Source organism: Sceloporus occidentalis, unplaced genomic scaffold, assembly GCF_023333645.1.
Source record: "Sceloporus occidentalis isolate IW3139 unplaced genomic scaffold, rSceOcc1.0.p SCAF_26, whole genome shotgun sequence".
Lineage (NCBI taxonomy): Eukaryota > Metazoa > Chordata > Lepidosauria > Squamata > Phrynosomatidae > Sceloporus > Sceloporus occidentalis.
This window is the reverse complement of record NW_028317006.1, coordinates 8,272,345-8,384,561: the sequence shown is the minus strand read 5'-3', so window position 1 is coordinate 8,384,561 and position 112,217 is coordinate 8,272,345. Positions and strand designations below refer to the sequence as shown.

At 40.1% G+C, this 112,217-nt stretch overlaps 5 protein-coding genes across 5 annotated transcripts; 2 read left to right on the top strand and 3 right to left on the bottom strand.

The window, feature by feature from the left end:
- Positions 1-18,656: 18,656 nt before the first annotated feature.
- LOC149300124 (fumarylacetoacetase-like) lies at positions 18,657-29,139 on the bottom strand. Its single transcript, XM_089485759.1, has 14 exons — positions 29,059-29,139; positions 26,497-26,607; positions 26,072-26,193; positions 25,145-25,194; positions 24,712-24,802; positions 24,417-24,514; positions 23,639-23,691; positions 23,119-23,218; positions 22,430-22,560; positions 21,449-21,524; positions 20,482-20,528; positions 19,618-19,719; positions 18,877-18,994; positions 18,657-18,727 (listed from the first exon to the last, which is right to left on the bottom strand). Exons 1-14 carry the CDS (start codon positions 29,137-29,139, stop codon positions 18,657-18,659), a joined length of 1,251 nt encoding a protein of 416 aa, XP_089341885.1.
- An 8,403-nt stretch (positions 29,140-37,542) lies between these two features.
- LOC149300123 (AN1-type zinc finger protein 6-like) lies at positions 37,543-39,536 on the bottom strand. The gene is made up of 5 exons (XM_089485751.1): positions 39,383-39,536; positions 39,062-39,170; positions 38,848-38,930; positions 38,010-38,123; positions 37,543-37,691 (listed from the first exon to the last, which is right to left on the bottom strand). Exons 1-5 carry the CDS (start codon positions 39,534-39,536, stop codon positions 37,543-37,545), a joined length of 609 nt encoding a protein of 202 aa, XP_089341877.1.
- A 5,880-nt stretch (positions 39,537-45,416) lies between these two features.
- Positions 45,417-46,094, top strand: LOC149300122 (cyclin-dependent kinase 5 activator 1-like). The gene has a single exon (XM_089485561.1). It carries the CDS (start codon positions 45,417-45,419, stop codon positions 46,092-46,094), a length of 678 nt encoding a protein of 225 aa, XP_089341687.1.
- A 1,645-nt stretch (positions 46,095-47,739) lies between these two features.
- LOC149300121 (5-formyltetrahydrofolate cyclo-ligase-like) lies at positions 47,740-51,037 on the top strand. The gene is made up of 3 exons (XM_089485781.1): positions 47,740-47,850; positions 49,679-49,940; positions 50,796-51,037. The coding sequence occupies exons 1-3, from the start codon at positions 47,740-47,742 to the stop codon at positions 51,035-51,037; spliced, it is 615 nt and encodes a 204-aa protein (XP_089341907.1).
- A 9,085-nt stretch (positions 51,038-60,122) lies between these two features.
- LOC149300120 (major intrinsically disordered Notch2-binding receptor 1-like) lies at positions 60,123-67,749 on the bottom strand. The gene is made up of 3 exons (XM_089485780.1): positions 65,602-67,749; positions 62,307-62,555; positions 60,123-60,320 (listed from the first exon to the last, which is right to left on the bottom strand). The coding sequence occupies exons 1-3, from the start codon at positions 67,747-67,749 to the stop codon at positions 60,123-60,125; spliced, it is 2,595 nt and encodes an 864-aa protein (XP_089341906.1).
- Positions 67,750-112,217: the final 44,468 nt, after the last annotated feature.

The following is a 112,217-nucleotide window of genomic DNA, read 5'->3' as shown; positions in this document are numbered from 1 at the left end:
TTATCTCCAGTCTTGAATTATTTGAGAACTCTCCCCTCCACTCCTGACCATTCCACTGTAAATATGTGTTATGTTTAGGTTGTCACTTATACCTATACCAAAAAAATCATGTTTGATCCTAAAAAAAAAAAATACAGGTGGCATACCTAAAGTCTGTTTAACCCCTTGAATTTATACAAACTAAATAATCCGAGCCATATAAAATGATGGATTTTTTATTATTATTATTATTTATTGTTTATATGGCGCCATAAAATTCTGTAGCGCTGTACAATGGGTAAATTTGCTAATTTATGACTTTTAGGTCGTTTACCATGAGATGTATGACTATCCAATATGAAAGATCTGTGCCAACAAATTTCTCCTGTGAGATGGGCCGGTCTGACCCTGCAAAACACATGATAAATTAGATATTTTTAACATTATAAAAAGGTACCCTGCAAGTTTCCTTCAATTTGTTTTTTTTAAAACGCGCTAATTTTACCTATAAATAAAGATAAAGTAGGTAATCCTCAGTGCTTCTGGGAAGGCTTACCATAGGCGGCACAGTTAATTTGGGTTATATTGGTTTATGGGGTTCCATTATAGAATGAGAGAGAGATCAATTATAATCCATTTATCACAATGTATTTTAATGAACAAATTGATTACGATTATATGTATTTGTTGTTTTAGAGATTGGCCCATATTATTTACTGCTTATTTGGGAGTATTGTCCATTTTATTGCACCAGAAGGATGCCTCTGATTTGAGTATATCTTATTGTTTTTGTTTCTGTCTTTATATTGTCATGAAAACTGTTTTCTGAGTCATACAGCAAACAAATGCCTCAGTTTCTAATGTACCTCCATAGAATGACATATGTCCTTATTAAAACAAAAAGTGTCACAGAAAAATGAGCAATTTGTATCAAACCGCTTTAAATAATTCCAATAAATGTGACCAGATTTCTTGTAAGAGATGATCTGCTACAGAGTGGAATATAAAAATCAAACATTTAGTCTCATTTTAGATTATTATCTGCATTTGCATTGAAACTGTGATATGTGGGATTTTTTTTTAACAAACATATTGTTTGATTGTGCTGTGGTGGAATGATCCAATTTTCCAGTCCGGCATGGCTTTTATCATTACTCCACAGTAAATGTGGTTTTTATTTAACATGTTCAATACCTCATTAGCAGGCATTTATTAAAGGCTTCTATCGTGCACTGCTTTATGGTGCTGAAAATAGCCTCATGTTCCTTTCACTTGAATGGGTCATGGCACCTTTTTTCAGTGCCAGAAAGTATTCTGTGTGTTACAAAACAAAACAAAAAAAAACTTTATTTTCCACACCTGCTGAAGTTTGTGAGCTCCATTCAAATGTGAACACTTAAATAACTCAGAATAAAACATAAAATTATTTTATTCTTGCATTGGATTCAATAACTCGTGGACCAGCTGTCTTTTTTTCCTTGTATTTATATATTGATGATTCTAGTATGTGTCTCTGTGATTTGACAGCTTGTTCAGTGGGCCAGTAGGACGTTAAGGCAATTTACCTACAGTACTGTGTAAACGTGTTGTAAAGATGTGAAAAAAATACTCTAAAGTAAGAATGCTTTAAAAAAAAATGTTAATATGTTATTTGCATCGTTTAACAAAATGCAAAGCGAGCGAACAGAAGAAAAATCCAAATAAATATTTGGTGTCGCCAAACTTTGCCTTGAAAACAGCATCAATTCTTCTAGGCACGATTGCACAAAGTGAGGGATTTTGTAGGCATATGGTTAGGTTTATAATTAAACAATTATATCAAACAGGTTAGGAACAGTTTCATGACAAAAGTCATGCAAAATGTCAAGACTGAGCACGGCAACAAGACACAAGGTAGTTATACTGCATCAACAAGGGCTCTCCCAGGCAGAAATGTCAAGGCAGACAGGTTTTCAGATGTTCTGCCCAAAGTATTTTGAAGAAGCACCAAAAGAAACGGGCAATGTTGAGGCCGTAGACTCAGTGCTCGACCAAGGAAAGTTAGCCCAGCAGAGGAAAGACACACCATGCTTACTTCTCTTTGCAACTGGGAGATGTCCAGCAGTGCCATCAGCAGAAAACAGCAGGACCTTGGTCCACCCATCTACTGTCCAGAGAAGTCTGGTTGCGAATGGTCTGCATGGAAATAGGCCAAGCGACTCAACTATTCACAAAAACACAGGAACTGGGGTGCGCAAAAATGGCAGCAGGTGCTCTTGACTGATTAGAGAGCGGTACAAGAATGAGTGCTTGCTGGCAACTATAAAGTATGATGGAAGATCCTTGCAAGTCTCTGGCTACATTTCTGCAAATGGAGTTGGGGATTTGGTCAGAATTAATGGCATCCTCAATGCTGAAGAGTACAAGCAGATACTTATCCAACATGTAATACCATCAGAGAGGCATCTGATTGACCCCAAATTTCATCTGCAGTATGATAAACCCAAACATATAAGTCATTGATAACTATATCTTTAGCCTAAAGAAAAACAAGGAGTCCTGGAAGTGATGGTATAGCCCCCACAGAGAATTTATTCTACAAATACCACACCAAATATTGATTTGATTTAGATTTTTCTTATGTTCACTACCTTTGCATTTTGTTAAGTGATAGACATGTTAATAGTTTATTTCTATTTTTCAACGCATTCTTACTGGCCCAAAGAGAACATTTTCAGCTTGCATGCTGTTTTGTGATGATTGTTCTGCATCTCATAGCGACATGCGTTTGATACGCCTTCTGTTTTCTTTCATACGCTGCCCTGTGCTTCCAAATTGGTTAAATTCCAGCCCAGGTCTTTGTCCCACGCCACAGATTCTGAAAATACCATGTAACCAGACATAATAAAGCCAATGAGTAATATGAGTCTGCATGGGATGGATTTTTACCTTTTTTTTATGTGAGTATTTAGCACCACTGGTTATAAGTTAAGGTTCAGTCTTTGCATTTTTCTTAGTCATAGTCGGTCCAAGTAACATCTCCCTGTAACTCCTTCCAAATGTTTATATTTTTCTCTTTAACTCTATTTGTCCATGTTGGCCCATGAATTACTCTCTAAAATGCCTTTTGTGTAAACTTTAGAGGATGAGCATCGCCAAGGGCAACTCTGCCCCACAGAGTGGCTAAGTCTACAACTCATTTTGCTCTTTGTTAACTCCAACAAAAGACTCCTGAAACACTTTATATTTCTATTGAAGATTTAGTTATCTACATCACACTAATTATTGACAAAGTGCGCAAAATATCAGAAACTGTGTGAAAATCAAAGAACAAAATTGCAAACGATTAACCAGATGGGAGATAATAACTTTTCTATTGTTCAAAAGGCTGATGGGATTGAAACATTGAAAAGAAATCCAAGAGGACTCAATATACCACTAATGCAAAAGATTAAAATTAAAGGGAAGAACCTGGTGACGATTGTAAGTTTGCCAGTTCAATCACACAAATCTTAAAATGAAAGAAAGCATTGAAATACTGAAGTTAACACACAAACTATCTTGGCTAAACAAACATTAATTCCAATAATGTGATAAATTGTCTCACTGGTAAGCTTAATGAATGAAATGTGGACATGGTGTATGGTTGTGAGTCAGTAACACATGCTCTTCTGTCACACCACCACTAATAAATGACTCCTAAGGCAAGTCATTGTCCAACCTGCATTATTTAAAATCCAGCTCTGAATATTCAGGTAAGTTAGAGGTGTTGTGGAGAAAGAAGAGCTCGAGTCCACCATGTTTGCTCCAGGTTAGTATCCCAGTTCCTTTTAGGCCCATTTATGTGGAAGGTGAAGGGCATCATTTCCATGTGCAGATAGCGAGGCACCTACCTCATCATGTGTTTGCCATAGTACTGGAGATAAACTGATATCTATATCTACAACATGGCAAGAAGATGTAAACTGATGCACGTATATCCCCCTTGGCATAAAGATGCTGTTCCACTCAGACAAAACTGTAATTGCAGTCTCTGGGATGTTAAACCTTCAGAAAGTGATGGTATTTTCAGCTTAAAGTACATAAAAATATATAAAGTTATAAGAAGGATTTTTGCTTCTTTGACGTGCATTTCAATGTCTGCATCGTCCTGGAAAATGAGACAAGAAAGTCAAGAGGTCTAAAATGGATAAAGAGGGTCTCCCATTAATCTTTGATTAGTGTAGAGAAACCTCTGTCATGGTATGCCTCCATACTCACCAAATTCCAGAGGAGCTTAAACCAACCATAAATGTACTGATCAACCTGTGGCCATCGTCACTGGTACGAGCCCAGCATTAATGTGAATTTGTTATCAACTAATTTTCATTACAGAATCTTTACTTTTGCACATATCCCAAGTGCTTTAACAGATGTAAGTTCAAGTCACTGGCATGCATCCTTACGAGATGAATGAGTGTTACTCTGTTTGCATTTGATTAGGGAATTATTTCTGGGAAGGGTTTTGACGTTGAACAGTAACAGAATTTATGTTTGTACTGCTGTATTTAGTTGCAAAAATGTTCAATTATTTGTTATTGAATGTTTTGTGTATATATATATTGTCATCATATTTCGCAGATTCTGCCGAAAAAGTGGGACAGCATCTTTATATTGACCACAGCATAGGACAGGGTTGTCCGTGTTTTTTCTCCAGTGTGGCTCTTCATCAGAGTTGTATGTGTTCATGGGCCGCACTCATTTTTTATTGCTAGAAAATATACACCATGTCTTTCACTCTCTCACTCTAATTCACTTTTACTCCCCGCTTATGCTCTCACTTTCAATGTCTCCTTACATTCTTTGCCAAGCGCTTCTCTCTCCCTGTCTTCTTTCCTGCAGCTCCACCTCTTCTCTTGCCCCTTCTTGTCATTCTTTCTTCTTCCGCTTCTCCCAGTGTCTTCTTTCTTTGCTTCTCTGTGAACCAGGCCTCCGGAGCACTAACACAAAAGGGTGGAGCTCCTGGGCACACCCATTCCCCAGATTGGAGGAACAAGAAAGAGGCTGTCTCCACGGCTCTGCCCTTTTGTGGCAGTACTCCAAGGGGCCAAAATGATGCAGATTCACTGAAATAGCAGACATGGAAAACACAGCAAAAAAAGCAGGCATAGTAATTTAGGTTGACAATAGACCCAAGTCCATTAGGTTTAACTGCTTTTGATTTAAAAAAGGCAAAAAAAAAAAACAATTTACCACTTAGGGGCAAAAAAATCCTTCTTGACCTCAAAAGATAATCAGATTTTTTGTTGGATGAAGAAGCTCTAAAATATTAATGTTTATTGTATCATTTATATGTATGTTCTGCTTTTCTAATGGAGGCACCCCTTGTATTTGATTGCACCACCCCCTAGGCAGTGAATTCCATACCTTTAGTGTCCTTACTGTAAGAAATATCTTCCTCTGTTGCCCATGAAATCTTCGCTCTTCTAGTTTCAGATGAGGGCCTCCTTGTTTTTTGTACATTTCTGATGAGCAGGTCATTGGAGAGTTCTCTTATATTGCACCGCATATTCAAGGTGAGGTCTTACCATTGAAAGGCAAGATTATATGATACTCTCTTGAATCATTACCCCATTTTACACATGCCAATATCTTATTGCCTTTGCAGCTCCTGTTTGGCATTGCACACTGTTGCTAAGTGTGTTGTCTACATTTGTAGCTAAATCCTTATACTTTAAATGGTATCTTCCTGGTAAAATCTAGATGTTCCATCACTATTATTTTTCCTTAATGCATAACTTTACATTTGTATATATGGAACTTCATTTGTCAGTTGCCGGCTAAATCTTCCACTGCCTAAATCCTCCTGCAGAGAAGAAACATCAAGGTTAGACTTTATTACTCTACCTAATTGTGTGTCTTCGGTAAACACTGAAACATGGCTCTCAAATTCAATGCAACATGGGAGATTGTTAGTAAAGAAACTAAAAAGAAGAGGACCTAGGTCAGACCCCTTAAGGTACTCCGCTTAATACATTGGTCCAGTTTAAAAGTTTTCCATTTAAAACAACTAAAATTATTTTAGCCAATTTCTAATCCGAGTACATTTGCTGACAATTTGTAGCGTATGCTTTTGAGTGGAATCATATCAAATGCCCTAGCAAAAGTCCAATAAGATCACATGTACTGCCACACTTAGATCTAGAAGAACAAGAAGAGACGAGAGAAGCAAAGCCGCAGGACAGGAGACAGGAACACAAAATCAGCCGGAGGAGAAGGTAAGGAGACTTTACTCTCTCACTGTGTTCCTTGCCGATATGCCCCTGCTGTTTAGAGCGTCCGGGTGCCCCCTGTGAACCCACCCAGGTGCGGTTCTGGTCAGAGGACCTCTGGTGCAGATCTCATACAGGCTGCACCTCTGTCTTTTGGGCAGCGTATTGGCATAGGATATACAAATAACAGAGATGTGTCATGGAAAGTAAATACAGAGCGGTCGCAAACAGGTGGACTATATACTGTGAATTTGGAAGTAGAGATTAAAATCTGGACAGCATAATTAACGTTAATCATTCTGTTTTACAATATTGCACATCAGCACTTTGTATTATTTTCTCTTAAAGGAGAAATACTGTTAGATATTTGTTTGTCTTAAATATCTAAACTTTTCCAGTGACCAAAGAGCAATCAACCACAGCTTCTAAGTCTTCTTAAGTAGATTGATGAACAGATGGTAGCCGTAGGTTCCTTAGGCTCCTTCTTCTTGACAAGATGAAGGAGTAAGAGAGAAAGAAAGAAATAGACCTTGCCCGTCTAAACATGAGTTTTTATACCCCTTTACAGTCACAGTTAGGGTATAAATTTGTACTTTATATGGGCAGTATGTTAATTTTAGGAATCCTATTGGACTAGCCATAGGATACACTGGCATTCCACAGAAGACCCTCTAAAAGCTACATCACGTGTTTGAGAACATTTGTTCCGAGCACTCAAGTTGCATTCAGGCCTAATGTGTGTATACTTATAGGAAAGAAAAAAAAAGCATAACAGTGATTTCTTACAAATACCATGACCTTAACAAAGCTAAAAGAAGCACCCTCTGCCCTCCAGCCAGCACAGCAGTTTCATTAGCAGGAAGCACTGTATTTTTATGGAGGGGTGATGGACTTTGGAACCTCTGTGCCGCAGTGCAACAATGTAAAACCCTTAGGTAAGGTCTCCATCCAGATAATGCCATCAGAGCTGTGATGTCATTTTGCAGTTCATTGCCAGGTTTCTCTACTATTCCATATATTATGAATTTGATTGTTCGTGAAATACATAGTTCAATACTGCTGCATATGTACCTTTAAAATCTAAATAAAGATTACAACCTGATCTGATTGAATTTTATTGAGAGGGTCTAGAAGAGAATTGGCTAAGCAAACCGGGCCAAAAATAATTTCAGATCCCTGTAGTCTGGACGCAGCATAGGCTTCCCAAGAAGCTCTGATTTACAGGTGCTGCTGACGCAGATGTGGAGTCCTACAGATACCCTGTTAAAAAAATCTGGGAACAAGAGCAGCCTACTAGAAATGCAATCGAAGATATTTTCTTTGGCTTTTATTCCACCGCAAACAGGCAGCATTTAACCCGTTACATCTTTACATTTCCCTTTCTATTTGGTGGAACAAGCGTTTCTGAACATACCAGGACAGAAGATGTTACTCTGGGAAGGTGGTAGATAACTAGAACAGGCTCCCAGCAGAAATACACTGAAGGAATTTAAACATGCAACAAGAGACCCAGGCCAGGACTGATTAACATACCTGGGAACTTCTGGGCTCCGGCTACCCGGGACGCGGCCAGGGCTACACACTGACGTCAGTGGGCGGTTCCGCTGACAGGGGCGTTCCCACTGACGTCAGGGGCATTCCCGCTGACGGCAGCGGGAAACACCCCCATTTAAAGGAAAAATGGGCAGAGAGTGGGGCGTGTCAAGACCCCACTCCACTTATCTGCTCATCTGAAGCTCCACATAGCAGGTTAGCCAGTGTGAGTTAAAATGTGGCTTTCTAGAGAAAACATCAAGTCTGTGTTATTTATTTATTTTAAAGTGTTACGCATGGAAGGAGAGGCTGATAAGCATTAGGAAACATGTTTTGCATCAGTCTAGCCGGAGAAATCCTGAGAAATAAATTAGAGCGCATAAATGGGAATAATGTTTTTCCTCCAGCTGGGAATAAGAGCAAAGGGTCCCAAAAACACAAAAATAAATAATTCAGATGTAATTAATCGTCTTCCTGCACAGTCACGGAAACTCAGAAAAACATATTTATAGAGCAATTAGGGGGGAAATAGGGATGGGCTCAGAATAAAAACCAGCCTCGGATATAAGTGGGAAAAAAACATACAATATTGAGTAATACCTGGTCATCAGGTACAATGAGTTTAACTCTTACATAACATAAACAAAATAATGAAAATGACCTAAGAATCTATTACCTTAAAATATTTTCATTCAGTCCTAAAGAAATGTGATGCAAGTTCTGTTCTAGGCATTGTAGTTATGATGCACTTGGGGTAATTTGTAAATCATCCCCTATATATCCAACAGTGTTCTTAATGCAAGACCTGACTCGTGACGTTACCTTGTTTATCTGCTTGTTGGTTTAATATGCTTTAAAACTTTTAAATGGACACTCCCGCCATCATATGCACTTTAATACACATCATAGCTACATGGTCCCATTTTGTCCATTTTGCAAATGCATAGGGGATTGTGCAGAATTAGACAAATCGCTTTGGCAGGAGGGATATTGTTATTCCTAGGCAATATCAGGACTTGGGAGAACTAAGCGACCCCGGCATTTTAAAGTAGGTTCTTGGCCTGTTCGGAAGATCAGAGATCACGTTTATAACTCGCCTATTGAGAAGCAGCGCACCAAGGAGCTTTCATGGTTCAGTAGGGAGATCTGCCCCTGGTTTTGTGGCAAAGGGGTTGTTTTCCACCTAGACCAGCCACCCCATGTCTAGGTCAACAAGAATACTCTACTTATGTATGCAGTTTGCTTTAGTTTAAAGGAATCTGTAAATGCGGTGTGTTTCTTTTTTATCCAGACATGTCAGACATTCAGGAAAATCTAAACCTTGAAATGTGCGTCATGTATTTTTTTAAGTATTTATTACAACTCTTACTACATGGCCTGATCTTAAAAGGTATTGTAACATATGTAGAAAGATATTACCTACAATTGGGCTTTTTATAGACAAATCTAGCAGCATTTATACATACTGATGACCTAGGATGTTACTGTCTTGTAGGATATGTTGGTTAATTCAATATAAGGAGGACAGAATTTCAAACATTTTATGCAAAATATGTTTGGCATCTTATAGAAAGCACCCCCTAGATCTCAGTCCTAATTTTTGTCTTATGGGAAATCTGTTGCCAAGTTTTTGTTTTTTTTATAATTTGTCACAAAACTTGCTAAAACTAAATTTACTACCAAAAACAGGCTAAATGATGAGCTAAAAGTGTACCCAGATTTATTCATAGAAAATACTTTAATTGGACTTGGTGAGAGCTGTTAAGTGAGATTCCTCAGGCTGTAAACACAGATCCAATACTTTTTTAATTGATTTATTAAAGATCTTACACTGAGTTTTATAAACTGTGTTTCTGAGATCGATAACACTAAATTATACAATATAATACATTCAGAATAGCATGTGACTTCCCCGTAGGGAGCATTATACTAAGCGTTTGGACAGGTAAGTTATTGACCAAGTCATCGAAGTTTATTTACAGTAAAATGTGCCTGCTTTGAATATATTAAGTAGGGGAACACTGAAAATGGTTTATCAATAATTGTAGATAATTGACTTTACCAGAGTGCCAGCAAGATTTGGGTATTATGGGTCACTTTATGCACTGCAGGTGATGAAATATTAAAACACGGCCTTCTATGTGGGCATCAGGAAGAAAGTGTATTAAATGTATAAACAAACCATAACCTAGAACAGAATATGTTTAACTTATATAAAGTGTGAAATAAAAAAATCAATCTGTCTCTGATGATGATATATTGGGAAGTAACTGTAGAAATGAAACAGGTAAGCACCGCTTTAGATGTATTCTTATAGTATAGAAAGTTATAATTTGATGGCAGCACCATTCTGCCCATCACACCTGACTTAGATTCAGGATAGCTTTGTGCATTTCCCATGCATGTTTAGATATCCTCTCTGCTTTAGCCTCTACCACTGCTGCTGGGAAACAGTTCTACTTATCTACCACCCTCTCTGTAAAATAACTCCCTTACTATACATTTAAACCTAAGGCCATCCAGTTTTACATTTGTCCTCTTTTGAAATAAACTTCCCTTTTGTACCTTGTTAAATCCCTTTATCCCCTATGCAAATCCATGGGACTCAATGGGATATGCCCAAATTTACTAAAGGAGCTTTGGAGTGTCCTGGCAAACCCATTAGCAGACTTATTTAACCAGACTTTATTGATTGGAGTAGTTCCAGAAGTTTTGAAGCTTGTAATTGTACTATCACTTCGCTATAAAATGTAAAGACTCAGCCAACTACAGACCTGTAAGTCTCGCATCAGTTGGGAAATTAATGGAAACCAGGCTAATGGATGAAATTATTAAGTATCTGGGTATAAATGGTTTGTAAAATTAGAAACAGTATTTACTGCAGTGAGAGATCTTGTCAAACTAATTTACTTTATCACATTGCCTGTGTAATTAAACTAATTGACCAAGGAGGAGCAGTAGATCTAGCCCATCAACATTTTATTTGTACCTGTCCCTTATAGAAGACTAATAAATAAACTGCAGTGCTTGGGTAGCATATAGTTGAATGGATAAGGCAACGGTCATGAGACGGGAGAAGGTTGTAGTTAACCCCTTCACGACCGTGGATGTAGGGGATACATCACAAAAAATTATCCTTGAGAAGCAAGGATTTATCCCCTACATCATGTGTTTCCCTCTGACAGCTGGGGCCAAAATCTCTGGCCACCGTATCTAACTGACTGATCGCTCAAATTGTTTGGGATTCCTTACTAGAATTTCCAGGTTTTTGTTCTATCAAATTAGGTCAAGGGTTAATGTCTACATAGGCTTTCTCCGATATTTTATAATAAATTACATTTTCATTCAGGAATTTTGCGCTAGTGACCCTTGGCTACCCCATAACCTTGTCACATCCCCAGTTTTGTGATTCCATCAGACTCAAAACTAAATTCCAAATGAATGTCAACAACATTAGAAGAGTTCTCCTGGAAGCATCAGCAGACTTTATCACTCTGCCGCTCAGCTGGTAATGCAATAACAGATGGCTCAGCTCAGCTTCCTCCTCGAAATTTGCATTAGACAATATTACGTGGCCTCTCTCTTCTTTTTTTTTTTTTTTTAGAAATGTCTTAACTGAACAGTTGTATACCAAAGATAAATCCCTTATTTATCATTCACCAAGGAGCACACAAGTCCAAATTCTAGGTTGATGGGAAAATATGAAGGACAGTATCTGTAGAGTATTTTTCCTATAACCCATTTATACATTTATACATATTGTAACAAACACACAGTGTCTATCAATCATACATGTCCAAATACATTCACATATAGGATCTATCTATCACCCATATCCTACAGCAGATATAACAACTATCTATCAAACACATCCAAACACACATTGGGTATTTATCCAATATCCACATCCTGAAGCAGACACTTTATCAGTTTTTACACCGTATCCAGTATCTATCCATCAACTACACCCAAAATCATACACTGTAATATATAAATGTATACAGTAAAAGTATTTGCACTCTTCCCAATTTCTTCTATTTTTGCATATTTCTCACACTTAAATGTTTCAAACCAAAGATAACCCGAGCAAACACAAAATGCACTTTTCAATTCATGACCCTATCTGAAAAAGTGAATGCCCCCTTAGTTCCAAATGGAATTGATAATTGGGTTCAATTTCACTAGACAAACCGCGATATTGTTACGTCCAGTCCTGTTAATTCTAAACAATTAAATAGAGCCTGTCTTGCAAAGTGAAGTAGACCGAAAGGTCTCAAAAAGCCACCCATGATGCGCAATCAAAAAGAAATTTAAGATGAGAAACAGAGTCATGGGCATCAGTCTGGAAATGGTCACAAAGCCATTTCGAAGGCTCTGGGACTCCATGAAGGAATTCTGTATTTTGTACATCTACAAGAGGGAGCTGATCGGGTGATTAAGGCACGTCAGGTGCCGGGGCCCTGGTTGACACTGTAAAAACAAAATGGCAGAAAGCTGGCAAGAGCTATGTGTGACTAAGATTAGATGACACGACACTTGATCAGGACAAGGCAACCAGAAATATGGGCCAGGGAAGTACAATATCCCTTGATAACAGGGTTCAGTTCAATGACCCGTCCAAACGTTAATTGGATTTAACAGAGGTGAAAAATACATGCTTTGTGATTTATTGACCTGTCTGAAATCAAATTCTCTGTGGTAGAATCTAGACGACTGCTAAAAAAAAAAATGCTACAATAAAAGCTAAAGGAAATATCTACATCTAAGCGATTCAAAGGTGCCTGCAGAAAATAAGCGTATGCTGAACCAATACATTTTTGATGGATTTTCTTGACGGACTAATGCTAGGTCTAGGAATTTCCGGACATGTCCAAATTGATTTCCTGCACCATTAAAAGTAAAAAATAAATAACTAAATAAACAAAACAAAAAACAACACACGTAAACCCCTTTTTTGCTAGCCGAAATTTGATACAGATTAGTGTAGTGGATGGGGATACTGGATTTAATTTATATTGAAAAAAAGGGAGGCCACATTAGAAGGGTTATTTTTGAAAAACTATTTTTTTACTTTCCACCTTAATTGATTTCTGCAACATTTTCCAGCAACATATTACAAAAGTATCATTCGAATAAACCTCATGCAACACATTTTGTGGCAGAACTCGCTGCAATGCATCAATGTTAAGTATCCGATGGATTCACCAAGGAAGACTGACATTCAGGCGTTAAGCATTAGGCAAAGTTGGTAGTTGGTGAAAGCCATCTTGTACTTTATACCGCCAAGCTGTAGAAATCAATTAAGTGTGAAAGTTAAAAAAAAAAAAAAAAAAGAGAGAGAAAAGATTTCATTGTAAAAAGGGTTTAAACAATAACCAGTAATGCTTGCACCAATTTTGTTTTGCCCAAATGCCCCCTTTGCAGTTATTAATTAATTTGTTTTCTTTAAGATTATTATTACATTAGAATATGTACTTAAATATCACATACTGTATATAACATATATACACTACTATTTTAGTTACTACTGACATATGATTGCAAGAAAGTTGAAATGTTCATGTGTAAGGTTTTAATTAAAATAAATATAAAATTAATATATAATAAAAAATAATATAAATAATGGTTCTTTTTAACCCCTTCGCGACCTTTGCCGGTTCAGGACCGTCATGACATGAAGGTCATTAAATGACCTTTGACGGTCCTGAACCGTCAAAAGGTAAAATAAGCTTAGAAAGTGATCAACGATCACTTTCTTCGCTTAAACGGCGTTACTGTAATGCCTCGATGTCGAGGCATTCAGTAACGCCGAGATCGGCATCGGGGGCCATGTCTGGCCCCTCCCCGAGGCGTCAACAGCCGCCATACATTGTATGGCGGCGGACGCCCGTTTTAAAAGCGTTTACTTAAATGGTGTCGCTGGAATGCCTCGATCAGGAGGCATCCAGCGACACCAAACACTTACCTCTGGGCAGCTGCCGGTGTTCTTCGCCATCAACAAGATGGCGGCCGCCCTGTAAAAGAAACAACCAAGTTTTTAAAGTTCGCTAGATGGTCTAGAGAACTCTGGCTCCACTTGCAGGTTGAATACAGGTACTGCATTCAACCATGCAAGTCAATGGAGCCCAGCTTTCTAATCACAATGTGATTAGTAAAATATAAAAAAAAAAAAAAAAAATATGGAAAAAAATAAAAGTGTTAACATTTAAAAATAATTATGCAGTGATGTCACTAGATGGACCATCCAGCAAAATGTGTAAAAATATATATATAAAAAAAAAAGTATTAAAAAAATAAAATAAAAAAAATAAAGTTTATTATTTTGAGCAAGTGCTAAAATTTCTCAAAAATCTCAACAAAGAGTTAAAATAAAAGCACTTCAAATACCCAAGGGGTGTCTAATATATAAAAAAAAATGGCTGATGGGGTAAATTGGAGTGGCTGAGCTCAAAGATATGGCATAGGTACAGACTTTCCAAAATGGACAAAAAAAGCGCACTTCCCAAATGTGGCATTTTAAATCTCAAACAACACGACAAACCCATGCATGTCGGGTATCACTGCACTCAGGAGATGTTCCTGAACACATATTGGGGGGTTGTTTGACAGTGGCATATACCAGGACCTGTATATCTATAACTAAAGTACAATTTGTGTGAAAATCGAGGCTACAACAGTCAGTGGCTTATAGAAGTGTCTATAACGGTGTGTAGCTATAATATTATTTGTGATGTGGAATGGAGTAAAAGCTTTACATAACTAAGAGGGATGTAATATATTTATACAATTTAGTTATATGCATTATTGTGACTTTTGTGACACCGTGATCCACTCATACCCACCAAACATTCTGAGCTCTTACAAAGGAGGAACAGAGGGAAGAAAGAGTGACGGGTGGGATTTGGGGCCCCAAACAGGCTTTTCCCTCCTGAAAAGGGATCCTTAGGAGTCTGGAAAAAGGAGAGAATAAAGTGTTTGTTAATACATTGGCCCTACTTATTCCCTGCTTTATGTCCTCATCAGAAAAAACTAGTTAAGCATCACAAGCAAAGTAATTAAACTCCCATCATGTAAATGTCACCAGTGGCAGATTTAACACAGTTTATTTTCTCTCTAGAAAGGTGGGCTGTGTTTTTTTCACGGCACGCTGTATTGGTAACATTTTGTACGCTACTTATACAGCCTTGAGTTATGTTTGTGTAACCAGTTCCCTTTAACTAAATATTTAACTTTTTCCCCAAAATTAACGTAATTAACATACATGATGAACCAGCTGTTAGTTTGTTAATGACGGTTAAAGTACAGCGGTCAGCAGGGCCAGACTAGTAATAACGAGGCTGCGGCCACCTAACGACGGAAGCACGGCCGAAAACGAATATGGGTTTTTATGCTCACTTAACGTGCTGTGGGGCAAATTTAGCCAGTGGCCACACGCTTCAGCACATGTAGTGCAAATGGAGCAATGTCAGGCAGCGGCATTTGCCCAGTGAGCCAGGTGGACTTGGTGGTCATATTTAGTAGCCATTCAATGCCAGGTGCTGATGTCACAGGGTCATGTGACATCAACAAATCAGAAATCACCTTTAGGCTGAAAGGTTCTGTTCTGGTAATATTCACCCCATGTGGTGCACAACCCATGGTTAATGGCTTTTAATTTACTAGTCCCTGTTAGTAATAAAGACAAATGTATTAAGGCTAGAAATAAAGAATGTAAAAGAAATAAAAAAAGAAAACAACTTCCTATAAATAAAGAATGTAAAAGAAATAAAAAAAGAAAACAACTTCCTATAAATAATAAATGCCTTCAGAGTCATTAAGTTTGCATTCAGCGATTTGCCATGGACTGGGAAATAAAATACCTTTTTGTTAATACGTCTCATAATTATATGCTGCAGACAACAGCAATTCCGAATATCAAACTGTGTTGTATAATTAGAATATCATGCTTAATGGGAAGATGTCATCTTCTTAATAAGGTTTAATGTAAAAGTCAGCTTCCCCATCAGTCACACTATTTTGTTTCTTCTCCATTTAGACAGAAATTAGACTTCTTTATATTATTTTTCTGCTACCTGTCATTCTTTTATTACCCACCCACAGCCACAAACGCAAGAAGCAGATCCTGTTAGAATTATCATGTCTATGTTATGCACGTCTTATCTGTGGGTAGAAGAAAACTGATTGCAAATTATTATATGGTGTGTGTGTATATATATATATATATATAATACATATTAAGGTAAGGAAGTTTTAATTAAATAGGGTGGTAGATCAGTGGTGCAACCTTCCGGCAAAAGTACAGTTTGAGGCTTTTTTATTGTATTGTAGAGAAAACAAGGGCGGATTAGTGGAGTGGTAGTCAAATTTAATGTTTCTATGAAACACACACATAATTTCTCTAAGATCCTTTTATATAAAGAAAGAGTTGTATATAATATGTGAAACATGATTGACTGTCGCAAACATCAGATATTGTCTAGGAAACCACATCCTTCACAATGCCCATGTGTCGGCTGTAAGGTGTCGAGTATAAGGAGTTCTCCGGAATATAAAGAAATCATATTTCCTCATATGCGTCTCTTTTATAGGGTAAACACTCTCACCTCTGAAAAATTGCCAGAAGTTCTTAAGTATATTCAAGCATATAATAAATTCTCTAACTAGAGGAACAAGATCCAGTATTCATTATACCCATACAATGCTTGCCATATATTGGTGGATTTTATATGATGCAATTGTGCATTGAAGGTCCGGTTCTACTTTAAGAGGTATAAATGGATCACACTATAATAGGTATTAGGTATTCATGTAAGCTGTAGACTGTGGATAAAAAGAGACATACTGTGTATGATATAACCAGAACAATTCCAAATTAAGTTCTAACATTCAGGCTTTTCATATACAGAGCAATATTAATTTAAACTGAAAAAATGCAATTAGCATATTCCATCTCCATATTCCATATTTACCATGTTCTGGCAAAATTGCTAGTTATTGATAAAACGAATGTGGAATTTTGTTAAAGATAAACAGGGCTGTACACCTTTAGTCCTTGGGTACCGCAGACAGTGAATTGTGTATCCTTGTCTGAAAACAATTAGTTTAATGAATCTTTGAGACGTCTGTGCTAGAGCGTGAATATTCAAACGTTGTGGCCTCTTTGCGACCCTCAGGGACTGAACTTGCGCAACTCTAAAATAGAAGTACATTTAATAAAGGCTAGACAAGACAGTAACTGTGCAAAAATGGTGTTAGATCGCACTCTAGTGGCTGATGAATCACCATAGAAATATACAAAATATTTAGAATAAAAATAATAAAAGTATAAAACTTCAAGTGGAAACCATGGATCATCTTGCCCGTAGAGGTGATTGATTGTCTCTCTGTAACACAGGGCTCTCAGCTATTTATTGTTAACCTTTTAGTGATGCATTGCTTCTCCCAGCTGGACCAAGGACTAAACCGGGTGGTGACATCCTCTGATGACGCCAGACTTCATATATTGCCAAATTAAAAACAGCATTTAAGGCAACATACAGCCTCCTTAACAATGCTGTATGTGATGTTGCGTGTGACATCATCGCTGCAGCGTCCCCATGTGCTGGAGGCTTCCAGGTTCCAAGGGAAGCACCAGAAGATCATGGATCTTTGGCTACTGTCAGAATGAAGGTCTCCATATTACGACTTACTTTAGGGTACAGCTAACAAGAGAGGCGCTGCCTTTGGGTTGCTCCAGTTTAAGGGTTTTGGGCCACTGCCTGAACCTTTATTGTGTCTCCCTTACTTGAGTAGACCCATTGTTCATTGAGCCACCTGCCCTGAATGTTACCTGCCCTCCCCCATTCTCTTTCTTTTACAATTCCCTGTTTCTTCAACCAATGCCTATGGGAAAAACAGGGATTGCTATCACTTTAAGATCTTGTATCTGTGGTCTTAAACTTTCATTCAATGTACAACCTATCTTTTAACCAGTAATTAGCTGTAGGATGGACAGCTTTCTGTAATAGAATACCCCACAAACAATATATAGTTGCATCAGGTAGTTTTATTAGCATAAAATAAGCTATGGAATATATGAATCTGCCCTTGTTAATAATATACATATATATATAATTTTTTGTTGTTGTTTAAGTGTACTTCCCATCATTGATTTGTTTTCATTTTGACCTTCTCTTTTCTCTCCATCAGGCCTAACTCGCTAATTTTGTGATTACTATGCACTGTTCCTTTCTGTAAAATTGTGTTCCTGTGATGTATTCTCGTCTATGTACTTGGTCTGAGACCGCGTATTCTTTTAAAATTAAAAGTGACACATGCTTCATTAGTTCATTTTATTTTTTATTTAGTTTGTCTAGTAATGATACCACCGACATGTTTACACATTACTTCGGATGCTTTCTTAGATGAAACACAGGAGTTCTCTTACGGCTCCAAATTCAGAGGTAAAAGATAAACACGATACCTGGTAGTACTATCTGCACCGATCAAACATAGTTAAAGAACGAGGTGAAACAGAGGTCTTATATGTAAGACAAATGTTAGTGTGCCGTAACAAACCAGCCACATGAAATGGATTGTTTCATTAAGTCACTAGTCACACTAATAGCAAAACTCATATTTAAAACTGCTGTGAAAAATATTAAATATGGTTACATATTATTTCAGACTTGGGCAAACGAGAACTTAGTTATAGTTCATTTCACAATATCCTGGCCGAAGCGTATGCAAAGCAGGTCAGAAAGCAAGAGTTACTCAATAGTTATTCTGGAATTCTGCCAAATCTGTGGCATATGACCAAAAGAAACTACTGCACATACAGCAGCCTCCAGATCTTCACCAATGGTGGGAGATTACTAGACATCCCATAATACGTTTACTGGTTCTGTAATAATGAATCCTCAGATTCTGTGCCATCTACTGTGCAGGCAATACTGTTCCAGAGCATTGTCCAAATCCTATGCGGTATCCTTCTCCTTGGCAATAACCTGTCAAGACAGCACAAGAGGACATATTTGAGAAGCTGGTGGAAAATTCTAAGGAAAAGTAGGACAGCTGTTTGTACCAAACATACTTTGGACAAACTATATGAGAATATGTTATCCTACTGTAATTTAATATTATAAGTGAGCTGTACCTGTTATAAGCACAGTGTCTCCATCCTTCAGGAATGTTCTTGTCTGACCATTGCCAACGTCAATAGGCTTAGATCCTCTCCAAGACAGCTCCAGCATCGAGCCAAAGCTTCCTTGGTCCTGTCAAAGTGTGAAAACCAGGAAATGTAATAAAAACTAATTTACAAAATTAGAAACACTATCAATGCACATATCTGAGATTTCCCTTAAAAAGTGGATTGCCACATCCACTTCTATAGAGGGACAATATATTCCCTTACAGTTTAATGCAAGAAGAGCCAAGAACAGTGTTACTAAAGATGATATATGTACTATGATATGAGGAAAATAATTTATACTCCTCCAGAATACTTGTGTTTCCTATACACACAAATTGTTAATAGTAAACACACTACAAACATTTTAAGGTATACAAAAAGAGCAACTAACCTAGAAGATAAAGTTAGACGCAAAGTAAAATGCCTTAAAATCTGCTGAAGCACAATGAAAGGTAATACAACATACTACCAGTTAAATTCTGTATAGTGTTTTATTTTGGGTGACAAGACTTTATTTTAAGGTTTTGTCTATGATTATATCGGGATACTAGAAATACAATATAAAACAAGGAATGTGTATAGTTGCATACAAATATATACCAGTAGAAAGCTCTAGTTCTGGATATAGGTACACATTTAGGACAGGGTCAAATTGAATTTCTGACAAATGCTAAAAATAAATGATACCGGTGTGGTCATACTTACTGGCCCACTTATAGTTCCAGATGCCAAGAGGTCTCCAGGCCGGACATTGCACCCAGTAACCGTGTGATGAGCAAGCTGCTGTTTCATGGTCCAGTACATGTACTGAACGAAAACAAATGGACGTTATATATACGTAAAAATGATTCTCGAAGATTTATTTAACAGGTGGTGAAAGACATAATAATGATACTACTCATTTATAGGTAAAACTTTAAAAAAGTTAGGCAATGTTCGTAGAAGGTATAGTTTGATATTTAGGACTACAGGATATTACGTTGTCAACACTAAATCATTTTAAAAAGCTGAACTCCTGAGTCTTTGTAGTCGTAAGAAAGAAAACAGAGTCACAGAAATCTTTTCAGCATGTACCATCTGGGCTTTATTTGGTGCCGGAATTTCCTATAGTATCGCTATATCCCTCTCCATTTATATCACAACTAAAGCAGGGTTATTTACAAAGAACCATTTCGGTTAAAAAGAGGTTCTAGCATTATAGCAACTGTAATCCAACTGTTGATGAAGTCCCATAACGCTCAAGCAAGTTGTAATTTAACAGCCGCTGGGGTTCATGTTCTCCAAAGCAGAAACTAAAACTGTTGAACCAAATTATCCCTCCATATTTCCAAGTATTTAATTATTTTGTTACTAAAAATTATTAAAAACTTTCCAGGTACTCCGTTTGTGGCAAGAAAGACATTGATCTTCTTTTAAAATCCTGCACAATTGCAAAGAGGTAAGGAAATGGTTTGTTGAATTGGATATCCTCATATCATATATTTCATTACAATTATTAATTAGATCATTTTGCAACGTGAAACAAACTGGAGCAAAAAAAAAAAAAAATGTAGAAATTCCAGAACATACCTTATAGTTGGATCTGCATATTGTCACGGGCTCCTTCATTCCCTCTCCTACTCGACAATCATTACATTGGAAAAATGCAGTAATGCAAATTAGCCATTCATGTATCACGTGAATAAAAACAGATATTCATAAAGGTGAAAGCGGAACTGCTGCCTATCACTTGTGTAACTAGCTTTTCTATTTAATGTTCCATTTTTAAGAATATATGAATATAGATCGGATTATATTTATATAATAATGCTATATATATATATATATATCATAATAATATAATAAATAAAAATAATTTCCATGCAATTTCTTTTTTCTTCCCATTGTCGCTCCGTAAAGACTGCACTGGAGTACTGCCTGCCGTCTGCTTGTGTAGAAAATTGCAACAAATTTATCTTGTTTCTCCCTCTGTTAGAGGCTCGTGTGTAGTTTGCGATGTCACTAGAGACTGATTACTACTGTTCACCTCCACTACTATTATCACAAACATTTTAGGAACAGCACGTATTGCAACTCCTACTGTACTAGGGCCGGATTGGGTATGGCAGAGTGGCCCTGGCGCTTTAAGGCCAGCAGCCACCAAATTATATAACTGCGATTGGTGGCCTGAAATGTGAGCATGGAGCGCAGGACCCACCGGGCATTTGCCGGGTGGGCCAGATGACCACTTAATATTTTTCCTTGACGAAAACCATAGTTATATAGTTTATCAAGATGTAAGAAATAGGGTGAGAGATAGGCTGGAATGTGACAGCTCCTCTGTAAATAAGAAAACTTCTATCACCAAAATGGCAGATGATGTGACATTTTACCACTAAGTGAGATATTGCATCACATATCTCAATAGGATTATGCCACATGTTGCGTTGTACAACTCCTAGCAATATCAACAGAGAATATAACCAACACCAAAAAATTCTCTCCCTAGTGCTTTACTCTACCAGCGTACATCACATTATTCATACATTTAACTCACCTTGGATGCTGACAAACAGCTTGATATCAAATGCGTAGTTACTTTCATCCCGAAGGTAAGGCAGCGGTACTGGGTCCTGTATGCCAAATATTAGAAATATTAGATCAATGGAGAATAAAAAGGTATTTTCTTAAGTATCAGTAGGTGCGTAATGTATAAGGATTCTAAAAGATGTTCTTTAAATATTAGATCTGTGGATATCTGGCGATACCATTTCAGACTGGGGTACCAGATGGCCCCAGCTCTGATACAAAGAAGGCAAATTAATCTCTATATTGGACAGCTTCCCCCACACTATACTCTTTATTCTTTAAATTTAGGGCATTGATCTGGAAGTTTGCAGAATATTTCAATTCTGTGACTTCGTTATACATTATGAAGGGCCAATCACGGTGGCAACAAGGAGATGTTTGCCCTGTATAGTTAAGGTTGGAGACCTCTTAAAAAATAAATAAAAAACCGCACACGTCTTTAACTATGCATTACACAGGGCCATGTCAACCTTTCTTGCAGAAGAAACTCACTGTGGTTAGCGCTTCATAATGCATAGCAAAGTCAGGGATGTGAAACGTTTAACTCTCTTCTAAACTTCCAGTTTAGCGAATCCGTTTTCACCGGTTACGCAGGTCACCCCCTTGAATGATCAAGCCCCCCAGGGTCCTGCTGCACAATGGGCCGGTTAGATGGGAGATCTTTGCTCTCCCCCACCTATTCACGTTTGGAGGCTGTGCCAGCTGGGTATTTGAAGTCATATCCTGGTGCTCCGTTTTTCAAAGGCCTGCAGCACCTTTTATTTTGGGTTAATATGTCACTATAGGTTATTACCAACTTTCACGTACCATTTGGTTCATGTTTACAGAACTGTCATAAAACGTCCCATAGTTTGTCGATCAGTGTTTTGTAAATGTGAACATATTTTTGTATTCTCAACAGTATTACGCAATGTACGGAGACATTATTACATGATTTAATTGCTCTTACCTGAACTGGATTTGGTAGTACAAATGGCATGAGCGCCTCCATCGGAACAACCCAGGGTGAGATAGTGGTTCCAAAATTTTTACTCAGGAAAGGGCCAAGCGGGACATATTCCCATTTCTGAATATCTCTAGCTACGAAGAAAAAAAGGCTGTTGATATATAGCATTATATAAATCAGCTGATTGATTCTAGGACATCAATTTGTCTACAGAGACAGGACTGCTATAGAGTGACAGAATTAGAATGTTACAGCAAAAGGGTAGATACCTTCTGCAATTCCAGGGTTTCAAAATTTTTGTAATTAGTAAAAGTAGAACGGCTTAAAACAAAGTTTTTAATCACAACTGCTATATGTGTTCAAAAATATTAGCAAAACTAATTCTTTTATGATACGTCTTTTTCTACTATTTTGGATGGGGGAACAGAGCCAAGATTCATGTTGAATTAAAATTACATGTGGAACGTCTAACACTATTTTTTGTAGATTGTCCTTTGGAGGGGACATATGCTGCCCTGTCTGTATACATGGATACAGTACATCTTCTAAAACACCTCTCCATTGTTATTATTAAATTATTGGTACTATGCCAACTTATCTTTGCCTTATTTACATACAGGGCCTTTTCCAGTGGTCATTGCACACGGTATACATTAACCCACTGCGTGACCAAAGTACGTTGAGTTTCTCACCACTCCAATCGTTCATCAAGACCATCCCGAAGATGTGTTCATGAGCTTTTTCAATAGGGATGGGGTTTCCTAAACTGTTTCCTGGGCCCACAAAGAAAGCCTGTGGAACAGAGTGTGAGAAATAGAAAAACACACAAACATCAAGGTTGATATAAGGTTGTATATCAAGTTAAATATTCAATAGAACAATGCTGCTGATCACACTGGAATTCTGATAAGATTTACCCAGAGTATGTAGCATATTATTATTATAATTACATACACATTATTATGGGTTTTACATCAGTAAAACAGTGTGATACCTTTATATACATCAGTCACATCTCCTATAAAAGTATAGATGGATTTGGGTCCCAAAGACGGAGTGTCCTGCCTAAAACGGCACTTGGATGGTATGGGATCAGCACGCTTTAATGACGTTGCACCGGAGCTCTAAAATCTAGTCCGAAGCTTGCTTTCATCATGAAGGTACAATAGGTCATCACTGGATTAGGTTCTTGTTTAAAGTATCGTAACTCACCATTTCCAGTTCAATGTCCAGAAGCTTGCTGGCCTCAAATACAGGTGGCTTATCTAATGCAAAAAAAAAAAAAAAAAAAGGGAGAAAAATAAATCAACCTACAAAAAAAGATGATCTGAAAACATGCATGGGGTATCTAAAAAAATAAAAGGGACAATGAATGAAACTGAATACCATCTGTGAATTATTATATATTGTTTTAGTTTCGTTTATAAATCATTCAGATTTATGTCAGCTCAGACATCATGACTCCACCAAAGCAGGGCATTTCAAGTATTTTTTCATTAATTTTCCATGATCCTCTGATGAAGCTTGCATTGCAATCTTTCAGTTGGACATGGTCGCACAAGGTCCTTAATCTGCCAGGACATGCCAGACAATCTGGTTTATGTCTCAACTGTCCTACAAAATGCCTGTAAAGTGCGACTACCAAATTGGGTACTGTGCATCATAACTGGAAACTTCCCATAACTATCTGTATGGATCGACCCCTCTCCTGACCCTTTTAGAAAGGGGAGGTATCAAAAAGAGAGCTGGACTAGGTGTGCATAGTTAGATGGTGAAGGGGTAGGAAGCGGGTGAAATATGGGCAGGATTCGGCAGAGTGGGCATAGCCATAGATGTTAGCCTGTCTGGAGATTAAAGGCACTAACCACGAGCCCTGGGCACCCAATGCTTCACCCATTGCATGCAGATGAAACCTGGTAAGTTCCTAGCCCTCCAATGCATGATAAAAAATGGGAGATGGTGGGCAGAATACTTGATGATATCAATTTACCATCATTTGGTCTAACTTGTCCCTTAGGTCTTCGGATTGGAGTCCCCGAAACGACGACAGATGACGCACGGCCATGATACCCAACCGGGAGATGCAGCCTATGGAAACACAGCCAGGTATGAATACAATTGTATATGGGGGAAAAAACATAAGATTTTAGAAGAAAATTAATGGAAGGTGAAGAGGAAAGTTTTTAAAATAACTGGTACTAACAACGAGTAAAGCAGTTTTATACGTCACCAACGAGGCCACTACTGAACACAACGTCATGAATAAATAAGTAACTTGGACTCACCAGTTGGGCATCAAAGCATTCTCTTTCCCTCTAAACATAATTCCCACGTTGGTAGCGTGATCCCTTGATGAGTAGAAGTCAGTATAATCTCCTGTAGAGCAGATTTTTACCATGAATATTATTGGACTCATATAGATTTATGTGAATAAATATCCATATCGTTCCATGGAACACACTTTTATATGACTAGACAGGCTTGTGGCCTGGGTACAAAAAAAATATTTTAGGGATATCCTAATTTATCGAAAGCTCTTACACATGTTTATGATCCATAAGACAAGGCATTGGCAAACTACATGGAATTTGTAGGAAAAAAAGTTCAGGAATTGTGGACTACTGATATATAAAACGCATTTTCACCATATTTCATTTACTTTAACTGTTTAAGGCAAACTACTACACATGCATTACAGTATCAGAGAATGAAAGTTACCAATATTTGCTGGAAGATGAAGACTTGCTTTGGATTGTGGTACAAATGCCCTGAAAAACAGAGAAGTAATCCTTTAATTCTGACAGCAGGCAGACCTAACAAAAGGCTGTTGTACAGCAATAAAATAAACATTCCACGTATAATCGCCCGTTCCTGTGTTCGGTTAAGGCAAATATTCGTGTACATTTTCCGGGTTAGTTTTTTTTTTTTCTTTTTTTTTTTGTTAGAAGGGGTTAACGAGGTAGCAGTACACAGCAGCTTTGGCGCCAGGATTTTAAAGGTCTGTACAAGTAACTCTATTGGCCTCCTCTGCCATTAACCAATAAAGTGCAGATGGTCTTCATTAATTGCTATCAGATGAGCCCCCTGCTGGCGACCAATAGAGACACTCATACGGACTTAAAATCCTGGCACCAAAACATGGACCTTTAACTCCTGGAACCTCCCAAGGCCAAGTTCCGCTGTCAGGAGTTAAAAGTCATCATGGGCAACTCTATTGGTCGCTCGTACGGACCTTCAACTGCTGACGGCAGAACTTGGCCTTGGGAGGCTCCAGAAGTTAAAGGTCCGTGCGAGCGACCAATAGAGTCGCACTTACAGACTAGGCCTGGGGAGACCATTGGTCTCCCTGCTCCAGGAGTTAAAGGTCTGTACGAGCGACCAATAGAGTCGCTTGCGCAGACCTTTAACTCCCGACGGCGAAACCTGGCCTGGGGAGGTTCCAGGAGTTAAAGGTCCATGCAAGCGACACCATTGGTCATCGGCAGGGAGCTCCTCTGGCAGAAAGAGCTTCTAGAAAGAAAGAAAAAGAAAAAAACCATAAGGGAAGGAAAAAGGTCCAGAGGGATTTGGGTCCCAGGAGGAAGACACTTGGGAGGTATGCGAAAACGTTATGCGTATTGATTATTATTACAGCTGTTTTTTCACCTGTCTCTAAGCTCCTTGTTGTCCCTTAGTAAGGGCTCAGATGCTGCCAACAGCTTCTGGAGAAAATGACGAACCTCTGTCCAGGCATTGTGTCCAAGAGCCATAAAGCTATTAAGGGTTGGCTGCAAAAATAATAATACATATTGGTGAAAATGCAGGGAGAAAGCAACTTCAAAATTTCCAAACAAAACACAGCTTACTACCCGTATTTGAGTTAAAAAAAAAAAAAAAAAAACCAATACAAATTGAATTTTTCTTTAGGAGGAATAAATACATTCATGGAGGAGATCAATATAACATTTTATTACATTTGCATGGGACACTACGGGTACGGTATATATGGGTGTAGCTACCTGCACACAGAATGTCTTAAACTCCGCAGAAGTAACATCAAAAAAAAAATAAAAAATAATAAAATACTGTACCGCATTAAAAACATCTTGATTCCCAGACATGAAAGGACCAGTGAACAAATGTCGGATGACACTCAGATCTAAGATTTGGTCCCCAATGGCCACTCCTATCCTATGTCTTGGCTGCAATAAAAACAAAACAAGATGGGTTTAGTTGCTGTTATATTAATTTGCTTAACTGGCAAGTGACCCAAATCCCACTGCTGGGTGGAGGGTATGAGTGTTCTACAACATAAATAAATACACAATTCTGTACAAAAGACAGAGCAAAAAAAATCTGGATTGAATGGTTTATAACTGTAGACATTTTATCGTTTTATTTAATAAAAATGAATAAAAAAGTTTTCTTCTAAATTAAGCTAATGTGGGGTATATTTGTGTTACTTATTCCCTACATGCTTTAATTTAAATTCCCTACATGCATTGGTTATGAATGAATTGTGATATCCAATGTAAAAAAAAACAAAAAAAACCCACACCAGCTTTAAGGTAATTATACAAAGAAGCAAACATCTCGACCAGGTGGCTAGTAGGCAGTATAACCAAAGGGGATTATTCAATAAAGGGAGGGTTTTTAAACTCATTAAATTGATTTTTAAGATTTAAATAAGAAAGATATAAGAATCACACCCTATCTTGATGAAATGAGGGCATGGAGAGGGCTTTCAAGGTGGGCAATCCCCCCCAAGCTGCTCAGATTTAAAGCCTGTGCCAGCAGCTTTGTAAGTTTTTTTACTCGTAATTCTGCATGTAACCACCAGGGACTTCAGTAACAAGGGCTTCACAAAGATTGTACGCATTGACCAAATCCTTTGTGTTTTTATGCGTTCTCTTTGTGTTTTGGACGGGACTGTGGAGTAGGCATTGGGCATGCTGTCTAGGATGTGCTTTGAGCAGCTTCATTAAAGGGCCACTTGGCTGGAAGTGCCACCTAGGCTGCATGTTGCCAAACCTCCCCTAATGGCAGCAGTCCTCTCAATTTCCTGTTCTCAGGTGATTATTCCTATTCATTTACTTATTTAGTCCCCCCTTTTTTCTAAATCTGATCTCAGAGTGAAGCTAAAGAAGGTGGGTTCAGGACACGCAAGTAATTAACAAGGCAGGTTTTGTGGAACACCGCATGCCAAACCTTATTTTGAGGCTGCATATGTATGGATCTCAAGTTAAAAGCATTCAGCGAGTCAGTGGTCCTACGCCTTGCATTTTATCCTGAATTCTTATCTTCTGGCAGGGTGAACTACACCTCCCCACAATGTTCATCCAGCCTCTAGTAGTATTGTCTAAGAAGCAGTGTTTGTACGTGAATTATTGTCCTTTGTAGTGAACGTTAATTGGAAGGCCTTGTATGGCATCAAAAGGGGTTACCGTTACATATGCTAGCCACAATTTCTATGAACTATCCAGATGGCAGACGACGATATTGATTTTTATTTAAATGTCTACTACTTAAAATATAACTTTGCGGAGGAAAGATCTGGTAGCTGCATACACACCTTTCTTATACAGAATATTTTTTGGCGTATCTCAAAGGCATCTCCTCGTCTAATACTTCCTATTTACAGAAACAGTACAGCTCACAGAATTTTAAAAAATGTCTGCCTTTTATCTAACTTAAAGGATCTGTAAAGCAGAATCACAATCCCCCACCTACTATCCTCGCTGTGAGTGTCCTCGTTCACCAGCAGAGAAGTGATGCTGCATTAAATGATGACCCTGCTTTATATATGTGTTTATGGAGAAAGGATTAGAACGTTTATTTGGAAACTTTATAAACGACCTGGCCCCAAGACTCTAATAATAACCTAATGGCACTTTATGACGCAGAGCTTAATTCTATTAAAAACAACATACAAAGATCTTGAAAAAAGCAGACAAAAAAAAAAAAAAAAAGCCATTCTCCACCTTTTCTTTCAAGTCTTAAGAGTCCTGCTTAATAATAATGACACTTGCGCAGGCTATATTGATCACGAGGCCATGATCATCTAAATGAAGTCACCTGTATTCAAGCAGGGTTTTAACCTTTGACATACTAGTGAGACAGTCGCCTTAGTGACCTACTAGAATGTGAAACACGATATGTTGCTGTAAATATCAAATATCTTCATGCCTAATCCCGCTCTAAAAACAAACATTTACAAAGTTTCCTTTTACCTTTAAGGATTTTCGCCTTGATTTATTTTTTCTTAACCCCCTTTTACATGGACTCCCTTGTCTGCCTAGCCTGCTACTTTATACATAGCTGTCAGTAGGTGGAACTCTCCGGCCTCTGCTGCTCTATACTGCGCTCAAAGCTTTTCTCTCTTATTAGAGGTCATCAGTGCAGGACAGGAACATCTGTAGTAAACACACAGGAGTCTCCCACACACAGGCGCAGCTTCTACATACTTAAAACGTTTAGAAATATAGGGAGGTCTTTTAAACACGGACACACAATGCGGGTTAACACACACACACACACAGTATACTATGCAGATGCTTGCAATACACATTAACCAAAAACACATGTCTGATGCATAAAAAATATTACTGCTTGAAATATACTGTAGCTATACCTATGTTTAGTGCAATACCAACCTCATCCTGGGTGGAAAATACCCCATATGGAAGGTTTTGAATAGGGAAATCGGAATTCTTTTCCACGTGAATGAAGGACATTGTTGCCAGAGGTACAGACAGGCTTGCAGTGAGCGCTCTTGGATTTGGGCAACTCCAGATGTATCTGGGACACATTCAGGCCTCCTGTGCTTCCTATTCACAGACCAATCCAGAGATAGAGAGCATCTCCACCCCCGGGACAAAACTAATCAAAACCAGGGTCAGCATGACTCAGCCTGCTCCTAGGATCAAAGTCCAACCCCCCCCCCCCCAAAAGAATACAATTCTCATTACAGACCCAGATTTATACATATAGCTTATTTAAATGCAGTGTGATAGTTGTGTTGCAAGTACTTTTATTTTAATACAGCTTGAGCGAGAGCCTGCATAGAGCAGGCAGTAGTTTAAATGTTTGGGGTTTTGTTTGTTTGTTTGTTATGCACAGTACAATGCCAAAGTATCCAATAAATAAAAATAATTTCTGGTTCATATGGTACCTTTTCCGGTTTCCTTTTTTTACCTTAACACAGCATTGCAGAAATTAAACATGGTCACCCTTTTGAATAACGGCACTTGAAAACCAAAAATAAGGTAGTAGGTAGGACATAAATGCTATTGGCACGGCACAGTTTTTATGTTTGTAATGTTCTTTGTTAAAAAGGAGATTGTATCACACTCCCAGTCTGTAACTCGCTGTTTTTATGATTAGGCTGAGAACCATCATATTCCAGCCACTAAATGTGGGAGAGTTGTTGCTACTTTATATCAATACAAACTAGAAGGTTAGGTGAAAGATTCGCAGAATTACAAACCTCATTCACAGTAATGCTGAATGCCCAAACCTTCCCCAGAATTTTTTTTTAATCAAGTTAAATTTTGCCGAAGTTTCTCTAGCTGCTCATGTTCCATCTTGTTGTCACAGCCTAGTACTAGACGAGGATGCACCCGTTTTGTGTCACTCTCCATGCAGAGCGGCCACCTTTATCGATGCTTTTGTACTGCCTACACTGCAACCCTAACACACTGCCCCATCCCTCAGGCACTCCCCCTCTACCTACTTCTATGCTCAATATCCACAATATGTGTTGCCCATATACATGTTACCTCTTAATCAGTGTCGGGTCACACTGAACAAGGTTTTGGATGTCTTCCCCCTCCCACCTCACTCCCTGCGAATTCAATCCCATCTTCTTGCATCCTTTACCTGCTCTTTCCAGTGACCTTACATTTACCCTAACCAGTCTATCCAACCTCTCGCTTTCCACTGGCGTGTTCCTATTCCACTTCAAACAAGCTACAATCTCTCCAGTTTATAAGAAACCTTTCCTAGGTTATATATCCCCAATCTACTGTAACTACCAGTCTGTCTCCCTACTCCCCTGGCCTCCAAGCTACTGGGGCTTTAACCACTTTCTTTCCTTTAACTCTCTGCTCCACTGTTTCCGAGACCGTTCTCACCAAAATTAGTGGGGCCCTTTACTCCAATTTCACCATTATCCTGTCTCACTAACATACCTCTCCTCTAGATTGTCTCACTGCCTCCTGGGCTTTCTTGAGGGCATCTCATTACCTGAATGTTAACATCGTCCCTACCCACACTTGCCAATATCCTTATCACTGCTGCAAACACAATTGAGTCATGTGTGCTGCCTTGAAGTTACATATGACTCTGCACTCTTCTTCATCCCTTACCAAATCCTACTGCTTTTAAACTGCAAAGTAGCTCTCAAATGTATCCTTTCCACAGACATTCCCTGCTAGAATAATGCATTCCTTTGTGATATGAGGTCTATGAGTCCCCATCAACTTGCTCTCTGTCTCTCCTGCCTATCACTACTTCAGTCTATTCTCCTCTGCCAGACTGGTTTTCTTATACCCTTCCACTGCTGGCCAGATGCTAGTCCCTGGCTCCTCATATCCTTTATGATTCAACTGCTGGTCCTTTCTAGTATACCTCCAAATACTCTCCAACAACTGGGTTCTTCAACTGATTAAACGTATTCCTACTTGTCCCTACAACCGGCATTCCGAATATGAATCATGTTATCCCTACTTTCAAGATCTCTGTGTGACCTCTCTATATTCCCCCAGCTACAGATCAAATCATACTCACCTGAATAGTACTTCCTCCTGTCTCAGCCCCCTCAAACTCCTAATAGAGTGTAAGCTAACAAGAGCAAGGCCCTTCTCTCATTCTGTACCAGTATGTCTTAACAAGTGTACTGGTTCGCAATGCAATGCATTCATGACAAAGCCCATACAAGCAGCTTTGAAACGGCTGCAACCGCGGCCATTGTGGTAAGGACATTGTGATGAAAGCGCCCCCCTAAAAATAATGGCTGCCTATCAACAAAGATGGCATCTGGTTAAAACAGAGCTTAGGAAGTGATCAGCAATCACTCCCTAAGCCTAATTGCTAAAATGCCTTGATATTGAGGCATTCAGCAACACAAGCCCAGGTCACCTTATGAGTGCTCGGAAGAGAAACCACAAGCGCCATCAGTGAGTGACATTGCTGCCACTCACAAGAGGGTGGTGCCAATTGAAAAGCTAACAAGTTCAGAGGGTACTGCATCCAACAATGCAAGTCAATGGAGCCTAGCTAACTAATCACAATGAAAACAAAAAAAAATGTGACATCAAGGGAGCCATCCAGTTCCAACTAAATAATGAAAAAAAAGTCCAAATTATAGATAGGTGTGTGTATATATACATACACACACATACACCGTATGTGCTCGATTATAAGACAAGGTTTTTTTCAGAGCAAATTTGCTCTGAAAAATACCCCTCGTCTTATAATCGGGGTCGTCTTATAATCAGACCTCAAATAGGTCTGACTATGAGACGACTAAGATCCAGATCCCCCGCAGCCGCAGGGGACCTGGATCCTCCTGTATCCCCCCCCCACCACACTTACCGGTACTTCTGAGACCCCGGTGTGTAGCTAGGGCAGCGTGTAGATGTCTACGCGATTCGCGTAGACAACTTCCGCTGCAGCAGGAAGGAGGTGTGGCTAGCAGCGGGGATTGTCTGCGTCCATCCCGCAGACCTTCCCCGGCTGTCAGAGATCAGAGTTCCCCGCACCGGTGCGGGGAACTCTGATCTCTGACAGCCGGGGAAGGTCTGCGCGATGGACGCAGACAACCCCCGCTGCTAGCCACGCCTCCTTCCGGCTGCAGCGGAAGTGCGTGGGATCTACACGCTACCCCGGCTACATGACAGGGAAGTTAGAAGCACCGGTAAATTTGGGGGTGGGGAGCCGGGGGGGAGTGTTAAATGGGGGGCATAAGGGATTTCTGGAGGCAGAGTGGCACATAGGGGGTCAAAAGGCATATCATGGGGCACAGTGGCATATAGGGTTAAAAGGCATATCATGGGGCTCAGTGGCATTTAGAGGGTTAAAAGGCATATCACGGGGCACAGTGGCATTTCTGGAGCAGATGTGCATAACTGGGGGGCAGGTTGGAAAATAGAAGGCAATAAAACCAAAATATTTTTCTCAATCATAGCTTTTATTAAAAAAAAAAAAAGTTTACATGAAGTAACATTTACTGGTAAAACTTTTTTCCTATAGGGTAGTCTTATATTCAGGCTTTTTTCCTAAATTAATATTCAGATTTGGGGGGTCGTCTTATAATGGAGCAAATACGGTATTATATATACCGTATTGGCTCGAATATAGGCCGCACTTTTTTTCCCCACTTTAAGTCTTTAAAGTGGGGGTGCGACCTATATTCGGGGTCTAGTGCCCGACGCCCGGGACTGCAGGGGACCTGTATCCTACTCTCGGATGTGCTTAGACAGCCTCCCCTGCCAGCACTTCCCACGGGGGGAGTCCCAGCAAGGGAGATTTTTAAAGCACATCTTGCAGACGTGCCGGCAGCGGAGGTTGTTTCTGCTCGCATCGCCGCTGCCGGTGAACGTCTGTGTGAACAATCTTCCTTGCCGGTACTTCCCACGGCGGAAGTGCCGGCACCAGAAGTTGAAGTGTTATGTGTAGATGTCCCCCGCCGGCCCCGTGGAGCAGCATATCTCGGGGGGGGGGGGGGGGCAGAAACATTTTTCATTAAAAAAGCACCTAAAAAGCACATTAAAAAAGCACCTAACATTTAGGGTGCGGCCTATATGCGAGCCAATACGGTATATATATATTTATATACGTTTTAATGAGAAAGTCCTAAAATTAGCGGTATATCTTCACAGAAGTTCTTGTCCAGATTTTAAAAAAGGCACACCTCCCAATTACCCCAACAAACCCATGCATGGGGTGGGAGGGGTATTACTGTACCGAACACAGGAGATGTTGCTGAACACATTTGGGTAACATAGCAGAAACTGTAAATTCATACCTAAAGCAGGTGAACTTTGACAAAGGCTGTGGGCAAAATGTGTGCATGGAAAGTTACAATACCAGCATTTGAAATACCCTGGGGTGTCTATTTTTCAAAAAAATATGTTTTCATGGGGTAAATTGAATTGGCTGGGTTCAATGATCTCCCAAACAGGACATGGGGCAGAATTTTCTACATGTTAAAACTCCAATTAAAAAAAAAAAAAAAAAAAAAAAAAAAAAAAAAGATTCCCAAAAAATTACTACCACAACAAAGTTTGACTACGGTAGTAGAATTAATGTCTGGAAAGGGTTAAACTACCAGTATTTGAAATACCCTGGGACGTCTAGTTTTCTAACATATAAAAGGTTTGATGGGGGTAAATTAAATTGCCAGCTTCAAAGATGTCCCAAATAGGACATGGGGCAGAATTTTAACATGTCAAAATTCCAAGTTGAAAAACTGAATTGTGAATGTCCCAAACGTGGCCTATTACCCCCTCAAACAACATAAACCCATGCATGGGTGGTATTACTGTACTCAGGAAATGTTGCTGAACATATACTGAGGTGTTTGACAGTGACGCATACCAGGAGCTGTAAATTCATGCTTGAAGTAAAATGTGTGTGGGAAACAAAACAAAAAAATTACTACCGCAAAGTTTGACAAAGACTGGGGGTAGAATTAGTACATGGAAAGAGTTAAAATAGTAGCATTTGAAATATCCTGGGGTGTCTAGTTTCCAAGCATATATGCTTTGATGGGAGTAAATTGGTTGGCTTCCAAGATGTCCCTCTTTGGAAATAGGGGCAGTATAACCATATCTGAAGAAGAAAAAAAAAAAAAAAGGTTTTGAATGTGCAAAAAACCCCCAAAATATTGGGAGTTTCTAAACTCAGGACAGATATCAGAGCCTGTTTAACAGGTTTTTTCATTGGCTTTTGCAAAGTAAAAAAAAAAAAAAAAAAGTACATTTATTTTTTATATAGTATATAGTAAATTAGTATCTAAAGAAAGAAAAGAAAAGTTACAGCTAAACAGCAAGACCGCAAAAATGTACTACAAGTAAAAGTCTTCATTAAGGGGTTAATGTAATTATCAGTTTCATATAGTCAATTTAAATGTTAAAAGTGGCACAGAGGTTGTTTTTTTTTGTACTGTCAAGAAATCAAGCCTAACAGCAAAACATCATAAACAATGAGAACCTGAACACACTTTGGACACAATTGGCCCCCCATACTGTCGGAGACCGGCTTGTGCAGTTACTACATCAAGGAACAGAGGGCAGGAGAAAGCAAGCACTGACAGGTAAATAAACCCGGTATATTAAGCTACACTCTTGAGAAGAGAATTTTACAAACCTTACTGTTAAAGTTTGCTTAACAGTTTTGAGAGGAATAAAAAATACAAGGTTTTTAATACCATTTCAATTTTCGCTATCCTTGATATCACAATACGCAATAGTTTAATAGAACATTGCCTTGTCAATAGGTTTGGACTACTACTGCTAAATAAAACAGTTTTTTGTGATTAAAGCAGTCTGATAGGAATTTGGTTTGCAACCTAGGGCTTGCAATTAATGTGGACCAGTACCTTTAAAAGGAATAGTCACAACTTTTTTTCCTTTTGTGTCAAAAAAAATGTACAAAGGTCACGTTCATAAGCCACGGTTGGGGATACACAGCGATACATCCAAACGCTGAAGGGAAACGCACAAAATGCATATACGTACAGACACGTGGTAGAATATTACCTACCTGGCAGATCAAGTATTTGACACTTAAAGCCACCTTGGACTAATTAAAACCAGATAAAGCCAACCAACTTTCCTTGAAATACATGAGACATAACTACTGTCTTTAAAATACAGCTTAATCACGTTCATACTCCAAATAAAATTGCATGGTTTGATAATACTACACACTTACGTGTGAAGTCTCCACTCTTTATATATTTGTTAGAACTAAATGACAAGTACAAGATTGGCTGTGTCTTGTTTTTTAGGCACTTGTGTTTTAAAACCTCATTGCATCACATAGGTGACTTTTAGATGGCTTATTGGGAGCCCATGACTTCAGTCCCAACTCACTGGTCACCAGGACCAGAGCAGATACGCTAGATACTATTGCTGTCTCTATAGGAGCATTGTATTAAAAGTTAAAAAAAAAAAAAAAAAAAACATCCACATATCTTACATCAGAGGCATATCTTTACCGACCCAGATCCCACAATGCTGGGTCTGAATACAACGGACGCCACATCAAGCATTTTTAGCCAGGCCGTCCGTCCGTCAAAATTCGGACACCAAATCATAAATATGTGAAGTATCATTCAAAAGAATAGCTATTATTCCTATGGCACCCAATCCACTGCTCAGTAAACTAGTTAGCAAAGTGCCGACAAACACTTCATCCTTCTTGAAATGTTTATCCTTTTCTCTGGGAACTTCCGCTACTCCCCAATGATGCTGGCTACAACCTCATGGATTTGATGGGGTAGCTGAAATTCCACTGTGTGAGACATGTACGTTGGGACCTAGAATGTTGAAACAAATGCGTGCCACATCCTACAGAGCAGTCTAATATTTTTTTGTTTAACTATTTCACTGGAATAGAGATCAAAAAACCTGCTCGTGACATTTATTAATTTTTTAAAGGCAAACATAGCTTGTCTGACAGAGCGCTGCTGCTTTGCTGGTTCAGTGGAGAGTACGTGCGCGAACAAGGAATCATGTGCAGTTTTCAAGAAAAGGTGATGCCTCTCCTTTTCTAGTGATGTCAGAAAGCCCCAATTATCTTAGAAACCACACAGCTTCTCACACAAACATTTTTTGGTTCCCTCTACAAACATGACTGCTTTACTGAGCCGACTATACCAATACAACTCGATACACATAACACAGAGACTTGCAAAACCGTTATTTTTCTATGTGGAAGAACAAGGAGGAAGCTCTTACGGCTGTTTTGTACAATAAGGGGCACAACCAGGAAGAGTTGATAAAAGCAAGAGATTTAACTTAAACGTACAAATGAAATGGCTCATTTGAGATATATAGTAAAGCATCTCTGGCACATCAGCATCCCATGCAAAGCATCACCCACTCTAAAGCAGTATGTCTGTCCATGTAAAAGCATATACATGTTATTCAGACACTCCGTACCCTGTCTGGCTGTTTAAAATGCAAAGATTCCTTTGTACCTGCATCCAGTAGACCGCCGGATTATGTTCACAGTGAATGCTACAATGCCGATTTAGCAGTCTTACATTTGTGATACGTTTCAAGGAGTCATCATAATACAGTCCTCAAAATTCATCCAGTTAGACCCCATTTTTAAGCCCAGAGGATACAGCACTGCAACCATTATATACTTAGAGCAACAACTATAGCAAATCAACATCAGCATTTAACCAAGATGATTCCCTGATGAAAAGGTTAAGGTTGTCAGATTCACTGGCCCTACATACCCATCAGTACAGTCACTATCATGATGATATTCTCATCCGGACCAACATAATTAGTCACCAACACTAAAATGCAACAGTTTTAATAGTTAGAGAATCTTTAATCATCCACACAATCACACATAATGTTGCAAAACAAAAGCTTGCTAGAGTTAGCCCCACGTGAAAAAGGGAACTTCTCCAGAGCTCACAAACATACATAATTAAATTGGTCCAATAAAATATTGATCCATTTACTTCAGGATAAATAGAGTGGGTAAAGGAGCCAGGAGATTGAATGCAGGTGTATTTACACCCGGAAACAAAGCTATTCCGGGGAGGGTAATAAACTCCTGTCACATCCTCCTTCCCTCTGGAAAAAAAAAAAAAAAAAAATTGAAAAAAAAAATCTAAGTGTCCTCAAAGGATGGGGGAAAAACTGTAGATGCTATTAGAAATTTTACTCGAGTCCATCTGGGTTTTGTTGTTTTTTTTTAATCCTTTTTTTTTTTTTTCGATCATAAGGATTCAGGAAAGCTGAAGTTAAGAAAGGAGAAATTCAAACTAAAACAAAAAAGGAAGCCTATGTCCCTGGTGCCAGAGAAAGAATAAACTAGATGGGCTGAAAGATTGTATCCCAAAATAACCCATCTGCCACAGCACAGGGACACGAGCCTTCTCAGGGAACTCAAATTTTCTGGATCTTTTCTCCAACCACAACCGGGTTTTCTTTCCTGATCTTTTCAGCGGCATCAGCTTTGTAGTCAAATGAGCAATTGTGAACGTCAGAATAGCGATGTGTCCCACAGAATACATTCCCACATCGGCATTCAAACCCTGCAAGCCAAAAAAACAAAAAAAGAACAATCTTCAAATCTACACTAAAATCTCACAACATAAGGAAAAGCGGTAGGATGTCACTGGTTTATAAAAAAATTGCACTGAACACAGAATCGTGCATTTTAACGAACACCAATATAACAAAAGTGTCTGGAAGTAAATAGCTTATTTCCTCCAATCCTGGATCACATCATTTTTACAACAAAGAGGCACAAACCGCAGCCCAGCACATATTTTATATGGACTGCAGCACAAATCCTAAAGGTATGCAACTGGGTTCCTGCACTTTTACTGAGAATTAAATTTGACACAAACCAGTGAGTCCAATCTTCTTACGACACATAAAGCAACGGTTCTTCTTCAGCTTAGCTTTGTCAGGAGAGCGTTCTTGTTCTTCAGCAGTGTTCTGTGGACTGTCTGACGCTGCAGCTGGAGAATGAAAAGGGGGAAAAAACCCAAAAAAAAACAAAACGCAGAAATTGTGTAAGTGGCTCCCTATTCCGTGCCTGTCACAGAGTAATTTTAAATCCCCACATGCAAATAAGACTGTCACTTACCATTAGCACTGTCTAACGTCAGATCTGTTTCATTATGTTTCCTTTTTCCCCTTCTTGAGCCTTCTTCCAAAACACTGCGCTGAGACTCCCCCTTTTCTATGCTTGAAAAACTGAACCCCTTGTCTGAGAACCTGCCAGTGCAATCTGGAACATCCAATAGTAACATCTACAACTAGTTCCAAAACTCTTCCAGTAGCCACTGGAGTGAACCCCAAAAGCCTTAAACAGAAGGCAAGACCAACCCCCTTCCTCATTCATGCTGTTCCCTACAAGAAACTTTCTCCCCACTACAATCTACCAATACTGAATGAGTGCGTACACTCCGTTTGCCCATGACATATGTCATCTGGGAAGAATCAGTCCTTCATTGCTATTCCCTACATCATAACACAAAACCCTGCAGCTCACAAATGGTTCCAAAACTTCATCTCACGCAAAGCCTTGGTAGCAAGGGGCTGTGGGAGATGATGTTCAAAAGCCACTAGAAACCTACATGATGGCTAACGCCCATCACTTTTCAAGATGCATGCAATATAGCCTAAAATAACTGGACTATAAACATGGACTGCTAACAATAAAAACGATCTGTCTCTCACCTGGTGCCTCTCTTGTTTCTGCAGTTCTGCTCTCTGCATTTTCATCTTGTGAAGATGAGACAGGTTCCAAGAGTGATGTTGAGCTGAGAAACAAAAGTGGGAAAAAATTTACGAAAAGGGCCTTACCCTGTATTACTGAGGAAAAAAGGCAACACATTGTTTATGCAAAGCATTTTATTTTTGAGAAAAGCAAGAGTAACCCCTAAATGCTTACCTGGCTTGTGTGTTTTGGGGGAGCACAGTATCTGCTGCACCATCATCTGCCTGAGAACTGACTGCATGCTGCGTGGAGGAGACTTCAACCCCACTTCCAACTGATACAACTATATATTAAAAAAGTCACATTGGTCACAGGTTTTTTTTTTGTAGATAAACATGTTTAAAAATCTACATGTCTCATAGACCCTTTTATAGCTACGACTTTACAGCATCTCATTCTAGCACCAGCCAACTAAAAACGATCAAACTACATGCCGGGCATGCGCCAAGCACTCAATCATCATAACCCAAATGCTTACAATGAAATCTGTATTACCTGGGGGGCTGTTCCTCCCACCACTGCTGTTCTGCCTCTGTAGATGTTCCTTGTAGCACACAGAACAAAGCCCATTGGTACGGGGATTCCCATAAAAGCCACAGCCAGTAGAACAAAGAAGAGGTGCCTGACTATGGTTTGTCTCCTGTGCCATAGTCTTCAACCACACAACTGCAAATATGACACATGTCAAGTCACATCAAGTTCACAGTAACAAGCTCTGCTCCTACCGAACACATTTTCTCGTGAGGTTTAAATATCTGCAATCATCCTACCTGCACATCAAAGATTATTTGCTGCTTATGGAGATACCCAGCAGACCATGTCCATTCAAGTCTTGCCGGCAGCTTATTCATGCAACAAATACAAAAGGCAACGACCTGCCCAAACCACCCTCAACACCTGCCCCGTATGATGTCTTATTATGTTAGCTGAAAACTACCAAAGTGATCCTGGAACTATAAGGGTTGTTCCGCTGCTAAAGCTTATCTTGCCATTTCTTCACATATAACATGTTGTGAAATGGTTTAGTGTATAAAGGTCAGAGATCACATCACTAGTTATGTGTAATTTTTAGCAAGCAAGCAAGGAGAGTTCATGTTATTTTAGCATTGTATCTCTAACTCCTGCATAGCATCTGGCATTCCACATAATTGGATGGTTATCCTTTGGGACCTCTTCTGTATCCTTAATTACATCTAGGAGCTACATGATTCTTCTGGTTTGCTTTCAAAAACAATTAACTCCTTAAGGACAATGGGTTGTCCTTAAACCCATTAAGGACAACACATTGTGAGCATCGTGAAGGGGTTAAGAAAGTAAGAAAAAAATGATTCCACAGCTATGATATTGGCAATACAAGACCCAGGCAAGCTTTGGGCCCTTTAGTTTCTAGAAGAAATAAAGAAAATACAGGGTGTTGCTTATAATATGTTTAATCAGACAAAGTTACTTGCAGAGGTCTTCATAAATCTAAAGTTGTACCCTGATCCTATAAATATACAATACTGATGAGTAGTGCACATATTTATATTGTGCTCAGTAATTATAAAATTATTTTTTTATATATATATTCAATTAATTGAAAGCATTTTCTCAAAGAAATAAAAATAACCTGGTTTTATACAAGTCTCGCTGATCTTCCTTTTAGATGTATTCATGAAGTTCTATATTTGTACATAGATTATAATATATGAAGGGACATCATGGATCTCCATTAAAGGCAATCCAATGAACTCGGTATTGCCCTGAAGTAAGAGCAGTTTTGTACATGGCACACTTACCATAAATTCCGTAGCAATGTTTACATATATAATCCAACCAGTGACAATAATATAATGCTCTGAATGCAATAACACTCTCGCAGGGTAACAAGCTGCTTCTCTCTGGCATGTTGCCAAGAACCAGTCAACATTGTGAAAAGAAGTCTCAAGGAGTTTTGCCAGGAGAGAAGAAAAATAACCCACTCTGCTCCTGACGTTACCGTAAGAATTAGTCTTTTAAACAACCCCTCGATACAACGGTGTATTGGGTACAATACGTTCCTGCCAATAAGAGATTGGATTGTTGTTTTGTAGAGTCTTCTGCGCTGAAACATTTTATAAACCGCATGTCTATCATCACGCACAGAGACGGGAGGCTGGTTCTGGAAGACGTTGCTTGTCTCATGACTTTATTTACACAGAGACCAGTTCCCAATACGACTTAGGGAGTTCAGTATACATTACTGCTATAGGCCCACTCTAGCCAGTGATGTATACAGATACATATGCATTTAGCAATTTAGGAGCCAAATGAAATCAGTTTCTCAATGTAAACCAGAACTGAGCACTATTGTGTACACTGCGAAGCTCATACCTACTTGGTACGGCAAAATATTCACACAATAAGGCCCTTTCAGTCTTGTCTGTATGCTCCAAAACCTCCCATTTCAGTTCAACATTTGTTGTGATTTTTAAAACAGACAAAGATTATCATCTGATACTTTGGAGCAACTTAAAGGAGAAGCTACATAGAAAACAATATTTTTCTACGAGGGCATAAAATCCAGTGCTAAGAATTGACAAAAAAAAAAATCTTGTTTAAATAATTCTTTATGGCAATGCTAATGAAACCTGATCCTACATAGACTTACATTAGTGAGTGCTTAAGACCGAGTCATTCTATTGTTTACCACAAGGCAGAAGGATAAGTTGCCAGGATTGTTGCCTATTACAAGATAACCGAGCTAGAGCACCTAAAAACGGCCAATGTGCAGCTGCATGAAAAAAAGAAAAAAAATGTTTTGGTTTTTAATCACACCCCCTTTTTTCGGCTGCGGACACACTATGGGCCGCCATGTATCCCAATGAGGACAGTTCTAATGTCCTTGGTACCAATACCGTACTGCACAATGTTAGTCATTCTAGCAACCACTCCAAACAGCATTCATTCCAGGTTCTATACAAAGCAAAGCATATAATCTAGAAAACTATAGAAACTTGTTTACTCATTATTAGTATGTGTAACAGAATGGGTATTATGTTATGTACATGATAAATGAGAACCATCCAAAAGCTAGTTAAAAAAAATGTGTATATATTATACAGAGTCAAAACTAAAGCTTGTTAACCCCTTATAGACAACGAGCTGTCCTTAAACCCATTAATGACAATGCATAGTGAGGCTTTGTCGTGAAGGGGTTAAAATACAGTTCAATAAAATACAGAGAATAATGTCACTAGATACATGGCAGACAGAAACAGGACCATTCAGCCCATCTAGTCTGCCTGCTTTCCGGATATAAAAACTCAAAAGCCTGAGGATAGCTTTATGCCTATTCCACACGTTTTAATCCCCTTACTGTAGCAAACTAACACTGTTGGGAGGCTGTTCCATGTATCTACCACCCTCTGAGTAAAGTAAAACTTTCTTGCAGTACACCTAAACATATAACCCTCAGTTTTAGATTATGACCTCTATTTAAAAAGTGTTTGTACAAAGTACAAGAGGAACGTTTTGGTTCCATCACTTAAGTATTTCAATATTTTCATTAAATCTTCTCCGTCTCTTCTGTCCACCAAATGAAAAGAATTTGCTATGGTTTCAGATGCTGCACAAAAACAAAACATAAAAAGGCAAAGTATCCACTTGCTGATGTATGTAAACGTCAGTGGATAAAGGACACAGTCCGGACACATCCAAAAAAAGAAGTTTCCAGGGCGTATAAAAACATGCCAGACAAAAACAGGTGTAAAACAAGCAAGTTCTGTTTAGAGAATCCCAGCTTTATAACTGTAGTTTTAGAAAGATTTTTAAACTACATTTTGGGTTTCTTAATTCTCTTTAAAAGAAAAAAGATTCACTATTCTATAAATAAGATCAGAAAAAAAAAAAACTTTAAATACTTTGGGCTGGCAGCGACAGCTTCGCCTATTTTGTATTAAATCGAGGCACTGCTTCCTTAATCCCAAGGAATGAGCGATCTCAACATCAGCCGCAGAATGACTGCACATTAGTCATGTCGTGTTTTGGAAGCATGATAAACTTGAAAAGCGTAAAAAGTTATTCAGGGAACTGAACTTTAACTAGAGCACAAATAGCAATGTATGGATTATGGACACTTAGAATTCAGGGCATGATAAATAAAAGAAGCCCTTAAATAAACCCAGGACTTGGTTAGATAGGAAAACTTTTTTCAAAATATTTTTTTAAAGGAATTGTGTGAAAAGCTAGTCACTAACTCGAACTGGGGGTGGTATTGGCAGGACTGTTTACCAGCAGTACATTCTAATACCCTAATCCAAACACAGACACAGAATCACGGTATCTCCTGCCAACAAAGGGCAGAGTCAGATCCCCTTGTACCGGAACGGAGGCCATTGACAGGGACTCACCCCAAACTACAGCAGAGTGCACACCAGCAGCGGGTCCGGGGGGCTCACACGGGACTAGTCACGAATGTTTATGGGTGGTGGCGGTGGCGGCGAGTGGGGGATGCTAGTCACCCGACGCCTAACTCAGGGCCTCCAGGCAGCGAAGCTGAAACTGCTCTCACGGGGCTCCACCGATTTGCCGCTTGTTATCAAGCTTTCAAGAACGCGTCTCTCCTGCCTCTCGGTTACGGTCAACAATCTACCGGCGTCAGACACTTCCTTCTCTCAAACTTCCGGTTTCTTACTCTTACTTCCGTCGATGGCAAGTTTCCTGCTTTACTTCCGGCTCCTCCCCTTTAATCATTCCAGGCTATTGGTTATTGGAAGGCGGTGGTGTGCTGGGGGGGTTTCGTTATGGGTGCGTGACGTCACGCGTGTGCGGTACATTTTGATATATTCATAGAGGGCAGGAGCGAGTCACGTGACTGATCACCTGTACTAGTGCCAGGCACGGTTATGAGATTACGATACAAAAACAAAAATGCAGGTTCCTGTGACTGTGTCTAGTATAAGGATCCAGGGCGCTGCGATACTCTTAGCCATTGCTAATACTGACCGAAGAGTGATTCTAGCATGATGTGAGGGCATTGATTCCAATACTATAACGCGTGTTTAGTGTTTGAAAGGGGTAGGAGGCCTTCCTGGGGCAGAAGGGGGCCAGACATTTTCCAACCAGATCAGTTATTCACTATGGTAGACATGAATCTCTTACATTATCAATTAAGGATTCTGTAGCGCTGTTCAGTAAAAATATTTTAAAAAGACAACTTTAAATGACAGTAACATTAACACACCATATAGAAGGAGAAGAGGTCTTGGGAGCTTACAATCACAATCCACGGTCAGTCTATTTTAGTAAGTAAACCCTTCCCCACCTCTAGGAGGCATTTTTTATGTTGCATGCCAAAACTATTTTCTCATTGGCAGGACACAATTTTACTCCTCTAAGGTTATTGTCTCTGGAAAACAGCCATTGGTATCCAGGGCCGGTCTTAGTACCAGGCAGGGGCGCCTTAATCGGGGGAGGGGGACCTGGTCATCTCCAAAGTATACCAAATGCCCTGTCGTGGGCGCCATAAAATCTTACAGGCGACTCAGCAACTAGTATCTTCAGAGTTATGACCCTAAAAAATAAAAAAAAGCACGCTTCCCAATTGTGGCCTTTAAGCCCCCAAACAACCAGACCAACACATGTTCAAGAGATGCTGCTGAAGACATATTGGGTTGTTGTTTGGTTGTGACATATACCGGAAGTGGTAAATTCATACCTGTACAATATGTGTGGAAAAAAACCCCAGAAAACCATACCACAAATTTTGGCAAAGGCTGGTTGAAAAATAGTGCATGGAAAGGGTTAAAATACCAGCATTTGAAATCTCTAGTTTTCAAAAATATATGATAAATTGAACTGACCAGTTTCAAAAATGGCCCAAATAGGACATGGTGGCAGAAAGACCATATGTCGAAGTTCCAAGTTAAAAAATGTGCACTTTTACCTCCCAAACAACCCGGGAAGTGTTGCTGATCGCGTATTGATCAGATGTTGCTGAATTATAAATTCATACCTGAAATACAATTTGTGTGAAAAAATACAAAAAGGCTGGTGCTTCGAATAAGTGCATGGAATGGATTAAAATACCAGCATTTGAAATACCTTGGGATGTAAAATATTTTTCATTTTTTACTTTTGTAGATGATTAAATGATTTTTCAAATAAAAGAGAGAAAAGGTGATTTTTTTTTCAAATTTTCATCATGTTTTATTATGGTTTTTTTTTTTTTTTTATAGGAAATTAAATGGTATGATCAAATGGTATCTGAAGAAAACCCTTCTTGAGCTGACATTCTCATTATGTTAATACTGCAAGTTGTGGTTAAATGAAATTGTGTTTTAATTGTATTCTATAAAGTTTATTTATCGAGAACAGTGATGAGAGTTAAAGCCATTGGTGTCCATGATGCCTGCTGCTCATATAGAGCTAATGATGTCATAATCAGCAAGGAGAACAATGGCTTGGAAACAGGGCTACAAAAGCAGATTGCAAGTGCATCAAGCATATTTCACAGCGTTTACCCTGTGGTAGTTTGATACATTTTCAAAACCCTGAATTCTTTGGGATTATGTGGACTGTGACATCCATGTCATTCAACAGCAATGAGACCAGGCTGTGTGAGGAGGACGTGTTTGAAGGAGAAGATATTATTTTTGGCAACAAGACACGCTCTTCAACATCTGGCATGCCCTTAAAGCAGTGCCCTAAAGCCATCTTCATGATCCAGGCGCACCTGGATAAACAAAACATCAGCCGCCAATTAGCTGAGCCCAATCCCAGGATACCATCTTACTGGGCATCGGAGAAGATTGCTACCAACAAACTGCTGACCTGGTTGGGCAGGTTCATCCATCAGAGGTGCTTTCGTGTGATATTTTTAACAGCTGAGGAGCCGGTCACCTGGATACAAAGCGTGGAGAGAGTGCTTATCTCACAAAAATGGCAGACAGACCGATTTTTGATGCCATCAAATATAATTTTTTTTATTTATGATCTGCAGAGAAGTAATCTCCAGACTCACCACCAAGAAGGAGCTACGGGATGTACTTATGATCTGTCTCTTCGTCACCTATACTTATGCGGGTCCCGAGATCTCGTATTCCGTGGTGATGGCCAGAAGGAAGAGTTTTGGGACCAATGCCTTTCTGTAATTGGTTCATTAAGCAGCAAAATTATTCATATAAACAACAACCCCATATTTTATGCCAAGACTTTTGCGGGCCTGAAGGTTGAAGGTGGCCAATAAAGCAGAGCTCAGCCAATCAAAAACATCTTGCTGCATCAATTATTGATTTAGAATATTGTTATAATAATACCATTTCCTTTACCCTTTACTGATTAGTTAATTAAAAAAATTGAAAAAAATATCCTTTTAGTATTTTTGTGTATATTTGCAGATTTTGACAAGAACCTAAGGTTAAGCATAACACATAGGTACCTTGTTAATGGTGTTCAGAAAGGGCTTTACATTGCAGGATAGTCTCTGTGCTATCTAATCCTAACATGGCTCTATTGGTTCCCATGGACAGTTCAGAGAGGATCTATCCAGACCCACCCCTGCAGGTTAAATACAGGTAAAGAATGAAATTGTACCTGTAAAGGAAGACAACCGCTGCCAGTAGGTAACAGTCATTCTGCACTAACTAGCATAACAGAGGCTTTATTGCATTCACAGGGTGTATGGCTATACCTACAACCAAATGAGGTGACATACCGTAAGATTCTGTGAACATAAACTCTTTAATAACCCTTTAAAAAGATATTATACTGTAGTGACTCGCTGTTGATGGCAGCCAAATGGTTCCAATAACAATCTAATGAAAACTATAACATGTCAGGAATGCTCAGGTATGATTAAAGAGATTTCTGACAGCGCCACTAGAGAAGAATGCACATTGAAAATCAATGGGGTTTCCAAGCATGCACATGGTGCTCTGTATAGACCCCTACCGGCAGCATTGGCCAACGAAATAGCTGGGAAGTAAGCAAAGGGGCATATGGGGCATTCTTCAGAATCTTCCCTGGATTTTCAAAAGTAATCTCTCTGCTACAATGTCCTTTAACCCATTTGCGACAAAGGACGTTATGCTACATCCCAGATTTGCTGCAGATGTGTAAGTATGTGTGAGCATGGATGTGTAAGTATGTGTGAGCATGGATGTGTAAGTATGTGTGAGCATGGATGTGTAAGCTGTGTGTGAACAAGGATGTATAAGTGATTTGAGATGGAGTGTGTGTTAGCATAAGTGGTGTGAGAGGGAATGAATGTGTACATGTGTGTTAATGAGTAAGTGTGGGTAATTTGTGTAAGTGTGTTTACATATGTGTGCCAGAGTGTATGTTGGACAGCGGGGCAAGGGGCACATACAAGTTTGGGGGCAATGATGGCACAGATAAGCTGTTTGGGGCACTGACCAGCTGGGGGCAAAGGTGGAGCAGACAGGCTGTTTGGAGGTTAGGATGGCACTGATAAGCTGCTTTGGGGCAAATGCACTCAGAAGCTTTTCAGGGCAAAGACGTGAAGTTGGTGGTCCCTGGGGCAACTTTCACACCCAGGCACTGTGGTTTCTAGTCAGGCCCCTGCAAGTCCATCTGTTTTATGTGTTTACATTTGTAACAATGCATTAATATACAACCAATAATGAATTCAATATTTTCACTTTTTAAACATGGAGCGGATTCTTGAATATAACATTCAGACAGTCCCCCCTACCTGCCTCGTCTGTTAACACGATACCGTGTCTCCCCCTGGTGTTAATGCTGCTCAGGCCGTGCGTGGTGTCAACGTCTGCGAAGTCATCTCCATTCCGTTAGACCGGCAGGTTTTTACGGCCGTGTGGGTGGGGTTAGGAGTGATGACGTAGTTAAGTCACGTGAGAGCCTAAGCTGTCATGGCGTCTCTGCAGGCTGCTAAACGTGCGCTCAGGGCTCAACTAAAACAGCGCATCGCCGCTTTAAGCGAAGTAGAGAAAGCGAGACAATCCCAGGCTGTAACTCGCAAGGTGCGTCCGGCCCGCTGGCGCTTCCATGTTACCGTGCAAATGTTTCAATGATCATGCTGCGTCCATCTTAAGTAAGGGAAAACCCATGCAGCGTTAAACCTTACGTGTTGCTGTGTGTCATGCGCGGCGGTACCGTATCCCCAGCACTGTGTAACCGCCGTGAGTCATTTACTTACCGATATGACTTGGTACCTGTTAGTATTTCCGCTTTTCAATGAAATATATCCGGTGATTTCCTTATCCCTAGTTTTCCCGTATTTTTAGGGTTACCCAATATAGTGTCCCATGGCTGTTGCTGTAGTGCAACTCTCATGGCTCTGAGCCAGAGAGCAGCAATTCCTGAGAACTGCAGTTAAGCTACAGCTGCTATGCCTTTTAGGGTCTCCTGATGTCATGCCTGATGTATTCCTGTAGCCGGTGATGTCATGGCAGTGTCCCTTTCCTTAAAAGCATGAGGAGCTGTTACTCCTTACACTTTGTGGACACACGCTACCCCTGGGGCAGTGACACTACAGGGCGCCCAACCGGCTGGGGAGAAGCATTTGGTTTATTCAGTGTGGCTTCAGCTTCACCACTTCATTACGAAGGGCCAACACTTCTAAATTCTTTCAGTGTGAAGGGCTGAGCTAGCCCTGTATAATCTATAAGTCAACAGGTGGGGTGACTAATAAAAGCTCACTGATTTAACTATACATTATACAGGACCAACCACGCTCTTCCTGCCAATGTTCCCTTTAGTGAATAGACCTCACTGGAAGAGTGTGAACATGTTCTCCACATGCCTACACATACAGACGCAGCAGTTACTCAGCATATACATCATGGCCCTTCTGGATGCATCTGGAACGGTATTAAAAAGTTGGGTTTTTCAGTGCCTACCTATTATTCCACCCGAGTATCCTCTTTATAAACTATTTTACAAAGATGGAATGAATACAAGAGACATGATAAGATGGATATATTGATAGAAAGAGCCAAAGGCACTTACTATATTGGCTTGGGCGTTATGGTGAGGACCACCGGACTGATGATAACATGGGAAAGAGAGTGTCCGAATTATTAGAAACGGGTGGCTCACTTAGAATTAATTTAGTGAATGTTTTAGGGGTAGAGGTGAGACGAAGGGGTATCTTTAACGAAGAAGGAATTGTAGGAGTTATGGTTCCAATTTACCCACTTAACTATATTCTGAGGGCCAACCCTGGCAAGTTCCTCCGGGAAGTAGGGCTAAGATTTTCTAAATATCATGTAACACACTGAGTTATGCATTGTGCAGGGGGGGGGGGGCAATAAACCCCGGAGATTATGGATCTGCTTCCAGGAAGCATTCAGAACCGGTAACTGAATAGGGATTTCCACCAGGGTGGGACTGAAAAGAACCGATGATAGAAAGGTCAAGTCCGAAGTGAGAGAAACCTCATTGTTTTTCTCAATCTAATCCGGCCCTTGGGTGTATTTCATGGCGGAAAACGGTAAATTACCTAGACACAGTGCCTGTGTGTGACGTGCAGCAGGCAACAAATGATGGTAATAAGCTGTAAGTCTTTTCCAAGGACTATAAGGTATACTGAAATGCATTATTATTCTTTGGCTTCATATTATAGAGGCCCATTGGATTGAAATACATCCAGGGATATTGGCCAATTAAATGTCATCGATAAATTCTGGAATTAAAATGTCACAGCAGTGACATTAGAAGTTGCGTATTCAGCATTTGATCCGTATATAAACTCTCTATATGTTATAAGGATATTAACATATTAGCACTGATACTATAATACTTAACCCTTACCTGTGCCATGTTAATAATGGTGAAATGTTCTTCCAGTTACTCTCTCACAGTCGCTATAAGGCAGCTCAACGTGTTGCTGTTTTTCTGAATATGTCTGATGAAATTCAGACTGGGGACATCCTAAATGATATTTTCCAACAAGGAAAAGCATGCTTCATTCCACGTTACCTGCCCAGAAGTAACCACATGGATATGGTGAGGCTTCGTTCAAAGGAGGAAATTCAGCAGTTACCTGTAACGTCATGGAACATTCGCCAGCCTGGGGACACTGACGGCAGAGAGGACGCTCTGTCCACTGGTGAGAAGATAGTATTTCTGAAATACACCGCCAATAAAAGAGGTTCTTGAATTAACTTCATTATGTCCCCCACCTGTGTTTGTGGAAGCAGATCTTGGATCCTTGTATTAGAATAGGCCTGTTTTGTAGATGTATGTTTGCTGGAATAATTGAAGCACCCTACTATATATATATATAATATACCGTTTTTGCCCGATTATAGGCCGCACTTAGTCTTTAAAGTGGGGGTGCGGTCTATAATCGGGGTTTAGCGCAGGGATGCCATTTCAGGCATTTAGCCCTGCTCTGGGTAAGCAGCAGGGTTAGGATCCAAATCCCCGCAGCGCTGCAGGGGGACCTGGATCCTGCTGTTTGGCAGCCAGTGCAACTCCGGTTCTCCACCATAGAAACCCCAGCGGAAGTACCGGCAGCAGCAGCAGAAGTTGTTTGAGCACATCACGCAAACGTTCACCGGCTGCCAAAGATGAGGCTCCCCTGCAGTGCTGCAGGAGACCTGTATCCTCCTCTCTGGCAGCCGGTGAACTTCTGCGACTTCCGCTGCTGCCGGCACTTCAACCGGGGCTTCTATGACGGAGCGCAGACATAGAAGCCCCAGCGGAAGTGGCGAGCAGCAGCAGAGGTTGTCTACGCCTGCCCCCGCTAGACACCAGGGAGTCTGGGGATGCATTGGTAAGTTGGAGGGGCAGAGTGGCATATCTGGGGGGAGTAAAGCATATCAGGAGGCAGAGTGACACATCTATAAGTAAGGTGCATTATGAATTAAGAGGGGGACCTTAAACGGTATATATATATATATATATATATATATATATATATATATATATATGGTACTCTGATCTACAATATGTATTGCAGGAGGACTGGATCTTGTGCTAGTACCAGGACTGGGATTTGACAAGGAAGGTAATCGCTTGGGACGAGGGAAAGGATACTACGATACCTTCTTTGAACGTTACAAAAGTCAGCTGGATAGCAAACCTTACACCGTTGCCCTGTCATTCCAAGAGCAAGTTTGCGATTCCATTCCCGTAACCGAACACGACATTGCAATAGATGAAATCCTATGTGCCGGGGACCTGACAGTACTGGAGCATTAATTATTATACATTATTATTTTCTTTACTAACAGTCAGGTACAAGTAGGCTGTCATTGTGTTTCTAGCTCTGAATCGCTATGATTTATGCATCTGGGACATGTCTATTTTCTTTTAATCTTTGAAGTTTTGCTTTCATGCTAAGCCTTTTTAATGCTCAGTTTCCTCCAGAGGCGCTGATTCCCAATAGTTTAATTCTATTTAATTTGTGTGCATGCTTTCAATTAGAGATGTCGTAAAAGGAGCCTGTATGCACTAAAAGACATAGAAAACAATGAAACAATAACAATAATATAACTATGCAATCTATGTCTCCTAGAATTTGGGGAAAAGGTTTCAGTATGTTAGTTGAGCAGAGTTAGGGATTAAATCAGTTACCAGTTAATCTATTTCTTGGAATTGAAGAAATAATTCTGAGGTTAATTAGTGGATAGAATAATGCAGATTGAATATGCTACATGTTTGGCTTTTATGCAAATACACAACAGTATAAACAATACAGGGATGTAGCGGCTAAGAGATCCGCTGCAATAAACTAGGGCTGCAACTAACGATTATTTTCATAATTGATTAGTTGGCCGATTATTTTTTCGATTAATCGGATAAAAAAATTTCAAATTTTCATTTATTTAAAACAATTTAATAAAGTAACGTAAGATGTAAGAAACAAACAGCAGAATAAAAAAACTGATAATGCATTTCTTGTTTTTATTTCCCAACCTGCCCCCCCCCCCGTTATGCATATTTGAGCCCAGGCTTGCCACACTGCCTCCCAGAAATGCCACACTGCCCTCCGAAATGCCACACTGCCCTCCCAGACATGCTACACTGCCCTCCCCACATATGCCTTATATAGCCTATATGCCTTATACCCCCAGATATGTCACTCCGTCCTCCCAAGGTATGCCGTATACCCACCTATGCCATAGTGCACTCATAGATTTGCAGACTGGTTCACAGACAATACTTTTATAAATAAGTACTGGGTTAATCTTCACTGCCCCCAGGATTTAGATTCCTCTCAGTTTGCCCCCCTTTAGCTCTAACTGCACCTTAAGTTAACTTTATTTAATAACAACTGCCCCTAAATACCACATTAACTATAACAGCCCTTAAATTAACCCTAAACATCCCATCAACCACAACTGCCCCTAAATTAACCCTAAACACCCCATCAACCACAATTAACACTAAACCCCCTCACTAACTATAACTGCCCCTAAATTAACCCTAAACACCCCACTAACTATAACTGCCCCTAAATTAACCCTAAACACCCCATTAACTATAACTGCCCCTAACTTTCAGCAGCCCAAATATACATTTTATACTCACCAGTGAGTTCTTAACCCCTTAAGGACCAGGCTGTGTTTTACCTATTGTACCATTGGGACCGAGGCTGTTTTAATACTTTTGCGGTGTTCGTGTTTAGATGTAATTTTCTCTTCACTCATTTAGTGAACCCACACAAATTATATGTTGTTTTTTTCAGGACAAGAAGGGCTTTCTTCAGATACCATTGTTTTAATCATATTATCTAATTTCCCATAAAAAAAATAATAAAATATGATGAAAAATGTAAAAAAAACCCACATTTTCTGACTTTTACCCCAAAAATCTTTTACTCATCCAAAAAAGCTAATGAAAAAACCTACTAAATATATTCTACTATTTGTCCTGAGTTTAGAAATACCCAATGTTTTTATGTTTTTTTTTTGCTTTTTTCTGCACGTTATGGAGCATTAAGTACAGGTGGCGTTTTGCTATTTCAAAACCATTTTTTCCAAATCTGGTAATTCTTCCCCCCATGTGCCATTTCGGGTATCTTTGAAGCCGGCCAATGCAATTTACCCCATCAAATCATATATTTTTGAAAACTAGACACCCCAAGGTATTTCAAATGCTAGTATTTTAACCCTTTCCATGCATAAGATTCTACCACCAGCCTTTGCCACACTTTGTGTTAGTATTTTTTTGGTATTTTTTTTTACACAAATTGTACTTTGGGTATACATTTATAGCTCCAGGTATACGTCACTATCAAACAACACCCTAATATGTGTTCAATAACATCTCTCGAGTACAGTGATACCACCCATGCATGGGTTTGACTGCTGTTTGGGGTTAAAAGGCCACATTTGGGAAGTGCGCTTTTTTTCCCCTATTTTGGTCAGTCTGTGCCTATGCCCTATCTTTGAGCCTGGCCACTACAATTTACCTCATAAAACCATATATTTTTGAAAACTAGACACCCCAAGGTACTTAAAATGGTAGTATTTAACCCTTTCCATGCATCAGATTCTACCACCAGCCAACATCTCCCGAGTTCATTCATACCCCACATGTATGGGTTTGTCTGGTGTTTGAGGTTAAAATGCCACATTTTGGAAGTGCGCTTTTTTTTTTCCCCATTTCGGTCAGTCTGTGCCTATGCCCTATCTTTGAGCCCGGCCACTCCAATTTACCCCATCAAACCATTCATTTTTTTAAATTAGACACCCCTTGGGTATTTGAAATGCTTTTATTTAAATTTTTTCACGTCAGGATTTTTGGGAAGATACAGCGCTAATTTTAGCACTTGCGCTAATAATAAACTTTATTTTTTAATTTTATTTATTTTACTCTTTTTGGACTTTTTTTTTACATTTTGCTGGAACTGGATAGTTCCTCTAAAGCATAATAATTTTTAAATGTTACCATGTTTTTTTTAAGCTTTTTCTTTTTTTTTTTTTTTTTTTTTTCTTTTTTTTTTAAATATTTTACTAATCACATAGTGATTAGAAAGCTGGCCTCCATTGACTTGTATGGTTGAATGCAGTACCTGTATTCAACCAGCAAGTGGAGCCAGAGTTCTCTAGAAGGTCAGGAGACTGTCTAGCGAACTTTTTCAACTTTATTATTTTTTTCCCGGACCGCCGCCATCTTGCGGATGGTGAAGACTGCGTGCAGCTGCGGCTGTGACCGCTCTCCGGAGCGGTCACAGTCCATCAAGAGGTAAGTGTTTGGTGTCGCTGGATGCCTCCTGATCGAGGCATTCCAGCGACACCATTGAAGTTTAGGAGGTGATCGTTGATCGCCTCCTAAACGCTTTTAAAACGGGCGTCCGCCGCCATACAATGTATGGCGGCTGTTGACGCCCCGGGGAGGGGCCAGACATGGCCCATCATGCCGATCTCGGTGTTGCTGAATGCCTCGACATCGAGGCATTACAGCAACACCGTTTAAGCTTAGAAAGTGATCATTGATCACTTTCTAAGCTTGTTTAAGTCTGATGACGTGTCAGGCACGTCATAGGTCGTTAAGTGACCGTTTTGCATGACGTGCCTGACCCGGCAATGGACGTTAAGGGGTTAAGCCATGTTGATGGTATAGGAAATGGGCGGGACCAACCAGCACTTTGGCCCCGCCCCTTTCTTTCTCCCTGTCCCTCCCTGCAGTCACTGCCGATTGGCCCCGCCCCTTTCTCACTGTCCCTCCTTGCAGCCAATCAAGTGACTGCAGGGAGGGACTGGAAAAAGGAAGTGGGCGGGCCAATCGGCAGAGACTGCAGGGAGGAACTGTAAGTAGAAGCTGCTGCTGTTAGTCAGACACTAAATGGATTATAAAACGAGGGATATTTTTCAGAGCATTTGCTCTGAAAAAACCCTCATTTTATAATCAATAATAATCGATTCAACTAATGGATAATGAAATTCGTTGGCAACGATTTTCATTATCGATTATTATCGATTTTATCGATTAGTTGTTGCAGCTCTACAATAAACCGATCTTACATGTTTAAAGGCTTTTTTGAATTCTTTGGGAAAAATTAATTGTGTATCATATAAAGCTACTTCTTTAGACACTGATCCATTCTACCTGTGGGCAGACAACAATTGACAAGAAAAATGTCAAAAAGTTCTTGTACAAATGACCCTAGTAATAAACGGGCACATTGCATTAACCACTGCGCATCAAAACTGCTTGGATGTGGTTGGGGTTTATTCACTAAAGCAGGAGTTTGCTGGAGAGCTGTGAGTTCGACACCTTCACATCACTATTTGTTACGAAGATCCAACTCCAATCGCTTTAGTTGCAGGAAGAGCTTGGATGGATATGCATACTATATCCATTCTTCAGCACATTAACTCATAATGTGTGTTATTGTGCTTCTGCAGTACTTAAAGGGTTAAGCAGTCTCCGGGAATCCACATTTTGAAGAATTCATCTACTTTCATAATGCCTTAAGCTAACAGTCCTTTTTTTGGTAGTGAAAATAATATAAATACTCATGTCTTCGGTTTTATAGATACGTGTGCAGAAAAGAAATCCGGTTAATCCCAGCAAAGTTGGTATATTTTACAGGCTTGTATAATACCTTTGTCAACAACATGGTTTTCTCGTCTGATGTTTTCTAATGCAACTTTATCCAAATATGCGATAAAACACATTTTTGAACCCTAAAAAGTAATCTTCTAAAGTTATCATTTGTTGAATCTGCTGACCAGACAGCAAGTAGAAATAGCACAATATATATTGTTATACAAAGTGCAAATGTAAATCCTGTCTCTAAATTAAGTACTGTCGGGTAGAAATTATGTTCCTTACCTTTTGTAAAACTCCTTCTATGTCCTATGTATATAGTTGTTATAATGGTAAAAGTGGAGAAGTAAAGTAGAACCTTTCATTGGCATAGCGATTGCACCATTTCACCGCTTTGCACCAAAATCCTGTCCCACTGAGTATCCCGAGAATGAAAGTCAGACACAGATAGGGTGCCTGAGCACACATGTTGTATATCCCATTAGGCATGCGGGTGGCAGGTTAATGGATCTCACTGCTGTAACATACAGTTCTCCATCCTATAGAACCAAAGTACCGTATTTCCCCATGTATAAGACGCACCTATTTTAGAAAAATTTGGGTTCTAAAAATTGGGTGTGTCTTATACAGTGGTGGTAGATTTTTTATTTATTTATTTTTTTTAACTAAAAAGGGGACCTGCTGCTTACCTTGATCCGCTGCGACTGCACAGGAACCCAGTGGAGTCACGTGAATGCACATATCACATGACTCCGCTTAGTTCCTGTTCCTGCTCGAGCAAGGCAGAGGGGAAACAGGGGCCCCCACGGAAGTCATCAAGCGGCAGCAGAAGATCTGCAGTTCAGGTAAGGTGGGGGAGTAAATTAATGTATATATGTATAAGTGTGTGCCTGTGTGTTAGCATGGATTCGTGTTTAGGGTGCATAGGGAGGCTGAAAGTGATGTGCATGTACTGGCTGCCTGAGCATGATAGGAGTGCGATTGCTAACAGTTGCTAGCAGCTAACATCAATCACAGTCATATCATGCCCAGGCAGTCAGTACAATAACTTTATGTAATTTTTTTTTTTATTTCGGCCCCCAAAAATAGGGGTGCGTCTTATACAAGGGAGCGTCTTATACTTGGGGAAATACGGTAGGTACCCCACACCAGAAAGGCCTTCTGCTGATGTGTAAAAGTTTAGGGTGTATCCAAAGCCTCATTTCTTAGATCATTTGTTATATACGTAAGAGGTTGATTATTACAGAAATTCACACATTTTACCCTGGAATCTGATCATAAGCGAGCCTTTGACCAGATGGCATGTTGTAGATAAGTTACGGCATTGGGCTTTTCTTCACAATTTGTATATGATTGTGATATGAGGAAAAAATGATGAGGTCATAGGTGAGTCATTTAATCTATAACCATCTTCCAATATATATGATGTTACCGCAAAATATTTAATAAGGGGCTTTATTTAATCATGGTAAAAAAAATCAGGCTTTTGAGGTCAATGAAGTTATAGTAGCTGCTATAAAGAAGGCAATAACCGCAGCTGCACTAGAAATTCAGACCTATCTTGAATGGATGAAAACACCCCACTGAATCTGAACTCTTTATTATACCTTTTGTTATACTAGTAATTAAACATATTTAGTTATTCAAGTCTAATAATAATACTAATCAGTATAGTGTATGTAGTGCAGGCGTAGCCTGTATTTAATATATTTAAATAATTAAATATGTGCTTCAAATCATATTTTTACTGTTAGAATTCTCGGTTTCATATATATAACTCAGAGTGTCTTAGTAACCTTCTGGGATTCATGCCAGCAACATTAACAATTATCAGTTGCCAAGGAGTACTTATTGCCAATTTTGCTACAATTGTAACAATATTAACTTTAGAGGTTTTATTATTATTTCAACTATTTGGTTTTAATTCAAGACAGATTATACATATTGCACACGAGGCATACTGCGGCACAGAACACAGATAGACACCATCCCCAAGTATACACACACAACATGTATGTACAGCCAATAAAGTGCACGGGACATAAAACGTCATATGTTAACGTGCAATATAGCATTTCATGGCAGATAAAAATCAGTCGGCTCATCTAGTCTGCCCATTTTTCTTGCCGTAAAGACCCAGACATTAATCAGTACTTGATTTTGTTGTAGACTCAGGATAGGTTTATGTCTATCCTATGCATGTTAATATTCCCTCACTGTATTAGGCTCTACCACTTCTGATGGGAGGCTGTTCCCTTTATCTATCACCCTCTCAGTTAACAAAATAGTATAAAGAAACAATAGTAATCATGATTGCGGCTGGACTGATAACTGGGGATAAATATACAGGGTATTCACCAACCAATTCACGTGTCTGGGCTTCTTGCTAGAAATCTCTCGGTTCTTCATTGAAAATGATAATTGTAGCGAGTGCCCCTATTACACGTAATTACATCCTAAACTGGAACTCTTTGTCTGCAATTAATCCCAAAGAAGTTGCATTGACACCTTTAACATTGCATGAAATTTGAAAACACTATGGGAACTACAAAATGAAATCATCTGAAATAGCTCAATAATTAACGTGCCGCTTTTGTATATGTTGTCTACATATGGTTATGTTAGGAATAAACTATGAAGACACGATTCATTTCAAATATATTTATTAAATAATATGCTCTATCTTTTGATATACATTCATTCTGTTCAGAAATGTTACATAGGTTCATCTTTATAAAGAGGATCCATAAACAGTCCAGGTTGCGTACACTGATATTCACAAATAACAGTTGTTTAGGGGTTTTTTCCCCCCCAAATACATTGAAAATTGGCAGGATTTTATGACCCAAAGTTTGTGTGATCAGAGGATCTTCCAGGAGATGAATCCTCATATAGACCAGTGAAACCTGGTTATAAGTATATGGACTCTGTTATAGGATATATTTAATATATATATTTATACATACAGAATAACATGCTGTTAATATTTCAGAATACAATGCATATTAATGTACATTCACATTATAGAAGAAGCCAGGATTTCTCCAGGCACAATGCAAACTTTTTGCTCATAGCCTACAACAGATTATTCTAGACCATGTAAATTAAGAAATTAGTTTTCGTTGTTTTTTGGGGTAAATGTATCCAGAGCTGACTGCGTAAGGGGGGGTGCCGACATAAACTTTACCAAACGGATCAAGTAATGCTGGGCCAGCCCTGTCATTATTTATGAAATTCTACATATTGTAAAGTGAGTGTGTGGGTTTGGGTTGAAATGGTCCATATTGTACACTTTGACACTCACATGCACGTTAATAGAACCAAACCTTAAATCGCACACTTGAGCCGAAGTAATATTACCAATTAATTTTTAGCATCTTGAAGTCAGTGGCATTACTGTATCAAATAGTTTAAAGACTACATGCAAAAGGACATCACAGGGGTGCTAAACCTTAAGTATCCATCAATCGTTTTAAGATTGTACGGGTCATATATTAAAAAAAAATATCCTCCACGCTATGTTTTTTATTTATTCCAAGTAAAACTAATCTGTAATCTCTACTTTTCATCAGTTAACCCTTCAAAGGTCAGCGAGTGTAAAACTCAACACCCAGTAACACTCCATGCGAAATGCCACAACGGCTGGAAATGTATTGAAGAAAGGCACGGAAGATGAAATGATATATTGCTGTTAGGAAGATGATGCATCATCTCTTTGGCTGATCACTGTGTCTTTTTTCATCTTATTTTTCATTGTTGTAAAAATAATTTTTTGCTGAATTGCTAAGTATATGCGTGATTGATAATGTTTCTGCGTAAAGGCTATGTTGTAGAGGTATTAAACTTAGGGTTACAGGTATGGAGGCACAGGGTAGGTCAGGGCATTTGAATCCTAAGCATTAGGGACCCTATCAGGCTTTGGACTCCATACTAATATTCTTAATGTTAATGGATCTCCAAGAAAGAGCAGGTTTTTGAGAAAGATGCTGTTCCAGCCAAATGTTATCTAGCAAACGAAGAAGATCAGTCAATTATCGCCGCGCTCATTTTAGGCACATTATAGCAACATAGGTACTAAATCTTCCATACTGCCCGTGTCTTACGAAAAAATCCTACAATTATCCCACCTGCATGCCATGGGGTCAAGCCCCACAAAATGTAAATAATTGTTTTGGTTGGAATTGTGCATTGAAATAATTACAGGTATGATGTCTCGAAAGCTATATTTAACAAAATAGGTATAGTGGTTGCATAAATAGTGTTTCTCAAATTGGCATACAGAACCTGTTTAATTACAATGGCAACAGTATAAGAAAAACAAGCATTTTATGTTGGAGGATAGTTGGTTAGAGACATCAGATACTAAGGGTCCGGGACTGGAGAAACCTTTCTGGCCTAGCAAAGCGATCTCCTCTGCATCAGTTTTGCTCTTTGCTAATCCGCCGAATCCGGCACATCTTTAATAACGACTCAACCTACCCATCTATGGGTTTTAGCATCCAAATATTATTACACAAAACCATCAAGTTTATATTAACAATCAAAATCTGAGAAGCCATCAAAAACCTTTAAAAATGGCTGATTTTTGGCATGTGGGACCTATTTGCTTTCCATGTACATGCAAACCCATAAAGTCTTGCATGGTTTCAACAGTGCATTGCCCATCGCGTTGGATTGCAGTTCTTGCTTCTTTCGATTGTTTACAATGACTTGTGTGTGTCAACGGTAATTGTTGTTATCTTGATGCGTGTCTGTGGCTTAAACAGTTTCTGTACATTTACAGAGATTAGGACTTCATTGTGCAGATGGGAACAACAATCACCAGAATAACGGTACAGGCCGCTGCAGTGATGAGAGCTGCCATCTTACAGACCTTGGCTCGACGAAACTCTGCCTCCTTCCTCTTCAGTAGAGAGTCGTAGCCAGGAGTGTAAATGTCTTCCATCCAGAACTCTAAATTATTGGGGTTCAGGGACTCTTGAGTCTGTAAATGAGAGGCATAGTACCACAGCAGTATAAGATTACCAGCGAGTTCAATCAGTTGCTGGATAGCTCCATTTTCTTTGTATACTTCTGGACTCTACCTGGCCAGTTGGTTCCTACCCCACCTGTCTGCAATCAGATATACAACACCTTTAAAACACTGCATTCTGATTGTTTGATCATCGAAACTCTGAGCTGTTGTGAAACCGTTACTCAGTGTTACCGGTTTAGCTGACATATACTTTGGTTCTTCCTGCGATAGCTTAAACTGCTTTATATTCGCTCTTTACTTCTGTTTTACCAAAGTATTTTTAATTAAGATCTGTAATGTATTAAGAACTTGTGGGTGAATGTGCATTGTACAGCACTGCCAAATATGATGGCGCTATATAAATCTGTAGAAATAATAGTATTAATTCAGACTGATCCATGTGCATTTCTAGTAAAGCAGGAAATATCTTCATCCTAAAGTAGACTGAGTAACATTCACATCCTCTCTGATATCTGAACTTATGTATTACTAAGTAATGTAAGGTTGCCAACAGCAGCCACTAGGTCAGGAGACTTTGAAGAACTTTCACTGATGTAACTATCCATTGTACAGGGCTAGCAAAGATCTCCCTGTGGTAGGATCACACTGCAGTTGGGTGCTCTTGTATGGTTAAGCCAAGAAGCTGAAACTAAACACTCCTGTCATTTCTCCTTTGAGCAGATAGACCCCGTTGTATCTATAGAAGCCCCCTACTACAGAAGACTCCATTGTAATACACACTGCCAGATATCAGAGAGGGTGCCTTTCAGCCTTGTATGTTATTCTATCCTTTTGTTTAACACGTGACATTTAGCATCCTTTACGATCAACGGTCAAAGCTTTCCTCAGTTCCATTCCTCTGACATTCCAACCATAAGCCTGATTAAAAAATACCCATTAATGCTCTTTCCTCTACTATATCTAAAGTTCCTGACCTTCTCCTTGTACAGTTGATTGACTCTCCTCCTCACAAGCATGTTCACTGTCTCCAGTATATTATTCCCTCTCTCAGATCCTCACCTGTTGTGCTGCAAGATCAGAACCCCCCCCAACAAGACCTCTCGCACCACAAGAAATCAGCACCCCCGCAGCCAGCATGAGATCTCTGCTTTAGTATCTGTGATACGGTTCTCTGTACTTCATATTCTGACCTCTAAACGTCTGTCTGTTGGCATTCCCCAAGGTTCAGTTCTTAGGTCTTTATTGTTCTTCTCTCTCTACTCTCTTTGCTTACGGATTCAAAATACTATTTGCATGGTGATACCGAACTCCTCATCTTCTCTACATCTTCATCGATGCCCACACTTAAACGATCCCCCTGCTGTAAATAATTCGACAATGATGTCTACATCAACAGCTGCCTGCCTTGACGAAACTTTTCACTATGGTCTTTTCTCCGTTCCTCAAATTGTCTTATAGAATGATCTACCTGCTCCAGCCGATTCTGCCCTGACTGTTACATACTGTTTAACCCCTTGTGTATCATGCTTCTCGTTACATTTTAAATACCAGGCCAATCTATGTGCTTACATTTGTTATTGTTTCTATAACCAGTTATACAGAGTTGTGGAATCTTTTTTGCGCTATATAAATGAACGATCATGATAACATAACTAAAACTATGAGGAAAATGACAGCTCAGTATAAATAAAATGTTGAAGATCTCGTATGTTGTGAAGATGGGTGTCAGTGTGGGCAGTGACTGATCTGTTTACACAGTCTGTGTGTCAAGATAACTGGTGCGTAGAATAATTGTGTATTAGGGAGAGTGATAGGGATACACACGCTGCAAATTGGCCAATTATTGTTCTTTAGAGTGGAAAGCATGTGACAGGCTCATGTATCTTAGGAGCTTCCTAAACAATAGACACACGGTTGTATTGCATTTCTTTGCGTTTATACGTAAGAATGTAATGTTTGTGTATTTAGTGTACCTGTGTTCCAGTGACCACATACCTGCAGGTCCAGAGCGTTCAGCCTTCCCTTCTCCCCCGAGTTGTGTGCATATTCTTCTATAGTCCATGAAGGCTGGGTCCTCTTTAACTCTGCCATTTCTGTCAGCCGCATGTCTGTGTAAATGGGGTTACTCTTCATGTGGGATTTAAGGGACGCCGGGTATGGATGTGGGCTGAAAACTTGCTCCACCATGTACGAATCCTTGTGGGATTTTCTGTGCACGTGAGGAATATCATGGTGGCGTTCAACCTACATTATAGCGCAAGTAGAAAAACAGTTATTTTGATACGTTATCATATGTAAAAATGTTACAACGAGAAAGATACATGTAAGGTCCTTCGCTATCAAGGCGATTATTTCACATCTCCCTTTTCCATTGTTTGAGCAGTTAGATAGTAAGCACTCGGACCCCTGGTTATATATTGAGACATATTTTAAAGGATTTGTATCTTGTGGGCATTAATTGTTGATTTTAAATGAATATACTCGGGCTGACTATTTTGTGTTGCTGTTTTTCTTACTGTTATGTCTTACTTTTCAGTGTAAATGAGTTTGACTGTAGAATCTGTGCTGATTTTCAGATTCACTAACTTTTTCAATTTTGGGTCAAATTGACAAGGACTGGAGCAAGAAGGACTTTGGGGTTTATTCATGAAAGAGATAGTTGACAAACAAGTTTTCAGGAGAGCTGTGTTTTACTTGCTGAATTCTATAAATTATGAGGAGCCAACACCAGTGAGCTTCGGCTGCAGGAAAAGGTTGGCTTACCCTTTGTAATGTATAGTGAATGGGAGACATTTCTTCAAAGTCTCCTTATACAATGAACTTTACATTATGCAGGGCCAGCTCAGTCTTTCTTGCCGGACAAACCTGCCAGTGGTAGCCCTTCATAATGAATCGTGAAGCGAGAAAGTTAAAAGTACAACTATGTTTCAAACGCTCTTGACAACTCTTTTTTTTATTGAATAAACTCTTTTAGCATTTTCTCGGCAACTCAGCTACAAAGTCACGTGTCCTCTTGAGTATACATCAGAACTTATTGTACATGAGACATCTTCATTAAGTTGAGTTTGCAGGAGACCTGTGTTTGAGCTCCTTGGTTTCTTTATTGAGGGCCATTTCTGGATGGATTCTCCAGAAAGAAGGCTAAACTGGCCCTGTATAATGTACAATTCAATGGATGAAGAGATCTCACTGGGTTAACTATATATTATACCTGCAGCAGAAACTTACTGGGGTTGGACCTTCATAATGCATAGTAAAGTGAAGGAGCTGAAACACAACTTTCCTAATAAGACTCTTTTTAGCGATTGGACCCCTAAGTAACGATTTCATTACTCAAACGCTGTTTTAATACACAAGGCAAGCTGTTTTCAGTTGGTTTGGGTCACGTTTTGCTTCAGATTAATAAGATTAATTTAGATTCAATGTAAATGCTATTCCTCTCTATACACACACTTACATCACCATTTTTTACACACTGTTGCTATCTTTAGTCACTTTTTCACACATTCGAGATTTTTCCTTGTGATCACTCTAGGCATGGTAACATTTTCTTTTTAAGATAAAAAGACAACGAAAAGCCAGATTATTAAATATTAGTTTTCCAACAATTTGTAGTGTTTTTGAAATATATTTGATTTGTCATTTGTGAAATGTAATTGCAAAACTGCAATAAATGAATGTTTTTCTGGTTGCAACTATTGTAAGGTTATCATATATTTTTGGTGTTTTAATTGTTGTTTTTATTTGCTAGTGTAATAAAAGGTTACATTTCACAAACATTTTAAAGAAATAGACTAGGGCTGCAACTAACGATTATTTTAATAATCGATTAGTTGGCCGATTATTTTTTCGATTAATCGGATAAAAAATGCTATTTTTTTTAATTTAAAATAATGTAATAAAAACGTACAATTTACACTTTCATCTCTTTATCACAATGGCCTCTCTCTATTCACCTTCTTATTTTACTGACATAATAATAAAAGCTACAAGAACCCAAACACAGTGTTTCTCAAACTAGGTTTTAATACAAAGTTATTAGTAAATATTAATTCATATGTTAACTATTTTTCATATTTAATAAAAACTGAGAAAAAAGCCTTGTTTATATTTTCTTTTGCCACTCTGCCCCCATATATGCCTTATACCTCTTATATGCCAGAGATTCCACTGTGCCCCCTGATATGTCACTGTGCCCCCCATATGCCACTGTGCCCCCGATATGCCTTATACTCCTTATATGCCAGTGATATGCAACTGAGCCCCCTGATATACCTTTTACCCCCAGATATGTCTTATGCCCCCCTGATATGCCTAATATCGATATGCCTTATACCCCCTATACGCCTTATAACTTCCAATATGCCACTCGCCCCCATTTATGCCTTATACCTCCCTATATGCCACTGTGTACCCTGATATGCCACTCCGCTCCCCATAAATGCCCTGCACCACCCTGAAATTCATTATACTCCCTGATTCACCACTGTGCCTCCCCCAGATATGCCACTCTGAAATTCATTATACCCCCATACACCACTCTACCCCCCCATACACCACTCTAACTCCCCCAGATATGCCACTCTGAAATTCATTATACCCCCCATACATAACTAACTCCCCCAGATATGCCATTCTGCCTCCCTGAAATTTATTACACCCCCATACACCACTCTGCTACCCTGAAATTCATTATACCCCCCATACACCACTTTAACTCACCCATACACCACTCTGCCTCCTCCCCCTCCCATACACCACTCTGCCTCCTCCCCCTCCCATACACCACTCTGTCTCCTCCCCCCTCCCATACACCACTCTGCCTCCTCCTCTGTTTGAGGTCGGATTATATAAGGAGAGGAGTTTTTCAGAGCATTTGCTCTGAAAAAAACCTCTTTATAATCGATAAAAATCGATTCTTCTAATCGATAATGAAAATCGTTGACAACGATTTTCATTATCGATTATTATCGATTTTATCGATTAGTTGTTTTAGCCCTAAAATAAATTCTAAAGTTATCACAAAAGCATAATGGGTGCATGTAGCTTAATGATGACGTAGCCTATCATAAATTGCATCAAAATGTCAACAGACTGGCAATTTATTGAATGTCATCATCTCTACGTATATAGTCTTGAGTAGTTGCCTACAAAAATATTAATATATCCTTAGACGATTACTTGACTTTGACCCCTCAATTTGTTAACTAGATTGTTTATATTGTCCACCTTCATCATAAAAATATGCTTGTAAGTATACAATGTGTTTTTCACATGCTAATTTAATTACCTCTTTAGATTTGCGATGCCAATCTCTGCTGTTAGATCCTCCTTGATCTTTTTTCTCTTCTTCAGATATACTAGTTTGTTTAGAATATCCCCATGGCCTACAATCATGTGGTGAGTTTGCTATTTCAGGGTCGTTAATTGAAATATCATCAGTCAACGATCGGACAGAGCGTTGCGTAAAGAGATTTTTCTTCAGGGCTTTGACGCGAAGGCTTTCACTGGTACTATTATTGACATCAGAACAGCAGCACTCAGGCTTACTTTCCCCATTCCCATTGCGGGATGTGTTTTCATCTGGAAATGGGTTTGGAGATACCCTTGAGTTGGAAACAGAATCATTGCTGTGAGACTGGCCTTCAACTTCCAGCTTGCTCTTTTCAACAGGCTGCTGGATTCTCTCGTCTAGCTTATTCAGTTTGGCCAGCACTTGAGACACTTCATCACGCACACCAGATAAGGACTCCAGTTTCTTCTCAATTTCTCCTATTCTCCTAACTAATTTTCTGACGCTGCTCTTTAGCTCCTCTTCATCTCCGGTGTCTGTCCGGGGTCCCTTTGTTGGTTTGCTATTTGTTCGGTTTGCCGCATGCTCTGGAGAGCTTTCAAGGTCTGCCCGTGGTGTTTGAACTAAAGAGCCACTGCTATTATAGCAAGATGATTGAGGGATTCCAGAGGAGCCACAAAGACTCATATCATCTAAGAAGCGGAATATGTCACTTATATCATCACTAATGATTTCAGAGTCTGCCTCAGATTGATTACGGGCCCTCCCTTCAACATAGCGGCTGCAACTCGAAGGGACATTTGACTCCTTTGCTTTTTTTGTCTCATTTTGTTCAGTTTGTGTACCAACGCTTTCTGTCTTGTCAATGCTGTATTGGCATGATGGAATTTTAGTATTCTTGTCCCTAAATCTCTTCAGTGCCTCCTGCTTTTCAACATCCTGAGGCTCACAGAATTTTTTTCCATTAGACTTTAATGCCAAGTCAGGTAGGTAAGAATGGTGCCTCTCAGGCACAGACACAAAATTTGTAGTCTGGACCAAACCTTTGCTAGTGTAGCACAGGTTGTCTTCTTTTCTGTTAAAAAAGGAACGTTCAAAATCAGGCACCTCTTCCGTGTTCAAGCTCCAGCTTTTCACTGGCTTGGTCAAATTCTGCTTTTGTTTGCTTGAGAACTTTTTATGATCTTGACATCCTATCTTTGTGGTTGGACCAAAGTAAGTAGAAGCCTGAAGGTCATCTAGGCTCTCATGTTTCACTCTTCGGAAGTCATCAGAAGAGGAGTAAGAAGTGTTCAGATAATGAGAGCTATAAGGCATCTCAAAACTATGATTAAAGAAAACTGTTTTAGGGCTGACTTTTTCATCATGTTTTTTCAATGTCACATCTGGGGACATTCTCATCATGCTATGGAAATCTTCCTTGAAAACATCCCTCCTCTGCCCTGTGGAAGAAGAGAGTCGGAATGGCTCCTCACTTGGTGTGGGTGGCAGTGATTCTGTCTCAGACATTGGCTGGCTGGGAAAATAGGTACTTTGCATTTCACAAGACTGAGGCGTTACCATGGGGTAAGAGTCCATAGCTTGCAACCTGTCCAAGGAACCTGCACGACCATTTCCCTCTTGTTTGACTCCAAGGAGAAAGTTTGGCTCTGGGAGGAAGGTGTGGCGCCCTTCACATTCATCCTTGTGACAGCTGGAGGACCTAGTTATCGAATAGGTACGACCAGTATCTCTCTTCTGTGTTTCTTTGTGAGGAGCAATGTCTGTCCCACTGTAAACATCATTGTCTGACTCTACTGCCTCTTTTTGCTTTGTCTGCTGTTGCATGGGAAGCTTTTCTTTAGCAACACCATCATTCATCTGTATCAGGTTAAATATGGTGACTATATCTGCAGCTGCTATGATCTTTTTTGACTGTTGGTTGTCTGCTGCGTTCCTCATCTTGTCTCGGAAGAGACTTGATGGGAAGCTGGGATCCTGGCATGCTGTGTAATACAAGAGGCTACGCAACTTCGCTAGTTCAGGTAGATCATAGCGAGAACACAAGGACTTGCAAAGATCTTGATAAGATGCTGAATTTTGTTTAGAGTCTAAATCTTCCAGGATCTTCACAAGAAGGAAAGAGCAGTCCTGAGTTTCACTCATGTTGGCCAAGGTTCCTAAAAATGGTTCAACAGGCACAAAATTAGAACAAGTTTTTTTATATACCCTACCATCAACATCTACAATTTGTTTTAAAGAATGAGTGTGATGTGTGGGCTATGGATTGATATGTCACAAGCTAGCTTAAGTGGCCCTTGTAGCCTCCTTACAGAGCCATACAATGACCTGCATTTAAGGACAACCAACATACACAGCCTCTGTGAGGCATACCAAGGTCATTCTTGACCGTCGTTTGTTTCTTGCACTAATCCTAGCTACCAATCACAAGAGCACATAAAGAACACATGAATAATAATGCAAATTGTGTACGCACTAGTGTATGTGCCATCATTAAAATGACATGGCTAAAATTCTCTTTTCCCCTTTCTCTCCCTCTACCCCCTCTCTTCCGTCTATTTATCTCCCCGTTCTCCTGCTTCCTCTTTTTCTCACTCCCTTCCATACTTCCCTCTCTCCCTTCCAAAAACTTTCTTTGTTTTTTCTCTGATTTTTCAAAAGAAAACATAATGTACGTGTTCACAATGAATACTATTGACTCAGAAAACAAAAGGGTGCGAGATACACAATCACAAACTCAGAGACACATGGATGCATACAGATGCATATACACAGACTTAAAGCATCAACTAGGAATTTCCATCTCAGTATAATAGGATGCTTCTGTGCAGAGCATTTTTGTCAACCTGGACACAGCATCCAGGATGTAAAGCTTTTGATACTGATAGGATATTTCTGCACCCAGAGGGAGTGGGAGAGAAAAATATGGGAGGTAATACTGATATGCCATTCTCATTCTAACATGCATACTCTCTACCTCTCGCACCCCTGTACCTCACCCGCAGCTGTTTGGTGGAGAAGATAGCACAGACAAGCCGCTTTAATGATAAGCTGTTTGGGGGAAAATATGGCATAGACATGCTGTTTCAAGTTATTTTTTTACTTGACTCCCTCTTCTGGGGAAGTGGCTTCACATGTCGGGGTATGGCCCGTACAGCGCCCCCTGACTAGAGAGAGGAGAAACTAACCCAAAGACCAGGGGAAGCAGAGCTTAACCTAAAATGTTCCCAGGTATGCCCATTTCTGATAGACTGCTGTTTTTACCTCTGTCACTAGCCATATTACTCTAGCAGACATTAAAGTAAAACATAGTGGGTTGTAACTCCACAATTCACATCTTAAATCACATAACTGTATTCTTCCAAGAGGCCTCTGAGGTCCTGAACTTAAGTAGCTATACATCTTCCTCTATGTTTGCCTAATAAAAGGTATCAGAATTGACTTAAGACTAGACTAGTCAAATTTACTGAGTTTTGGTACATACAGTGATTCGTACGAAGCCACAAAAACAATCTCTCTCATGCTCTCTAAATGTTTCCTTGCCTTCTCTGCTGACCATTTCTGCTTCCGCATCTTCTCTTCTTTTTTCTATCTACCAAAGTCCATTTTCCTAATTACCCGAGAGGAAATTCTCAAAGCAAAGTGGCCCATAGTGCAATTGTCCCCTGGCCAAGACAAATATTTGAAACCACATGTGCTCTGCTTCTTGGTTCAGATACATGTCTATAAAACCCTCTGTAAGACACTCCTTATGTCAAAGGCATATGACAAAAATACAAATAGGATACATACCATTTATTGAATTTGAATGCCTATGATAAATCTGTAGGACATCACCACACATGCCAGTTAAAGCAGTTTTCATGAGCCAAAGGTTGAAATGCAACATCAGCTGGAGGCATGCAGGGTATGCAACTATAACCAGCCGGCAATGGTTGATGGAATATGCAGCCAAGCATTAGCAGGAAGGAGACAGTTCACACGTCCCTGACATGTTTGCTTACATTTGTTGTTCCTCTTACAGCATTCTTCATAATTACAAGATTAGTTATTTGGCAATATTGAAATTGCCAATTTATGCCTCGGAAGCTGTCTATGCAGTTGATTGTTCTGCTGGGCTCATTGCATGCTGTGATTTAGGAGCGTCCACAGGGGCAGGGATGCAGTAATTAATCATGAACACGATGAGGAAGACTAATCAGAGAACTCACTCTCAGGGACTGTTAAAAAAAAAACAAACCTGCAGCATTTCCAAGAAGCAAATGGAGGGCAGGGATCTGATGATGGAAAGGAAGAGCTTATATCATAAAAAAAATTAAGGTATTACACGGGAGATCTAAATAGTGAAAATACACATAGAAATATTTTTTCGCAAGCAATAGGTAAAATGCCTTATTTGAAGGCAGAGGACTCTAATGCATCCGCTGACCGCAGATACAATGTAAACAAGGGTCCATGACCTAAGATTATGGAGACCAGGACGTGATGCATTAATGGTCTGTTACCCCTAGAAGTGTGGGGCCCAGGACAAAGTTAATTCATTAGTTTAAATTATTACATTGCCTTGCAAATGCCTTAATGCAATCTCACCCAGAGAAAATACTAAAATCTCATAAATGTATTTCCTTTATAACTGGTATAAGGCAACTTCCCTAGTTTCTTGTATAAATATTACCGTCTCTGCAGTTAGCAATAAGTCACTAGACAGCACCTAAATAACCTTATTTTACCCCAATTAACATGAGAAGAATTTTCTTTTTCTTTAACTGCTCTACCACTCCTATTTTCATGTTAAACTAATGTTCTACTGCATGCAGATCAGTACATGCATCAATAACCTAAGCGAGAATTCTTTCAGCTGACTACCTTTACTGTATAGATTCATTTCGAAATAAATGTTTACCAATATGTGTAATTTATTTGCATGAGCTCCTCTAGATGATGTGGATGAAAAATAAATGTCTTTTACAGTACCTCGAAATAACTTTTGATTCTATTGTATTATAGTAATTAAAGAAAAGGTGGGTAATTATATCACGTCAGGATCACCGATGCAATGTAAACTTTAAATTGAATCCATCATCAACCATTTGTCAAACTATATTTTACATCTAAATGTAAGCAAAGCCCAAAAGCATCTATGTTTTTCAGCCTGTGGAATGTAAATGGTTAACCACAGTCTAATATTAGAAGTTAGAATCAGCACTGCATAATTTGTCGATGCTATATAAGTAAAGCTTACCATAAGAAATAATGTGTATTAGAATGCTACAAAATATACTGGCATCTATGCAACATGGACAGCAATCTATATACAGAGCCGGTCTTAAGTGTTCTGGCGCCCTGTGCAACTACTCCTCTGGTGCCCCCTTCTCACTACCCCCCCTCTGCCTCTTCTCACTACAACCCCTTTGCTCATTCATCCAGTAGAGTACTTGTAGCACTGATGTTGGACGAGAAGACCTGACTTGCAATCTCTGTTCCAGCTGCAAAGGAGACTCCCTTGTTGTCTGCGAGAGTCCAGGATAGCTTGGGGAGAACGTCCAGAAATATCTGTGGCAGAAGTCTCCGAGACAGAGGATCTGGTGGAAAAACAGTTGCAAACCAGTGGCTTCAGTAGAGAGACATGAAAAACTCGAGGAATACGGAGTGTCCTAGGCGACGGGGTTCACCCGGCGGACAATCGAAAAAGGACCGATAAAACGTGGTGCCAGCTTCATGCTGGGCACTCTGAGTCGCAGGTATCTGGTAGATAACCATACTCTGTCCCCAGGAGAATAAGCAGGATTCCTAGAACGCCTCTTGTTGGCCTGGAGTTCCTGTCGACCACCAGCCAGCTCCAAAGCCCTCCGCACCGAAGCCCAAGTAGACTGGATAGTCACCAGCCGCTCCTCCAGCGCTGGGTCAGTGGAATTCGGAAAGGCTCCAGGAAAGGGTTGCGGATGAAGACCATAAACACAGTAGAAGGCTGACTCTCCTGTAGACTCTTGTACAGCGTTATTCCGAGCAAATTCAGCTAAGGGCAACAAGTCAACCCAATCGTCGTGATGGTGGTTGATGAATATGCGCAGGTACTGCTCAAGATGCTGGTTAGCCCTCTCCGCTGCCCCATTGGACTGTGGTTGATACGCGGAAGAGAATGCCAGGGTGACACCCAACGCTTTCGTGAACTCGCGCCAAAAATGTGCAATGAACTGGGTGCCACAGTCGCAGAGGATCTCGGTGGGAACTCCATGGAGACGGACGATCTCCCGCAGGAATATGTCAGCCAACACAGAAGCCGTGGGAAGTCTCCTCAAGGGTATCATGTGGGCCATTTTCGAAAAGCGATCGACGATCATAAGGATGACAGTGTATCCCTTGGAGTTGGGTAAGTCCACAGTAAAGTCCATGGCAATGTGAGTCCAGGGCCTTGAAGGATGAGGCAATGGGTGGAGCAACCCAGCGGGGTGTCTTCTGGAAGGCTTGTTAGCAGCGCACTTGACACAGGAACGAACAAACAGGGCAGTGTCCTTAGTCCAGTCTGGCCACCAAAACGTTCTGGATACGAGGTCCTTGGTGCGTGCTAGTTCTGGTTGACCCGCAGCTCTGGACCCATGGGACAGACGAAGTACGCGGGTACGGAGGTGTGCAGTTTACCAGCCGGCAAGGAGGCTTGTAATCCAGAGATGCGGTCAAGTAGAGGAGTTCGGCAGCGAGGACCTTGGTAGCAGGTATAATAGGCTCAGGCGCACGACCCTCCTCCTCAGGGAGCACATGCATTCGGGAGAGGGCGTCAGCCTTGACATTCTTGGAACCCGGACGATAAGTCAATACAAACGAGAATCGGGAAAGGAACAAAGCCCATCTGGCCTGTCGAGGGTTCAAGCACTTGGCATTCTCAGTATACTGAAGATTCTTGTGATCCGTCAGAATCAATGTGGGAATTGGAACGCCCTCCAGAAGATGACGCCACTCCTCCAGCGTGAGAATGACAGCCAGAAGTTCCTTGTTCCCGATGTTCCTCTCTGCCGGGGAGAATCTCCTGGAGAAGTACCCGCACGGATGGAGAGGACCACTGTAAGAGATCCTCTGGGAAAGAACAGCACCAACTCCAGACTCGGATGCGTCGACCTCCAGAACAAACGGTAGTCGAGGGTCAGGATGACGTAACACAGGAGCGGTGGTGAATTTGGGTCGGATACTCGAGCGGCTCCCAACTGCATCGGTTCCTCAGGAGGGTCATAGGAGGTAGCAGCAGGAGAGAACTGTGGCGTAGAGCGTGTGGTAGATCTCCCACCTCTGTCACATAACCTCAGGCTCTCACGTTGTACTTGTCTTTCACGGAGAGGAAGATCAATTTGAGAAATATATGAAATCACAGAGTCTAGATCCGGCAAATCTCTGGCAGCAGTTTAGTCTTTGAGGGTCTCGGAAAGTCCATTAAGGAAGGCAGCCACTAATGCCTCGTTAGTCTAGTTCACCTCACCTATCAGGGTCCGGAACTCTATAGCATATTCCAGAAGCGGACGGGAACCCTGACAGATGGTAAAAAGCGAAGTCGAAGCAGTGGTCCTCCTTCCCGGGAAGTCAAATACGGCTCGTAGGCTAGAGACAAGTTCAGCATAGGAACGCACCGTAGAAGCGTTCTTCTCCCAGAGCGGCGAAGCCCATGCCAAGGCTTTATCCGTAAGGAGCAAAATTATGTATCCCACCTTAGCATGCTCAGTAGGGAAGGCATATGGAGACAGTTCAAAATGTATCTCGCACTGGTTCAAAAAACCCCGACAAGTTGCAGGATCACCATTGTAGCGTTGCGGTGGAGGTAGGTGAGCTGGAACCGTAGCTACTGGCATAGGCGGCGGAGTAGGAGCCACCACGGGTTGAGGCGCCCGTTGTGCAGGATCAGTACGCTGAAGCAAGGTCTGAAGAGCTTGAGCAAATTGATCCAGACGGTGATCCATCCCATCGAGTCGAGCCTCTGTGGACCCTTGTCCTACCGAAGCGGGTCTCATGATGGCCTTTTGATTCTGTCACGTCACAGTGTACAAGGAGACACCAAAGTCAGGTAGGACTGGCAAAGGATAGTCCAGAGAGCAGCGGTCAGGATACCGGAGAGCAGGAACGTCGTGGGAATAGCCGAGGTCAGGATACCGAAGAGCAGGATAGTCGTGGAATAAGCCGAGGTCAAATAACAGGTAAACAATAGGAACGCGTACTGAGATAAGCACGACCATCAGAAGGCAATGTCACTGAGTTAGGAAGTCCCTTAAATAGACCCAGGAGTTAGGCACTAATTGGAGATTTCCCGCCAAATATTCAAAGTGCCGTTACGTCACTTCCTGCACGGCCATCTTGTGTTTGGCGATTTCGTAATCTCCCCATATAAGTCGAGGTAGTAACTCCCGGCGCCACTAGGTGGCGTGAAGAAGAACGAGTCCGGACTCCAGAAGAGGACCTGTCTCCCGGCTGCAGCTGCTGGGAACGCAGCGTGGAGGTAGGCGGTCTCCCTCGTCGTGGCAGCGGCTGCCTCTGCTGTGCAGAGGCAGGGGGTCTCCCTCTTCCTCGCGGCGGCTGTGGCTGCTGCTCCGAAGCGGGGGGTCTCCCTCTTCTTCGCGGCAGCTGAGTAGAGGCGGGGGGTCTCCCCCTTCTTCGTGGTGGCTGCGGCTGGAGTTGCTGTGCAGAGGCGGGGGGTCTCCCCCTTCTTCGCGGCGGCTGCTGCTGCTGGTCCGAAGCGGGGGGTCTCCCCCTACCTTGTGGCGGCTGCGGTTGCTGACCGGAGGGTCTACCCGCCGGGTACGTAACAGAAATAAAACCAAAATATTTTTCTCAATCATAGCTTTTATTAAAAAAAAGTTTACATGAATTAACATTTACTGGTAAAACTTTTTTCCTATAGGGTCGTCTTATATTCAGGCTTTTTCTTTTTTTTTCCTAAATTAATATTCAGATTTGGGGGGTCGTCTTATAATCGTGCAAATACAGTGTATATATATATATATATATATATATATATATATATATATAGATATAGATACACATAGTCAAAGATGGGAATGTACCTTTACGTTTTAATAAATAATCAAATGAAATAGTGTGGTGAGAGGACAGAATCCTGTAACCTTCATTGGAATGTATAACTGAGTCACAATAATGACTAATTAATTTGAGGAAAGGGTAAGATTGTATGTGTATGGTGCATTACCAATTAAAACAATAATTGTGTAAGTTTGTCAGACCATATACACGTATAGGGAAAAAACAGCAGGCAATCAGAAATAGCAATCGGGGAATGAGCAAGACAATCTGACAATAACAGCGGGGAGCTCAAAAAGGGAATTGAGATGCGCTTTCTAGTAATGAGCACGAGGAATGTGAACCAAGTTTGGGTTATTTTAAACTCTTCTTCCAACATAACCTCAACATCTAGGGCTTACCTGTCATATCCCTAGAACCGAGCCTTAAGATGGCCAGCGTTCCAAACAAAAAAAAATTCAGTCTGGGTGATTGCATTTGAACATCTACAAAATTAGTAGTTTCAAAATAGGCACAAAGGTACACCCTTTTTAAATTCTATAGGTTTACATATCAGGACAAAATAACCATCATCTGTTCCTTAGCAGGTCTTAAAATTAGGTTTAATAATTAATTATTCAACAAAAAAAAAGCCAAAATGAAGAAACCATGGGTGAAAAACTATGCACACACTTACTGCTTCCATAGGAATCAAGACAGGTGCTGCTAATGAAATGCCCTTGATTAATTAATCATCAACCAGTGTGATCATCTCCATAAAATCTTAAGTTGGAAGTTTGTTGGTCTGGAGCATTCACAATCCCAAGGAGAAAATACATCAGAATGATCTTAGAGAAGCAATTGTTGCTGGGAGTTATGCTGTAACACCATATATGTCTGGCTTGCTATATAATGATACGAGACATGATGTACCCCTGTTAGTGTCTGGACCACTATGTAATGATGGAAGTTATGCTGCACGTGAATAATGCATTATAGTAGACAACCTGTTACTTTACTGTCTCATTGTCCCTAACGTCGCAATATTCTGTTCTTGTCTTGGGTACAAAAGGAGCTAGCTATGGCTCTGCCCCTAGTGCTCAGTGCCCTGTTTTAGGTCGGAGGGCCAGATGTCACCGACACATTCAGTGTAATGCTGTTTGGAGGGGGAGGCAAAAATGTCACCGACAAACAGTTTGGGCACAAAGATGGCACTGATGGGCTGTTTGGGGAAGAAGATGGCACTGCTAAGTTGTTTGGGGGCAAAACTGGCACTGTGGGAAGTGGATGGCATGTTACTTGATGAAATCCTGGGCCCCAAAGAGGTGTGTGCTTAGAAGTTTTATTTGTTAAGGGGTTAGCAATATAGCCACATCCATCCGGGGTGCCAGAAAATTTCATTGACCTTAGGCACGGACAGCCATTTAGGTCCAAAAGAGGAGATGTACGTGGAGAGAGGTTTCTTCAACACAGCTTGAGGTTAGAGTGGTGGGGAAGAGTGTTGTGCTCCACTAAAGAGAACCTAGGGTGACTATATTTTCCAGTTGTGATTCAGGGACGGGGGGCATGATCTGTGTGGGTGTGGCTTCATCCAGCACATGACAATCAAGCCCACTTTCATATATACACAATCTCAAACACATATACACACAATATTAACCACAATGCATGTTTTTGTACCTCCTTCCCGTCTCGGGAAGATTGAATAGAGATTTCTCATGACGTTGCCAGCCAGCTCAGCACTTAAAGTGTTAAACAGGGAGCTTGAAGCCTCCAGCAGCACGAAAAGTTGTTCAGATTTATTAAACATACCATCAGAGGAAAGGTCACCAGTTGAGCTGCCCCAAATCAGGGGAGGTTTTTGATTCTGTTTGCCCTTTGAGCTCCCAGCAGGGTGAAATCTTCACTGGCAGGATTTAAAGGTGTCACTTATTTTGCCCACCCTCACCCTCCTGGGTTGCAAAGGGCAGCCTGCAATACTTTTAATTAATTCCAGGACATGACGTGGTCACACTATGGTACACTGTCATCTAAATAATATTTAACAACATGTATGTAGAACACAATATTTGTGTATACATGGAAGTAAATGAATTACTACCTGCAATTATTAAATTGGAAATATATGGCTGTTCTCTTTTTTATATAGATCCTGGCCCCACTCATTTTGTGCAATGTCTCTCCATGGGGGGTCCATAGTAGCGCCACTTTCTTTATTCCATTATACATACTTTGTACCACAGGGCAGCATTTCACTTAGAATGTTCCGTAAAATGTTCAATTTACATGTTCTCTGGATATGTTTGATCTTTTCTTGTATAGTTTTAAACCCTGGTAAGTGAAACGTTTTTTTTTGGTTTGCATTACAGATCCATAAAGCCTGCTGTATATGAAGCCAGTAAGAACATGCAGAGGGATGTGGAATCTCTTTAATGTTCTCTTTCTTATACCCTGGTCCTTTTAATAGGCAATAAAAGTTACATCTTGTAAATGAAGCCTGCTTTATGGACCGGCACTATGCTCACCCATGCTTTAACAGCATACCGAAGTCCACCTCCTGTGAATTCTCAGCTGGGTATTTAGTGTCCCTGATTGTATAATGCAGCCTCCAGCATCTCATATGGGTGACTATAACGTCATACAGTTTTCCAAATGAATCTGTGCCTCATCTACAACTCCGCTACCTTCAAAATTAATAAGCCAGAAAACAAAAGATGCATTGAAAACATTACTGGTGTCTTCACATATAAGGCTCATAAGCTTCTGGGTATACATTGTCGTAAGAATGTCCCGATGGACACTTACAAGTAGACGCTGATACAATTATACAAAGTGTATATAGTAATGACACAAGATACTAAAAATGAAATTACTAGCTTCCGCTGCTGCATCACATCATGGAAAATATTGCTGAAAAGTGATTTGGGTGCAAATTGTGAAAAGTGGTCTTATCACCATAGCAATCAACGGAATGTTCCATTCCATTCCATTCCATTGGTTGCCACAATGACCTCTTTTCAAATTTTGCACCAGTATTCCTAATAATCAACTCTTGGAACATCGAATGCTATGGGGTTATGTGTAAAAGTACTTCCAGTGCAAAGTGTGAAATGTCATCTAATCACCACACTTTGCATTAGAATCACTTTTTATACACAGCCCTGATATGATATTTGCAGATTCACAGCTGCCAGAATCATACACCATTGTCAGGTTCGAATTTACACTCATAACACATGCTAGTAACAGGCCACATATGTGTAATATTACGTGTAGTATACAGCACAAAATGTCTTCACTGTGTCAAACCATTTACTGCATCAAAATGTATTTGTTAATTTAGAAATTATGGTCTTGCATATAAATGGGAACAGTAAATAACAAAAAAAAACAAAAAAAACAAAAAACTGATGAAATGAAAGTTAATGAATGACCATAATTTGTTTATATGCGGTGTTAACACTTCGTTCAACAACTGAGTTATTTTTAGAAATACTTTATTTTAAATTTCTTATGCTTCTGCACTGGGTTTAAAGAAAATACATTGAGAAAGACTATTACAACATAGAAATAGGAGGTCAGAACGTCATGGTCATCTGGTGGGAACTATTTGTACTGTTAGTGACTCTGTTGGGTTTTACTCTTCCCTTTTTACCAGATGTTGGAATTTTACATACACTTACAGACTCATGATAACACACACTTACACACACACTTACACATACACAGTCATGCTCACATACCTACTTACAAATATACATTTATATTAACACATACCCCCTGTCACACACACACTTACACATACTTGTTCTTGCTAACACGCACACTTGCACATTATTGCTAACACAGGAACCTACACTCCCATTCTAACACACATACATAATTCTTCCCTTATTCCCGCAGTTTCCCTCAATGCGAGCAGCTTCACTTCTACAGCAGGGTCGCATAACATTGTTTTAATGGTGAAATTTTGTTATACGTATTTCCTCCAGCGGTTATTTTGCCCCTGAAACATTGTGCAAGGGTTCATCTCCTATTACAGTATACTGTTTTTATGAATTGTGTTTAAATGCAACCCATTCTTGCTTGGTCTGTATTAAGGTCACCCACACATCGAGGGTGTAGGAGTTCAGATTACATTGCCCAGGATTCCTAATGCACTGTTTTCATGTTGATTCTCATGTTATTGTTAATTTTGTTGTTTTCGTTGCAACATTCATTGTGATAATTCATGGAGTTCAATAAACGTGAATGAACTGTACCTTGATAAACTTTACAGCCTACAATAAGAGTGTAACAATTTTTCAATAAAAATAAAAAATAAAACTAAGCCTATGGCCATTACTATAAGTATGTTTAGAAATTCAATTAAGGAAAAAGTGAAGAGATTAAAAACTCTCCAAAAATGTTTATGATCATTTCCGGGAAGGGCTCCAGATAACCCCCTGAGGCTCCTGCATCATGACAATTAGTTGCTGAAGTGTACGAGTATATTTTAGTCTTGAGGTGCTGGGACTGGTTTTATGGCTCCCACATATTTCCTCTTTCCACCTCCCATATGGTATATCTATAGGTTTCCAGGTATGTTTATGTTGTTGCTAAGCAGACACCTATTTACTTCAAACCTAGGCCTTACCCAAGGCAGCGTCCCCAACCCCCGCCAATCCACGGCAGTTGTCCTTATTACAAATATGATGCCATATGAATGAAAGAAGTCATTCTATGGAGTCCTCCATAGCATAAATGGACCAGTTGGGATGTTCTGAGTAAATGGGGCACCTGGCTGGACTGCCATCCTCCAGGACATGCACCCCCAGGTCTAAACCTTACACATAAATCAGGGCTGGACTGGTGATGACGAGACAGCGCAGGCATTTTAAGGCTCCAGCCGGTGTGGCAGATCAGGCAAGTGTGGGGCTGTCCAGCAGCCCATCCTGCATTTGTCCGGTGTGCCAGATGGCTAGTTCGGGGCCTGGCCTAAACCCAGTAAACCTAGGGCAGAATTAGTTGCTGCTGCCACATAACGATTTCTCAAATAAATAGTCTGCACAACATTTAGGCATCTTTTCAGGTGAAACGTTAATGATGTTTCAGCCACCCACGTACCCACTAGGGGACATTGGAAATGTGAACCAATATTATCAGAGTTCCAGTAATTAAAATAAATAGCAAACTACAACTAATTGTGACGTTTACAAAGTAATATGCAAATACCAAAGAATTAAAGACAGGCCGTGTCCAATAACGATGCCCTGGTAACAGATTCTTAAAATATATATCTTATTGTATCAACAAAGCTGTATTTATTAACGGCAAGTAATCAATTTAAAAGTGCTAATCCACCCACTGACGATAACTCTTTTAGAACTAAATGCAGCACTGGATATGTTATTTCCATGGCCCAAACTCATCCTAGAAATAACTCTTTAATCAAGTTAAATTTTGTCGTATTGAACATTTTTGCTGGGAACACTTAATTGCCATGTGATACAAAGCTGGGTTTCTGTGTTGTTTTATGTTATTAAACCTTCAGAAGAACGAATAAAATAAAAGATCTAGTTTATTTGCACAACGTACTAGAGAGTACAATTAATGTTTTTTTCTAGCTGGACCACCACTTTTAATATCGGAAATAATGTTGCTCCTGGTCTACTGTAATATGACAATATGGCCCAAGGGCTGGCTGAGCATATTAAGAGTAATAGGACTTCTCCAACAGATTATATTATTGATGGTGAACAAGGGTCTTTTGAATTATCCCTAATACCATCTTCACTGCCGGGTCCTAGTAAGAACTGCTTTTCAGCACCACTAATAAGAACTAGCTAAATTGGCTGTTTAATATTCTTAGTGCGTGCCGACCTTGAAGAGATTTCTACCAACTGAAAGATCCAAAGATCGTTGTATAATCAGATTTTAATAAAACATGTGAAATGCACAGCAGGCAATTAACCTCATCTCTGTGTTGTGTGGACATGCCGTCACAGTATATCAAAACGGCAAGTGAATTAACAATATTTTATATACGTGCAAAACATGTTTTTAATCGTGTACAAGATACTTGCTATTTTAACACAAAATGCTATAATATATGTTCCCCTGATGCTGATATGTTATGATGTCATTGATGTCTCCAAGGTGGTAACTGGCCAGTAGGTGATCTAATCAACAATGTTGGCCAATCGGCAGACCTATAGCTTTTGTTCTTTAATTCCATGGTGGCCAGCTGCCCGCTAGACAAACGTGATGAGAGTTACAATAATTAACACATGCTGGACCCGAGATGACCAGTGTCTGTTTATACTATGTGATAACTGTCCTTTCCATGAAATAAAATGGATTAATTGAATTGAAGCTGTGAATATGCTATCCACTGAGCCTTGTGAGTCAATACATTAGTCGGTCGTCAGTGGTGCAAATCGCCGTCCAATTCTTGATCCCAAGCATACGTCACTGTGAGGTCTTTAAGGGGAATTGTCACTTGCACAGCTTTAATCATCATTAAAACTAACCATAGATATTGACCTTTGCTTTTCAATCAATATAATTGTTTTGGAGTTATCTGGTTTGAAATTAACAGAATATTTTACACAAAGGAAGTCAAAATATGTGGCAGAAGGTGGCAAAACGAGCATTATATATTCCTGTCCTGCAGTACTGTTACCCTCTCCAGAATAATGGCAGTAGTATGTATTTATATACATATATAAGTTTGACTATGTGCATGTGTATTTATATACGGTATATGCACATATATATATATATATATATATATACACCTGTGTGTGTATGCGTATAGTGACATTGAGAATTGGCAGAATCTATTGACAATCTATAAAAATAAGGCAGCTGTCCCTTTAAATGTTGATGTGTTGAAGCATCTGTTTTTACACTCTGGTAAAGATTTGTGTGACTGTCCATGCGCATGCCTTACATCTGTCTCCAAACATTCCACTGTGTTAAACAATTAGATGTGTATATTAATAGCACGCGTATTTCTCTCATCACCAGGCATTCCAGTCCTGAGCAGACACTATAAATACTTGATGGTTTGTGTCTGCCGTCTGCTTTACTTACCAGCTAAGCATTCTGTTGGGTTATACAGCATCCCCAGCAGCTGGGGTTCAGAGACGCCGTGCCGCAGTAAGTGCACCCTTATTATGAACACTTATGGATAGGCGCCCATGCGTAAGACGCATGCACAGATATACGACTGCTGCTGTTAATGATCAACCCGCAATAATTGTACGAGGAATGTGTCGCGTCTGTGCTTTCTTCATGCATCCCTATCGTACACTACTAGTCTGTATGAAGAACCAAATCAGATTCCAGGTGCAAAAACATTTAGCTTCAAAAGTTATTCTTTGCTGCTTTTTCCAACATGTATATCTGCATAAAAGTTTTAATTATGATAGAAACATGCAATAAGGCAAAAAAATATGGAATGTTTGGGGGGGGGGGGGAAAGGGCAGTAGGGTCTCATATTTCCCACTTAGTATATCAATAAGTAGAGGGTTGTACTTCAGTCCCATCAAATACCATCCCAACAACCTCATGGCAGAGTTCCTATTGATAACATCCTTACTGTATCTTAATATACTTTACAACAGCGCAATCTGTTAGTAAAATACCCGTCAATAATTTACCAAGCAAAGCACCATGGTCACCGCTGCCTTCTTGCCAAGTTAAGAGAAAATTGAGTTAGGAGGTTGCCATAACTCCAAAAATATTAGAAGATATTAAAAGTAGACTTGAGTTTTTACAGTCATATAGAGTGATAATAAAATCTTGTCTTTTTTTTCCCTCTAGAGATCCCTCTAGAAGAATCTGACGTAGGGCTTTATTAAAAACGGTTTCCTTCCTAGGGTCGTCATCAGAGGAGTAACAGGGTCTGACATATTTTAACCGTCAAATAAAACAACCAATTCATAAAACAATGAAAACATTGGAAATGCCACCTTGAGTCATCAATCAATCTTCCAGCATATTGGCTAAAATATCAAAACCAAAGTGAATGTCATCTACAGGAAAAAAAATTGAATTCTTCCAACAAAGGTGACCTCATTAAGGTCACCAGCTATAGACGTGACACAACTAAGAAAAAAACGAAAAAGGAAAATTCTACTGGCATTGACCACAGATTGACAATTTTCCACTCCTTCTATTATTAAGTACCTACAAAGCTCAGTTATTGTCCAGTGTGTGAAGTGTGAAGGTATATTTATTTATATTATTCAATAGTTTTTAAGTTGTTGGGGAGAGAGGAGGCCAAATCAGGATTTTGTAGAAGTACTGTATGATCAATCCCAAAGCTTAGATGGGATCCTCTCTCCACTAAGCTGCAGTGTCATGACGTCTTCCATGGTGCTATGCTATGCGGAAGGACTTCTCAGTCTGGTGGGGCAGATATGACCTCACCGAACAGATAGACCTCATCTGAGTGTATATGGAAAGTTTACGGTTTGAAGTTATGGAGTCAAAAGCCGATTCCTCTTACTTAATGCTCAGTTTTGTCCCTGTAGAAGAATAAGCCTTCCAGCTAGCATACTTCCCAAACTTCATATCTTATTTTCTGACAAAAAGACTTTTGCCTCATGTATGGCAAGAGGATAATCTGCTGAAAGGACAGTTGGATGTCTCTGTAGACCAGAAGGAAGATTAAAGAGGGGTATATTCTGTAGTTACAATAGGAGTTAATCCTCTTCCATGCTAGTTAAATATAGCCAATGCTAAATTATCAATAGGGGAAAGCGCATTGCGAATCATGAAATTAAATTAGCTACCATGTTTGCTGTCTTTTAAAAAAATATTCTTGCAGCTTTTTAACCTAAATAATGATTTTCATAAATGTTTTATGTTTTAGCAGTGTTCTGTCCACAAGATAAATAGTTAAAGTTTATCGAAATTCTATGTTCAACGAGATACTAATAATAGCAGATATGGGATATTGCCAAGAAAAGGCTAGCCCGAGGCCGTAGAATATGGTATCATAGTATAATACGAACAGTGGCCCTGCTAGGAACTGATACGTTTTTGACATTAAATGGATGATGCATAAAGATGCCTCAAGTTCATGGAAGGCACAATCCTGAGTAATCAAGTTTCTTGTATAATGATATGCATAACCTGAATTAGCATTTTTATAGGTACTTTGTGCTGTGGATGCGACGCCGCCATGTTGTGTACTTAAAATATATTTATATATGACATGTGCCACTTTGCATAGTATCAATGTTTCACTTATAATTCTACTCTTTACCATGACTGTCTCATTCTGGAGCAAAACAGTTAATACCGGTATATTGCTGAAGTCCCAATTTGTGTTTTTACCCTAGTTTTTATGCCTCTTCGATTACTCTCACATGGACTCCCATGTCTAAGGTATGTGCTGTTCACTGATAATTGATCAAATGTATAGCCTTTGGTTTAATCAAAGTTTATTAATCTGCTTTTATGGTAATATGGTAATATTATTATCTTATATTTTTATAGCGCCAACAGTTTACGTAGCGCTTAATACAATACATATATTCAGGGGATATGACAAGACGAGAATTGACAGACTAAGACAAACCGATACATTAGGTGGAGAGAGCCCGGCTCGCAAGCTTACAATCTTGAGGGAATGGGGTGACAAACATAAGGCACAGAGAAAGGGTGAGAGGTGGTTGTATCAGTGACAGTGAAGTTATGGTGCGGCTTCTCTGAAGAAGTGGGTTTTTAGATGTTTCTTGAATGTTGGGAGGGAGGGTGAATGCTGAAGTTTCTTTGGGAGTAGATTCCAGAGGTTTGGGGCAGCCCGAGTGAAATATTGTAGACGGGAAAAGAAAGAGGTGATAAGTGAGCCTTAGCCCATGGGAAGAACGTAAGGATCGAGTAGGAGGGCAGAAATGTATGGAGGAGCATACATGGTGTATGTTGAAATATAGTCATGCTGCTGTGAATGCTGTGAAATAATCTGTTGCTATTACACATGTGTAACGTGCAAGTAACCTAATTCAAATCAGAGGCGTATCTACTGAAAATAGCGCCTATGGCAAGCACTGAAATTGTGCCCCTGTCCAAATATCTAAAACCCATTTATTAGCCCCTGCTGCCCATTTATATATATAAATATTAGTCCCTGCTGCCGATATATATAAATATATATATATATATATAAATATTAGACCCTGCTGCCGATAGCAGGTATAGATCAACACACAAACCCAGATCCATTGAAATTCACTCAGCACTGAAGGTATATTTCAAATAAACAGAATCAGACATACAAATCCTGTATTTGCAGGTATACAATAATAATATATGAAACGTAGCATCGCAGGTATAGATCAAATAAATACATGGAAACAGCATTGCAGGTATTAATCAACTGAATAAGACATATTAACCCTGTATTTGCAGGTATACATAAATAATGTATGGAAACATAGCATAGCAGATATGGGTCTACAGAATAACACACAAACCCAGCTTTGCAGGTATAGATTAATTGGAATTCACATAAAAACACGGCATTAAAGGTATATTTTAAACTCCCTAAATTACAGGCATAGATCACAGGTTGCACACCCCAAAGTCAGCCCTGGCGTCCACACTGCCCACATAGAATCTGACCAGCACCCAGATAACACACATAAGATTTGCCACCTTTTATCCCCAAATAGCCTGGCCTATGTCATATTTGTCCCATATACACCCTGCCTGTGCCATCTTGGTCCCCAAGGCTCAAACCTCCTGCTAGTGCCATATTTGCCCTTCCACAATTATACAGCTATGATACACAAACACTTTTACAGTCACTCACTAATTCACACTTTCATTCAGACAACTCATGTTCTCCCTAATTCAGGAGAACATTAACTCATGCTCTCCCTCATTCAGACAACTCATGCTCTCCCTCATTCAGAGAACTCATCCACATATTAACTCATGCTCTCCCTCATTCCAACAACTCATGCTCTCCATCATTCAGACAACTCATCCACATATTAACTCATGCTCTCCCTCATTCAGACAACTCATGCTTTCCCTCATTCAGAGAACTCATCCACATATTAACTCATGCTCTCCCTCATTCCAACAACTCATGCTCTCCATCATTCAGACAACTCATCCACATATTAACTCATGCTCTCCCTCATTCAGACAACTCATGCTCTCCCTCATTCAGACAATACATTCACATATTAACTCATGCTCTCCCTCATTCACTCAATGCATCCACACATTAATTCACACTCTTTACTTATATCTACTCCCTCTCCCTCCCTTGTCACTTTCTAACCTTTTTCCCTACTACCCTCTTCCTCAATATGTACCCCCTCTCCCTCCCTTATCACTTTCTACCCGCTCCCCCTCCCTTATCACTTTCTACCCCCTCTCCCTCCCTTATCACTTTCTACCCCCTCTCCCTCCCTTATCACTTTCTACCCTCTCCCCCTCCTTTATCACTTTCTACCCTCTCCCCCTCCCTTATCACTTTCTACCCTCTCCCCCTCCCTTATCTCTTTCTACCCTCTCCCCCTTTGTAGTTCTCTCACCTTGAGATCCAGCGATGGGAGCAGGAGTCTTCTGTCTTCCCGCACTGCTGCAGTGCCCGCTGCTTCACTGCTGAGGGCCGTAATATGACGTTATATTTCGGCGCTCAGCAGTGAAGCAGCGGGCACCAGCGAGCGGCTTTTAAACGCTGTATTTTTTTTTTTGATGCGGGGGAGAACGAGGGGCGCTGAGCGGTTGCTAGGCACCCCTCTCTCTCCTCCGCATCAAAAAAAAAAGACGGCGTTTAAAAGCCGCTCGCTGGTGCCCGCTGCTTCACTGCTGAGCGCCGAAATATGACATCATATTACGGCGCTCAGCATAAAATGCCGGCACCGGGACGGAGGTAGAGGCCTTGCGGAGGAGAATGAGGGGCGCCGAGCGGTTGCTAGGTGCCCCTCTCTCTCCTCCGCATAAAAAAAAAAAAAGACGGCGTTTAAAAGCCGCTCACTGGCGCCCCCTTTCAAATGGCGCCATAGGTGCCATACCCTAGATACGCCTCTAATTCAAATGACCCTTGGAACTGCAGGTCCATAGCCCGTCTTACCCTTGCAAAGGTTTCAGCAATAATTAGTATTATAGAGCATAATTCTCCTACGGTCTCATAATGTTTGAAAACAGGCAATGGGCTACATCTTTAAATTTTTCCATGTTATAGTTTCCATGAGAACATAAAACTTGCTTGTTACAGTAAGTAGTCGGGTAAAAGAACGAAGCATGACCTGCTTCACTTTCCATTTTTTCAAATTGTTTGCAGTATTTTCATGTGCATTATCCTTAGCAGCAGAGTTTAACAATGAGCCCAGAGATGTCCTATTTATACCTCTTTCATGCCTCCACCCAGGGCTAGACTGGGAATAAAAAGCTGGTAATATTTGGGCAATATATTCTATTGCGTGGTCGAGCTCATGTGCCCACACTCCACACCATTTAAATTGGCAAGAAGGCTGTAACTAGAAACCACAGGGTCCTGGTGTGAAAGTTGTCCTGAGGAACCCAAACTCCACATGCAACATGTCCCACAGTGCCACCTTTTGCCCCTAAAGAGCTCGTCTGTGCCACCTTTGCACATAAACAGATGTCTGCACTATCTGTTCCCCCAAGCATGTCTGTGCAATCTTTGACCCAAGCAGCTTGTCAGTGCCCCAAGCAGCTTGTCTGTGCCTTCTATGCCTCCTAAACAGCCTGCCTGTGCCATACCTGCCCCCAAACAGCCTGTCTGTGCCACATATGACCTTTAAACAGTCTACCTTTGCCACCTCTGCACCTAAATAGCCTGCCTGTGTCGTTTCTGCCCATAAATAGCCTGCCTGTGCCACCTTAACCACACAGCCCTTCTAGTCTGCCTATTTTTCAGGCTAGAAAGACCTTAACCTTTATATGGTTCTTGGTTTCATCATTTAAATTCACTATATATATATATATATATATATATATATATATATATATATATATATTTATCTCAACCACTTCTGCTGGGAGTCTGTTCCAGCTGAAGCCCTCTAAATAAAATAAAACTTCCTTACATTAGAACCTATAAGTCTCTAGTTTTAGCCTCCTGTCTTAACATTTCTCCTCTTTGGAAATGTTAAAGTCACTTTCATTTTCTGCTAGCAGTAATGAAGTTTTATATTCAAATTATTTAAATGTATTGTAATTTAGCATATTCAGTAGTTATACATCTACTGCACGTTTAGCGAGGGAAGAGAGGTAGTGCCTAATATAACAGCAAGAAAAAGCATGGAAACAATAGCAATCAAGTAATATAATGGCAGAGGAAAAAGCAGAGACAAATTACTGAATTAGGTCATCGCTCATTAAGGAAAATCAGAATTAGTGAATGAGTTTATCGAGGACTAGGATCGTAATGAGTTTAGGATTGGACGGCAGATAAGAAGCATTTTGCCCATCTAGTCTGCCAATTTTTCTTTGATCTTGTCTTAGGTTCAGGATAGCTTTATGTCTATCCAATGCATGTTTAAATTCCCTTAATGTATTAACCCCTTACCACTTCTGATGAAAGACTGTTGCACTTATCTACCATGCACTCAATAAAGTAAAAAATCCTTACATTACATCTAAGCCTTTAACCCTTTAGTTTTAGATTATGACCTATTGGTCTAACATTTCTCATCCTTTGAAATAAGCCTCCCTCCTGTACTTTGTTAAATGTTGCTCGTCTTTCTTCATGTCCTAAATACCCCTGTAGAGATGGGGGGGATACAGATAACTAGGGGTGACCTAGACAATCTCGCACTGATGGAAAACACAGAATCACGTTTTAATTGGACCAAGAATCCTCACTAGAAAGACTAACTGGTCAGATGATGACTGGCACCCAGTATTTGATTGCACCACTTTACCCTCATTGAGCACTGCACTGTACAATAGTATTTAACACTGTAATTGCTGTTAATAATGAAATACTAATAAGGATCAAATTCCTCAGATTAATGTCTTTCAAATGTGTTTTTACTGCCACTATGTTACAGGGCCACTTGGCTCGTCTTGCCCTGTAAGCCCATGGAGAATGTCCCGAATGGGTGAAAAAACTTTAAAGAACCCGGATCTAGCAAAAAGAATGTGTACAGGACCGATACTAACTAACATATTAAATAGTAAACAGTTACGTTTGTATCTATAAATGATATGTACACATGATTGAATAAATGGAGGAAGGCATATTCTGTAAATAAGCTTCAAAATGCTCTAATAATATGAATGCACATACAGTACTATACTGTCTAGTCGTGACACGTACACATATATACAACAAGGAAGCAACATTCCAAAAACCACTACTGACTGGTTTGTATGTATTGGTATATATGGGCGACATCACCATTGCCTGTACTGCACACCCATATAAAACCCATAAATAAAAGTAATTAAGAGGAATCACAAATACAACATTGGATACACGCGTACCTTGCATAACATGTATATGTTAAGCTACAAATAAGATTTCAAACACCACACACACACGTGTATTCATGTACATATGAAGACAACATGCTAAGCACCAGAAATGGCATTTACACACATACACAGGCTTTAAAACACACATTATGACATGTGTACATGAACAACATTACAACCACATCATGTATACGGATTCTTTCAGAGTAGAGCTTTCACCTGTATATTAAATGTCCCAACCATTTACAGACAAAGTATCGGGGAAGAAAAACAATTGACTAGCAGCTTATTTTTCCTCCAATATAGTTTGTGTGTGTGCAGCAATATAGCACTAGTAAAGGCTTAAATCACAACACCATAAGGATCAGATATACCTGCAACAGCAAGCACTCTTATTACCTGTTAAGGCAAGTACAAGATGGTGTTGGCATGTATGAATATATGTTACACTGCATCAGAAACAAATATATTGGCATAAATACACTTGAAATACTAAAGTCATGCATGCATAAATACACTATAAGACATACTATCTACATGTACACTTATATACAGCATAACAAATATTTAGAAAAGCTTGAATATATATATATATATATATAAATACAAGTACATATATATATATATATATATATACACATATACACATAGAGATGTACCTGTAAAGGTAAGTAGAAATGCATTCTTCCTAAATCTTCCCTCCCCTATTTTGTTGTGGCTCCACTCTCTGGCCTCCCAATCTTCAATCCCTTTGCATCCACACCTTTTCTCATCCACTTACCTGTAGCTCAGAAGCCAAAACAAATAGCTGGCTGCAGGACAGAGCAGAGGACTGGTGTGTGTTGGTGAAAGCTGGCTGCAGGACAGAGCAGAGGACTGGTGTGTGTTGGTGAAAGCTGGCTGCAGGACAGAGCAGAGGACTGGTGTGTGTTGGTGAAAGCTGGCTGCAGGACAGAGCAGAGGACTGGTGTGTGTTAGTGAAAGCTGGCTGCAGGACAGAGCAGAGGACTGGTGTGTGTTGGTGAAAGCTGGCTGCAGGACAGAGCAGAGGACTGGTGTGTGTTGGTGAAAGCTGGCTGCAGGACAGAGCAGAGGACTGGTGTGTGTTGGTGAAAGCTGGCTGCTGTGTTTGTGGCATATACTGCAGTGTGCATACAGTAAGTGGCATGTATTATAGTTTTTGGATCTCAGAACATGTGTTCATGCACATAGAATTTGTATATTGTAATCCCTGGCAGAATTACCCCATATACAATGTTTTCAGTGAAAAGTGTTCTTTTGCAGAGGAACCTGTGTGATCCTTGTGTGTACTATGTGTATGTCTATAAAGTAATGCGTATATGTAAGTGAACATGTAGAATGCAGGTTCCCTTAACATGTGCAGCCTGGGTAAGGTGTGGATTGTAGTCTGCCAGTCGATGTGTATGTGTTCTACTTGTGCTGGGATAGAATCCTGTGTGTGTTATTCTCTCTGACACACATGTATCAGCGTGCTGTTACATGATGGTGTGTGTCTGTGTATTTTCTGGAGACAGTATGTGTGTGTGTGTGTTTGCGGTGCTGCCGGATGCCTCTCACCCACAGATCCCCTCGGTCCTGGGTGCAGTGTCTGCTGTCATGTCCTCCGCTGCAGAGATGGAGAGTCCATTGCCAGCTGCAGACACAAAGCTCAGCCCTGGCCACCTCTGCAGAGCTGCTTGCTGCTCAGTCTCCCCGGCATGCAGCAGCTGCTGGCTGCATTACTGCTCCCTGTCTCACCATCCCCCCCCTTATCCATGCCATGTCTGCATCAATCTCTGTGCTGCTGCTCTGCAGGTTGATTTGTTGCTGTTCTCCAACTTCCTCAACCTCCCACAATCCCTTATCCCTCCCCAGAATATATCTTTCCAGGTAAGCCACAGAATGGAGGGGTCTGCCTGGTGGTCCCTCCCTTTTCTTAGGAGGAGAATACTGAAGGTGGGCTTATTCCTCATGAGATAAATCACAAAGGCCGTGCACCTGTACATGCTACACCATCCAGACCGCCGGCGATCAATTATTATTATTAATATTATTTATTGTTTTCTATAGCTCCAACATATTCTGCAGCGCTGTACAGAATTAAACCAAAGCAGAACCCACTGTGAAAAAGAGGAAATGCCCCCCTCCCCATTTATTTAACTCTACGCTCTCTGATTTCAAGCGCTGCATCGAAACATAAGCTTTCATTAGTATGAGATTCGTGGCTTGCGGGTATTTGACTTGCAGGTCATGTTTACAGGGAAGCGGCGTATCCTGATTACTCCCTATACAGAGGCAGAAGTCTTAGTTGTGTTTGAAACCTCTTCTTGCAAAATAGTTCTGTATCAATTACTGAAATACTACTCTCAAGCCAGAGACGCGCAACCTGTGTTTCCCATGGACTACAACTCCCATCACACTTATTATTTGCATAATCATTTACTAGTGGATGTTTTATAGGTTTTAAGAAAACCTCACATAATTCACATGGCAACATAACCCGATAATTTGGATAGCATAATCTGATTCAGTTCTAAGTCTTCAACAAACTAGATACCGCTAAGTTACATCAGACTTTTATTTTTGGTTTCGAGAAAATTTCAGCCATTCTTTACATTTTGTCCGTTGTAGGACGGGGAATAATCTATAGGATGGGGCCGCCACGCCCAAAACAGATTTATGGGAGAAATGGCCCACAATCCCGCCATACAATCTGGTGCATTTTATATTTTAATATTTGTAAGATTTTTGTTATAAAAAAAGAGACAAATATAATTTATAAAATAAAATGCAGGATTACATCCATGATATTTATTTAAATAATTAATAAGGCTTATACAGAGCATCATACCGCAAGTGAAACCTTTATAATAAGCTCATACCTTTATAAATCACGTTTATCCATTTCCAGCCCTACATGGACACACTGAGCAATGCTTGTTTGTAATTGTACACAGTCAATGTATACAAAGAAGTAACTTTATTATTTGAATCATTATTTGCGAGTACTTTAATATGAATTTTCCAACAGGAAAGCCTTAGAAGAAGGCTGCAGCTACAGAGCTGCAGTGTAACACCTCCTTTGCTGTCAACTAGTTTTGGCTGCTAAAAGCCTAAAAATACCTTTTAGTACATGTATGCAAGGGGTCGTGTAAGAAAGGTCATCTCTTGAGAGCCATTGTGGGTGGTAAGCATATCGCGCATGCACACTGGTAAGCACGAGATGTGTTTGGCCATCAGTATCTATTGCAAGCCAAGAAGCTGGAGTGTTGGAAAACAGTGCAGACGTGTAAGGGGCATTTTGACGAATCCCTCCATGTCTTTGCATAGAGGCTTTAAAGGTGACACTTGGCTATCATATGGATTAAAACATTCTATACAGCTAGTATAGATTATTTGCAAACTTCTACTGTCTAGTTGTACAGATATCTGTTTTATAAACAGGGATATCATATTTATACATTTATGTTCTTTACATTATTATGTTTATTCTTTCTTTTCAATATTATTATCATCATTATTGTGAACATCCTGATGGTGACACATCCTTAACAGTTTACTTTTTGTATTCCAAGAAGACGACCCTGGAACTATAGTCAGTATTATAATCCACCTGTCAAAGGTGCATTTTTAAAGATACTTAATTACACAATTGGGCTTTTCTTATCTCCTTGCGCAATGAATGTAAAATATCTCAAGACTTCATTGAAGAAGGATACAAACTCATTAAAATAATTATTAAATTAATTATTTGAAACAACAAGACGTTGCTGAATCATCTAACAAAAGGGAACAACATACTGTATAGACATTGTAATGCATTCTTTACCCCCCCTTTTTATATATATATATTAAGCCCCAAATCAAAAGAACAACTGAGTTGGTTTCTTTATGTGTGTGTGTGTGTCAATGTATGGTGTTAGCACGAATAGGGTACTAGAGTGTCAGGGGTGAGCCTAGAGTTAGTGGTGTAAAGTAGAGAGGTCAATAGGGTGGGGGACAATTATTTTCTGGCATAGGGCCAGGTCATGTTGGATAGCTTTTTTCCTTCTATACATTAAACCATTGCTGTATCTTGCGTTTATTTCGGGTTATCTTTGTCTAATATTAAAGCTAGTACGGTGACCTGAAACAGTTAAGTGTGACAAATATGCAAAAATAGAAGAAATCAGAAAGGGGCTTTCACTGTTATGTGAACAGCCCCACCACCACTCATCAGTAGTCAGAACACCGGAATATGATGACAATCAACACAGAGGGCATGTGGTGTGATGAAGAGGAGATCCTACTCAGGGAAGGTCCTGGGGGGCAGCTGGAATCAGACCTAGGGAAGCACCACACATAAACTTGCCACTGGGGTTGTCTCTTCCATATAACGTTGCCTCCTAACTAGTTATCATATTTATTTATACTTTAACAAGCCATCATGGTAATATACACTTTATTCCAGCTTTTCGCCTTGTCAGTAAGTGCCAAAAAAGTCACATTGCATTTATTGTACAAATTTGATTTTCACACCTTATTAATTTTTCAGTAGCTTATGTTATTTAATACATCAATGCCATTACAAAATACATTTTTCTCACAAGCACGTTTTATAAAAATGCTTAGCTCTGCAGTTCTAGTAACTCCACCATCAGGAAAACATAGACAGCAACTGTGAACTCCAATTTAATATACAAACATAAAAGATGATTGCTATGTACCAAAGAATCAACATCTACAAAACCCCTTGGCCATACAAAAGTAGCATCTGTGCATTTCCTATACATTTTTATTCTAAGATGATCAGGACAGCAATGCCAGACTTTCTTATTCTACCATCACTTTTCTCCCATGTACTCTTCCCATCCCCAGGGGCTTAAAGCCTGGAAGAGATGCATTTTTTCTGGGGTTGACAGTGATGACAGTAACACTTAATTTCATCACATGGTGAATAATGAGATACTACCAACGAATGACACCACCCAGGGGCAAACTAATAGCTCAGCTAGCAAATCAATCAGTTACTGCCCACTCAGTGTACCTCCAACACGACACCAAAATGAAAACCGGGGTAGCTTCTCAATCTGATAGAGCAAATTCAAGTGAAGAACATTGATAATCTAGCTACTATAAGGGACTGTCCACTACTATTGCTGCCATGGTCTAAGGCAAAAACACCTCCATTATGTTTCACAATTTTTTTTAAAAAGTACAAGATGCCTTTGTATTGTCCACAACATTTCACCACTGCATAGTGCTAGCTGCTTTAATGGACGAAAATATATTTTACTTGGTAGATTGGACGTAGAGATAAAACTACAAAAAACTATAACTGGTCAAGCTGCCCTTTGTAGGTTGCACAGACTTTTAGAACTGCTAACATGTAATTGATGAAAAGGACAAAAGATATTGGAATAAGGACCGTTATCATACCACGGGACAGTCTCAATATTTGGACACTAAAGATCATGGGCCCATTGGGAGATCCTCTACTCCGCTGACTGGCTCAGGGAGCTGTAAATTCGATTGAGGTCTGTTGCAGCACAGACCTCCATTGCAGTGCCTACGTGGCCACCTCACGACTCTTTGAAACTAAGCACTGGTGGGTAACATAGATGAACAATCACACCCTGACCCCATTTATCACACTTCTAAACTTGCTTCTCCAAGTCTTCAGGTCAGATGAATCCTTCTCCGGGCAGGGTCGCAGTGTTTGGCCATGGCTACTCCAAGACCACTTCCTCTGCCACTAAAGGTTCCCTGAGGCTAGCGCTCTAGAACGGAAGAGCTCCAAGTAGCCAACCCTGGGATGACAATGGTTTTGGGTATTGGTTTATTGTCTACTGAATGGAAGAGACCTCGGACATATCAGAAACATCGATGAGCATAAGGAGCGCTTAAATATAAATGAATAATACATTATAAATGAATTATAAATATATAATAATAATTAATATAACGCTCCTTCCATGTAGTTACTACTTCTAATGAAATACTTTCAAAATACCATACTAAGAGTATACTTTCATACAGTAAAGCCAACTGTGTTTCATAGCTCCATCAAAAGAAAAAGAATGGCGTTAAATATATGAGTGCCTTAGGAGAGAATGTAAAATCGGAGCCGTTTCTTAGTAAATGCCAACATCTTGGTACTTGTGTGTTATGGAACATCAGATTAATCAGTCAATTGAGATGTGTTACTGTTGTGCTACAGAGATTAATGTTGCATTGAGGAAATTACCCGTGACCTTTAAGCAGCCTTTCAACAAATGTATTTTGAGCCCTTTAGGGAGATAAATAATTTTCACAGCTAATGTTTATAAATTGCTTGCTTAGTTTGTCTCTGTGTTATAGGATGTTAAACAAGAGCAGATTGAAAGTTTAAAGTAGCAGAAAAATGTAAATGAACAAGACTCTAAAAACGAGATGGGAACATCATGACCTATATACACTATACAGCTATCTTTATGTTGACCGGCACCTATGTACCACATTTAGGGGATTACTCACTAAAGTAGGAGTTTACAGGAGAGTTTCTGTTTAAAATCACTGACGTCTCTACGCATTATGAAGAGCCAAACCCAGTGAGCCTCTAATATAAGAAGGGTTTGGTTGGCCCTGAATAATGCATAGCTAATTTTTTTTCACCATCTCCCCCAATGAATTATGAAGAGCTAACCTGTGTGAGCTTCTACTGTGTGAAGAGCTGAGCTGGCCCTGCATAATGCATAGTTTATATTCATTGAGGCAATCTCTTCTAGCTGGCGAAGCTCACATGGCTTGGTCCTTAATGCATTGTGATGTTAAGGGAATGTGGGCTTGGATACGTACCATGAGGAACCGTCATGGAGGACTGGGTCCATTCTGAACTGCAGACATGAGCTACTCCATGCAGAACCAACAGCAGAAAAAACAAATGATCATTGCACTATTTTATTGGTTAATTTATGTAAATCGTCTTAAAAATGTTTAATAATCTTTAAAAAATCATATATACCAGTATAAGAAAGGGGGTCAGCATTAGTATATGAAAATCTACAAAGGCTCCAAATATACCTAGAACACGATTTGCTGGTGGTTAGTAAAGTGATATATTTAACAGAGGCACTGTCCTAGGACTTACCCACAGTGGTGCCCCCCAGTCACGTCTACTACTTCTTCGTAGAATTTCTTCTTTGTGTGATACATGAGATCATATCATGATATTTTCATACGAGAATTTTGCTTCCTTTGGGCCAGGACAGCCTGTCACACTTGGATATAATTTTCAATAATAATGTCACAATAATGTGTGTAGAAACAACACAAAATATGTTTATAGAGAAAATTGTGTAAATCTGAAGAGGATACCTCAAAGATCTTGAAAGCCTAGGTTATTTTACTTATTTTTCTGTGTTGGCCCAATAAAATGAATCAACTTTGATTAAAGACTAATTCTTCTACTGAACCAATAAGGCTATATACATTTTTTTCCCTTATTTACATGAAAAGGTATCAATAAGTAATTAAAAAACTCCTATAAAAAAGCTTAGTCAAAGCCCTGCTCCTGGCCAACCACACCCCAGAAAAGAAAAGTGTCCTTTGGCCACTGAAACCTGGGAAGGTATGTTTCTGGACATTCTGACATAAAACATTACAAGAAAAACACAATATGTATTTACATATTATGAAAGAGAGAGGTATGCATCCAATGCACAAATTATACTAAAATCATAATCGAAGAAAATAAAGGCTTTGTATGTCTAGCACAGTCAGAAGTGAGGTAAACCATAGTCAAGCTGGGCCGAGTGTGGACAGAGTATAAGGGTTAACATTTAGTTTTATGAATTATACCCTAGTTATGAATTATACCCTAGACAAGTGCTTAGTCATTTTCATGGTAACTCAGATCATTCCTTTATATCATATAGTTAAATACTGACTCACTATAGTATACTGTAGAACTATACTGTACTGTGTATTTACACCAATCAGCCATAACATTACTGATATTGTGTAGGTCCCACTTTTGCCACCAAAACAGCCCTGACTTGTTGAGGCATAAACTCCACTAGACCTGTTGTGAAGGTGTGCTGTGGTATCTGGCACCAGGACGTTAGCAGTAGATCATTTAGGTCCTGTACATTGCGAGGTGGGCCTCCATGGATGGGTTCTCCAGGTAAGTGATGCCCCCTGCCATCCACGTGATGTAAATTAAGGCGTGATTCTTCAGACCAGACCACCTTCTTCCATTGCTCCATGGTCCAGTTCTTGTGCTCACGTGCCCATTGTAGGCATTTTAGTGGAGAGGGTTCAGCATGGGCAACTTGTCTGGTACGCAGCCCCATATGCAACAAACTGAGATGAACTGTGTGTTCTAACACTTTTTTATCAGAGCCAGCATTAATTTTGACCACACGGGCCAGTCTTCACCCCCACTTGCATAAGCCTTGGCCGCCCATGACCCTAACACTGGTTCACCGCTTTTCCTTCCTTGGACCACTTTTGACAGGTACTGACCACTGCAGACTGGGAACATCCCACAAGAGCTGCAGTTTTGGAGATGCTCTGACCCATGTATATCTAGCAGTTACACTAGTCTGTGCATGGAAAGTGCACTGTTTCCCAGCTTCTAGGGTTAATACTAGACTTGGGAACCAGGGGGCTCTTCGTGTTAGTCTTCGTGCTCGTCTTCGGGGAAAAAAAAATCTTCGTATTCCGCGAATATTCGCCTGTTCCTGTCTTCTCTTCTGGCGAATATTCGTGGACATTCTTCGTGTTCGGTTTTTCTTCGTTTTTTCCAGTTAAGGGGTTAATACGGGGTTAACGCCGCTCTGGCGCCAGGAGTTTAAATGTCTGTATGAGCAACTCTATTGGTCGTCAGCAGGGGGCTCGTCTGCCAATGGTTGTTGGCAGACGAGCCCCCTGCTGGCGACCAATAGGGTCGCTCGTACAGACTGTTAAACTCCTGGCGCCGTAACTTGTCCAGCAGATGCCATTGGTCTCCCTGTTCTATCAGTTAAATGTCCGTACGACCAATAAAGTCGCTTGTACGGACATTTAACTGATAGAACAGGGAGACCAGTGGGATCTGCCGGGTAAGTTGCAGCATTGGGGTTTTAAAAGTCTGTACGAGCGACTCTGTTGGTCGCTCATGCAGACTTTTAGGCTCCTGGTGCACTTGTTGCACCTTAAGGGGTTAAGGGGCCGTGCGAGTGAGCCTATTGGTCGCTTGCATGGCCCTTTAACCCACGGATTTCCGCTCCCGTTATCTAACGCAGCATCGAAGGGGTTAACGGGAGCGGAAATCCATAGGTTCGCTGTCAAGGGTTACGAAGGCCGTGCGAGTGAGCATATTGGTCACCTGCAGGGTCTTCCTCTGGCATCAACCAATTGGTTGATGCCAGAGGAGGTCCCTGTAGGCGACCAATAGGCTCATTCGCACTGCCCTGTAACCCGTGACGGCGAACCTGCGGATTTCCACTTCCGTGAACTGCCGTGATGCCAAGGTAAGTTAGAAGGGGGGGAGAGTGGTAGACGAAGACGATCACGAAGATCTTCGTGGTGTTTGTCTTCGTCTTCGCCTAGGTTTTACCGCCGCTGTCTTCTCTTCGGCGTGTCTTCGGAACGAACACGAAAACGCACTCTTCGTGTTCGTTTTCATGTTCGCCCGAAGACGAATGCACAAGTCTAGTTAATACTGATTAACGCTGCCCAGCCTAATTTAGCCTACTGAGATTTTCTCAGTAGGGCTGCTGACCACAGACCCAGAGAGTCTACATGAAACTGAGCCTGAGGGGTGTGACTGGGAACCATACTAGATGGCCAGTACTGTTAGGTAGAAAATTAACTCTGTACAGTTAGTCTCCAAACACAGAGTCGTTTTTTTGTTTGCTTTTGGTTTGGTTTATGTCTTAAGAGCACCCTGAATGTCTGAAGACAACTGTGAACTTTTGTAAATAAACATACTACAAAGCGGTGGAGTGGCTGTTCCTGCAGAGACCTTGTCACTATATATATATATACAGTATATACATATATACACACACTACTTTTCAAAAGTTTAGGGTCACTTAGCTGTTTTCATGGAAAACAAGAACATTTCTAGCTCTAAAATAATTGCAAAAGGCTTTTCTAATGTTTAATTAGCCTTTGAAACTCAAACTCGAATTTGCGAACACAAGATGCCACTGGAACACAAGAGTGATGGGAGTGATAAAGGGCCTCTGAAGGTATTCCATTAAAAGTTTCCAGATTAACAACGTCTGGTATTCTAATGGACAAAATTAGCTTTCCTTTCAAAATCCAGGATATTTCTAAATGGCCCCAAACTTTTAAACAGTAGTGTGTGTGTGTGTGTATTTATATATATATATTATATATCAGAACATGTTTCAACTGGATATAATCAGACATGCATAAAGGCACTGTTTGCCCACCATAAACCACTGAGTAATCAAAACACACTAATAGCGCTTGTTTTGGTCTCTCTATTTTAAATGAGATTTAAAAAATTAAATATTAATTGGATGGTCTAGTGTCAATGATACCCAGAGAGAAATCAACTGTTATAATAAGGGCATCATAAATCAAAGGCAGCAGCACTGCTTGATACAGTCTTAGTGTCAGAAGTGCTAAATGTCACTAACCTATAAATATATATATATATACACACTAGGGTTTAGAATCTGGTCTGCAAAACTGATGTCTAAAAGTACGACATTCCAATATGATTTGGCCTTCTGTTCAGGGAAACCGCGTTTATATCAAGGACAGATATAAAAACATCAGTTTTATGGTGAGGGTTCTGCAATACAACATAATAGCATTCTGGGCTTTCTGTGATTGAGAAACAAAAGAAATGGACATAGATGAGAGGAGAATAAGCAATGGGGAATAAGGAAAAAGACGTCAGAGAGAGAGAGAAACAGAAAAGACAGGAAGAGAAAGTAAACTGGAAAGGTGTCCCCAAAAAGGCAAGGGGAGAGACGGCATAAAAAGAATATTGAGTGGAGCTGGAAATAAGAAGGGTGCAACTTAAAAGTGAAAGTGGGGGACTTTAGGCTAACCATAAGTTACTATTTCTAATGGGAGATCTGCCCTATAAATAACGTAAAAAGGTGATAAAAATTCACTGAAAAGGGTGAATAACTTAGTCGCACACATCAGTGTTACATTAACCCCTTAGAGACCAAGGCTATTTTAAGTTTTTTCACACATAAGTACTAAAGCGCTTTTAGCACTTTTACTTCGTCTTTCTTCAACCTTGATAGTCTTCACTATCGGTTGGTTTACCCGCACATATTGTACCTTGTATTGGAATTCCTTTTGGAACCATAATTATCTGTATTGTCCAAGGGACAGCTAAACTGTTTACTTAGCATGCTAATGGAAAGCAAACTGCACAGAGACCTATTAAAGGTACTCTCCAAACTAAAGGAATGGTTGGGTGGGTTCATGTAGAACACTAACCAAGATCAGGATTCATTTCCCCATATTCCTGAAGAAATGTTATAACATTAATATAGATGTTTAATACAGTACTATTGTTAGATGACCCCCTACCAACCCACTGCTAAAACCTTAGTTGCCTAAACAAAATCTACCTGTTTTTAGATATTCTCAAACTGATCTGCAGAATATCACAGGTAGTTGGTTCAATGATGAGTTAAATTTATCAATGCAAAATATACACATTGTACTACCGACAACAAGCTTATGCAGCAAAGTAGAACCCCCTCCATAACAAAACAGGACCCCAAGACACTTTGCTTTGGATAGGCTACATGTAAGTTGCAGAGTTTGCCATCACCTGGCCCTCTTATTAAAATTGTCTGGTTCCCACACCATCACTTTTTCAAGTGCTATGCTTATTTTAAGTAATCCACTGAAGCCACCTGGGTCCTTCTGAATCTGCTGCTTGGGTTGTGTCTTAAAGTATTATTCATCAGTGTTGTGAAACTTTGGACCATGCATGAGACATTCTGCTACAGCTCAGGAGCTGCAGCTTCTCCTAAAGTTAAGTACTTTATTTGATTTTTAGCTTTAATCAATGCACATTGAAGTATTTCTAAAGTACTTTAATATGTGTTAGTTCGGGAAGCTGCCTGAGACACTGGAGTAGAGCCCTGCGCGGGACTGCTTTTTGAATCCCGCTCCCGCCCGCTCCCGCTGTTTTGAATCCCGCTCCCGCAATGTGGGTGTTCCGCTCCCGCCACATTTGTGGCCAATCACGCCCGCCTCCTTACCTGATTTCCCGCGCAGTCCCGCAAGGCTGCCTCGAGTTGTTCCCTCACAGCGTCTCTTCTCTTGCTCCGCCCATGAACAAGGCGGAGTCACAGGAAGTGACGTCACATCACGTGACTCCGCCTTGTTCATGTGCGGAGCAAGATAGGAGACACTGTAATGGAGCAGCGAGAAGGCATCCTTGCGGGACTGCGCGGGATTACCGGGACCCGCAGGTACAGTGCCTGACCGCCCGCTCCCGCCCGCAGCCCCAGCAAGACCACCCGTGGGACCCGCCTCCCAATGCAGTCCTCTACACTGGAGTATCCCTTTAAACTTAAAATGTAACACGTTGCAACATTGGTACCGTATTCCTGCAATTAAATGTAACATATGTATCAACAAAGTGGTGCTATAGCCATGTAATTTCATTCAGTTCTATGTGGCTCAGATGCTATTTTAGCTAAGATCCACAAGAGGTCACTAAATCAATTCAAATGTCTTTTTATATAATGAGCATTATTATTTCTCCAGGATGAAGATAAGAGGAACCACATTTTGAATCTGTGCAATGCACAGATGTATGACTGGTGCAATGCCGAGTTCTACCCCAAATATTTTTAGATATATGTATGAATGCTATGAGGAAACTACCTGTGTGATTGCCAATGCCCCAACTTCAGTGGTCCTTTTGGTCCTTGTGCTGCTGTTAGTGTCATCTAATTGGGTCTTGTAGGTTGCTGTTTAGGCCTGGGACGGAGGGAGAGGAAGGGTAGATAGGGGGGGGGGGCGTCATATTAAAATTCGCCCCAGGCGGCATTTTGCCTTGGGCCGGCCCTGGGAATAACTTTACACCAAGTAGACAAACTTGGTGATCTATCTACCAGAGTTTGCAAAGCTTCAATTGAAGACCATGTTGCATCGAACAAAGAAGTCACACTTTAAAAGTAATTTAATTGGACAAATTCCTTAGTCTCTGGATGACTGTTAGTATGAGTTTCTGTGTGCGTATATGTTAGTGTGAGTGTCTTGGTGTGTGCGTGTGTTTCATTGTGGGTGTCTATGTGTCTGGATATATTTGTGTGTGGGTATGTGAGTGTGTATGTTTGTGTGTATGTGTGTGTTAATGTAAGTGTCCAAGGGCGTGTGTTAGTGTGAATGTGGGTATGGTAGTGTCCATATGTTAGCATGTTTGTGGGTATGTTAGTGTGTGTTAGTGTGTTAGGAATATTCCTGTATCCAGTGATAGCCAAACACACTTTAATATCATGTTTTCTTTCCTTGCTCTTGGAGTTATTAAAGTGATTCCTTAGCTTTTTATTTATACCTGTGCAGAGAGTATTTTCGTTGTCCCAATATGTGTAGAAAAATAAGGGCCATAGTCTTCATTCAAGGAAACAAACTATTTAATAGGAGCAACTCTGAATATGCTAAGTAGAACCAGGTAGAGATTAATGTGGAGATAGGCAATGTAGTAGAGATGGCCTGGAGCCATTTCAAGTAGACTTGTGCATTCGTCTTCGGGGGAATATGAAAACGAACAAGAAGAGTGCGTTTTCTTTGTTCGTCCCAAAGAAACGAAGAAGCAAAGATAGCGGCGGTAAAACACACACGAAGACGAAGACATACAACACGAAGAATCTTCGTGTTCGTCTTCATCTACTAATCTCCCTGGTCCCTTCCCCATCAAGCCTACCTTATCTACGAAGCATCGCAGGGGTTGACGGAAGCGGAAATCCGTAGGTTCGTCGTCGGGTAAAGGGACGAACGACTCTATTGGTAGCCTGCAGGGTCCTCCTCTGGCATCAACCAATTGGTTTATCCACACTTACATTTTTGTAAACTGGGTTGGCTTACCTTCCTTTTCTTTTGTGTCCTCTATTGCCCTGATCTTTGAAATCAGCGAGGGAGTGCATGGGTTCTTTGCCCCAGGTACTCCTGAAATGGCATCCAGGCTGGCCCAGAATGCATTTCTCCAGGGGAGGGCTGGAGGCCTAATGTCTGGGGGGCAAGTCTAGTCAAGTGGCCCATTGCGCCACCGAATCAGCCCACCATCCATGCCCATCTTTTCCGGATTACATTTTAATAGCAACAAAGGTCGTAAAAAAAAAAAAGCAAAACCTATGGCTGTAACAAAGGCCATGTATGTACTTCACTTAAAGGAAATGTGATACATTCTATTTGTTTACGGATATGGATAAAGAATATTGTTTCTTATTTAACTTTTTGAAGAAAGAGGCCAGAAAGAATTTCCAGTATAAAAAAACCTCTTAAAATATCTGATCAAATGGTCAGCAAAGACCTCATCAAGGGAGAACTTTCACGTATCATTTGCAGTACATCCTGAAACTGGACCTGTTCCAGAAGATCTCTCTCCACTGACATGAGCATTAAGGCATCAAGCAGATCTTGTCCCAGTGTGGCTCGCAGTCGGGTCTTGAGGAGTTTAAGCTTGCTGAATGCTCTCTCACATGACGCTTACGTAAAAGAAAGGGTCAACAGGTACGCATAGGCAGTAGAAAGATTTTCATATGCTGCTGAATAAAGATTGTATTTTAGCAACAACCTGTGACAGCAAAGAAAGCACTGCTTACAAGAACGGCACTTTTATTCCTGTTGTACATCAACCAGTTTGTCAGTAGGTGAAATACAGTCCTCCTCCATCCTCATCATCAAGAATTATTTCCACTTTCTTTGTCTCATCTTCAGAAAGACATCCTGCAAGATTTGAAAATATGTTGGCAAATCTTATTAATTCAGTTTTGAGAGAGCATTTATTTACTTTTGCCAAATGAGAAATGCTCTCCAGTGTATATCCATCTAGCACTTTGGGATCTCTCCTAATTTTCTCAAAAGTGTGAGGATCCAAGTAATGGGAATCCATGACCAATTGCTTATTTTCCTAAAATCTCTGTCAAGCTTTGTATGATTTGGTCTAGAATTGTTCTGAACACAGTAGCTCAAAAGCATTGCACTTCATCTTCAGGTTGCTCATCATGTGCAAATTCTCCAGCCAAGCGCTTTTTTCGTGCCACTCTTCTAGCATAGTCTCGACTTCCAAGGACTTCCAACATCACTTTTATCCATCAAATCACTTGTTTTGTTGCAAAGTGTTCAGCCTTTTGTTTTACACAGCTGAATTGTTTTTTTTCAATTGCTTAGCTGCACTTTCGACCATTCTCCACGCTACCATAAAGCCAAGGCCACTGGTTTGTAAATATTTTCACACTGGGCCTATAACATAAAAAACCTGCAAAAATATGTTTGTAGTTAAGATGGTCCTTAATTAACACAGATTTTCAAATTGGGATGAGGCCTCAGAATTGTTTTTTGATTCAAACAAGTTTCTCTGGGAAATTACACATAAAACTTCAAGGATATCAAAGTTTTTCACCAAAAACCCAGTTGAGGGCCTTTTCTTTTGCTCACCATCTTGTTTCTCCAAGTTTTTGTAACTGCAAAAGTTTTTTCTATCCATCTCTTTTATCCAGTTGATCATTCATTCTCTTGTGGGAGTCTCCAATAAAAGTTAACAAGCGATTTAAGAGACCGAAAACTTTTTGGGTCTCCAATACTTGACAGCAACCTGAGACGCACAGGTTGAGAATATGACTATAGCACCAAATGTAGACCACATCCGGCACTACCTTTGCCATCTGTGCACATAGTCCCACGTATGCACTCCTAATATTTGCTGCACCATCAAAAGATTCATTGATTTTATGAGATTTAAAAAAAAAAATAAAAAATAAAAATTAAAACACATGAAAAGTAAAGTATGCACATGTCTTGATAATCCATGAATCTTCTTCATCATGCATATGCAAGCAGCGTAGATATATTTACTCTTGGTATTATTAATGGTTAGTGAAAAATGTGGAAGGATAGTTTTAGGAAATAAAAATACCGCTGTTAGACAATAGTAGGCTAAAAGGCGTTTTGTTCAATTGATCACAGACACTGTATATCATATGTGATCCTGCACCCACACAGGGTACCAATTGCTTGCAAACAGCACGGTCCTCTAGGGTATTAAAGCCACAGTCTTGGTGAATTAATCAGCCGCAGTTTATTGTTAATTCAGGTCAGCAGTTAGTAACAGAACCACACATCCCAAAAAATCCCTACAAACAAAAGCCTAGCTCATCTGAGCTCTTACTAACATATATGTCCCTTACTAATCAGGGTCCAAACTAAATAAAACGTAGGCTCGCCAACCTTTTAGACTCTTTAGTGCATAGCACGCCGTGCTGCTTCCAGGCCTCTTCTGTCCCTCAGGCAGTCGCTGCAGCTAACTACTTGCAGCTGACCAGTGCTTTGGAGTCAGCCTGAACTCCTGGCCTGGATTCTGTGTCAGTCCAGGTGTATAATAACTGCGGGGTGGAGCACCAGCCTGCCCTACTCTCCATATGCTCCACCCCAGGGGCCCATATATACACATAATATTATGTGGCGCAATATTTTATTATATCTTTTTATGTGACAACACTGAAGAAATGACACTGCTACAATGTAAAGTAGTGAGTGTACAGCCTGTATAATAGTGAAAATTTGCTGTCCCCTCAAAATAACTCAACACACAGACATTATGTCTAAACCTTGGCAACAAAAGTGAGTACACCTCTAAGTAGAAATGTCCACATTGGGCCCAATTAGCCATTTTCCTTCCCTGGTGTCATGAGACTCGTTAGTGTAACAAGGTCTCAGGTGTGAATGGGGAGCAGGTGTGCTAAATTTGTCGTTATCGCTCTCACACTTTCTCATACTGCTCACTGGAAGTTTACATTGTTGCAGAGTATAATTTCTTCAGTGTTGTCACATGAAAAGATAAAATATTTACAAAAATGTGAGGGGTGTACACACTTTTGTGACCTCGGAACTGTTCCTGACTACGGCTTGCCTACTCCTTCTGTTTAGACGTCTCAGTCTTTCTGTACAATTATCCTTGCCACTGGGTTCCATATCCAAACACCACGAGATACTACCTCCAAATGTGACATAATAACCTAGCCTGACATGGAACCCGTAGGACCCTCTTACCGCCATCGTACAGCAATGGCCACCTCCAAAGAACAGATGCATGATGCCAACAGTTCTTTGGATTTGCAAACTTTTACCATTGATTCATCCATAACTTCTTACGAAGAAGACTGTCTTCTTCCTGTAAGCCCAGTAAGCCCAGTAAGCTTTTGAGATACTTAAGCAATGTTTCATACAGCCAGACACCCACACAGCACCCTTTTTATGTGGAGACGGATGCCTCTGACAACGCCATAGGGGCAGTACTGTCCCAGAGATTCGGGGAAAAGAATTTGCTACATTCTGTTGCCTACTACTACTGCAACCTAACTCTTTCACCTACATCACAGTTAAGCTTGGAATAAGAACTGAGGGCCATCAAAAGCGCTCTGGGTGAATGGAGACATTGGCTTGAAGAAATCTAGAATATCTACGCACGGCCAAACATCTGCGCCCTCGCCAGTCGCAGTGGGTTCCAAAAATGGCAATGCCAATGCCTTATCACACACACAGGCTGAAAGCAGAGTTTTTGTTACAAGGTTTTACGTTTGGTTTTTAAAATTTCTGTGGTACATAGAGCTAACCTGAGAAATTTGAAGTAGCTGATTAACACCCGGACAAAGAAAAGTCAAAGAAAAGTTTGCCAAAGAGTTAGTATTGGGTAAGATGGCAGGTCCTTTCAGACATAGTACCTATCCTACCCCGAGGGTGGTTAAGTTAATGTCCATATATATAAAGGAGGTATATATATATATATAAGGAGGCAGAGAGCATATTGTTTGACAATGCCCTGAAGACGAGGGGACCTCAATGGCATCTAATCAGCTTTCAGGCTGATTCCCTTTGCACCCAGATAGTTTTTTTGTTTTTTTTTCTCTTTTTTTTTAAATTTTTTTTTATTTTTTTTTTATTTTATTTATGCCGCTCTGTTTCCAAGCAAAAAGGTTTAAATTTTCTATCATATATTCTAAAGTAGAGATAGGAAGACTAGTTGGTATCATACCCTCTAGTCCCAGTTTTGATTTAATCTCATGCCAATTTCTTACTATATGCCGCAATGCTAGACTAGTTCCTGTTGCAGTAATTTCAATGGCTTTCCTAGAGGAGATCCAGAACAGATATTGTAGGTCCCCATTTATATTATTACCCGGTAGTTCCCCTTTATACCAGATTTCCTGTCTTGCGTTATTCGCTTGTGTTAAGATAGCCTGCATGAATAATGCCGCTTGTGCATATTCTCTTATCAGGGGGACTGCCAATCCGCCTTGATTTCTATTTTTTATAATAACTTGAAATTTCAATCTGGGTTTTTTTTCTCCCCATATAAATTTATTAATCAATCGTTGGATTAGTTCTAACCAGCTCACCGGAACTATATGTGGAACCATCCTGAAGATATAGATAAACTTAGGCAAAGTATATGAATTAACCACATTTATTCTCCCCCACCATGAGATATATAGTCCTCTCCATTTTTTAAAAGACAGATTCATATCTCTGATTAGGGGGAGGAGATTAATCTCCATCCAAGATTTAGGTACAGAGTTAATTCTTATTCCCAAGTAAGTAAAGTTATCTTTAACCCATTTGAATCCCACTGTCTCAATGCATTGTCTTTGTGTATAATCCAAATTGAAGGGTAAAGCCATTGACTTATCGATATTCAGTTTATAGTTAGAGACCCAGCTATATTGATCTATCCATTTCATAATATGTTTTATGGAGTTTACTGGGTCCCTAATTGTCAGTAGCACATCGTCTGCATATAGTTTAATTTTTTGCATTCTCCCTTTTCCACAGCCCCTCACATTATGATCCGCCCTGATGTCTCTAGCTAGGGGTTCTAGAGATAAGACGTATAATAGCGGAGAAAGAGGACAGCCCTGACGAGTGCCATTCGAGAAGGGGAACCAATTTGATATGATTCCAGGACCTACTACTTTACCCATTGGTTTAGTGTATAGAGCCATTATTGCATGGTATTATTGCATGGTATCTGGCACCCAGATAGTTTTAAGTACACAGTGTGTTATTTTCAAGTTTTATGTTTGACAAATGTCAGCAAGTTCCTGTGGCTATGAAGAAAACAGTGTTTCCCTTTAATAGACTTTCTTTCCTGGGCATAGAAATAGATACTATGCAGAGAGAGAATGCAGCCTACAAGCAGACAAATAGGGAAGGCCAGCCTGCTAGTTATACAAGCAACGAGTAAAAACAAAGTTTCACTTTGCGAACTCCAATCCCTGTTAGGGTTTTTGAGTTTCGCACAGCAAAAAAATATACAGAACGGGGAGAGCACAACCTAAAAGGCATACACATTCAGATTCCTGGGTTGCTGCCAGTGGCGTCTCCAGCTTTCATATTTAGGGGGGCACATGGGGGGCCAGGGACCAAAGTAGGGGAGCCTATTATAAAACAGTACATATACACTATATATATATATATATATATATATATATATATATATATATATATATGCGTTAGATGTGCATTTTTAACTACATCATATGTACTTATCTCTTTGAAGTGATTGAAATATGATTTCAAAATAACAGCTGAACTGGCAGTTATTTTTCATTCTTTAATATTAGCCCCTGCTGCCAATATATATATATATATATATATATATATATATATATATATATATATATATATATATTTTAGACCCTGCTGCCAATATGAATATAAATACTAGACCCTGCTACCAATAAATATTAATATTAGCCCCTGCTGCCAATATATATAAATATTAGCCCCTGCTGCCCATATATATATATTAATATAGCCCCTGCTGCTGATATATATTATTAGCCCCTGCTTCCAATATATATTAAAATTAGCCACTGCAGCCAATATATATTAATATTAGACCCTGCTGCCAATATATAAATAAATATTAACCCCTGCTGCCGAAACATATATAAATATTTGCCCCTACTGCCAACATATATATATATATATATAAATATTTGCCCCTGCTGTCAATATATATATATAAATATTAGACCATGCTGCCAATACATTTTATAGTGAAAAAATTGGACCCTACCCAAGCATTTCCCGCTCAATGCTCCCTTGCATGCAATCACTCCCTCCGCTACCACACTGACTGCAGATCAGGGGAAGACAGTGAGAGTCAGTGCAGTCTTCCCTCCTTCTGACTGCACCATGACATTGAGAGGTACTCTCCCCTGTAATCATCCCCAGAGTCCCTTTGTCCCCTCATTCACTAAACCATACCGCTCTTTTTTAAAAAAAATATATTTTTATTGAGTTTTCCGTGTTTCGTTTACAACAAAATCAAAATCAACAAAAGCAACAAAAACGTGACCCCACAAGTATGCCCCTCAGAGAATACCAAAGGACGACATTGCAACAAATCAGGTAGAAACCAGTAAATACAATGGGTGAAGTCACAAAAGACCATACCGCTCTTTTACTTACACCCTGTAGTTCAGGTATAGATCAAATAAACAACACATGGAAACAGCACATGCAACTGAATAAGACAAAAAAAACCCTTGTATTTGCAGGTATACAAAAATAATGTATGGAAACATAGCATTGCAGGTATAAACCAACAGAACACACAAACCCAGCATTGCAGGTATAGATCAACTAGAAATCACATGTAAACTCAGCACTGAAGGTATAGATCAAATAAACACTTGGAAACAGCACTCCAGGTATTGATCAACTGAATAATACACACAAATCCTATATTTACAGGTAAACATAGATAATGTATGGAAACTTAGCAGGGACAGATCAACAGAACAACACAAAACCCAGCTTTGCAGGTATATATCAATTGGAAATTACATATAAAGTATAGTTAACCCCCCTAAATTACAGGCATAGATCACAGGTCACACACCCCAAAGCCAACCCTGGCGTCCACATTGCCCACATAGAACCTGTCCAGCACCCAAATTACACATACATAGGACGTGCCATCGTTGTCCCCAAACAGCTGAGCGTATGCCATATTCTTGCAACCCTCATTTATCCCTATCTATCCCCTCTCTCCCCCTTCTGCCCTATCTATCCCCTCTCCCTCCCTTCTGCCCTATCTACCCCCTCTCCCTCCCTCTCTACCTCCTGTCCCTCCCTCTCCCTTTCTACCCCCTTTCCCTCCCTATCTACCCCCTCTCCCTCCCTATCTACCATATCTACCCCCTCTCCCTCCCTATCTACCCTATCTACCCCCTCTGGTCCCCCCTGCCGACGCCACTGGTGTAGAGGTGACCCAGGAAGACATTGAGTAGGAGAACAGAAAGGGAATGTCATTTAGGTACAGAATATATTTCTCTTATCCAGTGCATGTTCTATGTCTGAAAACTGAGAGGCCGAAAGCATGGTTGGGGGTCAAACAGACGTCTCTTGCGGTCCCTCATGAGATGAAATAGCCATGATCACGTACAATGAATTTTGCCGTATATTTTGTGTTTGCTGCATCCTGGTTGTTGAAACTTTCATTGTTGTCCTACAGCCTACATTCCTTCCCACGCAACATGAGTGATCCCCAGACCCCCGCATTCTCACGGCAAGACTCGACGACGTGCCGAGGGTGAAACTGGGCCAACTTAAGACACATCGCACAGACGTCCACCGGCTGCCCCAACTAGACTTCAGGGAATCTGAATCCCGGGGGGACAAGTCGGGGGATAAATTGGTAAGTCTGGGGGGACAGAGTGGCATATAGGGGGTATAAGGCATTTCTGGGGGGGCAGAGTGGCATATAGGGGGTATAAGGCTTTTCTGGGAGACCGAGTAGCATATATAGAGGCAAACCTGGGGGCAGATGTGTATAACGGGGGGGTTGGTTGGAAAATAAAAGGAAATTTAAAAAAATGCATCATTCTCATTCATAGTTTTATTAACACCTAAAATACAATGATCGCAGAATTGAAAGGGTTAACACTGCAGTGAGCCCACTTCAGCATGGCATGCCTGGTACTTCACCAGACGCGAAGGGGTCACAAAAATAAAATAAAAAAACAACCTGGCCCACAAGGGGTTAAAAAATAAAGACAAAAATAATTATACAGGGATGTCACCATCACAAAATGTAAAAGAAAGTCCAAAAATATTTTTTTAAAAAACTTTATTTTTATGAGCAAGTGATAATCTTCCCAATAATCCTGACATGGAAAGGGTTACAATTCTAGCATTTATATAATACTATATATATATATATATATATATATATATATATATATATATATATATAATCAAATAATGGACGTTAAATAATACGTTGTAGATTACTGATGGCAAAGTAAAAGTATTGGCCTAGTATTGTTGCATCATAACAGCTGTCTTCTTGATATCACGCGGCAGGATTATTGGATTGGTGTAACTGATGGCGACAATAATTATATTCTAACTGCGTAATATCTTATTATTGGCTGTAAATGCTACATTGGTTAATTCATTTGTATCGTAGTATAATTGGGGTAATGCGGTTAGATTAGATACAAATAGGGACTTTGTTTGCCCGCAGATCTATTGTATCAAAGGATTGGCTTTGTGATGTGATACTTAATGTAACAAATAAGTGGTAATTGTGTGTCAGTTGTGGTGTATCTTTAGTGTGTTTTATTAAAATTATATCTATTTTTATACAAAGTCTCCTTTTGGCGCTGTTTGCCATACATGAGTGTTTATATTACCGTCTGAAACAAAAGGATTATAGGGTTCCTGAAGTGTATATGTAGGTCTGGACATATTTACGCAGGATTGTATGTCTTCTATATACATAAGGCCTTAGATACCCCGTCAGGGGTATTACTGTACTCAAGAGATGTTGCTGAACACATATTGGGTTGTTGTCTCTTGGTACGCAATCTATGTAAATGTTGGTACATTATATGTATGTATAGGACATATATAGGGATATTGCACATGCATTTAGTTTATAAGCCATATATAGGGATGGGAATTTGCCAAGT

Bases quoted from the DNA above. Each gene is read 5' to 3' on its own strand.
- LOC149300124 (XM_089485759.1), bottom strand. From the start codon at position 29,139: ATGTCCTTCATTCACGTGGAAAAGAATTCCGATTTCCCTATTCAAAAC. The intron at 26,608-29,058 runs GTTGGTATTGCA...TTTTTATTGCAG, and splicing joins TATTTTCCACCCAGGATGAG to CCAAGACATAGGATAGGAGT. The intron at 21,525-22,429 runs GTAAGAGCAATT...TTTGGCATACAG, and splicing joins TACTACCAAATCCAGTTCAG to GACCCAGTACCGCTGCCTTA.
- LOC149300122 (XM_089485561.1), top strand. From the start codon at position 45,417: ATGTGGACTGTGACATCCATGTCATTCAACAGCAATGAGACCAGGCTG.
- LOC149300123 (XM_089485751.1), bottom strand. From the start codon at position 39,536: ATGGCACAGGAGACAAACCATAGTCAGGCACCTCTTCTTTGTTCTACT. The intron at 39,171-39,382 runs GTAATACAGATT...TTTAATATATAG, and splicing joins TGGGAGGAACAGCCCCCCAG to TTGTATCAGTTGGAAGTGGG. The intron at 38,931-39,061 runs GTAAGCATTTAG...TTTGTTTCTCAG, and splicing joins CCCCAAAACACACAAGCCAG to CTCAACATCACTCTTGGAAC.
- LOC149300120 (XM_089485780.1), bottom strand. From the start codon at position 67,749: ATGAGTGAAACTCAGGACTGCTCTTTCCTTCTTGTGAAGATCCTGGAA. The intron at 62,556-65,601 runs GTAATTAAATTA...GCTATAATGTAG, and splicing joins GGCATCGCAAATCTAAAGAG to GTTGAACGCCACCATGATAT. The intron at 60,321-62,306 runs GTATGTGGTCAC...TCTCATTTACAG, and splicing joins TGAACGCTCTGGACCTGCAG to ACTCAAGAGTCCCTGAACCC.
- LOC149300121 (XM_089485781.1), top strand. From the start codon at position 47,740: ATGGCGTCTCTGCAGGCTGCTAAACGTGCGCTCAGGGCTCAACTAAAA. The intron at 47,851-49,678 runs GTGCGTCCGGCC...ATGTTCTTCCAG, and splicing joins CCCAGGCTGTAACTCGCAAG to TTACTCTCTCACAGTCGCTA. The intron at 49,941-50,795 runs GTGAGAAGATAG...TATGTATTGCAG, and splicing joins AGAGGACGCTCTGTCCACTG to GAGGACTGGATCTTGTGCTA.